This window comes from Ciconia boyciana, chromosome 8, assembly GCF_034638445.1.
Source record: "Ciconia boyciana chromosome 8, ASM3463844v1, whole genome shotgun sequence".
NCBI lineage: Eukaryota > Metazoa > Chordata > Aves > Ciconiiformes > Ciconiidae > Ciconia > Ciconia boyciana.
The window spans coordinates 43541611-43656752 of record NC_132941.1 but is presented as its reverse complement, the minus strand read 5'-3'; the positions used below and the strand labels follow the sequence as shown (position 1 = coordinate 43656752).

At 39.3% G+C, this 115142-nt stretch overlaps 1 protein-coding gene across 6 annotated transcripts; it reads right to left on the bottom strand.

Moving 5' to 3' along the window:
• Positions 1 to 7802: 7802 nt before the first annotated feature.
• On the bottom strand, positions 7803 to 114565 carry USP54 (ubiquitin specific peptidase 54). Of its 6 annotated transcripts, XM_072869644.1 has the most exons (24): positions 89006 to 89116; positions 63109 to 63262; positions 62403 to 62987; positions 59533 to 59625; positions 49004 to 49138; positions 46578 to 46691; positions 46334 to 46416; positions 43829 to 43934; positions 40297 to 40443; positions 38644 to 38793; positions 36981 to 37149; positions 33474 to 33644; positions 29248 to 29379; positions 28561 to 28941; positions 26830 to 27064; positions 25750 to 25889; positions 24464 to 24637; positions 21287 to 21406; positions 19919 to 20111; positions 16212 to 17668; positions 13704 to 13822; positions 12405 to 12545; positions 10678 to 10864; positions 7803 to 9937 (listed from the first exon to the last, which is right to left on the bottom strand). In XM_072869644.1, exons 3-24 carry the CDS (start codon positions 62547 to 62549, stop codon positions 9279 to 9281), a joined length of 5253 nt encoding a protein of 1750 aa, XP_072725745.1. In that variant the 5' UTR covers positions 62550 to 62987; positions 63109 to 63262; positions 89006 to 89116; the 3' UTR covers positions 7803 to 9278. The 6 variants fall into 6 exon arrangements, with proteins under 6 accessions (XP_072725745.1, XP_072725742.1, XP_072725741.1 ...); XM_072869641.1 differs by lacking the exon at positions 89006 to 89116 and adding an exon at positions 114475 to 114565 and having other exon boundaries at positions 62403 to 63262; XM_072869640.1 differs by having other exon boundaries at positions 62403 to 63262.
• Positions 114566 to 115142: the final 577 nt, after the last annotated feature.

Below are 115142 nucleotides of genomic sequence, written 5' to 3'. Positions count from 1 at the left end.
CCACACATTTTAATATCCAATTAAAAAAAAAAAAAAAAGCCTGATTCCTATTCTGACTGGGTATTCCAAACCATTAGCTAGCACTGGACTGCTTTCTGAACAACTGCTTTTGTAACGGAGAAACAATTCAGCAGGAGAAGTACATGGAATAATCAAGCCAATCCATCTTATTCTGTACCATGGGGAACAGAGCCATTTGGGATGCAGATGATCCCTGTCTTCCTCCTGCTCCATCTCAAAGCAGTTCACACTGAAGCTGCTTGCAAAAGATGTTTAAACAAAAAGGTGTTATGTTAAAACCTAGACTTTTCTGACGCCTCCCCTGACTGAGTACTGCAAGGTATAGTAGCAACTATATTTTAGCAAATCGTCGCCTCAGACAACAAGTGCCGTTTATTGAAGTTCAGACAGAAGTTAGACATAAAAACAACTATGTGAAATTCTGTAACCATCTCATGCAGGAGGTCAGATGATCAGAACAGTCCCTTCTGACTCTAACAGCGACATATCTTTAAAACTAGCACAATGCAATGTCCCAGAATCATCTAATTACCCAACAAGGACTTTTTGAAAACTCTAAGAAGGAAATTGAATCACAGGAGAGAGAGATATATTCCAGATCCCAAGAGAAAGATGCATAGAGCAAATCTTGCAGAGATAAACCAGGTCTGAGAGGGGAAGACGTGCTATAAGCAGGAGAATAAGATGAGGAAGACAAAACTTTTAAGAGGTTGTTCCATTTCATTGACTCTCACTAGTGACTGCTTGAAATTGTCCTTTCTGAATTGCCAGAAATGGTATTGTGGTTGGTATAAACTGTGAGACTGCCTCAGAACAAGCCACATTTTATTTTAAATACATTTTGACATATTGCTGTACTGAGTTTCAATATGAATACTTGAAAGCTTTCTTTTAAGAGGACACAAGATTTCCCTGCTGTCTCAAGCCAGTTTTTTGTGGCAAACCTTATTATCCATAACATGAGGGCATCATTCAGAAAGGTTGAAAGCATAGTCTTAAGCCATTTTCTCCAGCATCACGAAATCATTATCACTGCAATACACTTATTGCCAATGTCATCCAGACTGAGAAGCTGCACTGACTTAAAAAGAAAAAAAAACAACCCAAATTATCATCAGATAGTTGCTGGTATAAATTACAAGCTACTTGACTATTACAGTTCTACCCTGCAATACTCCCTTCCTGCACACATTTCCTTCAATTCCCAATAACTTCTATGAACAGGCTGTGGAAGTACAGACTACATTTAAAAAGCTAGTCAAGGCCACAGTCATTCCTTGCATCATATCGCAACTGTAAAAAATAGACTAAGGGAAACCAGCCTGTGCCACTTAGCCTGACTCTAAAATTTTAGGTGATTTTTTTGTACCAAAACCTATCAGCCACATCTCTAATTTAAATCTCACACCTCTGGAGTGATGGTACCTCAAACTCTTCCTTAGGATCCTCAAAACATTGCTCACTTGCTCTGCTTAAAGCATGCTTTCCCCCGCCCTTATTATCTAGTTCAAACTTTTCCTTCCTTAGCCTTAAGCGATTGCTCTTTCTCCTACCATCTGAGACCAAGCAATTCCCTCTCTTCATTTATCTTACTACCTTGATGATATTAATAGACTATGATCCAGTCACCTCTACTCTAAAAATTGAGTTCACTCTGCTTTTTGCTGCCCTTCTTTGTGTTCTCTCTAGTTTTCTTAGAGCCTCCACAAGCAACAGACCTAACTGACAAAGCATTCAAGGTAAGCAGGTCTACATATAGGACCTATTAAAAAAACAACAATCTTGTTGCTCTATAACAGGAACTATGATGTAAAACAGTGTGATTTTTTTTTTAAGCTTTGATGAAGCATGTTGATCCATGAACACGACGTCCTACAGATCAGAGAAATCCCAGTAAGCAATTTTAAAGGAAACCGGGGGGGGGGAGGGAACGGACACCACACACGACCAGGGATGGACGGACGACACACACACGACACACAACACAAACCCACAAATGGCAGAGATATGACGACTAAGTTGCTAAAAAGTACATGCACTCTTTCCTCACAAACACATCTGGCCATCATTACCAGATGACAAAAGTGCTCCTATGCCTTCAACTTACCCCTCTGCATCCTTTCCCAAGCTACTGAGGCCAAACACCATTAAGTATTAATACGAATTAACTGTTCCATTGGGACTGGACAGCTAAGAAAGAGTTGAACAAAAATGACCCTTCATAACTGGGCAAACCTGAGGTCATGACTAATAGTTAAATGAATGCAGAAAAGGATATCCCAAAATAATCCCACATAAGGATTTAAAAGCTTTCCTACTGCATATTTTGTCCCAGTAACTTCACATGCAACTAGAAAATTATAAAACCACTGGAGAGATGCAGGCTTTTTCCCCCCATAAACTATGAGAAGATATTATAAATTTATTTTCTGGTCTGTACCATCTCAGCTCTTCATATGAATTACATCCTTGTGTTCCAATCAGTAGTTTATTGTGAAAAATCAGGTGAGACTCCTGCACACATACCTTCCTCTCCCTCTTCAGATGAGTAAGGTGTCATAAACACCCAACCCTTGTATCTGCTATATTAAGTAGTTTATTTTAAGCCTCTAAGGACAGTACACCAAAACCAGTCTACAGCACTGAAATGGTTCTTTAATGTCAACTGAGTTTTTTTTATCTATCTGGAGAAACTAACTGAACTACCAAAGCAAATGGAAAATTTATTTATGCGTTATTTCATCCAATTCGGAACAATTAACACATAGGGTCATGAACAATCAGTTATTTCTTCTTAAATGTACCTAAAAATATATGCGTGATTTCTAAAAACTTGTAGCTGACAATGGTATAATGTTAACTTGCATTTGATTGACATATTTTATATCTAAAAAAACATCAGTCTGAACCTTTACAAAAAGCTGAAGTTTAGTATGCTGTATTGGAACTACAGGAATTTGAAAGTAAATTATTTTCAAGCAACAAAATGTGTAGCTCCATAGCAAACAGAACCCGGAGATTTTTCAAACAGCATATAAGCTATGATGGTAGGTTATACAATTTTTTATTTTTATATATCTATCTCAAAACCAACACCTTGTCAGACAAGAGAAGTAGAAATATGCATTCATTAGTTAAATTAGCCTTATGTGCAGCATTCCAGCCAAGCAATTCAAGGTTAGTAAGTAAAGACTTGTAAATCAAAGTAACATTCAGCTACTATTTACTCTTCACATAGATATCTCATGTTAACATGCTCATGCTTTAATGTGCTTTACACTGCTTAAGACAATCTTGAATAGTTTTTTTTTTGTAATTAGCAAGAGTTCTATGCTTAGAACTCCCCCAATTTACAGTCACATAACAATTATCTGGTATAAATCTTGAGTAAAAAAAATGAAATGACAGATAAATCCTAGACTGCCACCAAAATCACTTTGCCTGAATAGTAAAAAAGTTAAGCTGCAATTTAACAATATGAAATGATTCTTAGATCTGATTTATTACTGAAGTGCAACTTCATTGTACTCGCTTTTCTCATGTATTTGTATTTAAAATTATTTTGATTAGTGGTATATATACACATAAAGCTTCTCAAGCCTATGATTCACTGGTGAATCATCTGGGACTGGGCCATCCCAAACTCAAGATAACCCTCCTTCAATAAACTTAATGTAAGTCAGTTTACAAATAGACACTTAATCTTATTCATGAGTATATTCAGTGCTTACTGACTCAAGAATGAATACTAAAACAATTATATTGATGCCAATAAGGAAGTTTAGGTTTCTTCAGCTGAACTCATCCATTTGCATCTGCTTCCATAAATACGCTAGCAAACATATTTGATGTTCTGAAGCGACTGTATAGCTGGTCTTAGTTGGTATTTTTCCATTAATCAAATAGCAATCTTAAAAACATTTCCAAGTTATTTTTTTTGTTTTAAAGGATAAAAAAAATCCTTCAATGAACTAGATGAATCACAGAATCACAGAATCGTATAGGTTGGAAAAGACCTTTAAGATCATAGAGTCCAACCGTAAACCTAACACTACCAAGACCACCACTATACCATGTCCCTAAGCACCTCATCCAAACATCTTTTAAATACTTCCAGGGATGGCGACTCAACCACTTCCCTGGGCAGCCTGTTCCAATGCTGGACAACCCTTTCAGTGAAGTAAAATTTCCTAATATCCAATCTAAACTTTCCCTGATGCAACTTGAGGCCATTTCCTCTCGCCTATCACTTGTTACTTGGGAGAAGAGACTGACACCCACCTCACTACAACCTCCTTTCAGGTAGTTGTAGAGAGCAGTAAGATCTCCCCTCAGCCTCCTTTCTCCAGGCTAAACAACCCCAGTTCCCTCAGCCGCTCCTCATCAGACTTGTTCTCCAGACCGTTCACCAGCTTCGTTGCCCTTCTCTGGACACACTCCAGCACCTCAATATCTTTCTTGTAGTGAGGGGCCCAAAACTGAACACAGTATTCGAGGTGTGGCCTCACCAGTGCCGAGTACAGGGGCACGATCACTTCCCTAGTCCTGCTGGCCACACTATTTCTGATACAAGCCAGCATGCTGTCAGCTTTCTTGGCCACCTGGGCACACTGCTGGCTCATATTCAGGCGGCTGTCAACCAACATCCCCGGGTCCTTCTCTGCTGGGCAGCTTTCCAGCCACTCTTCCCCAAGCCTGTACTGTTGCATGGGGTGGTTGTGGCCCAAGTGCAGGACCCAGCCCTTAGCCTTGTTGAACCTCAAACAGTGGGCCCCAGCCCATCGATCCAGCATGTCCAGGTCCCTCTGTAGAGCCTTCCTGCCCTCAAGCAGATCAACACTCCCACACAACTTGGTGTTGTCTGCAAACAAATGATGTATATAGAAAATTATTTCCATGATGTAGATAGAAAATAATTTCCGCAGTAGTGCAAGAGGATTAAAAAAATAATCTAACATGCTTTTTCTAAAATATTTTCTGACCCTTTAAAGGTAACTCCATCAGTGATAGTAACCGTGGAAGAACTAGCATAAAAGGAGCATTACAGATATCTAACTAGGCTTGAAAAGGTTCTGGACTATGCAGTGATAAAGTGCAAGAGGCAGCACACACAGACGGATGCAAATCTCATACTTGTGCTTCTTGCCACCCATAGGGCTAAACAGGAGACAGCACAGTGGTGGGAGAGTCCAGGACACATCTAATGTAAGTGAGGTATTTGTAAAACCCAAGCACATTATTATCTTTGCCCCAGCTGGCATAAACACTAACTTAACCTACACTGTTTGCCCAATGTCTATTTATACATATAGCAGTGGTACGTGTTTCTGCACAGTTTCATTTACTGTGGCATGAACATTATTAAAGGCTCCTGTAAAGAACATTGCCTATTCTCTACATCAGTCAATCTTCCCTTCTCAAAAGCTTCAGCGGCAGACTGGTGCTGAGGACCCTCTCTGCACAGGAATCTATCCGCTAAAAGGAAGAAAATTCAGACAGAGCAATTACTGGATGTTCTTTGAGTGAAGAGATGTAATGCACACATTTTCTTTCAATTTGTCTTCCTCACCTATCCGTCTGTTCCTTCCTATTCCAATCCACCCTCTCACTCTTGTCTTTTGCTTTCCTTCTTCTCTTCTCCCCACAGCCCTACACTGGACCTCTCCCCAAATGACATTAGATGCAAAACCTGCATGACTACCAGTTATCTGGAATCCTGCCTACACTTTATACACCCTACCCCAACTGTCACTGGTAAGCCAATTTCAGCAATGTTAGCAATCACAGAAAATGTCAGAAAATTCCCCACATTTTCACATGGATGCAGCAGCCTTTGTTTAGGAAGGACCAGGCACTTACCTTGCACTTTTGTAGCTCACAACCAAAATGCACTCTGCTTTAGAGAACTCACTAGTGCTGTACACTCCAGCACATACTCCATTTGAACAAATCTACTGCTCAGCAGGTCCGAGTACAATTTCCATGAACAGCGTGCACAAACTCTTTTGCCTTCAAGAGAAAGAACTGTGCTAGGTAGTTCATTTTCCATAAACAGAAGGATTATATTTACACAAATTTGCTACTGCTAGAACACCAAGTTACTGTTAATTTTATTATTGCTCTTTTTTGCCCCCTACACAGCTGGGTCTAAATGCATATTACAAACACAATGACAGATCACAGAAATATAGGGAATAAGAATTTTGTTTTTAGGAGACCTGAAATTAAATTATTTTAAAACATAAATTTGAGTGTGTGGGAGTCTCAATTTCACTTAATTCCATCCATCAACCCACTCTGCAGCCAGTGACAGATATTGTACAAAGCAAGCCCTGGTTACGTTGCATCAAAGCTTACAAACTTTTATAAACTCTAACAAGAAAGACTATTCCAAAACAGCTGCTGAATTCCTTGTGAAAGCTCCCTCCTCACACTTCTTATAGGCAACAGTGAACTTTAATGAGCTATTAAACTAATACATAATTGATTTTTCTAGGGTTTAAATAGCCAATAAATACCATTGAAGAGACTTACAAGTTAGCAGTTAGTCAACTGAATGACAAGGTAAATATTAACTTACTAACCTCACTAAGACTTGCAGGCACAAGCTACAGATGAAGTAAAGGTATTTTTCCAGCTTCACATTTTCTCCCATGTTAAATATATTGCTGAATCTACTTCGGTTTGTTTCTGTTTTGATATACTAACATATTGGTTGGTATGGACATATTTCAGAGGTTATGCCCCAACCTTTCCTTTTCAGGTCTCTGGTAGAGTTAATTTCATAGCAGGACATTTACAAATCATTTTTGAAACCTGGTAGATAGAACCATGATGATGGAATAAAACCAACAGTTCCCTTTATAAACTAAAACTGGATACCACTGATGATTAAAATGAGTTGCATCAACTCAGGATTATTCTGCAGAGCTTTATGGAAGTGTACTTCCTCCTTCCCAGTAGCTAGGATTAAAATAAATAAATAAATCTAAGCATGCACATTTTCTTTATTTGAAAACATTTCATACTCCATATTGATTCTTGAAGAGGTGACTTTGCACTTTATTTCAGCAGATTATTTTTTTTAGATAATTGAGTTCAAGCCTCACTCTGCAACCTGAATTTTTTAGAGCGGTAGTCAAGCAAAGTGTCAAATACTTATCCATGTCCTCATTTGCATCCTGGGGCTACCGTAACTTTCTCCAACTGCTGAAGTTAACAAAAAGCTGAAAACAAACAGGGGCTGCTTCTGCCCAGATTCCCTCTACTCCAATAGTATTGTTCTATGAACGAGAGAGAGAGAGAGAACTGCAACAGGAATATTTCTGTCCAAATATCCACCTCTGCATTGCAGTCACTTCCTAAAATTGTAATTTCTATGGCAGGAAACTTAGCAGTTGTCTATGGCGTGTACATGTGCAGCCAGAGAGACTAACAATTCCGTATCTGTTGGGAAACCTTAATCAAATAGTTGTTTCTGTAAAATAATACCCCATTGTTTTATATTTAGAAAATTACTAAAAAAATTAGTACTGTTTAAAGCTTCATGTTATTAAATTGGCAAAACCATTATGTGAAAGAGTCAAAAGTCAGTAGGGCTTTTTTGGAATGGAGGGGTGGAAGAAGGGAGTGCTTTGTTCTGGTAACCACAGCTAGTGAGGGCAGTTAAGTACAAAGAAGTGTGCAACAATCTCAAATGTAAAACACAATTTAGCATGATGTAGTTACATGAGATTGTAACAATAACAGACATAATAGCAATTATTTAGAAACAATAAACTGATAAATGACATTTATTAAAATGAATGAGACTCAATCTCAGACTAAACAGCAAAAACTGATGAAATTCCATCAAGCACTGAGGTGCAAAACATTAAATTAAAATGAAGACCCTCACCTAGAGCAACAGCGAAAGCAGGTTACCAAGGAGAACCACGCACTAGAGGGCACTCTAGACCTTCCACTGCCTGGCTGGGCCAGAACCACCACAGCTGCAGTCCCACTCTCAGTATTGGCATATAACAGAACCCTCCACATTTTTAAACAACTCATAACCACCACACCTGAAAGCATTTGCAAGAGCGGGAGTGAAACTCTTATTAAAATGACACTTCTCACTACACCAATACTTTCTAATGACTTTTTTTATGAGTCCTATCTGCTTACAATACCATCTTGCACAGATTCTGCAGTTTTTCCTCCAACAAAGAAGTCTCAAAATACTTTTCAAAGGACACTGTTAATTACTGTCCATTATGAGGGGAAAGTTAAGCCCAGAGTAGTGATGAAACACATCAAATCCAGGGACAAAATTAGACATGTCCTCCAATCTAACTAAATATTTATTACATAAACTTTGTTAATAAACTAGAATAAACAATTCACTCATGTTTGTTAGTCTATATGAAAATAAATCAGCAGTTTCAGGCCAACTGATGAGTAAAGCCAAACTGCAAAGAAAGCTCATAGACAGGTAAATAGAACTATTTTCATAGATTTATTTGAAAAATACTTACAAAAGCAAGTATGTTTGACACTAAAATAGTTAAACTTATTCTGTGTTTACATTGGTGTAATTAAGCGTGCAGCATTAACAGTCTTTTCTGTTTGAAGTGTTGTTAGTTTGCCTTAAGGAAGTGGGGAAAATTCTGGTTTACTGACAATGTCTCCCTGCCACTTCCTCAGCAGCAACTACACCTGTGATCTCTGCCCGAGATCTCAGCACACTGAAAACTGGGTTTGCTTTACTAACTGCCGGCCTGCCAAGTGCAGATTTACTGGAACCTGGAAGGTGAGTCAGTTTTTTCCCCCCTAGGAAGGAACAGGAGAGAGGAAGGAGAGGAAAACAAAAGGATTGCGTTTTTTACGTGAAGAATTTACCAAAGCTACACTTCATGAAAGAGTCCTTAAAAATGTCCTTTTGTTAGTGGCCGTCTTCCTTCAAAACATGCGCATACTTCTGAACTTACCCGTAAACCAATGCCCCTGAAGCTTACCATTCCTACAGCACTTTTTTGCTAGGAGAGGCCAGGACTAGAATAGCTAAGGCTCCTCTCCCCATCCAGACAGCAGTTCAGTAGCATCAGAAATTAAATACAGTGCAATTAGTTTCCACGTACTGTATAGCTACATTTTAAGACAAAACTGGCACAGATACTGATTGAAAGAGTTTGCTGTCTCCATGTAATCCATGCTCTGGCAACAGCTATAGTCTGTTCACAGAGCAGTTTATCAGGGCACATGGAGTGGATGGGATCTCACCAGCCATTATTTTGCATGGTGCCAGTAGCTGCTGCTGCTCGAGCCAGCATATTTCTGTGTGCCTCTGAAGCAGAAGAAAAAGTCCCATCCATCACATGCATTGTCAGCATTCGCCTTCTGCCAGGCTGAGGGGTGTAGCTGTTCTGTCGCCAGTCTTCTTCTGGGGGCATATCAACTCTCCTTGGACCCGGGGCCTTAATGCAAGAAGGGGGCACAGGACAACCTTGAGAGGCACCAGGATCCCAAGAAGGCTCATGTGGTATTCTTAAAGTGCTGAAGTCTGTGCTGGCTGGTAGCCTGCAACTGATAGCATAAGATTCATGCATTTGATGTTGCGAAGGCTGCTGGAGGAAGCCTTCCTGTAAACTTTTGTTTAGCTGGCCAGCATGTTTCCCCCAGAGCGTTGCTCGTTTATCTGGTAACGTGGCTGTTTGCCTGGCAGGGTAGCTCGTGTTCAGCCAATGGCCAGAGACACTTGATGCTCCACCTCCTAAATGCGGATTAACAAGAGGGTTTTGCCCCTGGGAGAGGGTGCCTTTGGGTGCACAAGGGAGACTCCCATAGCTCAGTGCCACACCTGTGTAGTCTTCACCTTGGAAAGCTTCACCCCTGTCAGGCACAACCAAAAGTTTCTGGATGATGTTCTTCTGATCTCCTGGGGGGGGGGGGGCGGCAGGGGCAAAAAAAGAGAAAAGTTTGCTTAGTTATATTTTTTGTTTCATCCTCTCAGAACTTTCAGCTGTGGCCAACAGGTGACAGAAGAAAAACGAAATCACTAGTACACCCAGTTACTGGCTGACATGCAATTCTGAATAAAAGCTAGCTGTACCCTTTCTAGCATTCACTTTCCTCACTGCATTTCCTCCTTATCCTACCACAGCTGCTGTCACAGACTTTAGATTTCTTTAATAGCCTTTGTGTCATCAACGAGGAGCCCAACAAAATATTCCAAGGTTAGTAGATCAAACTGGTTTTGATGGCTGTCACAGGGAAAATAATTCTTATGCAGGCATTAGTTATTTCTATTGGCACAATTACATGTGTGATTTGCTGGAACGAGTAGCTTGTGGAAGTACTCTCCTACGTGAGAAGAAGGTGGTGGGTCTTACTGCTACTTTTACACTAAAGAAAATACCTCACGAAAACGTGAATATGATTTTATATAAAAACATCATAATGTTTCCATAAAGATTATTCCCTTTTGTTATGTCCACTTAGCACAGAATCACAGAACAACTCAAAAGGGCAGAGAAGAAAAAGAATGTGATTTGTTCCTCCAGAAATCTGGAGGAATCCAGGCAGATAGTGAAACATCATTATGAAAGACAAGATCTGAAGAGTTGTATTTCAGCAATATTTCTGATCATGAAGGAGGATGAAAAGTCCTGTGATTACCTGACGGTTTACGTGCCTTGCCCACCATGCTGGGCATCAGTACATCATGGGGTAGGTGCTGCACCTGGTTTGGGTTGTGCTGGGGATCAAAGGGAAACACAGGAGGATCATGGGGGAAAGGAAGGGAAGTGGAGCTGGAAGAACGGTGGCTGGTGTCCACTGGCATTTTCCTCATATTTGGTGCTTCCTTTTATAAAATGAGAAAGGAGAAGAAAAGAACATAAAATGATGAGTAAACACAGAGTTGGGTTGAATCAAGCAAAGATGGTGCTGATCCAAGGAAAGGGATGAGTCACTGGAACAAAAACGTGCATCTGTATGTGAAAAAGAAGTACAAATAAAAACTGCATCAATCCAGTAAGGCTCTTACTGCAGTGGTGGGCTACTTAGGAGCATCATTTGACTGGAAATATACCAAGGAGAAAAAGCCAAAACAAACACAAACCAGTCATGGAGGTTTGGTTTACAAACTGAATCCACAGAACGATGGCAGGCCAGTCAGCATTGGAACTGCCATGCTACACAAGCCATGAAATAAAGAAGGGTATTGCTGATCCTTCCTTCCTATTTTCTAGCAGGCTTTACTGAAATCTGATTCCAGACTATTAACAGATTTACCTGTTGCAGCTGAAGTATTTACCAGTGCTGTACCATTTCCCTCTATTAGGGGATACCTATCCCAAAGCAGGGATGGCTGAATGGCACAATAACAAACCGTCACAGACTTGAGCCCAGTGACTAACTTGAAGAGTGGTGACAGACAGCTATCCTATCAGCTGCTTCTGTTGTGGGGATAAAAACCTTCAGCACAGTGGGGGGTCTTGGACAGCCAGAGGTTTTTAATTGCTTCTGCCAGCACCTCCAGGTATGCGTTAAAGCCCTCAACTAAAGCATGCTGAGGAGCAAACGTTCAGAAGCTGACATATTCTTAGCTTATGGTACAGAGCAGAAACATAGAATCAGACCAACCAGTCTACATAACTGATTTTGCAACTGAGACTCTTCTACACTTATTATGCAGTTGATTTTAAATCAAAACTTAAGCACAGTTTGCAAAAAATTCAATCCAAGCCAAACCTTCACATTATATCTGGCTATGCTGCTAAGCACCAACAATAATCTGTTACTGTTTTCCTCACTGGCAGTTTTAACTTGTACCTAAGACTACTTAACAGAGATAACAAAGGGGAAAAAAATATATTAAAATCTCCCTATTTTTAGTTACTTCCTGTATGTAACTGGCTGCATGTTATGTATGAAGTCTTGAATTGTCTCCCCTTTATGCTTACTTTTACTCTCTAAAAATGCTACTTGCTGAATATACTCACAAGAGAGCAGAAACTTTCATGTGGTTAGTGGTGTCTTTTAAAATTATAGGGGTATTAGAAGCTTTCTTGAAAATACTCTAAGTCAACTGAAAAAAAATGTTTATACTGGATGTCTTTATATAGTGGCAAGTAATATTAGCTCACATGCTTACCAGCTGCAGTAGGTACTACTCTGCAATGACTCCTGAAGAAGATGGCTTTGTTACTTAAATAAAAGCTTATTCTTCTTCCAAAAAGGGGGGGGGGGGGGGGGGGGGAATCACAAAGACAAGCTTTCATCATGGCTTATTATTCAGTTGTCTGCTGTCTTGTTTGTTAACTACTAAATGCAGACAGAGAAAACAGCAACCCTACACACAGATGATGGCTCTTTAGAAAGCTGCATGTCATTCTACTTACAAAACTGTGAGAAGAGACCAAGGTCTCTTCTCTGTTTGAGATGACTGTCCCACTGAGACTGCGAGCAATGCGACGGAAATTCTCTGCACTGTACATTTCCTCCTCTTCTGGTTCCCTGCTATGTTCTCTGGTATATGTGACCTGAAGACAATATCACACATTTCAGAAAAGGCTCTCTATAATATCAATTTTGTATAATAATTATAGGGAAGAGATCAATATAAATCTAACAGACTACTTAGACTTCAATGAAACTCCATGATCTTTTCTTTTTTTAAATCCTTCATTCAGGTACCACCTTGGAAACTTAAAGTAAATGGGCCTGTTTGGATCTGGTGATTAAAAATATTATTCCTTATAGTCTTTCTTTCTTTAGTAAATATACACTGATTGATTTGTCTAAGTAAGATTCATTCTTTTGTAAATATCTAAAGCCAGGACAAAAAGTCTCTACTGCAATGAATCTACCTAAAGGACTGACTGCTGCTACAGGCATCACTGCCCCAGTAGAGATAATCATGGCTGCAACTGACAGCCATCCTATGATAAAGTACTAAAGTCTTCTCATAACCAAAAAAACCCTAGGATTTTTTGATGAGTGCTAGAAGCGTGTTAATCTTATGTTAGCAAGGGAAATGTTTATTCCTTCTTTCTTTTCCTCTGTTCTATATATGTAAGACCATTTAAGCTCCCTTTAATGAGTATGGAAGTATTACAGGAAATGTCATTTCCCCTCTAAAACACTTGTATGTTTTCATGTACCAGCACTGATATGTAACTGCCAGTTATTTAAACAGTTTACCCCCAGAAAAAAAGAAAAAGCATCTTCTCCCACTCTGAGGTGACCAACTACAAACTGTAGCAAATACCAAATTATCCTCCACTTTCAAAATATGTAGTGACACAGTAAAAAAAAAAAGTCTGTGCCCCTGCAAGTGGTAACATAGTGAAGCAGTTATCATAAGTTGTGATGCAAGGCAGTTCACGTCAATATGTTCAAAGAGTTCTTAACTTCGTTAAGAGTACCTTAAAGAGTTTTAAGAGTATCTTAAAGTTTTCAGGGATATGTTCCTCAAAGTCAGAATTTAGATAATTTGATTGCATGCAAGCTGCATGTAGCATGAGTCACTCAGTTTTTAGCTAATTAATCCTGAGCTAGACTGCACTTAAAATTCTCTGTAACATTAGTATCAATGACCCCAGTACCTTTTTCATAATATATTCCACTTCTCCCATTGTCAATTCTTTCACTTGCACAGGCCAAGCCCTTCCCCCTCTAGCACATCTTAAACATGTCACCTTGGAGACAGAAGAGACAGTGGATCCACACAGACTGCGCTCGATCTCTGCTGTTGGTGTTTTCGAGAGACCCATGCCAGCTGTAGCATGCAGCTTCCTCACATTCAGGTTCGCAGAGACTGGGAAGGAAAATACTATCGTTAAATTCAATGCCTGATTGCACATTATGGCACATTTCTGACTATCTTAGGTCTGACTCCAGCAAAGACAGACAGGCTATACACACAGAACGAGAAGTCATCAGAGATCCTTTGAACATTAATACATAAGCTAACTCCCAACATTTCAAGGGGAGACAGTCTATACGGATACTCACGCCTTCAGGGCTTCACTTGCCCTTTTGCAGGCTTCTGGGGAGCAGTTAACTGAACTATTTAAGAGTTAAATGATTTAACTGCACAGCAGCACTTGTTTGATACAGAGGTGTGATAGTTTAGGGGGCCTAAATGGACAGAAAATCAGCTACCAGGAGCAAGTTACCCAAAGTTACTTGGGATAAACAAGATTCATCAGCTTTAAGTTCCCCACACAGTCACCTGCTTGTTCCCACCCAACGCTACAGTTTGTCAGCCATTTGTTGTGCTGGTTAAATAGCTAAAAGTGTTATTTTTAACTAGGATTGCTACAGTTACTTCACTTCAGTACAATCCCCACCAACCAGTTATAATCCTAAAATTTCTCATGGAATAGACAGGCAGATCAATGGCCTAATAAAAATGGTCACAGGGAATCTCTCTATAAAGGAAAAACGGCGATGTGCTGGTAACGATGCGTTATCTGCATTGAGGCGGCATTTGGAGGATGAGGTCTTCGCTTTAATCTCTGTTGTAAAGCTCCAGTAATGAAACAAAGGCATTTTCACCATGATTCTGAATGCAAAGGTCTGACAAAACCAGTTGATATGGGGCAGAAAGCTTAAACAGCATTTCCAAATGAATAGGTAATCGAAGTTAAAAGTGAGAAAGAGCTGTCCTAGACCCACTCAGGTGATTTTCATCCAGTTCATCACAGTAGATGCACTGGTTCAAACTTTTCATTTTTATACAGAATGTGCAGAACTTAGGAAGAAATATCTGAGAGTCACAGCAAACCAGAAGTAAAGATCGCAAACACCAACTGCACTTTAGAAGAGTATCCATATCTCATATCCCTCATATATGTAGTAGGAAAATAGGCAAGAAAAGTGTCAGCAGAAGAGACAGGGCATTTGATGGCAGAACTCTGAAGCTCCAGCTAACGCTAAAGCAACTGGGCTTTATCCTGTTAGATTTCCAGAAAGAGCTTCTAAAATCAGTAAGCTAAGTAGGAACACATAAGACTTTCTGATTCAAGCCCATGCAAGACAGTATCTGCAAGGTTGTGAGGTCAGATCTTGCCTAACTGAAAGAAAACCAAAGGACAACAAATGGGAAACGGCCACCTTCGGATGTGTCACCTGGTCTGCCAGTGGACTGCAAGACAAGAGAGTTTCATAGAAAACTCGAGCTGTTGAATAAAAACCTGTTCAAGAGTTCACTGCAGTATTCACTCTGGTCACAGCCAGGCTTGATTTGTCAGGAACGATGGAGGCTCCACCTCCATGGGTGCAGGGCAGGGGAAAGCCTGTCTTGTGTATGTATTGCAATATATATCACATATATATATATAGATATATCTATCTCACTCTGGTACCCATCAAGTTTCAGGCTGCTTTGTATTTAACCAGAAAATTCGTAGCTCTAATGCTATGACATGGATTATAAACACATTTGCTTCACTTGTGCTAAGCTGAAAATCATGGTTGCCCTATCTCAGGCAGGAGATTAGAACAGCCTAAGTGGAACCAGACTGCTGTCATCAGACTCTAATTGAATGTCTCCAGCAACAGCTGGATGATCTCACCAACAGCAACAGAATCTGTTTTCTGTCAGCACCAACTAATCCACAAGGTCTCAAGGATCTTAGTGAAGATCGTGTACCCCCAGTGCTGCTTTCACAAGTCATTTCCAGAACTTGAAGCAATTAGTCCTTAGCAAAACACAAGTTCAACTCTCATAGATCTGGAAACATTTTTAAAAGTTATTCCCCTCAGGCAGGTACAGACTAAATTCTCAAATACAATACAATCAGTTAAAATTCATAAATGTGGAGAACATTAACTTCAGGCATAGAAACAGTTTAATAAATTTCAGAGGTGATACAGGACTTTCAAACAGCAAAATTCAGCAGCATGACCTAAGCAGCCAGCTCTCTACTTGAAAACAGGATCAATTATTTCTATGTTACTCTTAACAGATGTTTCTCTCTGCTTGCCAAGATCAACAGCTACTCTGCAGCCTCCCCAGGCAGTGCTACCTCACTGCTTCTCTATCTATATAGTTAGAATGTTTTCAGAGTCCACAACCTGAATCTTTCTGCATCTGTACACAAATTCACGCCCTTTTAACTAAATCAACTGCAAAACATACCTTCACCTACATTGGAGTACATAGGCAGGTCAACCAAGAAAAACAGCTGCATCATTCTTACCTGATTGGTCAAATGGATACCTAGCACTGTCCTGTCTTCCCAAGAAAGGCCTAGGGGCCTGAGATGCCTGCAGACTAGTCTGATAGAGGGATTCCAGTTCTGAGAGCTCCTGTTCTGTGTCTTGATTCCACTGTGGATGCAGATGTACTGGGATCCTGCTCAAGTCATCTCCAACTGCTCTCTGATCAGAAAGGGGTGGACTCCTCCCAGGTACAGGAAGCCATTCAGTATTCTTATTAGCCTTCTGAGAACTGTAATACCTAGTAACATTATCCACCCAACGGTCCACAGGCATAGAGGCAACCATGCTACTAGCAGCTCCATCATCCACCTGTTTCATTCCTCCATCATGACAGTGCCTTTCCAGGTAGGGTGCAGGGTCTGCTATATTCTGTCCACCTCTTCTACACAGCTCTTCACTGTGAGAACAAATACTCTTAGAAGCAACATGCTGGGTACTAAAACCCTCCAAAGAAACTACCCCATCCCTAATATCCACAGTTGAGTGTAATTTTTCAGAAGACTGGTTTTTGTTCTCTTGGTTTTGATGGATTAGCTGTCTGTAACCAGAGGATGAAGGGCTGATGAAAGATTTTTGTGTTAACTTTGGAGACTTCTCATCCTGACACACTGCAGCAATCCAGCCTTTTTCATGAGTACCTTTTCTCTGGGAGACTGCATGCATTTTCTGAAACTGCTCTGCCAAGGAGCGAACATGTCCCTTTGTACTAAAAGCCTCAGATTTGCAACCTTCTGCTGTGCCATATTCATCCTGTGAGGGTAATAAAACCTCATGGCTGTTTGCTCTGGAGTACTTATTTGTTTTCTGCAAAGGATCCAAGGAGCACTGCCGTGTAGGGGATGAAGTTGCAGGGGTCATTGCATGATAGGCCCCTAAATGATCAATGCTGGGCCGCACTGGAGAGCTTGCAAGTTTGGAACAAGGACTGTGCTGGCTGTCCTTTTCAGGAGATGCTGCTTGTGGTGGATGTGGACAGGGAAACAGTGTAGGCAAAGACCCAGAGTTTACTGTGTTAGCCTTGGATTTGTACTGAGGTGTGAGAATAGGCGTTATGTTATGAACCTCTTCTAACTTGCTGCTACTGCAGCATTCCCTATAGTCTTTTGGCCCTGTGGCTTTGGTGTCAGCAAATTCCACACTATGGTGGGCATCATTCTCAGTTCTTGCAGACCTCTCTGCCAACCCTTGCCTATAGGGAAAAGAGGGAACTTGGTCATGAAAATCAGCAGAAGCAGACTGGAAGTTTGGAGAGATCCTGTTGGATGGATTGCTTTCAGAAGGGGGCAAGGAGGAAGACTCTGGATATAATGATGAGTGCAATTCATGGCAGGAAGCAGGTGGGTGGAAGAAAGAACTGGACCCAAATTCCACTTCTTTGTTGGGTTCCAGTGGTACCTCCTGGCTCAGCAGTACTTGGAGCGGGCCAGTCTGTTCACTAAAACACACAGAAGGGTAAATGATTAGCAGTAGTCATTGCTTACGTTTATCCCTAGGGTGCAGAACTTGCGCTAGGTGACATATACCTCAACACACTTTTCTTTGGTAACTGTACTCTGATGAAGACTTTGCATTAATTGAGTAGATACATACATGTTAGTCCTTTGCTTCTAACCCTGATTTCCTACTATAACTGATCTACTGAATCAATTTCATATTTTTAAGAGTATTTTGCTACAGTTTGGCTCTATACAAAGCATTCTTGTACAGCACCCTAGGCACTTTAACCAGCAGACTGAGTGTGTGGGTAGGGATAACTGTAAGAATAGTAAAAATAGCATTTATATAAAACAAAACAACTGTTTCCAACTTTAACATCTTAGATATTTTTGAAAATACTTTGGACACGTTCATGATCTGAACATAAACTGACAATTTCTCCATAAGGTCCCTTCTCTCCAGGCAACTTCATGAACAATGACTTCACAAATGGAAGGAACAGGTTGAAATCTCTCTCATATCATCTTTATATTCTGATCTTTGAGATACTTATCCAACATATAAATAAAGTTCAAGCTAAATATATAACTATTATTTTGTAATAATTTGTATTCTAAGTATACTTCTAAAAATAATTTTTATTCTTTTATGTACCAATGTAAGACAATTATATTCTTTGGTCATACACGTCCTTGGCATTTTTCTGCATTTAGTTAGCATTTTAATATGCAGACAGAAAAGCCAGCATGAAGTCCATGTGCCTGTGAGAAAATGACAGGCTACAAACGGCTCCAACAGAGAACCTAAGGAAATCGTAACATCATTGCTTTGTTTCCTTGAGATGCATAGAATGAAAGTCGTGATGAAGACCTAGTTGATATGTGTAGCAGAATGACCTTGTCTGTGAGTAGTTGCAAACTTTGCACTGTCTACAATGTTATTTATATCAAAGCAAGACTACAGAACTCTTGCTACGGATAGATTCTTTTCATTGGCTGCAATATTAACATTTGGTTGGATATAACTTTTTGCAAAAGTAATGTTCTTTTCACAGAGCAGCAGTAAGCAAGTTCAGCATTAACAAAATTAGTTTAGAAAGTTGCTTTAATTTTCTTCAAATCTTAGAATTATACCAAAATGCATAATTGGGCCTCTGCATTTCTCCTGTAAAAGAGGATATAATGGACTCTTGATTGACAAAAAGATCAGCCCTCATTACATATAATTCAGCTACTGCAGGAAAAGAAAAGAACATTATGAACTATAGCCTGGCAGGTGTGCAAATTAACTGAGTTTTAGTATATAGCTGTATGTGGCATTTTAAAAAAAAGGAAAAGAAAAAGAATTCTCATCTGAGATTTCATCTAAGCTTCTGATAACACAACATGTAAGAAAGGGGAGAGGGAAGAAAAGTAACAGTTCAAGAAACAGCCTAGAAATTGGATAGGTATGGTCTAGTGCTAGAAGGGAACGGCATGGTTAAGAAATAAGGATTAAGCTGCATGCTAAAGAGGGTAGGAAGAAAGGATCAGTCACAGCAGAAAGTTAATTATGCTATAGTTAAAGTCAGTATGGAAGAAAGAATCATGAAGAGACACTGAAGAGGCTGCTAAGCCAGGCTACAGGATGCTGGGAAGCACAGAAAGAAAATGAAGAATGATACAGCATCAGGGAGAGTAATCAAGGTGACAGAATCAGGAGCTGGATCCAAGAGTTGTACCAGTGCACCACTAGAGAACTGGACTAGAAAGAAAAGATCGGTGTACTTGACACTTTTCAAACTATAGAGCACTAAAACACACTGGTTGCTGTTCCCAACATAAAAGCAATTATAGCAAGATTTTTACTGTAGTACACTCTTTTACTGACTTGAGTCCCGAAACTGCTCCTGATTGTAAACAGTTGCACATTTCATCCTAACACACATCCCCTTTTTAGCCAGGTTATCGTCTATTGTATTCTTTCCCTTTGTGCATGAAATATCGATGATGCCAGGCACTGACTGCTACAATTCTCTGTCACAGATCACATTTTGAAGACATGCACATTGAACTATTCTATGAAGACTAGGGGTGAAAAAAAAGGGGGGGGGGGGTAGTTGACCATCTTTTATTAGAAGAAAGGAATAGGAAGTAACACTGCAGAATTTGAACTACCCAGGGAATACATATAGTTTGCTATTTCTTTCCAGACTGCCCTGCTCATAGATGCAGCTCAGGTCTGGGTCTAGGTGATATACTTGGACTACCTTGTAGACTGGGCCATGGTGCCACCCTGTGGTGGGTGGCAGGCTGGCGGCGGCAGCGGCTGCGGTGGCTGTTGGTGCTGCATGCGATCCTGGAGGCTCCGGGCTTTTCGGATACTGATTTGCAGCTTCTTATCGACTAGGGCTCTGCTGTGAGTGCTAGCGCTGGCATCATGCATGGCAAGTCTTAGTTTAGCTAAAATGCAAAAGAAAACATAGCAGAAAACAAACAGAAAAAAGGAATAAAATTGAAAAAGAAAAAAAAGAAAAAAGATGCAGCAAGAACATAAAACATGGACCATGCAAATACTGCCACAAAAGAGTTCACAAGGATGCTATTGTTTCCATTAATGCACATTCAGCTTAGCCAGGTGTCCAAACACATTAATTGAAACTAAACCAAAATAAAGTAAAAAAAATTATCCATGTTTTAAGCCCAACTTCTCATCCCCTTCACACAGGCTCTTTCCAGCCCTACCACATTGACACTTCATTCTGTCACCTACCCTTCTGTATCCTCCATACCAGGGACTCCCTTTATGTGCAGGAATACCCAGCTGGGATTTGAGATTCAGCACATACCTTGCTGGAATGGAAGCTAATAGAGCTATCACAACAGCTGTATGCTGTGCCCCTTATTCTGCAGTCCGTAAGAGACAATTTCTAAATGCAAATGCACATCAGCTACCCCACTCCATCTGCAGCCATTCTATACAGACAGAGAGGAGCATGGGGTGAGACAGCCAGCCAGTCATAATGGAAGAAGACCAAAAATAAAATGAAATCACATAGCACACATTCTCAAAGGTCACAATGCATTTAAGCACTTCAATGTCCTAATGCTTTTTTCTTCATGAAAGTCAGGTACAGCATAGCTCATTTCTGTTAATCCAGATGACTCAAGAGTGGGCTACCATTTTCCTCCTATGCTACACCTTCCATGAGAAACAGGGGAGCTTAATGCCCTTTGTAATTTGGTCTGAGGACTGGGAAAAATTGTTAATTGAGGACCGAGTGGCAGGGGGAGTTACCTACCAGGTGCTTGCTGAAATGTACCATTTAGCACCAAAAAGGGCACATCAGCACCCCAGTGCTGTTACTGCCATAGCGCTGGAGAGGACAACAAAAACGATGCAAACATGAAGAAAACAGAGATGAAGAGGAATAGGACTAAAACCCCCAAAAGGGAATGCTTGAAAAAAAGGGAAAGATTCTGTCTCCCTGCATGTTCCTAAAGACCAGCTGGATCCCCACATTACTGGGGATTACATATTACCTCACAATTTAACGTGATTCAACTTTTCAGACTTTTTTCTATGATACTAGTAGACTGTCAAAAGCGCAATAGCTCAGGCAGTTAGAGTTACTTACATATAGCTTCATTACAGAGAGCCAAAGCTGCAGCACAATCCCCCTTCTGCTCCTGATTCAGCGACTCTTCAAAGATTGAGTCTGCCTCCTGCATCGACTTCTCAAAGCCATCACTCCTCCCTGCAATGGGCATCACCCTTCATTTTGGTTTCATTCATTGCAGAACCCTCACTTACCCTCATCCCATTCGTGATTGCCAAATTCTTCCACATATGGAGTCTCGCAGAGGCTGCACATATCCCAGACCGCACCACCTAACCTTCCCTAAGCAGAAGTACAGCTTGAGCACCCTGATATGCTTGACATCCACACAGTAAAACAATGTGAACCAGATTTTTTCCTTAAGTTTTGTTTACTTGAGTTGTACTGGCTTATTATTTTTAGTCTAAATCAGTACAAAAGATGGTACAGAAATATCACAGTCAGTTCTGATTACTTCTGTCAAGTAGGAATTAATCTAAATTTAGAATTAAACCTTAACCAAAATATATCAGTAAAAGAAATATAGCAGGTCAGGGCTTTCCTTGTACATTATCTTAAAGTCCCCTGCCAAAAATCATGTCTCTTCTTCAAATATCCAATTACTTCCATACAAAATGGAAACAAACTGAGACAACTGAGATGTCTGGGGAACAAAAACTCAGACTTAAGTGCGAGTGTAAATGCCTGCACAAAATACTTCTACAAACATGTGTTCAGTGCATTCACTCAACTGCTGAAAGAGACATATGGAATATGAAAACCCAACAGTCTTGCAGCTTTAGGAGGAAAAACACATGTGTAAGAGGCTGCAGAAGAAAGGGATAATTGTCAAGAATTCTTTTTGTAACAATTTATAAAAGTGTTGGAGAAGAGAAGGATAAATCGTTCTTGGACACAAAAAAGAAACATGAAACACTGTGTCCTAGCATCAGAATATCCAGTTCTGAGAGGAGGAAATGCCCAAACAATCTGGTCTCACCTATCAGGCATTATGCAAGTTATGCACTAAAATGCACACATTCACATGAGGCAGGGGAAAAGAGAAAATAAAACTTGATTTTTTTGTTTTGTTTAGGAGTGAGGTTTTTTAATGGAATGTCTCTATCACTGTGGTAGAGAAAATGAATATCTTAATTGGCCAACAATAAATTATGTTTTCTCAACTTGCATAACATATGCTATGGCCTGGCCTGCTCCCCAACACCCTCGTGCACAGATGGCAAACACAAACTCTCTTATACCACAAACCCCAAAGAACTCACAGGAAAAGCAAGCACTGCAGAGAGAAGTAAGAGTAGTTAGAGCAGTGAGTTAATCAAGCAGCACATTCAGTTTCAAAATCAAGACTACTGAGGCTTGTAATCAAGGCCAGTATACTAAAGTTAGCTTTCTTTGCATGAATTTAGTAGTTTACTTGAGGGAAAATGAGTCACAAGTGTTCTGGAGTTCTGCATACAAGCAAGCCTTCCAGGCAGTCAAGCAGTCTGTTAATGTTAAGCTATTACATCTCTGACTGGGGTGGGGAAAGGCTTAAAAGGAATAAACAAAAACTTTCTGAGATCTCAAGTCAATGCCTGTAAACTCCTCAAAGGTTCTACTGAAGTTTTTTTTTATTAAGCATTATTCTAGTTTACTTTCTTTTTAACAAGGAAAAGCTAAGCAATTTTTGTGTTTACCAACTAATACAACAAGAGATCAAAGACAGGTAACGTCTTAGAGAATATGCTATTTTCTTTCAGGCAGGAGAAGCAGAGAAGACAACATCTTCACGCTCAACAAGAGAGGTTTACTTTTCAATTTTTACATCATTAGCAATTATGCTACAAAAGTAAACACTAATACTAATAAAAGAGATAACCATCTACTCTGGTACATCAGAATTTTATACCTGGTTACTGGCAGGTCACAGCAGGACTGTAAAGGTTAACTAAGTGGCTCACTGATGGTCAGCAAAAATTATAAAAACATTCCCACAGTCAGACATTCTCATAGAGATCATATTTTTCAGCTGCCATTGACACAGTGACATTCTGGCTGCTGAGCAGTTGGCATGACTGTAGGCTGCAGAGCACTGGCTGTATTGTGCCCAGAGCTGGCATCGCTGTGGGGTGCCCCTCTCCTTCCTCTCTGTCCTGTAGCAGTAAACCAGCACCTCAACTCTTATCTACAACAGGTTTGAGCAAGCAGCATGAGGACGCATGGAGGCCTGGCAACACCGGAGGCCACAATGGATTTGCCCCTATCATGCATGCATTTGTGGGAGCAGAGCGTAGGTGTTCACTACACCATCGTTGGCTCTGCTGTCCAACCAACAACTGCCCAGTTAAATGCTCTACCAGGCTTCAGGTTTCACTCTCTACTGGGTCAGTGCACGTCATCCCCCTTCTCTCTGACTCCCCTCACTGGCTGATGGAGATTGAGGGCTAAAACAAAGTTCAGGGCTAAAAGAAAGGCACTACATGTGAATCCTGTTACCCAGTTCCCTCTGCTGCAGCTCCATCCTTCCGATTAAACCTTTTCTGCTGTCATCCCCTGCCAGAAACATGAGGAGTCATGGAAAAGACAATCACACTTAGTATTTGGCTTTTTAATTTTTTTTTCAATTCTTTTTCCTTAGAAAAGATACATAAGCTAAACCCAGCTCAGATTTTCAACATTAGATCCAGCTTAAGCCTGCCACAGTACTTGTTCCCACCCCTGTGCTGTGGCCACACAGCTGGGCAGGGAGAAAGAGTGGAAAGTACAAGGGCAGGAACAAGCAGAATTGCTTAGGGCAGTGATGCTACCAGAAACAAAATAATGGCCTACATGGACAAGCTATGCTGCGGGTGGACCCGAGGTGTCTGAAAGGTACAAACAGGCCTGCTCATTCCAAGATGTTGGTTGAAGCCTTGTAACTAAATCTATATATCAATACTAGTAATGGTGCATATCACCACACAAAAATTGAAAGATGCAAATATATTAAAAACACCTCTGCATTACTTTGTTGTCACATTTAAGAAGGAATTTGGTCAAAATAAACTTTTTTTTTGTATCCTACAGGTTTGAAATTGATGGTCTTTCACTAACTGAAGGTACAAAATTGTAATGGAGGGGGGAAGAGAGAGAGACTTACAACAGGAAATTAAGTTCAAAGGTTCAAAAAAACTCCAGCACTACAACTTGCAAAATATACTGCATTCAAAAAGTTACCCTGATTCTGCAGTTCATCTAGATCCATGAACCTGCTGGGACGGGGATTAAAGCCCATTGCTGCCTCCATTTCCTTTTCTCTTTTTCTGCGTAGTTCTTGTTCATGCGCTCTCCTTACCACCTCCTCTTGCAATTCATCCAGTTCACTCTTTAAAGGGACAAACATCTCCCCACCTTCCAAAAAAAAAAAAAAATTTTTTTTTTAAAATAGTAAAATCTCTTAAAGTATCCCTTAAAAGACAAAGAAATATTAATAGAGAATGCAATTAACATTAGAAAATAACAGACTGACCAAGCAAAGACTACAGAATTTCAGATCACAGATTTTGCTTTGTTAAGTTTTACTTTTAAAAGCCTGCCCAAGCCATTTGGTTTCCAATTGCCTTCTCTGTGTCAGCGACTGGCAGAAATACTGCAGTATTGCTTCAAGCTCCCCTGCAGCACAGCCCATCCCTAGATTCACTGACCCAAGAAACAGAAAACAGAACAGAGTCTTTGGAAGAGATAACCCTAAGCTGATGCTGAAATCTTGAGGCTTCTTACTGTGCTTATAATTTGTAAATAATGCTATGTCAAATTACCCAGATCATTAGCTTTACTAAGTAAAATGGATTCCAACTGAGATGCTTTTCATCTAACAGCATAAGCAGATGAAAATGGGAGGAAAATAAAGCATACCAATATCCTAGTCAACACAGCAGAAATCAATGAGTCATCATTCTCACTTCAACTATGACCTGTATTCAAAAAGTATCTTCTCTCCTCCCTTTCCCTTCCCCAGACATTCTCTGGAATAAAGTATTTGCTCACAACGATACCTAATCAGAACGCGTATCTGCAGAAAAGCTCAGCCTTAGCCCAAACATCTTGTAAATATCCATTCTAATTTCTGACAATTTTGAATTTTGTATAGCATTATGAGCTTCTTTGCAGGACTCATCAATCCTACTAAGTTATTATGAGCTATGCATGGGAAGATGTTTTCCACCGATGGCAGAATACTGAGTTATGGGAAAGAATAGGAAAAAATAGCTTTACTTTATCAGTTAAGTCAGTACTCAAAAAAGATGCCAGAGCAACATGATTAGAGGAATTTTCCAACAAAGTTTTTTGCAACCCCCCCTTGGTAAATCTTGTAAGTCATATCTTGTAAAATTGTTACATTCCTCAATGTTTTCTTTTCCCTCTCCTCAATTTAACTGTGAAGATAAAGATCCAGAAAGTAAAGGACAGCTCCAATACAATTTACCTTGCAAAACCACTGCTAGCAAGGAAGTGTATCTTACCATTTCCAATGGTGTGTGGGCTGTTTGCCCAGCTGCCAATTGATGAAGTAGACTCTACTTCCAAGATGCTGCTACTGTGAGACTTTGGGATGTTACGCCAGGCAGGAACCAATCCACCTGCTCGTTTCACATGAGCGTCCCTCCAAGAAGAGAGTAATTATAGTTTACCATTTAGTAATCTCTCCAGGAGAAGTTATATCTTTTTTTTTTAATCATCACATAAATATACTTGCATTTTAATTTCATTAAAAAGTCTGCCATAAGAAAATCTTGGGAGAAACAGGGAAAGAGAAAGTTAACAAGGGGGACAACAATAATTCTAATCTCCTCCATAAAAGTATGCAATGCATATTAAAACTGGGGTCTGATAGCTGTTCTCAACAGATTCTTACAGCTGAAAATCTACTATTCTGTCCATGAACAGTCTCAGCTTGTGATTGCCTGAAGCTTCCTAAGCCAAGGAGAGAAACACATCATGCCGCCTATTTATTTTTGCACAGAAATATTGCAAGTGTCTTGCAAGACTGCAATGAACCTCTCAAACTGAAAATGTCAAAGATTTCTGTACAAGACTATTGATTTCTCATTTTGTACGAGGCTTCTATTAAGCAATGGCTTAACTGAAACAAAAAGGTCTACGAGCTGTTCAAAGGACAAGTATGAAGTTTGTATTTTAGTTGAGTTTTTAAATCATAGACTAAGGGTATGACTATTTCAGATGCATCATTTTAGTCAACGTTTCTCAGTCAACTGAATCCCATTTCTTTTCCTTCTCCCTCGCAGTGAGCTATCAATATACTCACAAGAAAAGGAATCAAACTCACTCAGATTCCTATTTCCCTTCTATTTCTCACCTGCCCCAATAAACTTGTATTACAAGTTAGGATTGAGAATGAGGTGATTTTACATTTACAGAAATGTAAATGTAAAATTTACATTCCTGCAAATGTAATTTACATTTCTGCATTTTACAGGAAAAAAAAGAAAAAGAAAAAAAGAAAAGTTCTACGCCTTTATGTAACTACAAAAGAAGAACTCAAGACTTCAATCACTCCAAAAATGAAGTTTGTTGAAATCTACCTGTGGGTGCTTGAGCTTTCAGACAAGGGCATGTCCAGACTAACTGGGCTGTTGCTGTTGCGTTCACTGCTTTCATAGCCAGACTCCATCCTCTGTATTAGATGAGGATGTTGATCCACCATATGATGCTGGGTGCCCCGGCCTAGCACACCACGCTTATATCTGACATTTGACTGGCTTGATCTTGTTTCTTGAACAGTGTGTTCCTTCACCTCATTCTCAATAAGCTCTTTACCTGTCAAGACAAAAGAATACAGCTTGGTAGAAGATGCAAGCTTCAATACCAGCAAATCATCTATATATATGTTAGCTTCTCAACCATGCTTAAACTAGAAGTGCTGCCTTTAGTTTAGTGTAAAACTAGCAATATTAAGCAGAAAAAAATCCCAATATTTTTACAGCATTCCTAGTAATATTAAGCAATAGTCTATTCAACAAATTCATTTTTTAATCTCTCCCCTTTAGTATAACTTACCATATTCCCCCCAAGTAACAATCAAGTCCGGAAAGAAAATCCCTTCCTCCCCATAACAATTTGTATTTGTACAAGATCATTTTACAGTATACCCAACTGTATTTCCAGTTTATATTTGTTACTGTACTCTGTCATATCTACTTCAAATGCTGCACTTACATTGCTTATTTTGCCACTAATGATTTGATGAGGCTTATATAACACTAGTTCATAGAGGACAGGAAAACTTTTCATCCTTTTTTTTTTTTAAATTCTTCCTTACTGATTTCACTGTGTGTTCCCACTTGCCTCTTGTTTGCTCCCCTTGCTTCCTTCCCTGGAGCTGTGTTCTCTTCTCCCTTCATCTTCCCTATATGTATTCCTTTATGCTTCGCAATTCTTTTCAACCTTTAGTTCCTTCTAGTCCGCATCATCTGTCCCTCCGTCTCTCCAGGCCCCCAAATTTCTGCGACAGCATCCTCGCTAACCACAACTCTACTGCAAGTCACACGAACCTCTGTCCTTCAAGTACTCAAGATGGGAGCGCAGCAGCTCCCGTAGCATAACAGCATAAAACCCAGGAACTGGTAAACTGCTCTCTACACCCTTTACAGTTTCAGGAGTACCCTCCTCTTGAAAGAGCACAAAATAACTGTTACATTCATTTGCAGACTGGGGAAAGGGAAGCGGGGGGCTGGGGCAGGGGCAACAAAAGATACCCAAAGTTGTTTCACAATAGATTTTATTACCTTCAAAAACAGCAAAGCCGAGGACAAAATCTCTACAAACAAGTTGCATAGCTTCTATGGTGTAAAATGGTCCCAGATAAATCATCACTGGCTGCCAGGCTCTTATTCTCACAACAAGAACTTAACACTGACACATGAGGTACTTGCCCCACCATAGCCTGAGCCATCATGCAAAAATACCATGATGAGCCAGAGAAAAAAAAAACAGACCAATACAAAAGGCCATTCCAAGGGATGAACTTCCAGATACTTAGCAGTCTAGCTCTGTGTCCATTTAAGCAGCGCAGACAGTAATGTTTCCCTTATTATTTCCTTACACATGAAATCTAGCACACAGAAAGCAAAAGAAGTATCATACGTGCAACATGAGTACCCACACAGAAACTAGCATTCAAGGACACAACTCACCACTGACCTAAATGCCATGTTCAAAATTTCACTTTCCTACTTTACTTAAACAAAACTGGATAGTGGAGGATTATAAACTCCACAACATGCTGAAATACATCTTTCTTCTCAAACTCTTACCTGGCTCTTCAGAGAATGGGCTAAGCTGAGTGTAGCCACAATGTTTTCTCTTGTCTTTACTGAAGATGCTGTCTATATTCAGAGACTCTCTTTTGGGTCTCCACGTTGGCCGGTACCTGCTAGACGAACTGGATTTAGACTCGCTACTGGTACTCTCCACTTCCCAGTCTCGAGAGTGTACAGACAGGCTTTTTGAGGGTCGTGTTTCTGCTTGATCCACACTACTCCCTCCACGAGAAGAATTCTGCATGGTTTGAGAAATCTGCTGTGGTCTGCTGTGGATCATATTGCTCACTGTCTCTTTAAATTCCCTCAGCCTGCTGGTGCTGCTGGATAGCTTGGGGGCAGTTCTGGGGGCTTGTTTCTCCTTCAAGGTTTCTCCTGCAGTTTATAGAGACAGCAAAAGCCACAAAAATAACTTCAGATTAAACTAGCAGCACTACTTGCAGCATCTTCATGCAGACTTTGAAAAGTAAAAAAAAAAACAAAAAACCCACAGCAAAATTTAAAAAAGCCCAACCAACACCCCCTAAACAAAAAAAAAAAAGAAAAAAAAGAAAAAAGCAAAGACAGGCAAAATACAGACAAAGATGTAAGAAACAAGGAGGGAAATGCATGTATGTGCTGAGGATCTTAAAAACATGCAGAAAGAGATACTGATATTTGAAATAAAGTAACATCTCTTGCCTTCACTATGGTATCCTGATGACTGAGCCTCATCTCCTTTTCTCCGAGACCGGCTAGAACTCCTCTTGCGGTCTGCCAGCGAGCCCTTTTTGGAAACATGCCTCTGATTGCACTCGCTGTCAGTCAGGTGCCCTGGAAGGACAGAAGAACACAGTAGAGATGACAAGAGCCTTCGGACCGAGTGTTCTGTGTGCTAAGAGCAGCAGGGCTCTCCTGCCCTTAGGAGCTGCAGATGCTGCAATGCTAACTGGCAGGTTTGGGTAAGTTTTTGTATCCAAAAGTTTTTGGTTTTGTCTTGGGGAGGGTGTTCCATTTTTAAGGTCATAAGAGAGCAATACAGCCCCTCCAAGGACTCTGCTTAATCAGAGCTCATCCACAGGGAGAGGAAAAAGTTGATTCAGCCATGTCTTCTAATAGTCTAAGGACAGCACTTTCTTGCTGTCTGAATACTTTTTCAGTTTTAATGGCCATGAACATGAAAATCTTGAGGACAACTTGCTTGACATTACTCTGTTGAATGAAGACTCAAACACATGAATGAGTTACCAGGTAATAAATTACCACACATCACCAGCTGCTCTGCACTAACTATCCATCTGCACTCTCTTCGCCTGTAGCAAATACTAAGTAACCTGAGTTAGCTTAGTCTACAGTGAAGAAGCCTCAGCTGGCTCTCAAGGGCTAAGCCAGCTAATTCACATCTGCCACAAGCTAAGAGCATACACACAAACCATCAACATGGATCAGCTGACACACAACAACGTTCCCTTACTACAGCTCATGTGTCTGAGTGCTAATGTTGTCTCTTGCATGCAGTTTATTCCCCATTTCCTCACATCAAATGTGAATTAAAAGTATTTGACATCACAAGATTTCTGTATTGCCTTTTCTTAATTTTATGGTTCTCACACATTCACAGTCCTAAACCTGCAAGCACAAACACACACATGGCTTTACTCACGTGAGTAGTCCCAAGCAGAGATGCAGGATAAGAACGGAATTTATGAATAAACTACAAAGACTTTTCTCTAGTCTCTATATCACCAACTTTCACCTTGCATAGGATGATAGGAAAGGAAAATCCCTACTACCCAACAGTAGATTAACAGCCCCCAGACTACATAGTTGGCTGTTCTGAGCCTTCCCCCTTCTCTATAAATTAACATCAAAATCAACAACATTTAAAGCAGATTTTGCACATAAAATTGTACCTTCAACTAAAATTATTACAAAGATACTACAATAAATGAGTGGGAAGGAACCCAAAGAACAAAAAGCAAGCTACACAAGACTCGCATTTCTATTCATTTTGCAAAGTGGAGAGTGATTTTGTAGCCAAATTCTTTAGAAACAAGCAGATTATATAAGAGAAAAGAAATTAAGGAAGTGAAAGGGAAATGTTGGCAGTGAAGATAGAAGATGTGCAGCATTTTGGTGACTGAGCATGCATCAGTGCTTTGGGAGAAATTTCTTTTTCCTTCACAGCATGGACTGTCACGCATCTTTTAGGGACTGAAAGAACAGTATTATCTTATACTTTGTAGTGGCTCCCCTCAAGATAGAAGAGGTTTACATTTCACTTCAGAGTGTATAACTTAACTAGTTAAACATTTTTCAGCCCAAAGTTCTTTCAACCTGATAGAGAGTGCTTGGTTAGCATCCTTCAAGTAGTGTAACAGAAACCTATTTAAAGATACTTAGTTCTGCTGGAGCTAGCTTAGGGTCTGCATAGACTAATTAGAGCCCAACTTAGCCTTGTAGAATGAAGGCTGCTAGCTCTGCATAAACATTTTATCCTCCTTTCATAAATTGCAAATTTTGTCCTATTGTCACTGGACATTTAATAGCCACAGAGGAGATGCCAAGAATCAAAAGTCTGCAGGACACAGGCTTTGTTGTCTTTATCTGGACCCTCTGGAACAAAGATTAAATCCAACATAATGCATGAATATAGGAAATATAATCCCAAGAATATTAGTTAACACTTTACACTTTTTTTTTTTGATTCACTAAAATAACAAGCCAGGATTTCTGTCTGAGTGCCCAGTCATACACTTAGAAGGTGTCCCTTGCTGAATGTATCACTGAAATACCTCATCCTCCAGAGGTGGGACGGCTTCATAAGCAAAAAGTGATATTCGAAGGAAAAGTTTGTTTTTGTAGGGGTTGTGTGCCATGTCTAAAAATATGTTACAGAAGAGAATAAAATCAAACAGGTTAAGATAGAACGCCCCCTACTCCCTCCCACTGAAATCTCAGTTGCATGAATAGGGCAGCCAGAATACGCACATTTTTCTCAGCAGCACAGGTTGGTAGGAGCAAGAGAGGGCTTATGCAGCCACTCTTCATGCCCCCATTCTGAAGTACCCCGGTGCCTGAGGTCATACAACCCAATGGTGGTCCTTCCCCGGAGGATGATGTGGAATAGGGTCCATAATTTTCTGGGCTGGAGTAGTGGGTAAATGGCCATTAAATGAAGAATCCTGCTCTTGCCCAGAACGATTCAGTTGACAGGTCAGTGTGGATGGCTTCTTTATAGCCCCACGGATCAGCATTTGATGATTGAGCAGTTGTGTGAGTTGGCAGACTGACTTTTTTGGAAAGGTTTTGGGTAGGTTAAAAAAAAAAAAAAAAGAGGGAAATGCCCAGACAGGTGGCTAGCTAAGGGGACAGACTGACTATAGCTAAGGCTGAACCAGGGAAGGTGAGGACAACTGAATTTACGTGGTGAGACAGGCTAAGCTGAAGGGAGTAACACAGGATAGAATCAGTAGGAGAAGAAAGAAAAAGAAAAGGAGAAAGTCACTAAAAATGACAGAAAAAAAGGTTACATGCTGAACTTCATGCTTACATGTTTGCAACCATCCCCCTACCCTCCCTCTTCTGCTGACTTCTGCATGGCAAGTTTTGCAGGGAGGAGCCTAATCCAATAAACTCTGTGCCACTTTTGCAGACTATATAAACAATATTCCACTAGCATTTTCAATTTTGTCGTCTTTGTACTCTGAAGATCAACATAAATTTTGTTTCCTCATCACTCAAATTCTGCTCCAACTTTCCCTTCTTTCTCACACTCTACCTAGGACTATGACTGGAACCTACAGTGTTAAGTATTTGCTAAAACATTAAAAGTACTGTCAGGCTATCTAAAACCATGTATTACAGTTACTTGGACCTCTGATGGAAAAATGAAAGAGCACTGAAGGAAACAGACTTAAAACATTTTTTCTGGATTTTGATATGAAAAATATTTGTACCATAGATTGTTTCAAATAAAACAAATGCACATATATCGTCACAATACAAGAGAGCAACTGTTTTGCAACTAAAGGGACAAAGTGGTACAAACAGCTGTTGACGCTCTGGTGCAACGAACAGTTGCCGATTCAACTGTTATGTCTTCTTAGAAAGTCTATTTAAGGCGCAATAAAGTAACTTTTCAAACAGACTTAGCAGATCATATTTCTGATGCTTAAGAAGTCTGACCTTAACTCATGCATTACTTTTTCAGAAGGGATGTTAGAAGTTAGTACTGTATGCAGAAACAGGCTGACTAGGGTCACTGCGCATGAATAATAAAGGACATCTAGGCCTTCAGACTTCCAGTTAACCTCTTTTCAACTAAGGAGTATTCAAGGCAGACTGTTCAGCTGCCTGAAGGAACATATATACAGATTGTCTTCTCATTGCAGATTCTCACTTAACTTGCTTCCATGGCACAGGAAAGAAATAATCTTATGCTCCTCCCTGGTGCAGTAAATACTACCAACACCCCCTTACATAGTAAGTCCTTAGTGCTCAAGTGTGGGAGATTCTGGTGATGAAAGTGCCTTTCCCAGGCAGCTGCAACTCCTGAAATGAAGTAACTGCCTGTAGATGAGTAGTAGGACACGCAACACTTAGCAAACTGTACAATGGCACTGTACAACAGACTCCAACTTACAGAATTATATAACAAAGAGAGCAGGTGGGGTTGTGGATAACAGAAAACATGTCTGTAAATATTTGTCTGGCTAGATACAAGTCTACAAAAGCCAAAAAGACATTTAAAATTACGTTTATTTTTTGTGAATTCCAATGGTTCATTACAAACCAAAAACATTTAGGATACTAAACATTGTTCACTATTCTGTTATAGGCCATATATATATAGATTTTTCACTGGGATCCACTGCAGTCATCATATTTAATGACAATGATCACACAGACATAATAGTATATGCTACCTGTGTCCCTGCTGCTTTGTGAAGCTGCATCATTCTCCACATTGTAGATGACCGTCCCTTGCGAGTCAGAGGAAAAGTGACTGACCACAGACTCATGGTGCGCCTGTTTATAAGGATAGCTGTCTGTAGAGGAATCTGTCCTGGTATCACTCGAGATGGAAGGTTCTCTCCCTAGGGAAGGAAGCAATGTCAAGGAAGTAATGTCAAATTTCAATCTTTTGGGGCTATTATAAAAGTCAGGAGAGGCTAAAAAAAAAAAAACAACAAACCAGGAATGGAACAGAGGAAACTACACAGAAGTTACCAGAAAAACAGAGTACCAAACATACAAACTCAGATTCAAGGACGCTACAGCTTATGGGAAAGTTCCAGTCCTTTGGAAGGGGAGAGAGAGTGTCATTCCTTTTGCAAACCTTTACTTCTTTCTGATAAAAAGATTTGATAAATTTGGAGTTATTATGCAAAATTAAACTACGTCCATTGGACTGAAAGTACACATTAGTACCACACTGAAATTATTCTTTATTTAATTTTGACACTGTCAAGTGTAATTAAAACATGAAATACACTGCTTCAGGGGAAGTCAAAGTTAAAAATTAATCAAGTACAAAATATTAATAAGGTAACAAGAACATCACAAGTTATAATAATTAACACATTTCATCTATTATGAATCAAAAGCTTATCTAGTAAAATTTTATACTGGAATTATATTATGAAAGCAAAGCAACCTGCTCCTTCTCAAGAAGCTAGCATTGGTCCACTGCACAAGTGGGATACTGAAAAGGATGAAGCATCATGATTTAACTTCAGTATAGTAATTCCTAAACTCATTAAAAGAGGAGAAAAAGACAACCTCCTCCCACTACTTTCAGTACATAAAATTAAAAATATGAACAGTTTGAAGACTGTTGGCCATTTTATATATGTGATGTATACACTCCTGAATATACAGGATATTAATTTCATACTCATTCCTCAGTGGAGAAATTAATGAAGAAAGAAGAAATTAAAGAATAAAGTAATTCTTATGTTTAATCGCAAACACTCAGCCTGAGGGCACTCCACGTTTTCGGTGAGGGCAAGTCCTGTAGCTGGTGCTCTGTTTAAGGATGCCTAACAACTTCTGAAGTCAGAAACTTCTCCCTACTGGTTAAAAATCTTATTGATCTAAAGAAATACAAAATACAGATGTTAACAGAGATGACAGTCACAGAAAGAAAGGTGAATGTAGGCAACAGGAATCAGTGCTGAGGAACTGAGTACTAGAAAATAATTTGTAAACTGAAGTCTTTATTCAACAGAAAAATCAAAAACATTAAGAGTTGTTTGCAGTTAGCTTCACAACATTTCGTAGCGGACCTTTGACAATCTTTCCTCCATAATTTGTAGTATCAGATCTTGATGTGATTAGATGCATTTATCAGATTCCCTTGACAAAAGTTCCAGTACAATATTGTGATTAACAACTTAATAAGCAATTTCTATTCATTTCTGAGTTATGGGCTGTGGATATCTGGTAACACTGAGGAATCCAGAAGAAGCTGTAGTTACACTTGGTGAGAGACAAAAAGGCCATTCTGAAAAAAGTACATTAGGGTAGAAAAGTCTGGATATCAACAAGGCTAGAAAATAATTCACTATTTGACAGGGAAATGTGTAGGGTATGATTTCTCTTGGCACTTCAACGTACAGGATCTCACAAATTCTCTCAAGAGCTTGGTACCAATGTTGAACGTTGCAGACTACAGGAGTAAGCCTTGAAGGCTCACCAAGTGTTTTTGAAATGAAAGAGCAGGTTACTCACTACAGCCTTCTGAATTTTATCTGAAAGGAAACACCTTTTTATATATATATTTTTGTATTCAGCTTCCTGAAGTAATTTTAAAACACAATAATATTAGATACTGCAGACACAATGAGCAGAAGGGTTATCTGTGTACTTCCTGAAGATCAACCAGCAGAATAGCAAGGCAAATTTACAGTGTATATTGACCTGAAGTTTGTAGAAGTGCTCACAACTGATATATAGCACTGAAGGCCCTCCTCTCCCTCCTCCAGACTTCCCCCTTTTTTTGTTTTTGGGAACAGGAAGATAGGTTTATAAATTGCAAGGCATCTTGTCAACTGAGAAGTGAAGGTCGTCTTACCAGTGTTTTTATTAGCATTTATTTTAAGAGGAGTTGGAGATTTATTTCAATACTGGTAGACTGTTAACACAATAGGAGACATCAGATGTTCTCCACAGATTCATTGACCAGGAAGCATAAAGCTATTGGCCAGGAAAACCATGAAATATTCTTGGAATTACAGTTGTATAAATAGGCTAAAATCCTGGAAGAAAGGTTGTATTTCTGGATTTAGTCTCGCCTTGCTGTTCCTGGCAACTTATAGACCTGTCTCTAATTCAGGATATTCTCTCCAAACATCCAGAAATAGAAACAATCTTCTTTTGCAAATCCAGTACAATATAAACTTAGATCCAGTTTTTATTTTCACCCTATCTGGATTGCAACTGCATATCTTTCTCAGAATTTATCTATTCCTCTTTAAATGAGGCCTCAACCCCCAATGGTGTGACTAAATGTCCAAAATTATCCAGAACTTCAGTAAACCAACAGCCTGTTCAGACTACTACTGGGATCTTGAGCAGACCAAGTTCTAACCTCTGAAGAACGTTATTTGTACATACCTTTCTAATTCAATGGACTACCATTAATACAAAGAATTCAGGAAGCAGCAATGTGTTGAAGGCCTCTGAGATGTTAAGTGCTACAAATCTATAGCTGTAAATCTTTTTTGATGCAACACAGACCATGAAAAATGAAGAAGTAAACAGGATCTATAGGCATAAACCTTTGCCAACCCCTTCCCCTTCAGTCTCCCACAAATCAATTCATATCTGTTGCACTGCTTTATCTGGGTAAAAGACAAGCCAAAGGCTGAAGATAAGCTGCACTGATTCTGTCTGTGTCTCTCTTTTTTTTTTTTTAAATAAAACAGGTTTCTTTCCCTTCCCCCCACATCCCTTCACCATCCTAGCAAAGGACTCATTTATGACATTTCCTTAACGTTTCTTTTCCCTAACTTCCCTCCTGAGTTTAATTCTGCAGCTTCCTTTAATTTTATGTGTTCGTGCATCTCTGCTCTCCTTCCCTTCCTGTTAAAACTGCTGATGGATTTACGAACTCAGTCATTGAAGTCATCAGTTATTGTTCCTCTCTACATCCATGCCACAACAGGTCCTTCACTTCCCTTCCCCACCCCCACCCCCCCAGTTTCTTCCTCCAAACCTTTTTGGAAAAGATTACTACCCAAACAATCAGAGTCTTGGACTAAGAGAGGGGTTCAAAGGTGAAACACTGGAAGTCCTCTTCAGAATTCTAGATCAACTTTGACAAGCAACAAGGACCCCTGCTAACAAAAACACACCCAAAACAGGAGAAAAACTTTTCACATGCAGCATTACAGCATAAAGGTATAAGGCATGTAGTCCAGACTGCCTACCTGAGTCTTCACTATCATAGCAAGTCCTGCTATATTGCTGTAAATCCACTTGAGGGGGCAAGTCTTGTGTTGACACTGGAGTTCCTCTTGGATCTGCATACAGCAGCAGCAAAGGCTGATAATGACCCTTAATGCACTTTGTCACAACATCTTTCCATTTTGGACCAATCTGAATTAAAAGCAACAACAAAAAAATCCACAAGAAAGGTTTTCTGTCATCATTTTCTGTAATAAGTGCTCTTTTTTGCCTCGTACTTCTTTCACAGTTTGATTTTCCACTGACTTTCTTTAACTCCTTCTATATCTAGCATTGAACTGAACTCAACAAGAAAACTGACTGCTGGTCACATGTTGGAAAACACATCAAAAAGGGATATGAATTCTAAAACGTAATAAAGTAAACTGTCTCTTAAAATTGGCATTTCCATTCCTCTTTCTGAGATTCACCTTATTTGAGAAAAAAGGTACCACTTGTAACACCAGCTGGTCAAGAACACACACTTGCAACATCCTGGAACCAACCCAACTAAAATCAAGGTATTCACCATCTTACGGCTAAACAAATTACAATTCCTGCTAAAAATAAGACCACAAAAAATAATCCTTCCCTTCCAGATTCTTTTTTCCATAAAAAGCTTTTCATCCTCTGAAACGTTCTAAAATTGCATCAGTCAAAAAAAAAGAATGTTAACAAAATTTCTTAATCCATCCATTAGCATAAACAAAATGAACAATAAAAGCCATCAACAGCATGACAGCAAATTCAAGTCAAAGCTAAGCACTTTGGTGTGTGAATACTTCTGCTGTTTCAGAACCTGTGCAAGCATTTTGATAGGCCAGGCAATAATTCATATAGTTATATTAATCTCAAATATCTTCCCCATGTACTAATACAGGTTTCACCTAATACACTGAACAATAAATTTGCTCCATACATGAGTATTCTACTAAAGCACTGCAGTACCTATCCTTGGCAAAGTTTTGCTGCAGGAAAATGTGACTGTGAACAAACACAAGGATTAGAGTTTTCCCTTTGAGACTGTGCTTGGCATAAATATAGGAGAAAACTCTCCTCTCTCATCTTTGTGCTTCCATGACTAGAAGGAATAAAAGGAGAGTAGTGTGAACTAATGCCAAACACACTAATGGCATGTAGTAATGGTGTGCCAAAATCCCAGCACTGGTATCTTTAATGTCAAAGACCTCATGCTTGGTGGAAAGGGGACACACACACACACAAAAAAAAAAGGGCATGAACATAAGCAGCAGAAAATTTGTTGTTGGCAGCAACCACTAGGGAAGACTGGCATCTAGATACTTACAGCAAAGAACCCAAAAAGCAGGCACAAAATAGCTATACCGCTTGTCAGCAAGGGAAAGATGTATGTTAGCAGTGTGCACAAGCAAACGGTAGGTTTTCAAACAACAGCATAAAAGCAAGACTGGCAGCCAACAGAACAGAACTAAGAATAGGGCTTCTGAGATTTCTGGTATGCTTTTTTGAGAACGCTTTATTTCGCTCAGAAAAAGGAGCAACAGAGTTATGGATCTTGAGTGGAAAACCAGCCAAAATTTCTCAAAATCTGTAGAAAACAGTACGGATCTACACACAAGTAGCTAACAAACTTCTAACAGATTATTTTCCTAAACATTATTTTCTCACCTCTTTGACATGAGCATCATCAAAGTACATCCACTTGCGGATTTTAGTTTGGAAGAAGAAGGTAGAATAGTGTTTTCCATAGTAACAGATCATTCCCACCAAATACAGCTCTGAGTGTTTTGCTCTGTCATCAGTTACTCTGAAGAAGAGCTTCAGGAAGGGAGGCAAGAAAAATGATAGGAGAAATTAACAAAATGCCCAGAATTTTACATACTGCTTTGTGTTTGAAGACCTCAAAGTACTATAGAGAGGTGTCGGGTTTTTACTTCAAGAGATAGAGAAAAGGAAATAAATACTTAACTAATTAACCAATGTTTAAGCAAAACCAGTGACATAGACCAGGAACAGGCTCCTACCAACTCACCAGATGCTCAAGAATCGAGTCAGTCTTGGAGACTGTGGCTGTACTTTAAGGAAGACATTTACACCAATGTTATAATACCTTTGCAGAATTTAAAGTGTGATTCCATGCCGAAAATTTGTATTCTCTGTGTCATGCTTGCTGATTATATCAAATACTGTTTAAAACATTCATTCCTCTTTGCTTTGTAGAAACAAAGCAGTTCTGACAGTGAACAGCTGGCATTTATTCTGTCTTAAGCAAAGACAAATTTATGACAACACCACATAAAAGATGAACTAAAGACATTACTAAGTCAAAAGAATTCAGCACACAGAAAAAAATTGTTTTCTGACTATTTAATTGGCCATACTTTATTTAAAAATGCACAGGCCTAATTTTTTAGAGCATTACTGCTGTACTATGCAAGGACCACACTGTTTCATAACCACATTTCCATTAGCTTGCACTAATTTTGGTACACTATGCACTGGCCAATGCATTTTTAAATATACGTATGTATATATATATTTTTTTTTAAATTATTTTAATTTAATACCTCAATGCTACAATAAGACACAGCTACAATAAGACACAGCTACAATAAGACACAGCTACAATAAGACACAGCTACAATAAGACACAGCTACAATAAGACACAGCTACAATAAGACACAGCTACAATTTGGTATTCCAATAATTCAGCTCTAAAGCATCAGCTACTGTAGAGTAAGTGAATCCTCTGGGGGACAAACCTCCAGATCCCAAACACTACTTAATTTAATCTATCATTCAATCACACAGTGCCAGCCACCATCTCTCAGAGACTGCTCAGTTATAAATAACTCTTAAGTGTTACAACCACACACTTCAAAGAAAAGACGATTTAAAGAAGTTAAAAAAAACAAAACCACCCCAGACTATATTTTATCTTCAAAAGAAATAGAAATAAACTTCTGTTCTTCAAAATGAAAGAGTACATATGTATTTTCATAGAAAGAGCACAGGCCCCAATGCAAAATTTCCTTGCACTTGAAAATATTTTTTGATTCAGACAAGCTTTTTTTTTTCCCTGAAGTAATTTTTCATTTTCAGTCATTTCAGAAATTCAAGAATATGCAATTACATTAGTACTTTCACGGGTTTTGTGAAGCATTCAGAAACAGGTCAGATCCTTAGATCTGCCCTCTATTCCTCTATTTATGGACACTGAAAAGGTAAAGATGGTGACTTGTATTTTTTGCAATCCGCTACTATAGGCTACCATGAGAAAGACTGTGTTTGTAGGTAGTATCAAAATAGAAAACACTCACATCTCCCAGTTTAAGGCAAGTGCCCAGGCTGTGAATCACATCCTCTGCCAGATCAGAGTGGTCCGAGTCCCAAACCAAGCCAATAGTGATGATCTGTGGAGAGTTCATCAGCACACGACGAATACGGATCTTTTCCCCACAGTTACTCTGAGGATTTAAATAAAACAAAACATTGAATATAATACTTCTCTTATTGTAATGTTAGGGCAAGGCACTAGCAAGTACAAGTTTCAAAAGTACAGCTTTCGGAGAGGTGGTGGTGAAACACAGCAGATGTAATATGCTCAGTGTCAAGATACGAGCTTCTTATGTCACAGATGAGGAATGTTATCAAGACTATCTGGTATTCGCAAGCTTTAAAGTGAACACTGCTGATTCTTCCTCATACTACTGATAATGATTAAAAGGTATAATGCAAAAGCAGGCTTATTTAAAAAAAGATAAGCAGGCATACATGAAGGATCCCAAAAACATTCTTAGGAATTGGAGGGAAAGATAACTTTCTTTTGATCAGAATCTCCGTTTAAAAATGATATTTACAGAGACTGATCCTTTATATGACAGTGTGAGAAAAACTTTCAAGATGCTGCTTTGCTGTTAAAATTGGGTGGTTGTTCTACAAGGTACCTCAAGCATTTCATCTTAGACAGGATAGTTAGGTTAGTATTCATATAAATATGAGAGCAGCAGCTGGAAGATCAGGAGAATCAGAGGTGCTTTACTAAGCACCTCTCATAGCAATTCTTAATTTCTTATTTCCTCTTTCCCTTCCCCTCCCATTTTTTATTTTTTAAACAACTACCAGTGCTTATTGACTGGCCAGTCTCCCCTCACTCTCTAGCCAGACTACTTCTTAGAGATAAGCTTGCATGTGAAGCTAAGACATTTCTCAGTGGTCCTTCCAATCCATCACCTGTTGGAATTGTGGGCATCTTTAAAGCATCATGAAAGAAGTTCATCATCTGAATTAAGAGATTATCACTGTAATTTTAGCAAACAGTGCATTATCTTTTTTTTTTTTTTTTTGGGGGGGTGGGGGGTGCAGAGGACACACAACTATGACAAAGTCCCTTTGAAACACTCACTCTCCCCCTGTGGCAGATCACCAAGGCACCTCTGCAAGATTTTAGAAAAAACACATTTTCATACTGAGAATGGTTTCTTATCTCTACAGAGACCAGTTTCACAATAAGATATAATCACTCCTCACACTACAACCAGGGAAGAGATCATAAAGCATTTCTTCCCCACAGCAATCTAGAAAATTAACCAGAATTTCAGTCCCAATTATTGATGAGAAACAAAAATGAAAAATTTAAAAAAAAAAAACAGAAAGAAACAAGCTTAACAACAAGGCAATGAAGACAGCTTATTTTACAGGTAGAGGACTGTGATGTTTAAATGTAGATATGAGGTTTTAATATTAAGATGACTATATTCTCACACATTTTGCAAGGGTCATTCAAAGTACAAGCATTCCTGTGGACCTCATCACAACAAACCTATCTTACTCTCAGATTGTCTTCTTTGCTTCAGCTAGCTAACATCAGCTTTTTCTACAAGATAAAAAACTTCCCTTGCATGACTTCTAGGCCACCCTTAGCTAAGCCTCAACAGAAAAATTATCCAAATAGAAAAAGAAAGGGGTGGCAAGTACTGGTAAGCATTTTTATCCAACAAATTATTTCACAGTTAAATAGCAGTTCACCCTGACAAAGAATGTCTTTCTATTAAGTTTCCCATGCTTTGGTCATTAAATAGCTAGACTCATATGAATCTTTTAAACAACAATACAATATCTTTATTTCTTTTATTCAGGTAAGTGAGCCACTATTTGCCAATATTAAAAAAAAATAAAATAATGTTTCGATGAAGACTAAAAAGTGAATGTTTCAGAGTTACAAGCTACAGAAAGTGAGGAGGATAAAATGGAAATACTTACGCTGCCCCCAGGGAACAGGCACACAAGTCATTCCTGTTAGAGCCTGTACTGCTTCACAGAGGACTGGTGAAGCATCTAAAAGTAGCATTACATGAAGCAGCAATTATGCAGCTGTTTCCTGCCCTACCTATTAATCAATATGTAAAAAAAGTTTGATGATAACTCTTCTTGCATACTTATCTAAAGCCCTGGATCTGGACATACTCAAATTAAAAGGTAAAACAAGATATCAAACTCTTGCTTTAGAAATCAAGCCCTTATGATTTTAAAAAAAAAAAAATATTTTTACATGAAAAAAAATTATTTTTCTTAAGCCAACTGATACACGGACTTAATTCAGCTGAATTTTGTCAGACTTTTACTGTGTAGCAGAATGGAACACTTTTAAGAATAGCAGCCTGTGACTATGAACTGGACATATGCAGTAATTGTTTTTAAGTGGTTAAACGCCAGTCATCACTCACAACAACTATAGCCTAACCCTTTCTGGTCAATATCTCCCACACTCTGAACAGCAAATCTCATTCAGAAAAACAAACCAGTACTCCAAATCTTCTGTGATGATTCCTGCCTTTGACATAGCTCTTGCAGATATACTGTGTAGTCTATAAGCTGTTCACTGTCAGGATATTCTCTGGCAGTGGGAAGCGGCAGTCCTTTTCTCTTTCCCTCTGACCAACATTTTGGCTGCATGCTGCAGGTACAGCAGTTTGGTCAACAGTACAATTTATTCCAACTGAAAGGTAGTAATGAAGTTGAATGGAAGCTTATCTAGGCAAAACAACTGATCTTGTTACACATGATTGCAGTGACTGGTACAAAAGTTCTGCTATCTGTGCCACAGCATGGTACTGCTGAAAAGATTTTACAAGAAATAAGTACTTCTCTTCTCATGCTATTATTACAGATGAAGCACACTACCCTCAACAGGAATAATCGCCAGAGAAACTGGATGAACTGTGGGAACACTGTTGTGAAAAGCCTAGCTAATCAAAACCACTGTCAACATACAGAAGTCTCCTACAAAAAGATACAACCACCAAATTCTTTGTCATTTCTATTTCTTTAGGTAAGATCCCAAAACTTTCATCATCAGATGAAAGCAGCATGATTACAGCTTCATGAAATGCTAGCGTTGGAGGCCTCACCAACTCTCAGTGAAGTTGAACAGCAAACATATGATAGGTACCTCCAGCAGCAACACAGGCTTGCACAGGAATGGATTGTGTTGCCATTCCCTGGGAGCAATGTAAGCATTTCCAACTTATTCCCCCTCATCACCTTTTTTTGTGGTTTCTAACTGAAACATTCATTTTTAGTTTCCATCCAAATACTATGTCTACTGCTGTTCTCACTACTTGTGTCTAGTCAAAGAAGCAATCAACATCAGTAGTTTTTCCCCCTTCCTTCATTAAATAACTGAGAGGTACTGAATTCAAATGCAAAGAAAACTCTTACCTATCCTTTTTACGATTGTGATAAGCTAAACCTTGAAAATGCTCATGAGTTAAAGGTACACATCAGTGTAATCTACTAAACCTCTTCTGTCCTGTCTGTCTGTCCCCCAAGAGGAAAACTAAGGATACTAACTGGACAGTTTCGCAGGTCTCCCATAGTGCTGGCATTCTGTAGTAGCTCTCCAAACATATCTGGAGTCGGTTTCTCTCGTCTCTCCAGCATGCAAATAGCTTGATTGCTTCAGTATAGAGAAAGCATGGAAAACAAAAGTTTAATAATAAAATAAAACCCCAAACCCACATTAAGTATATGTTTCACTTAAATTTTATGAAAAGTTAAGAACCTTAAAATACACAACACTTTTTATATTTAATATTGTAATACAGAAAAATCACATAATTAAGTGTGAATTACTACACCTTCCATGATAATACTGCATAAAGAAAACAAGTAAAACTTAAAATAGAAACAATTTCTAGTTTGGCTTAAAATTTACATCTTAAAAGCAAGCTTTAGCATTTTGATAAATACTTGGATTTCAGAATGAAGTATTTGCTTCAAAACGCTTCCCTTCAGTAACCACAACCCTAGGAAAGTAGCACAGTAAAGCACATCCTTAATAATAAAGTTCTAAACAAGAAATAGCACAGTACCCCATCGATTTCACTGTCCAAGTTGAAAGAAAGATGACAACAAGTACACAAGAATACTAGTGCTCAAAGCATGTTCAAGCTTAAAATAGTTTAAGAGGTAAATAAATATATCAGTTTATTGGTGTTTTTAAAGTAATGTGACTTAAGATTTATTGAAATATTTCATAAAAAAATATTGAATACCATTTACATAATTCTTTTCCTGTTTTTCTAATAAATAATATTCTGATACACAGTGTCTGCTGGTAACCTAAAGAAAAACTACAGCTCAATGGAACGGCAGGTAGCAGCCACAAGGGGGAATGCTTTACAATACTCCTGATACACTGGTAAAGTGGTAGCTTTTAACAGAGATCTGCATGAGAAGAGCAACTAGCAGTTTTCAAGACAATTTTTTGGGGCTCTGTAACTACAAGGCTCACATGCAGGACAAGAAACAAAGACAAGTTTTCATCCCAATCAAAACTTCAAGACAGAAGCAAGTAACAGAATCCTGCCTCGATCAGATTTAAGCAGCTTTTAACTGAGCAGCCACCTACTAAAAGAAGAGAAGACTTCTCTCCTCTAGCATTCATTCAAATGAACTACTACAGAACTAGAGCTATTGCTCTGTGCATCATCTCCTTTAATGAAAGGTCACAGCGGCCAGGGGAGTTCCCCAATAACTAGAAAAAACAAGAGCTATATATCCATCCAAGAAAGATGATTTGAGGAACTACAGGCTAGTCAGTCTTGCTCCAGTACCTGGGGCGATGACAGACCAAATCTCCCCTTGGAAATCATCTCCAGGCATATGAAGGACAAGAAGGTGAGTCAGAGCAGCCAGCATGGATTTACCAAGGGCAAACTATGCCTGACCTACTTGATTATCTCCTATCATAAAATGATGGTTCTGTTGAGGAGGTGAGACCAGTTAATATCATTTGGTCTCTAACAAGGTTTCCAAGTCATCTACAGCTTTCCTGTGGCCAAACAGGGAGATGTGGACTGCATGGGTAGAATACAATGCAGACAAAAGCCTAGCTGGACCTTCAGGCTCAGAGGATCAAAACATAACCAGCAGTCAGTTAAGAGTTGTGCTCCTCAGGGGTTAATACTGGGGCTGATGCTATTTAACATTTTCATTAACAACCTGGATGATGAATCAGAATACACCCACATCAAGTTTACAGATGACACCAAACCGGATGGAGCAGTCAATATACAGAAAGGGAGTGCTGCCATCCAGAAGGATCTTGACAGGTTGGAGGAACAAGCTGACAGGAACCTCATGGAATTCAGTAAAGGAAAATACAAAGTCTTGCACCTCGGACAAAGCACACTCGGTGCAGCAGTACTGGCTGGGCACTGAATGGCTGAGGAGCAACATCGCAGAAAGCTGGTAGACAAGCTGAACATAAGCCAGACTCTTTGCAGAGGCAAACAGAGAAAGGACAAGAGGCACTAGACACAGAAAGGGAAATTCTGACCGGATATAAGGAAAAAAAATTTCACACCAAGTGGTTAAGCACTGGAACAGGCAGCCTAGAGAAGTCACGGAATTTCTGTCCTTCAATGTTTTCAAAACTCAGCTGCACAAAATCCCAAGCAGCCTGATCTAGCTCTGCAGTTAGCCCTGCTTTGAACAGGAGGATGGAGTAGATGTCCAAAGGCCCTTTCCAGCATAAATTATTATTTATTTTTCTTATCTTGCTTCTTAAATTACCTGCTCACATATTAAGGTCTTTCAAAATGTACATGAGTCCTTGCCACTACAATTGTCAGATTCAGAATCGTAAACAAGTAGACACAGCGATCCATGCCTAAATTGATATCTTCTGCCCCACTAAATTCTCATGTTCTTTATCATAGTTATCAAAGCTCCACCAACTTTGAATAAACCATGTTCTGGACATTTAATCTTGCGAAGGTAGAGATCAAACTGCAATACCAGCATAAAAAAAAAAAAAGAGAAGTTCTCTTTCCTGTAGACATATCAACTCACCAGAGGGAGGTTGTGGAAATATAATGTACCATCTGGATGAAAGGTAATGGGTCAGAGGTGGCACCACAGCTGGTACAAACACACTAAAGAGAAATAAAACGTAATACATTGACAAGATTAAACAGGTATTTCCACAGCAACACTTCTGCTTGTATCTTTTTTACCATGGCAATGCATGTCTTAGGAATGAAACTTTGAAATTTGAGAACTGGTGATTTGTATAAAGCATGTATCATTACCTCACCTGTTCAAACAAGGTCATTGCAAACTTCTGATGGGAAACACAATGTGGTGCAGTGCAAATATCTTCCTTTGTCTCATCTGCAATGTGGAAGTGAATTCGCATTAACAGGTTTTCCTAGCCAAAGAGAGAAGAAAAAGCAAAAAAAGCATTAGATCATTTCAAATGTAGACAAAAGTTAAAATATAAATCACAAAAGCATGTCAGATGAAACAATTCTATAAGCATTATTTAGAGACAGAAGGCTCCTGCAAATTTTTGGAAGTTGCTTTGTTTTCTAAGAAGTTGGCATTTCTTTTATATCAAAGAAAATGGCTACCACTTCTGATTTGAAATGCTATGTCAAGTAACCATTTATTTTATTTACTAGCACAGCTGAACACTCTGTCACTGATTATTCTGTCCAATTCTCAAGCACCAATGGATTTGACCAAATGTAACAGGCAAGACAGCTCTGCAGTTTTAAAATCACTGGGTTGCCACTAACTTCTCCTCATCAACACAAAGTAACCTGAATCAATTTCTATATTCCACAAGGCCTTTGAAATATGGCAAATAATCTACATTCTATGAAAAAGGGGAGAACTAATAAATGAAGAGGCAGACTAAATTCTGCATGAAACAAAAACACTGAACATTTTCTAGATATTACTTCACACAACTCCATCTGTTTTCAAGTTCCCAGGAGTTCTTGTCCTAAGACCTCCTCTCCTCCCACTGTCAGCAACATTAATCTGGGGGTGCGAGAAGTCTCCTGACACCTCTTCCAGCAGCACACTTTTCACTATCGCTATGAGCTGCCTGGATAGTTTATAGGCCTGCTATAAGCAGGTCAAGATTAATTATTAGGCAAAATAGCTCTGACCTCGTACAATTTCCCTTGAACTTTAGAATCTATGCTCTCCTGCCATTTAAATGAAATCTCTGCCTTTAGGGTTGAAAAGGTTAACTAAGTGAAAAGCTATGGAATTATCTCTGCCTTAAAGCTTAACCTCAAAAGAGAACTTGTACCCATTTTAACTGTCCTTGTGCCAGTACAGTTAACCTAGCAAACCTGCTTGTGGGGACTCCCACAGCAGTATTAGATGGGCTATTTACATTAGCTTTCTCAAGGAAGAAACTGCATCAAAAGTTCCCATGTTCTACTACATACAGAACTCTGTCCAAGTGCTGGACTGCATTCATGCATTATGATTTGACATGACTGTACTCACAGGGGCTCCTGTGTAGGCTGAAGTAATTTATTTCACTTTGAGACTTTATTGGTATGATCTACTTCCATTTTAAGTGAGCTCATTAAAGTATAGTATTTTGCTATATTAGTATTCTACAAACACAGGATACATTGGGTTATCATAAACCCATTATTAGTCCACTTAGTTGAAGAGAAGAACTACGATAGCTATATGCATTTATCCCATTTCTATGATCTCTTACAGTGCAAGTGTCAAATTAGGTAGGTATAGGAAATGTAAGATTTAACATATAGAAAGAACTCCACTCTGACAGGTGCTTTACCTGAGAGAAGTTTTACCTTGCAGTAGTAAATCCAGTTATGTTTGTACTTTGGTTAAGAATTAACATCTTTGTTAACAACCAAGTAGGATACAAACACACTTGGGCCACCCTATGGACATAATTTCCAAAAAGGGAAGCAGGCAATAGGTCAGCAAGACAAAAATACCTCCTAATTAAGTTAAAGAAATTTAGGAGCCTGAAGAAGGAAAAGGAGGAAATGTGGGTAAGAATAAAATTTTAACATAATGGATGCCAAGAAAGATTTTGAGTGTAAACAGAAAGCAGGTGGGTAAAACCTAGGGATGCAAGATTTGTGTAAAAGCCATCTCCCAACCACACTGGTGAGATAACCAGCCTAAAAAAATTGTCAGGTGGTTTACAAATATGGCAACAGAAATATTTGGAGATGATCCATTTTACTGTTGCTTACCTCAACTTACAAACAGAAACAACTGTGTTGGGTTGTGTTTGGTTTATTTATTTATTTTTACTTTCCCTTAGCTAGAGTTTGTGAAAACACAGTTTCAGAATAACTGGCAAACAAAATGTCTTTTCACCCTTTTGAGGTGATACTTAAAACTAGAATCCTGGATCATTCTTGCAGTGCAATATTTTTACAATTCATATCCCAGACACACTTGAGACTGCAAGCAGTACATACGCAAAAGTAACTGTAAAAACGGATAACATTGATGTTTCCATTTCAAAATCATTACTGATGACTCTCAAACCAAATAGTCATTCCCCACTGGATCACTTGAAGCTTGAGGATCTCTCTGTGGACTTTTCCAGGCTACACATGCAAGGTCTGATGGAATTTGGGGAGGGGAGGAATGGAGGAGAGAAAAGAAAAAAAAAAAAATTGTGTAGTGGCATCTATGCCTGTCAAACCATCTTTCAGTTATACTCACAAAACATTCAGCAGCATCATCCATAATGCCCAGCTGGAAACGTTGCTCATCCTGAAATGTCTTTGCAAGAGCAGTGCGCAGGGCATCAGAAGGCAGTACCTTCTCACTGCTACACTGAAACTGGTTGAAGATACCCTAGTAAGAAAAAAAAAGATAGTTAAGTTACTGTATTTTCAAAACATGACTCAAGTTACCTGAAAACAAACAGCAAACCTTCAACTCACTTTTGATCAAGCAACACACAGATATTCGTATTGTACAGGGACTACAAGAGAAAAATCCTAAAAGTTCCTCCTTTGAAATCATATGAACCTTTGTGTATTCCTTCCCTTCACATATTCAAGGTAGGGTGGGGAGCTTAGGGGTTAATTTCCCTCAGTGTCAATCCCCCTTGGATCTTCCTCCAAATTTGATTCCTGAAGCAAATACAACAGACACCAAAACTTCCTCACTTTTTATTCCTACTTCTCCGTCTCCAGTTCACTCCCACCTTGGCAGCTTTCTTCTTAGGCATGCCACCTTCTTCCCTCTTTCAGGCAACTCTTTCCAAATGTCTTAGCCATTAAACAGCCACAACCTGCTGCTTGCACTCTTTAAGGAATTTACCTTCCAGTAACTCCAAGAAGTGGGTAAGAATCAGATGATTTTGGGGTCAGCATGCAGGAGGGAAAAGGCACAACAAATAGCAGTTCCTACGTATGGCCAGCTGTTCACTTGTTGCCACAAACCTGCATTTTCATAACTGTAACTCACAGGTTATCTGGGTAATCATTTGCAAGGACGAGTAATTCTATAAAGACGCATTATAGTCTAAAGTGTGGGTTATATGCACGAAAGTTCAGTACATATTCCCAACTGATTAAAAAACCACTTTTATTTTGCATGTGCGTGTATGCGAGATATCCAAAAGATCTTCTGAACAGTTATTTAACTTTCATTGTGCCCTCCTACAAAAACAGGAGCGTAATTCTGTATGCAAGATCCTCAGTTTAAGGAAAAACTTCTAGCCTTTATTTTCAAGGCTATTACAAGACCATTCTGTCTCCATCACCATTCTGCTCTACTTTCTACCTCATTTCACATGACAAGCAACCATCTTCATCCGTGTCGATCTCAAAATTCTGCTTGTCCTTTCCTATAAAACTTTCCTCACAATTTCCCTAAAGACTGGGGAAAAGCTCCATTCTTACTGCAAGAGAAAAAAAGGATCATCTTCATTTGTGCACCACTTGGCTTTTCTGCCTTCTAAACTTAGTCAAACAAGGAAAAAGCCAGCCTCTAACTGGTTTGCCTGTTTGGTTTTCTTTCAAATCTATACTGAGAATCTGTAGTGATGTTGATTCATGTATCACTTCCTCCCTTAATTACAGAAAGCTTCTCCCTAGCATAGTTAGGATCTATATTAACTGGAAATAAATAATCTGAATCTTTCTCTCCTTTAACTAATTCTCATTTGTTTCTTATCAGGAAATGAGCATATAAACTGGGAGAAGGTTTGCCAAATCATGCAATCTCAGTTGCTTTGAGGAAGCTGAAAGAGTACAGAACACAGCTGTCACTGCACAGCTAGCAAGTCAACCTCCACACCCCTGCCATTTCTGTCCATAGAAATGGTGTGATTTATAGTGTTGTCATTATCTAATATAGATGTAAAACGCCCATCTCTCTTTACTGCTATTTTTATTTTGGTAGTCCTTATGGTACTCATTCATGGGTGAGGGCCCTCTGTGCTGAAGCCCATAGCTCTTCCAATATTGCCTTTATTAGAGCATTGAATCATGATGAAGAAAGTGGTAATGAAGAGAAGGCTGTGAGGCAGTAAGTCTCACACTTCATGAATTACAGACAATACCTCTCCTCAGTTACCTTTTATTTATATATATATCTTTTAAAAAATGGAAAGAATGACAAAATCTCTGTACTTAACAACGTTGATCCCTATTTCTGTCACACTGATAACAGAGCAAGTTTCATGTTTCATTAGTAAATTTTCTCAATTCAGTGGACCTCAAAAAAAAAGCAGTGAAACAATTCCATCCTGCTTCAGCACTTTACATTAAATAATTCAAGAGCACTTGAAAATATTCATGACTGTGCTTTAGAAATGTGTTTATTCTGGTTATCATCAATCTCACTTCATAGATCTGGAAACTGAGACACTCGCCTAGTGACTGCCATGCCAACCTCACTGCAGGGAACTGATGGACAGGACCCAGTTTGCTTCAGTGAGAGCTCTGAAATGGCTCTGCATTCTTGGGGGGGGGGGGGGGGGGGGGGATATCAATGCAGGCTCCAAAATAGGTAAAAGAAGATGCAAGCAAGCAAACCAAACCTCTTATTTTAAATTTCCATCTTTAAAGAAATAGTATACTTTACTTTTACCAGTAACATACCTACTAGTTAACATAAAGAGATCCAGTTAAGGAAAAAGTTATCCTAATGATGATAAGCAACTGTTTTTCACTCAAGATCCTGCATTTTAAATTTTTTTGCATCACAAAATAATTACAGCCTTCAAAATTAAAACTAAAAAACTTTCATTAAATATAAACAGCAGAAAACTGTGAAATCTGTTACCACAACCACAGAACAAAAATCATTCAGTAACATCAAAGAATTCTGTGAAGAATTCTAATATGCAAAATCAGGAAGTAAAAGATCCCAATATTATATAGAAGAATGCTTCCTAAAATTTGTACTGACATAGCACACAATGGTATAGTCTTATTTAGATTGAGGAAAAAAAAAAGTCTTAAAACCAGTGAGTAATTGTGCACTTTAATCTAATAAAGATCAAATCTTATGTCATTGCACAGTGCAGTTTAGAGCACGTTGGAGCATAGTGCTTGTAGGAAGTTGCAAAAGCACCTCAGAGTCAAAAGCACTTGGGGGGGGTGTGGGGTGTGGTTTTCAGTGGGTTTTGGCCACGGTTTTTCAGGGGGTGGGGGTGTTTCCCCTTTTCCTTATTTTTCAGGATAGGTTCTTTGCTCACCTTCAGAACAGGTCTTTCTTGTCTCTCAGCCTTAGATGGACAAGTGTGGCATTTCCTGAAGTTTCATCACTGAGTTATCTCAGTCAGATCTCTCTCCTTAATTTCAGGTCTTGTCCTTGAGCGATACTGTTAATGACTAACACATTTGTTCCATGTATAGGTCTGAAAGCTAGCTGGGCACAGACCAGGAAAGCACTGCTGATTCTGCCCCAGGCGTTTTCATGACACCTTTTCTCCAAGTGCTTCTGGAACTTAATAAGAACTTTATATATGAAACATTCAAACTTTGTTCTCTTTCAAAAACTTCTTCACCTGAATTTGAAGATAGTGAAAACCCCATTATCATTAATGGGGTTTCACCACACTGATGATCTCTCTCAATGGCTACATTCCACTCAAATGAATGTATCATCCCTAACAGCAGCAAGAATATGAAAAGACACTGCTGAAAGCTTCATGAACACAGGAAGTCTCTCCTGTCTTACCAGTTTTCAGTAACTAAAATTAAGGATGAAGAACAAAAAAAAAATTAGCTTAACATAAAATCTGAGCAATTACTAATATTGTATTAGCAGCAGTACTTTGATTTGTACACTTATGACCTATTCTTGGCATGTTGGTAAGTCTACAAGCCAAGACAAAGAACAGCATGAGCAAGGGATTTTTCAGATAGGAAGTATGCCTTCTGGTTACACTGCATTCCTGCGGTCTATATAAAAAGAACCCCATCTCCCTCCATATCCCCTTCCCTACAGATCTTCAAAGGTCTGGAAAGGGTGGCAGAGACAGCAGAATTAGGAAGCACAGGCATTCTTTAAGATTAATAAATTGCTGAAGTCCATCTAGTTGCATCTAGTCCTTCCCCAAGTACTAAGTCAAGATCAACTACAATGACATAGTTGATCTTTCGCCAGCCTGCTCTCAGAGGCATCCAAATCTGGAAATTCCTTAACCATCCCAGGCAATCTATTGTAGGGCCTCACTTGGCTTATTACCATACAGCAGGCTTTTTCCTAGTTTTCTAACTGGAAGCTTCATGTCCAGTTCTACTACAGATCTGGGCTTCTGATGTACATCAGAACAAGGGCTTGCAGAGTCAGTGGTCTCCCAAAATAATCTCCTCCCATTTGGGAAGTGTGGGGAATCAACATAAACCTTCTAAAGCTTCAAAGGAAAACCACCTAAGGTTTGAGACAAGGAACCTTTATCATACAACTATTCAAGTTAAAACCTGGCTTTCTATTTCAGAATGCTAAAATTCACATGCATGATCATAAACCGAGTTGTTCTTCATTTGGTTAGAGAACAAAGACAGTAATTATTCTTTGAGGTAATTTATGGGATTGACATTTTAGAGTTCTTTTCAATTTTAAAGATTTGGAAAAATGAAATATATATGAATCCCTCCACAGTTTACAAGATCTGCTCCAAATTGTCTCTAACAGTGTTTGGAATCCATTTTCTCCCTAGGAAAGAAGTATTCCATTTATTTGGGGTAAATTGAAGTCTGCAATGTGTATCTAACCATACCGATAAAACAAACCCCAGACTTGATACATACATGCACATATGACTTTTTAATCAAGCATATAGAAGCAGGCTGGCATAAGAATAAATTGATGGCTGAAGACAACAGGCAACAGCTACTGAATCAGATCAGTGTCCATGCACTGTAAATCTGAGTTCTGTCCTTGGCAGCTTTCTAAGAACTAATTATTCTTTTCCAGCATTGTGCAGGAGTTCCTTCTGTATGGGAGTATTGCTGCAGCTCTAGCAGCGTGGTATGTCTTTCAAAGAACAAAACATGTTCCCCTCAAATGCATTAGTATTCCCTACATGAACAGTTTTTGCCTTTTAACAAAAGCTACAAATATTAACATGGCCAATCCTCATCCTTCTCTCACTGCTCAACATACCAACATTATTCTTGCTGTCACTCAATTGTGACAGTATTTTTTCTTTTTTTTTTAAACCTCCTCTCCATTTTAGTAGCATGCCCTTCTTATCCCATTCCATTCATTGGACTTTTTTTTCTTGTCTACAGTACCTAATCTCTCATCCAGAACACCACACTCTTCTGATGCAGCCTCTTACTCAGTGCAACAACCTGTTTCAATAAAAATTCTGGCTGCTAAAATAACTTTTCTCCCATCCAACCACATCAGCCTCCACCCAGAGTATTTCCACTAGCTCACATTTCTTCCCCACATTTCCTCATGTTATATTCTCCTTCAAGGGTGCAAATAATTCTACCTCTATTTGGTTTTGCATCTTTGGATCTCTTTCCAAATCTCCAAGTCTGATAATAAATCAACCTAGATTTCCATTATTCCTTTCTTTTACAGTCTCTCTTCCATTTTTACTCGCACTATGCCCTAAACATTAACATAAGGTCCCCAATATGAACTGTAAAGTCAGGCACCCTTGGCTACTACCAAAATCAAATAAATATATACTTTCTAAACAAAACTTGTGGGAGGGTGTTAGGAAAAGAAACCCAAATCACAGTGTGTCCACATCAACTAGGTGACAATTTATTAACTGCTTGATCAAGATCAAAAAAGGCAGTCATTATTTGGAAGCTTCAATTACCAGTTTATTAACTCAGGAAGCTGTACTTGCTGCTAGTTTATTTGTCAGGCAGTGCCAACTGAAAAAAAGAGTTTAAACAATGAAAGTAATTATTTTATATACTTTTACTACTGTTTTGCCCTGAAATACTATCCTAATTTGGAAAAAAAGCACAAAAGAGGATGAAATCTTTGCAACAAACCTATTGCTGCCTCAACCATATAATGAACTTTTCTTAACAAATCCCTCCATTTCAATCAAGTGACTAATCAGAACCATGAACTATATTCATTCCACTTCTTTAAAGCACTCTACTACCCTATTGTTCTCAGTTTTCTCCTTAGAAAACAACATCATTTCTACACAGAAAATTCACATTCTTCCTGCTTTTGTTGCACATGACAAAATTACAGAAAAGACCAGCCCTACTGGAATTTATCAATCAATAGAGCATTCTTCTTTGCAAACTACAAAAAACACTCTGTCCTATATCCTGGCACTATGGAGCTCCCAGTACAATCCCTGGAAGGAGAACAAACTCTCTGTGGCATGCTCAGTACAGTGGACGGATTTCCCCCTTCCTGCCCTCTTCCAGCTGTGATAAACAAACACCAAAGCAAAGTCATGCTCTAGAAAAAGGAAAATAAGACAGAACACAGTAGACTTCAACATTAATAATAAATCAAAAAGCTGTTCCAGTGTTACAGCAGGCAAACCACATAGTGGTAAGGACAGCTTGTGTGCTGAAAAAAAACACTTAAATAATGCCACATCTTAAGGAACAGTATTTGGGATTCCAGCACAGAGTCTACAGCTCTGCCTTGTCTTTGTGTATCTGTTGATGCAAGGTTCCTTCAAAATAACTAATGAACGTATGCCTGGAATGATTTCAAGGTTCTTTTTGTAGCCACATAAACATAGCCAGGTAGAACAGCAAGTTTTAAAACCACTTATGGAAGTTGTGCAATGGATGTCTTCAATGCGGTACAAAAATAAAATGTGATTTGATATCAGGTATGACATCACTGTCCTGTGATCCCTCATTTTATAAATAACAGTAATTTAAAATTACAAATAATATTTATAGAGCTAGCTGAGCATTTACAGTAAATGCTGTGCATGACATCAGAATTCCTAGAAACAGTTGCAGCAAGCCAAGAAAGTGTGGAAAAAATACAATTTCTTTGGTGTTATTCAAAGGCTAAATTTAGCTTATTGAAGACTATCTTCCTCTGAAGTCAATGGGAAGAGAATGTCGCCTTTAGAGCAACAGTTCAAAGTAGGGGAAGAGCGTGAACCCTCTCTGCACAACATAGGAGGTATCCTACGAAGGGAACCTGGAGTGGAGGCAGGGACATGACATATGCTCTTCCCCCCAAGTACTGCCCCTTTCCCAGGCCAGGCTGGAATCCAAACATGCCAGCATGCTTTGGAGAAAACATGTCCTGCCTCCTCTTTGCTTGGTCTGGACAGGTATTTCGGGCAGATCCACCTGACAGCATGCAAGGCTAATTACCTCTCCCCAGACCCTAATGGGAGATTTTCGCATGGTATAGAGCTCCAAATTCTTGGGTTCCCACTGGATCCAGCCATATCTTCTCCCTCATCTTAGCAAAGCCTAAGGCAAGATTCAAGAGAAAGAGGATGTCAAAGACCTGGAGGCTAAGCTGGCATTACTCTGGCAGGTCTACAGAAAGGCTTCCAGAGCAGACGGGAGGGCTGTGGCAGGGGAAGGGAAGGGATGATGCTGCTGCACTGGGACACAAAACATGCTCTTGGTGATGCTTACAGTATCAGGTGCGTATTAAGCACATTATCCCATTAGTCTTACACAAGTTTACACATAGTATGTACCAGACAGCCAGATTTTTACAGGAGGAAAAAAAAAGAGCAGTTTGAGAACACTGATCCAGAGGGCAGCAGAGAACAAGCGAATACCTTAAACAGCCTTTTTTCCCCCTCTGCTGCCTGCTTAAGGAGTTTATGAAGACGAATGTGATCATCTCCACGGTTTGGGGCTATCGCTTTTGCATACCTTTATCATGTAGCATCCCTACCTTTTCAGTTGCATGCAATCAAGACAGCCTATGTTTCTAGTGTTTGGGTTTTTTGGGGGGGATGAAGGGAGGTTTGCATCCCCAATTTTACTTAGAGTTAAGTGACACCCTTTATTACTCACCTTTATAATATTATTTGACTTGATAACAACATAAAAATGGGGGAACATTTTCAAATATTTATGTACACACATCAACATTTTACACAAGTTAATAAAGGTGGAAACTCGTCACGGGATCACCCAGAGAAAAAACGTAAAATTGGGAGTTGTTTTATGAACATAGGGGAAGCAGGAGCAAAACAGTCCTATAACCTGTAACAAATTTATACGTATTTTTTCTCTTGTATAGTTTTACAACACATGTCTGTAAACTTTCTGAAGGTTCTGGAATAGGCTTGGGTAGAACACACTGAAATTTCCCATGAAGAACAGACTGTAGAGAGAGAAAACACTAACATTTTGGTTTGGATTAAAGCCAGTTGGAATTCATTTTACTTTGTCAAGTATTGGTTATTGCTCATATGCAGAAATACTTGTCCAGATAATTCTTTACTTGTTTACGCATTTCTTCAGAGTTTTTCACTGTACACTGAGTTTTGTGAGCTATAGGAATTCTGCACACAACCAGATGCAAGTTTTTTAAAATGTGCAAAACTACTTGAGGATTTGGTGCAAAGTTATAGCTTTGTTGGAAACTAAGGGTTGTAACACCTGTCTAAGCATGGCATTGGTAAAAACTTCAGATAGGTAACAAACCAAAAAAATCCTTGCAGATATCTGGGAGCAAGAAGAGAGAGCAGCAATTTTTTTCAAAGGCTGCTTAATATAAAAAATAAGCATATGGCTGCAGGCATACAATTTATGAATTCTGCCACTCTACCTGTCACTTCCAAGTTTATAATAGCATACTGCACACTTCAGCAAGACATCAAAAGCAAGGATTTTATAACAAAACTAAGCACTCTTCTAGCCAGTGTCTGCTTTTAATACATATATTCCAGAGATCCTGCCATCTTCCAGTCTTACTGTAGCGCTGTAGTCCCCTCTCATAATGGTACTGCTAATCCAGATGCATCTTTGTCCAGAGTTCATCTTTCAATACCAGTTCCACAAAGGTTCATCCTCTCCTTTTTCCTATAGGAATTTTTCGCCCCCTCCTCTTTTTCAGTAGTCTCATTCAGAAAAAGACTTTAACTATTATCTTTATACTAAAACCTCTCAACTCTGCCTCAGAGTCTAACCTACTTTCATTCAAACGGCAGAACTTGTCTGATCTCCTGGTATTTCCTTGCCATATCTTGCTGTTAGGTTAAACCTCAGAACAGCAAAAGCTTACATTCATTATAATTTCCTAAATCCTTTCTTTCTGTCCTCATCTCAGCTACCAAAGAATGCCAACAATCACTTGGCAATACTTGAGGGTATGACCCAAGAATTAGCTTTGAATTATTTATCCCACTGAACTTAATGAACTCAAACCAGATCACGCCTAAGTCTTGCCATTTGCCTACAAGGAAGGGGATATATTTAATATTCCATCTTTTCTTTGTCTGGATAGCTGTATTTCTCACTTCGGATGTGCTATCTAGCTCCTAACCCACTGTTATATACTATTCTGATGATACTGCTGTAAATATCCTGTCTCATCATTTCAACAGATATATCTTGAAACAAATTTCCCTTCAGAAGGAAATTACTTATCTTCTTTCATGCCTTAATAGCCTTCTCTTTGCTGTTCTTTTGCAAGGGAAAACCCCTCAACAATAGTCCAAAAACTCACTAGATAACTCATTTCAAGCCTGTCTCTACCACAGCACCTGTAAAGTCACTTAACAGTAGCAATACAGCTATTATACTACAAATATTGCCTGTGAACTTCAGATGATCTTAATTTAAACCTTGCACTCTCTATTTTGCCATATTTATAAGGCATGCTGCCTGTCCTTTTTATTACTGCACACAGAATTCATGACACAATAAATTCTCCCACAGCAAATTTAAATATTTAGTTGGATTTTACAACCCATTTGTGATCAAAGAAAATGACTCAGTCCCAATTTCAGAAAGAAAAATCACTACTCAGGAAGATTAAAGCTGGTATTTCCATCATGTTTGCATCACGTCCATTTCTCCCACAAGGCTAGAGGGAGTTGTGGATTTGAAGTAGCAAAACTTCGAAAGGAGGGCACAAAAAAACAGAAGCGCTAAAAAATTAATGGGTAGAGACAAATGGAGATGTAGGATTGCACAGTTTACTCAAGTACATAACAGTACTCAGAATCAGAGCTAACATCTAGATCTTACTGTCCAGGCAGCATCTATGACAGCCAGTTATTGTATCTGCATCTACAAACAGAATTGATTTTTTTTTTTAAAAACAGACATCACAGAAAGCTGAGTCATTTAATGCGGACATCAATATTTACAGTAGAAAATACCTTTTAGTCTTACATAATCAACAGTTTTGAACAGAATGGCTTAAAGCTAAATGGCCTTCTCCATGCTGACATTTAAAGAACCTCTGAAGGAAAGGTAACTTCTGAAGAGCATACTAACTGTATACAGTATGATATTTATAAACCAAATGATAAATTAGAAAAAACAAAGCAAACCGATGTTTTACCAGCTGAACTAATCTTTCAAACAACATGGAGGCTTCACAGTGATCTGAACTCCATTGATAAGAGTCATTGTATCTGAAACTTCACCTACACTATTTTCATAATTTATTGGCTTGAACATATTTTAGAAAGAGTACTATGAGTGTCTTGGGCCAGTATCTATCAGAGTTACCTTTGCTCTCACAAATTTCCAGATGTAAGTTTGATTACACATATTAACCAAATACCAGAAATATTTTTGTTCAATTTTTTAAAAAATAATTTTTAATTTAATTCCAACTTTTACCTTAAGAGCACAGAAGATGCAAGAATCGCCCATACATTTGTGCGTTGTGATTTGCCGGAAACTGCGACGAAAAATGTCCAGGTGCCAGAGAACCTGAAACACAAAGGGGCACAGCCAATTTTATGAATATATATAAAAAATACTGCATAAAGCTCTGACTAAAATTGCACACGCTAAATAATCCCAGAACTACACTAGTATCAGTGAACATCACTTTTAAAACAGGATGCCTTTTATCTAACTGCAAGTTGACATTTTCATCTTTCTTCCTCAGCTGTAGCATTCACATACATTAATTCGCAGTAGGACATCCCTCTGAATTTCTTGCCATGTGCTTTTAGACTAAAACACTCGCTTCTTTGTCCATGTGGCAGTGCCAACTTCAACAGCACTTGCCCTGATGGCTCCCCAGCACTGGCACCACGGCCAGCCATTGTGCCGCTGCTCCATGAGGCTTGGGCAGAGATGCCAAGGACACCCCACCAACCACTGCGGCCAAAGCTCGCCCATCCTTCCACCTCCTAGCCAGCCTCCTTGTTCGGAGCAGAAAGCCCAAACACTGGAAAAATGGAGCACCAGCAGCATATACATTAACAAGTTCTTGCAAATCAAAATGATAAATTACTAAAAGCTGTTATGCCCAATATTATCATTATTAAGTGTATTTAGATGCCATGATACTGGCAGATTTCTAACCCTAACCTGTGTGAGCAGTTATACTTTTCTCTCAGGACAGGTATGGTGGTAATACCAGGTATGTGACTAGGTATGGTCACAGCATATAAAAAGCAAGCAGGCTTTTTATATGTTCTGCTAGCAACAGCGAGAGGCAGCATTTGCTGTAACAGCACCAAGTTTTATTCTTAAATTTTACCACTAAATCTGTGCAATCTTGGGCAATTATCTAAATTCATATCTGTAAAATAGCAAAAATATCGATCTCTGAGGTGTTTCACAGTCAGCTCTTTATATATAATGTGGTCAGTGCTGGCTATTTCAGCTTCAACTAACAATAAGTGGACTTTCTTGTAAGCCTCAGAGCCACCAGCCTTTCAGGATGCAGAAGTTTGCACTGAAAGAAGCCCTGACCTAAATTGTGTCCTGCCAGGTTCCGGACAGAGCAGCAAGGTCCAGGCTGGCATATGACTGGCTAAATGCTTCGTTAGCATACACAGAGGGACCAAACTTCTTATTTCTGATTAATCTGTCCAGAGCAACCAGCTAGAAAAAAATTTGGCACTCTGAAAAACGCTGTGCTGGTTTCAAGAAGTGTTTCCAGCTGGAACAAGGTTAACTAAACTGTAACACACAAGTGTTACCTAAAATTATATTTAAAAACACATTTATTGAATACTTAATCTGTGAAGTTTCCCAAAACTTCAGGATTGTCATGGCTATGTTTATACTCAAACTCTCCCTATATGTAAGGGCCTGGGAGTCGACATAAGCCTTGGAACCATCTGATTACACACAACTTTCCTGAAGAACTACTGCAGACTTCACAAAAGGACAAAAAAAAACCAACCCAAAAAAACCAACCACACACACATTTAGGAACAAGTCCAATTTTTTGATGTAATTGCCTTTGGAGTTTATCTTGAATGTTTATAGAAATGTTTAATAGTAAGGAGCAACAAACATTCAAGAACCTCTCAGACTAACACTGAATGTTAAAAAATTAAGATAAGAAAACACTAGAAGTATATATTTTATGAAATTACCACCATCTTGGGGTTTTGTTTTGTTTTTGTTGGGTTTTTGTTTTGTGTTGGTTTTTTTTTAATTCAGCTTTGACTGTAAATATTTTTGACATCCTATCTCTCTTGAGCTTTAGAAGAAAACAGTTTACGTAGAAGACCAAAGACCGGGTCGTAGGATTTAATCTTCATGTATGGCATGCAGCTGATGTTAAGGCTCTACTTAGTTCTGACCTAGGTTCAGTAACTCAATATTATGAGGTAGCCAGTGATTACACCTTACAACTTAACAAAAGCAATTAATATGATACATCACTGGAAACCCCACTGTTTTTATAAGTTCCCTTTGTACCCAGTCCTGTATCTCATGGCATATTAAGCCTATTGAGGGTCACTGATGTTTCTATTTGTATTATTTGCATCACGGGGGTATCTTGAAGCTAGTTGAGAACCTAATCTTGCCCATGGAGAAAAAAGAAAAAAAAAAAAAACCACAATGACACAGTCTGTGCTACACAGACAAGTCATATGAAGGGAAGAAAACTGATGTGGAGAAAGGGTTTTAAACTCTGCAGCCAGAAGGACTGAATCTCACATGTCAGACATATAAGAGATCTAAATGGTGACAATACCACTATAGCAGCCATACCATTCCACCAAATTTTGACACAGGAAAAGGTGTTTCCTCTAAATCAAAAGGTAAAGACTCAATCATCTAAACAAAGCTACAAAACAGCAGTTAGAAAACTGGACTACATAAAAAGTATCTTGTATAGGTGTTATCAACCCTTGAACTTGACTGGTTCAACAAAAAAAGTCAAATTTACTTTAAGGAGTAGACATACTGCAAGCTATGCAATATTCTATTATTTTAAAAGAAATTTTCTACATATATTTTCATCTTTGGTTGACATATTACAAGTTTACACAAACAAGAGATTCAAGTACACTACATGAAGGCTATGTGAATGTCGATTTAATTTTCAGGTTTTCCTGGTGAAAAAAAGCTGTTCTATAACTCAACTAATCTGCATTTCCAAATGTAGCCTTATTCTATCTAGGCCCACAAACAATTATGTAGTCAAGCCTGGCTAGATTTGTTGCACAGTTGAGCCTAAGAAAATACTGCGACAGAGGACAAAGACAGAAACATTTTTTATTATGTGCTCTTACCTGTAGCGCACTATTCAGGAAGCAACTGTTCTGTCCTGGTTCATTGCTGAGACCTTTACTGGGTGCGATTGAGGTTGTATTTCGTGGAGTAAACATGCCCTGCACATTCCCCCGACCCACAGAAAAGTAATTTCTTTTCCAAGACATCTTCCAGTTTCAGCTGTACAATATGCAGGTTTAGGCTGGCAGAGTATTTGGCTTGATCAGACCCTTCCTTTATTTCACCAAAATTCAAAACTGAAACAACATCCAATCTTCTTTAAATTATAGTTTAAACAGAATTTATCCTTTCATCAGGACACAAGCAGTTTGCTTCTTTTAAATCCAGCCCAGGATGCTATTCTTCATCTGATGCTTATGTATGCAAAAACCTCTTTTACAAGCAGCCACATACAAAGTTTGCAAAGGAAAAGAATCCATGGTCGCGCAAGTTCATCTGTTATGCTGCTTCTCCCTTTTCCAAACAGGCAGTGACTTCAGGGAACAAATGGCAAATTAAAGAGGTCCCAGAATCAAGAAGAAAAAAACAACAGCTACTTCCAACACCCCAAAAAACGCAGCTTCTCTAATCCTTTTATAATTCTCCTGCAGAAGATGGGAAAAATCCAATTAGTAAGGGAGCAGAGAAACCAAAACCAAAATAAAACCTTGGCAGCTCCCTTTTGGTTATGTCTATCTTGGGTGATGAAAGAGACATCATCCTCACAGAGGAAAAAGAAGCAACTCCAGGACTTGAGAGTGAAGAGCTTTAAAGCAGCAAATAGTCTCCGATACAGTTCTTCTAATTCTGCGTGTGCTCTTCAGATTTTTCTTCTCCTGATCCTCCTTTTGCAATCGGAATGCCCGGCCGTGCCAGAAAGCTTGAGAGAGAAAAATAATCAAAAGGCTTGCGTCATTTAATTACTCTCTTGGTTTTGTGGTGTTCTGCCAAGACCAGTGTTGCCTCACCTCCCACAATACACTGAATCTTCTGAGACAAAGCAAAAAATACAAACCTTCCTCCACCCAAAAAATAAAATAACATGGAAAAGAACAGAGAATTCCAAGAAAAGTATGTAAGAGCAAGAGGGCTGGGGTATAGTGGAAGGGTTAAGATGGAAGTTAGACTAAAAAATAACACACAACATTCATGTGAACTCCATTGCAGTTTTCATATGTATCCTTTACAAACTTGAACTGTTAAATTTCTTTAAGATATCTTAGTCATTCAAACAGTAGTACGAGGATTTGTGAGTCTGAATACACGCTAGCACGTTGTCCACCCTAGAACTGAGATTTAGCACTGAACTTGGAAGGCCAAGAAGACAAAAGCACCAGGCTCCCCCCTTACTTAGCAGCCCACAGCTCTCTCCAGAACAAAACAGTCTCCAAATGTTCTTAATCAGAAACTATGTGCATCTCTATAAAAAGTTACTTAATCTAGGCACGCAGGATATACAATGTCTTCCAAAAGACATTGATGCTTCTGAAGCCACCAGAGGAATCATTCAAGAGAAACTGCTCTTCGCACCACAAGTTCACTTTTGCCCTTATCTCATAAGAAATGTAAAAAAGAATTTGATCTAAGAAATTCCTAGAAACAGGAACTACAAGATTCATGGCAAAACATTTTTTTTTAAAGTACTCGCAAGTGTAGCCCACCTGTATTTACTTTACAGACAACTGCATAATATTTTCCAGGGACATTCCCAATGACATTTAGGACTATCCCATTTTTGATACACATGAGAACAATTGAAAGTACCTATCATGGCTGGTATAAGCAAGGTAACTATTCCACATGTTCTGAAGTAGTAATTGCAGCATAAAGTCACTACAAAATAGACACACATAGAGTCTGTGCATCAGCAAAAACTAACTAAGAGAATAATTCCTTACAAAGATATCCTGGGTATCTGTGAAGGCACGTTTTTCACCTTCCACACAATTATAAGTTCTTAATCTCTGTCAAAACACAGAAAGAACTTCCTCAACATCTGCAAATGTGTTACAGCAGCCTAACCAATTCCCTTCTAGTAATATTTTGTTTGTACTTGTACTAAACTCATTCTACAAATATTAATGAAGTCTCAGCGTTGCTGTAAGGCAGGCAAATATCTACATACAGGCAAATATTCCTCTTGGTTGCCAGTGTGCCATGCAAAATTTTCAGATGTGCTTGCAAGCCTGCAGACACAGACCATTACCATGCCCGTCGCACAACATTCCTGAGCACTGAACATATACAGGATTCATTTCAAAGCAATTTCAGCCTCAGCCCCCTTTCTTTGCTCAATCCCTTAATGAACCATGAGCCAACCATACTGTGTGAGGTAATTCAGTTTCAAGCAGCAATTTAAGGATCTCTGTAAACCAATACCACTTGCAATAGATGCAGTGGCTAAACCTGCACCGCAGAGACGAACAGAACGCCACACGGAATGAGCTGAGGCAAGCAGGCTCTGTGTTAACTCAGAAAAATCCCTGAGCCAAGCACTCTGTCTTCTCCTTTCCACAGCACCTACAGAAAAATGGAAAATACAATCCAAAACATGCCCAAGAGGTACAGTTGTGAGCAGCGCCTAGTCAGTGGACTTCAAGTTCAAAACAGGATTCTGCTCTCAAAATGGGCTGTAAAACTTAAAGTAGTTTTTAAGCCAAGCCAGTTATGACAAAGTGAATATGTTTTTTTCTATTGATTTTTATTGTCTTGGAACTAGAATCAAATTAGAGGCTTTGTAGTTTGCCTGTCGTTGCAGAAGACTATTGCAAGCTGGCCAGGACTCTCGCAGCAACTGTGCAAGCCTACTACCTGCACTGCATTTGCACAGGCTTAGCAGAACTAATTTCTTATCATGTGTTCGCTATGATCGCTCACAGGAGCGAGTTCAGTCTGCTCAATTGGCTATATGGCCTTTGCAGAGTTAAGAACAAGCAGAAAACACTTAAGCTGGTAACCACCCAGTTATGACAAAACCAGATCTCTGGAGATAAATGCCAGCTTCACACTTTGCCAACCTCTAAAAACTTCCCAAAGTTATATAATAGCTACAAAATGGAATCCTAATTAATCTGAAATATATGTAAGACACTATTTGTATGGATTACAGACCCACTTAGCTTCTGCTCATACCATAAAAAGGGTAACAAAAAGCAAGCAGGAAAAAAGGATTTTTGTTAAATCCAACCATCATTATTAAAATACCCTGTTTTGTTTCCACCACCACTGGCCAACCATCAGTAGAAAAAAAGCTAGCCATCCAATACTTTAAACACCCAAATACAATTGCTAAGAAAACAGCAGTGATCTGTAAAGGAAGAGGAAGGCTACTGCTGTGCAAGCCTGTCAGCAGATGTACGTGTTCTCCAAATGTGCTACTTCTCCCAGATACCGTGTTAGCTTGTAAGCGGTTCCAACCACAGAACTAAGGAAAAACAAAATTTACTTTCGGAAATGAAATCATGATAACACTTTGATGATACATGCCACAAGCTTCAGAGAATATAGTTAAGTGAGAAGAAAACATTTTCATATATTATTTCTGATTAAAGAAGTTTTTGAGAAAGACTGCTCCCCTCTTAAGAACACATAAAAGCCAACAGCTTTTTAATAGTACAAAGAAAATCCCTACAATTTAATTGCTGATGGGATTTCCCAGCCTTCTGTAGCATTTTAGTGTTAGGTGACACCAACTGTAGCTCCACATAACTCTTGCATTAAAAAACAGAACCAAAAAACCAGCACACACAAAACAAAAAGCAATGAAAAAAACCACCAAAAACCCCAGATGACAGATTCAAAAGCTATAGCTACTCTATGTCCCAGTGGCATCTTGGCATGACTCCAGAAAACTGAGTCTGAAGTAAAAGAGAAAGGTATTATCCTTACAGAAAAGAGACAGCATTCTCATTGCTGGAAATTTTACTAATACAGAAATACAACCAAAGTAGGAGGAGTGCCAGATGCAAACGTGTAAGTGATGCTCTTGGTTCATTACTCAAAACATTATCTTAGAGACACAATGAATGGAGGCAGAAAGCCTAAAAACTTTTAAGGTACTTTAATTTTATCATATTAAGAACACTATTCACTGGAATAAAGCACAAAATTAATCTAGCCAGTGTGATTAAAAAAAACTATATCCCTGAAAAGTTGCACAGCCTTATAATAATGTTATACAAGTGTTATAATATAGAGTAAATAATAGATAAAGAAATATATAAAGACTAAATAATAATAATTAAAAAAAAAAAAAAGGAGTCCAACATTCTAGATATTCCCTTGAATTCATGCTGTTTGGCAACAGCTTTCTTTGGGAAGGAGGGAAGGCTCCCAGTCCCTGTGCAGAGACAGGCTCAGCACACAAGAGAAGGGCATGGGGCACCACTCCCCTTGCATCTCCAGCACTGCAACCCCAGAGCAAAGCTGGCTGTAGTTCAGCACGTACTTCTGTCCTGAAGAAACCAGAGTCTGCCCTCGGGACAGCAGAACACAGCACTCTACAGGACACATACCACAGAAGAGTTCAAGTCCCTGTTCATTCTCATATACGCTTGCTAAATCAATCACATAGAAACATAACATCTCAAGTTGCATTCTCCTTTCTCTGATAAGGTCCCACTATCACTGTTCGTTTTAGGGGGGGAAAAAAAAAATTGTAACACTCCTCTCTTACTGCAGTCTCATGTCTCTCCAAATGTTTTAGGCTATTGCTTGATGAACCATTCCAGGCACATGGCTGAATTAAAACAACCCATTTAGGAAAGGAGATGCTTCCATTTAGCACTGGGTATGGCTGAAACCACCAATTAAGTATTTATCACACTTAAATCTAAGAGCAGAGGTCCAGAATTTATTTTTCATGACTTCTGTTTCTGAATAAACTTTTAAAACACAGAACAAAGCAAATGCTTCAACATGTGAATGTGTGTGTTTTGAGAAGAGTCCCCCTCCACTCCCAAGATCCTACTACCTTTTCTGGCAGTAGGGAGTAGATTAATGGTGTTGAGGGTAAACTGTCCTTTCACATGCCACAACACCTCTGAAAGCCTAAACACATGAGAAATGGCCTTTAAATCCCTTATTTAAATATTTTTCATAACAAAAAAAGAAGAAAGAAATCCATTGTCTTGGACAATTCTTTTGGTGAAAGTTTTCACCCAGATGGCTCCTGGCAGGGTTGCTCTTTCAGTGAGGAAGCACACGAATGATCCCCTTGACTGATCCTGTGGCTATTCTCAGCTAGAGGGAAAGCGTTTTCACAACCAGAGACTTGAGAACATATTTTCTCCATGTAGCTGAAATGATGAAAATATTTGCTAATTTCTGCATGGATTAAATTATATTTAACTGCAGAGCTATCGATATTAAGACCTTCATTTACAGTTTAGACATCCCAAAGGATAGCCAGCTTTGCAAGCCAGTCTAAATTCAACCTTGAAGGTGATGAAATAAAATAGAGGGACAGAAAAAGTTCCCATTACTAAATAACCATGAGGCTGGATGAAGAAAACAGTGAACAGGGCAGTGATCTTAAAAGTAAACATCCCTGACAGAAGTCAGCTGCCACACAACTGAAGAGGGGATAACTTCCTTCTCTTGAGGAAGTCTCCTCTTTTTGAGATTCTTAGCTAGCCAGAAATACCGGACAGGTTTCTTTGCGCACCTAGACAATACAGCATAACTACAAAAAGGTACAGTTATTTCCATTCATCTCTATCTCCAATAATTTTTTGATAGCGCTAATGGGACAATAGAGAAAAAAAACCACCTTTCTGCTTTATGCATGCATTTTGTCAGTCTTGATTGCTATGCTGGGAGAAAGAGGGGAAAAAAGCCTGTGATGCTTTTGCTGTCAAGCTTATACCCATTTGTCATTCTTCCTCTTAAAGGAATAACTTAATTACCCAGCTATGTGGTACTTGTGCCTACCTGGCGGAACCAGGAACTGACAGCACCTGACAGCGCCACTGATGCCCCCGACAGACTCATACTCATCTTCCTATTTTTCATTCTGCTATTGCACAATTCCTAGTCTGTGAAGTGTTGTAAAGATATGACAAAGCTGTGAGTATCAGAGACCTTAGGCTAACTCTCCAGAACCGCATTAGAAAATATACTCAGAGTTTGCATAAGGTTATGAGAAATGGTCTTTCAGACACGAAGGAAGTGTTTCCACTTACCTGATGCAAAAGTAATTATACAAATGTTAGGGTAAAAGTTGCTAGTAAAGACCATCAAAATTATTTTGGAGTGAAGATTAAAAACAAAAGTTTCCCCAAATCCACAGGTGTACTTCCTTAGAGAGTAAGAGTACGGCAAGCCTGTGACAAACACTACAGGTTTCCCAGAAGACACAGTGAAAGCCATCTCAGAGACCACCTCAAGATAATAGAAACCAAAACTGAAGGGACTAGACAGAACAGTGAGCAAACTGGGATAACACACATCCTTGACTAAAACTGCAGTCATTTTGGTCACTACCACTGTATTTGTACAGCCTACCAACCACTAGAAGAAACTGTAGGCAGGATACTGATGGGCCAAATTGCCTCTTGGGAATACAGCTCCCTGAAGTGGCAATGCTGGCATTTCTGAACTAGTAGACAACCTACTGCTTCTGCAGTGATCGGAGAGAGAAAACTGAACACATTTTTAATGACGAAAGAGTATGTTCTTATACCAGCTTTTCAAACCAACAAATAACCCATGAAAAACAAGAACAAACCCACTCTATGCTCCTGTTAACTGCTCAGACCAACAAGAGGCATGGAGAGACCATGTTCTGCAGAAACACCCCAAAGTGAGACTCTGCAAGCTGCTGGGGTCAAGTGTAGCTTTATACTGCATGAAGATATTCTTTATAGCAAACAGTTCTCCAACTTCTTCATCCAAAATGCTTGTGAGTAGTTTTATAAAACTATAGTGGACTGTCTCTTAAAACAGTGTAATGAAATCTTGCGAACACTTACCTAATCTGAATCATTTGATTTTAAGCCTGACAGTCAGCCAAATCTATTTAAAGAGCATCCCTCACAGTAAAAAAGCAGCAGAAAGCCATTGGCTTTGAACTGCAGAAGGTTCAGTGATGGTGGAGGGCTGGAAACTTCTACCTACTCGAGCTCAAGAGGAACCTCTCTGCTTTTTCCCAACTGCCTGCAGGTGCTTCTCCAGGGTTACAGAGCCTTAGCAGTCATTTCTGCGGTCCTTCCCAAAAGGAGGACATCAGCTGATAAAGACTTGTCTTCTATGCCACATAGACTACATAAGCTTCTACGACCACACAGACTTTCGTTCAAAGTAGTGGAAAAAGTATGTCATATATCCCATAGAGCTACCAAGAGAGAGAATTGTAGGGTAGCCATGTCCAGATTTTCATAAAGCAGTTAGGAGGACCCAAAGTATCCAGCTGGCTCTCAAATAATCAGAAAAGCTATTAAAACCCATCTAGTAAAGAGCTCTAATACAACATGACAACCATGCAAAGGCAAATTACAATTAAATATAAAAATTAAAAAAGCCAAACACACAGCTCTAAATATCTAAAGCCAGCATTACAGCTTTTTCTAATTGAAAATAACCGGTAAGATGACCTAGAAGTTTCTGGAAGAAACCATCTCTTGTTAGAGACTGCAATTTATAAGAGCATAATGTGGGATAATCAAATAATAAAGGGCTTGTGTTCTAAGACAAACAATGAGAGAGGTGAGGTCAGAACCAGAAACGCAAAGGCCACATTATTTACTTTGTGTGGGCTTATTGCCAAAACACACTTCACTCCCCAGATAAAACCTTTACCCATATCAAAAACGTGGTATTAATAACCACTGATCTCATGCATCACGGTACTTTCAGCACATGCATTTGCTGTGGAGGTTACAGGGAACGGAGGCAGATGAGCCCACAGCTTTGTGTCCTACTTCTGAAATTCTTCGGAAGCAGCTGCCCCCCTTTCTGTTACACAGCCCAAAGGATCTGTTATCTCAACAACTTTTCTCTGACAGTTGAAGAGGGAAGGAATATATATAAAACTAAGAAAGTCTGCCCAGCCTGAAGTAATTCAAACCATTTCAAAATAATATGCACTCCCTTCAGATCTCCCCTTTGCAGTTGCCCAGCTCTTTAAGACTGCTGTCCATGATAATAAAAGCCTGCATCTTAACACACCTGCATTTCTGAAGCACTTATCCTAAAGTTTTGCATTACTTTTTACATGAAATGTAAGTTTACTCTCCCAAACCTGTATTTAAAAAACACCCTACCTACCCCTAGGCTTGGTGCTGGACATTTCACAAGGAGGAAGGGTGGAGTGAAACCAGCTTTTCATCCCACTCCATATGAACTTGTGGAGTTCAGATAAACAGGGAAAACATGGCAACTTCAAATGTTATGCAAGTGCTCAAAAGCAGTTAAACATCACCAGTCAATCCTGTGCAACACAGAAAAATCACGACAAATAGGAACAGGGCAGCTGTCAACCATATGGTGAAATGGAAGGTTCTGGTTTGATTCTAGTGAATGCTCAGCCAGCCTCCTGCTGCCAGTTGTTCCCCTTCCAGATCTTCACCTTGGCTCTCCAAAGGGGAGCTTCAAGTTGAATTCACTGTGTGATTCAATCTCCAGATATAAACAAACAGTTTCATTGCAAAATTCTCTATTTTACAGTCATCAGCTACTGCAACAAGATTTCAAGGCCCTTTTTCCTGTGGCACCTTATTCACAAGAAAATCTCATCTCTCTTCCAATAATACCACTGACCCAAGAAAACAAAAGTTTTCTACTTTGGCTTGCAAATTCCAGCTCAATGACGACTGAAGAGTTCCCAGAAACTTTCAGAAGTAGTCAGTAGTATTCAGCAACATAAAGCTTAATGACTGACAACTTTTTAAATCCTAAAATTCTCCTGCCATTCTTTTCCTGACCTTGCAGACTTTCACTGCTGAACGGCATAAAAAAAAGTTTCAGAAAAATTCTTCCTCTTCTCTAACAGCTACCTTGTTATAACTGAGTTCTGTCAATCTTCACACCCCTTTCCTTCCTTAAAACAGAAGTCAGTAGCAATCAACTCCCAAAACATATGCTGTTCACATTACAGCATCACAAATCCATCTGTTTCATTAAACACTATTTCATTATACCTTGATTTCAATAACGTTTGAAACAACTGAATGTGTTAATACACACACATCCACATAGAATAAAAACCACAGGTAAGCAAGAAATGGATTTTGCAGGAAAACAAGCAAACAGAAGAGCTCCAGCACCATCGGTACTTCAATTTCAAAGGAAAGACAACACAGACTAAGCAAAGGCAGCAACACATTGAGAGCAGCAATAGACTTTGACCAAACAGATGGACAGCCTTCGGGTGGAAAAATAGGTCTTTCCAGTGATGTGTGAAGAATCTCAAAGTCAAATATTGCAATGCACTATTCTCTCCAGGTAGTGCTCAAGGAGAAAGATGACACCCAGGATAGAAATCAGTTTCCTCAACACAGGCACATAATGGACTTTTTGATACAATTGGCTAGTGAAAACCTCCACACAGGGTGGGCAGACACAACTCCCACCTCCCTCAAGATCAACAGTTGGGACCAGACAATATATTTGATAGTACCATCAAAGGATTTACTCCCTTCCTCTTTTCTTTTAGCTCAGGATAGTATTTGGTATTAAAATAATAGTTATAGTTTATTCTTAAACTATTAATTCACTGTATTTTGTGTTTCATCTATACCACCATTACCACGTAGCAAAATGGCTTACAGCACTCATGCTCTTGCCAGACTAGTAACATACCAAGGTGCAAAATTAAAGCAGTATAGAGGAACTTGCGCAAACAAAGCATAGCCAGAGAGAGTAAAGAAAGAGTGAGCAGCAGTTTAAGGTGCCTGTGCTGGGTCCCAGTATTAAATGCTTACATCATTTTTTCTTGCCTTGCTAAAACTGACAAGCAGAAGGAGTGCTGCTGCACCACAGAACATTATCTAGATTAATACTTCCACATAAAAGTATAAAACCATGCACCCAGCATCCACAACATGCTGATTATTCCTCTTTTTTTAAGCAGTCATCTGTGCTGTATAGCTATAAATAACACTTCAGCAGAATCACGAGTGTGCACACACATGCATAAGCACTTAATCTCAACTTGGGTTTAAGATCATTACTATTTAGTTTTACAGGAATAAGCATAACTAACAAGAACAGGGAAACTCATTTTTGCTTCATTTGGTTTGTATACAGAAGCATTTTCCCCACAAAACCCACTGAAGACTTCAGAACCTGAGTAGGAAAAACAGACATACCACAAGAAAAAAATCTTAATCAAAACATCCCATCTCCAACAGCAGCTAATAGCATATGGGAAGAGTAAAACAAACAGGTTGGGGGAAATGTACCATGATACCATACACCTCACCAACAACCTGGAACAGACAAGCAGCAGGAGTAGAACTCAAAGCCCAACTTCTTGTTTTCTAGACAACTAGGAGACCAGCAGAAGAAAACATCTGATCAATGCATTTAGGGAAATGACAGAGGAAAAGACTCTCTGTGCAAGCTGATGAGGGTTTTTTTTTTTTTCTTTTTAAATAGGAAGCAAATAGACATGACCAAACCTCAAAACTTTACATCCCAAACTTGCACATGGTGTTCTTGTCTCCCACTAGCAAATAAAGCGTTTGTACTATGCTGCCATGGCTTCCCTGTGGCTCCTGCACCCCAAGACCAGATCTGGCTGACTGGGCCATTGCTGGCTGAGCCGACAGCCGTGGACATACTGTGCCTCTCCTGACCTGCAGCCCCAAACCATCATAAGATCTCATGAAGTAAATGGCCATTTTGCAGGGCTCCGTGTGTTTTAAAGAGGACGATAATAACAATTGAATGCACAACAGTCCTGAGCTCACAACTAAACATCAAATACAGACAAGGTCACGTAATGATTCCTGCAAACACAGGAAAGGAGACTTTGTGTAACAGGACGTGCAGCTACCTCCGTTACCTGAAATTTTACTTTCATTGAGAAGCCCCTTACAAATAGACAATTTATTCTGCTTAAATTCTTCTGGTATGAGACATTTGGAAAGATGTACTAGAATAAATATTTTGGAGAACAAAAACACCCTGCTATCTTTTTATCAAGCAGTTGTAAAAAAGCCTTCAAATCCAGTTCAACCTATTTCACTGGGTGAAGTAGGAGTAGATGGCTGAAACAGGCAAAAGGTACTTTCTTTGATTTTCGTATACGGTATATTTGTCAGAAATACATTTCAGAAACCAAAACATTATAGAATACGCATAGCATACACAGATGAAAGTTTCATGTGTGCAAAGCAGACTGTATCCTATGAACAAGTTTTCTGAAATACAGATCTTCCATTTTATGTTAGAACTAAAATTAAGGTGAAGCCATAAGATTTGCATATGAACTTTCACAAAACTCTGGCCTCCTTGAATTCAAAGTCTGAATTCAAATTTCTAAGGTACGATTCAAAGAGACTGCTTATGTAAGTTTTACCAGATGCTACCATAAGGAACTACTTCCATACTGATTTTAAAAACTTACACAGCTCTTTCCTTACAGATTTTAATATCTTAAAATCTTGGGATCTGCTGGGAAAAAAGCTGCTGTTCATTCTTAAAATGCAGAAACAATGCTACAGTTACCTTGTATCAAAACCAGGCTTATGGAGACATTACCGTTTTCATTCAGAAAGATTATTTCATCTTCACCAGAAAAGTACTGTGGAGCTACCAAATGCAAAAGGGATTATTTTGTGTCCTGCTGTGGCCTGGAGAGATCCACAAAGCATGAAAGAGACCCTTGTTAAGTACAAGTAGGCTCTGTCCTAATGGGTCACAGAAGCAGAAGCTGTGCAAATGCAGTATAATACAAGCTGAACAGATCAGTTGGGTGTTGGGGTAAGAAAAAGAAGAATGATGTCAACAGCTTTGATTTATTTTTTCTCTGCCTGGCGATGAAATGACATTACTGAGTGGCACCAGAAGCTCCCTAAAAAAAACCCCAACAAAACAAAACACCCCACCAAAACAAACAAAAAAACCCCCAACAACAACAACAAAAACAAACAAACAAAAAAACCAAAATACAAACCAGAAAGTGCTCGAGAGGAGGTATATACCATGAAAGGAGCCTTTCCACATTATTTGTGGGTTGCTCACTGGCAGAAAAAGAGCACGAAGAGGTAGTTCACAGGAGTTCCTCTCTTTACAATGGGAAGAAGCCTGTTAAATGTTAAAACAGAATTCTGTGGGTGCCCATGGAAGTTATAATACATTTAACCAACTGGTACATGTGGAGGGGAAAACACCCTTATAAAGCTTTTTGTTGTCATTATTTTAAAAACAGAATGAAAAAGAGCAAGTATGAGGGTATGTATATGTGCCCCCATATACAAAAATGAAGCCTGGCCTCACAGCACTGCAAAGTACCCAGCCAAAAAATGTTAAAGCCACTGAGTTCAACACTGATAGTGTAGCTAGAGAAAATAGCAGCCTTGCTCAACTTCAGACAATAGGATTTCAACCTGGATTGTAAATAAAAGCATGCTTACTTCAGAGATTTAGTTTAATTCCTTTCAGCAGTGGTTCAACTGTTTCAATGTTTCTGTGGGTCTGAGCTCTACTGGAAAGTAAGCAGCTACTTCTGTTACTCTCCCAAATCTGATCCTGCACCAATGGCCAAAACCACTTGTGAAACTAAAGACAACATGCATCCAGCAGAAACCACATACCCCTCTAACTGTGACTCCCAGGAGTGCTGCAAGGTTAAGCATGAAGGATTACACAGCTTCTGGCTTAGTCCAGCCCAGAACACATGAAATTTAGATAGCACAGCATCCTGAACTGGTATGTTATATTCTGTGTACTCGGTTCATCTATTTTTCCCCCCCTGTACAGAGAAGTACCCAACCTAAAGTGATGTGTCTCATTTCTTCAAGCAGAGTGCCTCAGGGAACAGGGTGGAGCACAGAGAAGCTTTGGGGAAAGGTCTCAGGCAAGAGATGACAGTGGCTCTAGGGGTTCTTCCACTCCATTGCACATAGCAAGGGATGGGGATGTAACTGGGTCTCAGGATGATATCGTTTATGTAAGTGTTTGCTTTCTTGCTTCTAATTATGTGTGTGACCCTCTAAGAGTGTGGCTGTGCCACATACCACCCTTGGAGGCAGGGGTAAAGCCCCATCCTGCCCTGTCCCCCTTGGGGAGTTACCAAGCATGTTCAAAGGAGAGGGCTTCAGGGACTGAAGTATATGGCTGGCCTTAGACATGGCACAAAATTTCTCATAGACATTTGGGGCCACTGAGTGACTGACAGGCTGGGAAGCAGAGACATAGCAGGCAACAGGAAAGTTGCACACAAGCATATTTCTGTTTTGTTTTCCCTAGGTCTTTGGAATATTCTCTTTAAAAAAGCAAAATTTCTAGTACTTATAAATAAAATTTGGCTTTTTTGGTGTTAAAATCCTTTCAGTCTTTGGGGGCTCACCACAGAAGAAGGGTTAGACACGTCCACCTCAGACCTTTGGAGGACTCCATATCCTGCTATGGCAACCCAAGATGGTCTTTGAGGCTTGCTTCTTCCCACAGCCCCCAGTCCAGATCACACCGCTGGCCCCACACCAGCACCACTTGGGGCTGGTCACAGGACAGAGCCTTCACCTTCCAGTTGCACAGCAGAGTCACATACCACATGTTGCCCACACCTCCTCTTGCCAAATCCTGTTAGGACAAGACCTGTTGCTATTGCTCCAGGCTCGCGTCTCCAAGCATTGTAACGCTGTACAATATAACTTGTTTTCCCCAGAATTCCCTAGACAATATGCTGGCGACACAAAAAGCTGATGAAGGGACATAACGCTTGCATTTGAGAGAAGAGGGTCTGAGGAAGATTAGCACCTTGATACAGAAACAGATGCAGATCCAGAACACCAGCAAGGCAATAAAAGGACAAAACCAAACATTGTCCTGTTTAAAAGTCCTCTCCCTCAAAATAACCCGCCTTCAAGGAACAATCACCTGACATCTAGAAAAGCAACATATGTAAAAGCTATCCCTATCAAGAAAGGTTACCACACCACAATGGTATTTTCAGTCACCTCGTTACACCACAGTAAACGATTTGTTGAGAAATCAATTACAAAATTTTCCTTCAATACTAGAAGAAAGCATTCAGATGCACTGTTACTATTATTATTATCCATTGCTTAACCAGCATTACAACATGTAACACTTCCTTATACACACCTGTAAGGGAGACAGTAAAAGATAAGAATATTCTATCCAGATTAAGAGTCTATGCATCCTTCCTCTGTGATTAAGAAAATAAATCATACACAAGTGCGTGTGTGTGCATACACACAACCAAGTGGCTGACCTGGAAAAATCTTACATTTCTGGTTAATTGGGACTGAAGTCACTCCATTTGAAGCGAAACTGCTCTGAGCTTGAGCCAAAATGTGCAGTGTTAGATTTATTGTCTTTGCTAGACCAGAAGGAAGTTTTCCTGGCTTTTTAGCCTTCTCATTTTTTCCCAGTCCCCCCAGGTTCTCCCATTCCAATATACTCTGGTGGCCCAGGTGCCTAGCCAATTAGGGCAGCAATAGTAAAGCACATCCTCTTGTGAAATTGAGTATATGAGAAAGTTAGAGAAAACCTGTGGAATTTCATACATATTAATACATCAGTTAAAAAGGTTGTTATTATTATGATACAAAACATCAGAACCTGAAAAGATGCAACTGGAAAATGGATGAAATGACATGGCTGTGACACATTGTTCTTCAGGAACAGTAATCTTGTCTCACAGCTTACATCTGTGACAACTCCCAGAATAAACAGCAACTGATTAACATCACTTGGCTCTTGGTGGAGTCAAAAATCATGTCATACTGCAAAACCTTCCTACAAATGCATTTGTTCCAGCTCTCTTCATTTTTGCTTCTTAATTACTAGAAAAACTCTTTTGCTTCAGTAAAAGTACATAAATACATTTAAATCTATTCAGAAGGGTCGTATGAGCATAATTTTTTTCTAACACATTGCTTTGACTATATCCCACCATTCCCCCTTCCCGTGGTACATGAGTCTCCCTGCATTCGCTCCTAGGAGCCCTTGGGTCTAGCATAATACTGACTTTGTGATTTGTAAATGCATTATTAAATACTGCCCCAAAAGTTGATGGTGCCAGCCTTCACCAGCCATTTGTTACATTATAAAGCAAGTGCTTCTGTTTTCTCTCCCTCAGAGAACATGGAAGCATACCAAAAACATCTACAAAACTAACTGGTTATCCTCCAAATCACTCCTTTTCTGCCAAGCATGGAGAAGCTGAGCAGCAAGGCAGCAGGTGTGCCAAAACCATTGTTCATCATGACAGCCACCACAGTCTGCTTCCTTCGCTCCTCTGGCTGTTTGTCATGTTTCTTTGGCCTTAGATGGGGAAGACTCTAACCCGGAATCAGCCTGTTTGTTTTTTTAAGACACCTAAAACTCTGAGATTAATGACTGTAACCTATAGGCGTAACTATGTTATAAATGAGCATAAACCCCTGTATGTCCACCACAACGCTTCTCTGTTTGTCAAAGAAAAGCAAGAGGTTTCTTGAACGGCCAGTTTAAAGAAAAAAAAAAAGCAAAGCCTGAGGCTTCTCTACCTCCCACCAAGTACAATGTACTAGAAGAAGGACCCATCACCTCAGACAGGGAATGTCCGCTAGTGACCTTTTTATATGGATAAACAAACCCACAATCTCAGGGCCACCAAAGCAGGGAGGAGGGCACTCCCCTCTCTCCAGCCCAGTGCTCTGGGGCAGTCAGTTATGCCCTTTGGCTCACAGCAGCAAATTCAGCTCACAGAATTAGCACTTTTGGGGGGATCAGAAGAGGGGAGGAGAGGACCGTGCTTTGTTTTCTACTGGTTTAGTGAGCTGAATCAACTCATCAAGAAGTTATAGCTAGGGCAAGGAGAGTAAGACTTCCTCTTCCAGATGGGATCAGCTGAGCCCTGCCTTGGCAGACTATGATCATTATCTCAGGTAGCCTAAAACACACCAGGATTACAAAGAAGTTATTCCTTAAAAAAAATATGGAATGCGTTTGAACAGGCAGAATGTGTTTAGTATACTGAATGATGAGCAGTGGAAATGATACATAGCTTATTTTTTTTTCCCCCGCTCTGGTGACAAACTCCAGAACCAGATTTATCATTATGTGGAATTAAAACCTCTGCTTAGTATCACCAAATGTATGAAAATAGTTTGTGTTTTTTTTCAAATCTACAAATTTAAACAAAGATGTACTTCATGCTAAACTGAAGCAGTGAGAAGTATGGAATAGTAGTGGTAGACTTCCAAAATTCACAGAATAATTACTATTTATTTTGGAAACAAGTCACTTTACAGAAGGCAGGGGATCAGGAAACCAGCCAAAGCAAGTTGACGTTTATAAATCAACACATTAAAATAATAAAAAAGCTCTATGTACATTTAATACCTCATTTCATTATCAGCTTTCTAACACAGAATTCAACAAGTACAGGGAAGCAAAACTGCATCTAAATTATCAAAGAAGCACTCCTGAGAGCTTCTGACTAGGTAATAGTTATACTGTAAAGTAATAAGGATGGGAAATGAACTGCCAACATCCCTTCCAGCTGTGACAAACGTTAAGGTGAGAAGAGATTCTGACTGGCTTAATCTTCAAATTTCTCATGGATACTATTAGTCAGAAGAAGCTACAGTATGGTGGACCAGAGGCAGCTTACGGCTTAGAAAGTGCCTTTCACAGGTAGCAGAACATAAATAAAATGTACATACATGAAACAGCGTTAGACAGCAGGACTAGAATATCAAAAAACAAGCTACTAAAACTGAAGTGATACTCTTTCTTTGCATCTTAGAAACAAAGACCATCCACATTGAAAAGCAGTATTTTCTACCTTTCAGAACCATATATAGGAGAGAATTCCTGTGACAACTTGGATTTAATCAAAAAACCAGTCATGTCACAGCAGTGGTGACACTGAAGTAAAACAACAGATTTAAAAATCTGAAAGACCTACCTTCAGAAGCGACTTTCTACTGCATGAACTCCACACTGGTATTGCAACAAAAGCTGGAGAGCAGAGCGGGTTGGGAAAACTCTCAGAGGACTCACTGCTAGAGTAACTGCTCTGAGTAATTCTCGCATGGAAAAATTATTTAAGGGAGGAGGAAAGAGCTAGAATAGCGTGGGAGGGGACAACCTGCTGTTTCAAACAATAGGAAGCTGTTAAAACAAAAAAACAAGGGCCTCCCTCAGCACAGGAAAGTCTCATCTGAAAAGCGTTGCCCCCACTGCCACCTACCAGGCAGGCAGCTCTGACAACAGAGATAAGGCCAGAGGCCCGGCCCCGCTTGCCGACAGTTCCCTTCGGAAACAGGGCCAGGCAAGAGGGAGGAAGGCTTTCCAAACCCTTTTATAAAAGGGACCAGACTGGGGGCAGAGGAGCGGGAGACGGGGCTGTAAGGGGTGACTTCATTTTACAGCAGCAGCCTGTCTGTGGAAGGCAGGGCTCCCCTCAGCGTGACAAGTGAACTGGTGAGGTTCCTAAAAACGGTTTAGTTAAACATGAAGGATGTTTTCTCATAGGAGGGGTTGATAAACAGGAGTGACATGTAGCCATTTAACAGAAAAAAATGCAAAGGACTCAAAAGATGGCTTCGGTTTTGATCCCTCAGTTTAGAGCCCCACAGTTGCAATGCAAATTTAAAAGTGGTTTTTCAAAGAACAATTATTGCAGGACAATTCCTGGAACCATCCCCTGTGGTTCAAAGCCAGTGATACCAATCAAGGAAAAAAGAAGCTTGTTCAGAAAAACAGCTTCCTACCCCCAAAACCTCCCATAAGCTCAGTTATTTAAGCTCAGAAGCAGCATTACTACGTGATTATTCCCAGACTTTCTTACAGTACAGCTCCAGGACACTGGTGCCATCCGCATTCAGCATCAATTTGTTCTTCTAACATAGTCACGTTCATAGCACAGACAGGAAGAGTTACTGTATATCCAAGACCGAAATAATTTTAAAGAAAACTTCGGTTATGTTGCAAAAAACAATGCATACCATTGTCTTTCTGTCCTAGCACAATATAATGCTAACAAACAGAATCAGATTGAAATATAATAACACTTTGGGCCATACAAAGTATTGAAGATACTATCCCCACTGGGACCATCTACCTAATAGAAACAAACAATGCAAAAAGGAAGCAGTTGGAACACAATTAAATCGGTTTGCCTTAAGAACAATCCAGCCTTGCAGGACAGAAGGGGCTGAGCCAAGTTTTAACTATGTCTTCCCATAATGATAGAGTTTCGGTGAGACAAAAATAGGAGTTAGAACAAGAAAGGAAAAAAATATAGCAAAGGCATAATAGTCTAAGCAGTGTTTTGCCTCGTGATGCTTCTACATACTTTTTTTCTTTTTTTAAGATTTAGATTTATGTGTGTAAATTTCAAATAAAGTATTTTTCTAAAGTGTACTAATAGCGGCATAATTGTGAACAAAAAACAGTACAATGTTCAGTAACCATGCTGGGCTCAAAACCTGCTCCACAGCTGTGTGTGGTTAAAACAGCATGTTAACTCTGTAGCACTCTTTCCTCAAACAGCTTGTTTCAAGGAATACAAACCATGTAAAAGCACAGTTTCCAATACCAACACAGACCTTTTCCAGGCAAAAGCAATATGCCAATTCTCATTTTTGTCATATAGAAAGAGTGACCAACTCTTTCAGGTGTCTTGCACCATTACGTGGATCTGCACATTTCCTTTCAAATATCTGTACAAGTCTTACCAAGAGTTAGCAAGTCCATTTGTTCAAGTGGCATTATGTCCAAGGCTCAATGACCTGAGGTTGGCAAGCACCCTTGCAGAGAAAACACTAGTCCCTACGTTCCCTTCCTCCTCCTCATTCCAAAGGACGAAGCATTCACCTTTCCTCCTCAGACACAAAGACCACATAGATGCTCCCGTGACCCCACTGATTTCCTTACTGAGGTGGTGTGGGCCGATGCTCACAAAATGGCAAGAGCACCTAAATCAGTAATACCAAGAGTTTTGTAGTACTGATGTTTACAAATTCCTATTTGCTTCAGCCTCAGTTTCCATTATTTCAGAACTCTTTCTCAGCTTTTTGCTAAAATGCTTCAAGTGACCACACGTACCTGAGTAACTGCTAGAAGTATGGATCAAATTGTGGATGTTTTCAAATATCTGCTTTGACAGCATTTTACGTAGTCCCTAGCATGTGGATAGTGGAGACTAACAGTTACCTGTCTAAACAATATCCAGTTCTTCAATACTTCAGTGTGTGAAGAAAGCATGAAAATTATCATTACTTCAGTGTGTGAAGAAGCATGAAAATTATTTCTAGAAGGTCTCCTTAAAGCAAGGTCCGTTCTGCTTCCATCACACCTAAAATTAAAACTTTTTAAAATCATACAGCAGCAAAGGACAGGGTTTTACTACTAAAACAAATCCCTCTGCATCAGACAGAAGATAAGATTTCACTCCCCACTGCTGACAGTCAAACAGTTCAGACAGCAAGCGGGACTCCATGCCCCAAACAGAAGCAAGGGGGCACGTCCCCAGCTGAAGCACAACAGCACTGCTGTGCTTACAAAAGAGAGCTTTGCCAAACACACCAGCTAAGCATCTGACTCACTGCCACCGAACTATGAAAGAATTCAGAGCAATCACCACATGTCTGCACAGGACAGGAAGAAAGAAGAAAAAAAGAGCGTTTCCACTCTTCTAACATTTCACCTAAATTAGGACAGCACAGCAACCCTCAAACAGCTCCGGTCAAGTACTGCAGCCCCTAGGGCAAGTAGGACCTGATAGCAATGCTAGCAATTATACAGCTATCCACATAGCTGCCTCAGACTGAAATGAGGCAGGAAAACCAGGCAAGATAAAGCAACAGAAACAAGCCTGGAATCTCTCTCTCCCCCTTCCTTGCTTTTCTCCTTTGGTTCAGAGATCAGCAATCTGAGAAGCAAACGTATTTGCAGACGACCCTATCTATTAGAAGTATGTATGCCTACAGCATACGTTCACGGTTGGCAAGATAAAGAGAGATTGTCTAAGAAAATGACAAAAGCATAAGTTAAAAAAAATTTTGAAGAAACAAAGTATAGATGACAGAGAGCTGCAATAACCATCCTTTCAATACTGAAAACAGCTCTTTTCCCAACGTCTGCAGAGTCATATGATTTCAGCTTCCTTCTGCTGTTCCAGATCATGTAGCTTCCTACCCAGCAAAGGCTATGCTAGCCCTTCCCTTCACCTTCGAATAATTTTCCACCACAGCACTCCTACTCATGGAGCTGTAAATGTCAGCACATTTAGTATAGTTTAAATACCATGTCTGTCTACATGGAGAAGTTTGTCAGGAATAAGTGCTATGTGGTGAAGATGTAGTTTCTTGACTGGCTTCAACAAAGAAGCTGGCTGCAGAAGTTCCTGCCCACCTTTCACAGATCACTTGTTCCTGTTCTCATCTGATGCTCTCTTCTGCAGATGGCAGCCTGTGTAGGACCACATTACAAATTGCATCATGAAAACAATTTGGGGTAAAAATAAACAGAAAATAAAAGTATGAAGGGGGCTATCTTTATACTTTCAGTTATTCAGAATACAGAGCAGTCCTGCAGTAAGCCGTTTTAACTGGCACAACACAGGCTAGCAAACTACAAGGGATACAGGAGCTTCTTCTATAAGCTTTGCCACCAAAGCCAAGATACCATGTAGATGCACTAATTCCTTGCACAGGTAACTTACAGCATGTTTTATGACACAGCTATGCCAACCTGACAGCTGCTACCAGGGTGGATCCATTCACCATCATGTGCCCGTTCTACTCCCCTTATGCTAACACCGGGCAGTCTGCAAAAGGAGCTAGCATAGTGCAGTAAGTCAGCAAAAAACAACTCTACTAATGGAAATAAAAATGACAGGGTTTTTTCATCAGTTAGCTCACTCAGGATTCAGAAAAGCAGGCCTAGTGAGCAATGCCTCTTGACAGTGGCCTGAAGTTAGACTCTCTTACCCAGTTAAGAAAGCTGCCCCTCTGTCTGCAGTCAGACACCTGTGTGGCAGTCAGTAACATTGACTAAAGGTGTGGTTTCATTTAACTGTGGGAAATGCCAGGCCGTGTCAGCCTGTTTACTTTCCCCAGCCTCACGCTCCCACTGCTTCTGAGTATCGCGTTGAGCTGTGAGCCAGTTGTGTAAGCCACTTCAACCAAGAGCAGACACGCCACACAGCCAAGAAAGGAGAGAGCAGGAGCACCCAGCCGAGACCCAGCAACCCGCCCAGCCCTCTCCTGAAGCAGCCACAATGAAACTACATTAGGTTAACATCACGCTGCACTCCAGGAAAGATCAGTTCAAAACAACTGCTGCAAATTAAAACCCCTGGTTAACCTTTTCTAGCCTCTTTGTTTTAAGTAAGTGCATTCTTCTAGGACAGTGGTTTTTAATTTACAGTATCCATCCTCTGGACTTTTAAGAAGTCTGAAAACAGATGTTTGCCCCCTTCATTGAAAACCTTTGAGGTCAAAAAAGTTAATTCTGTGAAGTGGATACAGAGCAGTGACCATCAACAATTTATTTTTTGGAGGGGGTGGGGAGGGAGGAGGGGGTGGGTTGAGAAAGAGAAGATCATGTTCCCAACATCAGCAGTGCATTTTTTCAAGAGGAGGGAAAAAAGCCAACAAAAATCTAACAACAGTCTAACAAACTTTAGGGCAATGTGTTCAAACATATTAGGCAAACGCATATGCTGTACTCAGCTGACCTTCTCCACATGGCAAGACAACTGTTTAAATACTGTCGGGGCCGGGGGGGGGGAAGCACAGCAAAATCTTGATTTTACTTTGTTGACATAGCTTGCTTTGGTAGGGTGGACACAGCCTTAAAGCTGAATGGACCCATATAATGAAAACTGATAAAAATCAATACTGCTTTCTCCCTTACCATCTGAGCTATTATTTTATTAAAATCAGCTTACCTAGAGCTATTCAAGTAGCTTGTAAATTACAAGATGAGCAAAAAGCTTTTTTTGCCATTTCTCAGTATTTCGAAAGAATAACCAAACATACTATTGTTTTGGTAGTTATCAATAGAGAATCAGAAATACTTTTCAAGACTATTCAGAGGCTGGCTAATGTGAGGACAGAGTTTTTATGCCCCTCTACTCTCCTCCAGCCTCCCAACTGCTCATCCTCCTCCTTGCGTAACCCTTTCCAATATGGCAACACAAGCATTCGCAGGGCCACAGAGACAACCTGGTCAGGGTAAACAGCGACTGGGCAGAAAGACAGGCCAGGGTAGTTTGAAGTCAGATCCGTCCCTCAATGTTCCCTACATAGCCCCACAAGTATTTTTTGTGTAGGGTTGCTCAGGGTGGTAGTACCAGTTAAATTATTTAAGAAGCTGTGGCCTGCAGTCTAAACCAAAATCTAAACTAGCTTTAAAAATAAGCTTAGGAGCAGTGAAGTGGAAAGGATTCCTTCATATACAAAGCCCAGTCCTCGGCTGTCAAAAGCACTATTGCCATAATTCCATTTCCAAACCTTATGGTTTGACAAATGAATCTGGCCCATTTACAACTTTAAGAGTAAAAACAGTTTGTATATACAAACAGTTTGTATACACACTCAATATTTTCCACTTAACTGAAAAAAGCTGTCTGTCTTCTTTCTTATGTGTACGTACTACAAGGCAGAGCGCTCCTCATTGAAACCAATCTTCCTTTTGGCAGATGACTCAAAATGAAAAAATAAATACTGAGAGAAAAAGAAAGCATTAGTAACCTGAGCACATCATTATGAACATATCCTGCAAGCAGTTTGACTTTTTACACCTAGGAACTCTAACCTAGTGCTTCAAACTAGTTTTACCTGTAGCACTGGGAGGTCTGGGAGTCTACAAAACAGCCAGGGTTTAAAGGTTGCCCAACAAAAGCAGGAACCAAAATACCACTCTCTACCAGAGGTACCCCCACAAATAACTGCATTTCTTGTTGCTACTACACTCCTAAAACCAAAACAAAACCAAGAAAAGCAATTCTATTACATACTTATTCCCAGTGACTGCAAAACACAGTGCACTGCATTTAATCCATCCTGCTTTCTGTGACTTCCACCTAAGTATGTGGACCAGAGCTAAAAGAATGTTTTATAAATATCCTATCAAAAAGAGATGGTAAAAGCTCTTCTTGACTACAACTAATACACCAGGTTATAGATGCATGTTAATCAAACAAAGCACTCAAATTTCTTGGTCAAAGCATGAGCACATTCTTTAAATGAGCGTGATGCCATGCCATGTCCAAAGCCACAGACAAGTCTCCCGTCACCTATGCAGGTGGAGCAGACATACGCACTGTTTTATGCCCTAAAAGGCATGGCACAAAATTTGTTTCCCTGTAGGAAAAAGAATTTCCTATAGTTTAAATATGACCGAGACATTCAGGAATTAATTTACGGTGTGACTAAGTTGGGAATCAGAAAATAACTCTTCCTATGTAAAGCACGCACATGGCATTAGACCAGCGTAACTGGAGTGATAATTCCATATCCACTTTTCCCAGTGTCATCAAGAACTTACATAATTTTGTGACCCTAAATTATGGCACCCAACCTGTAAACCTTGACACATCAGGATCTTAGCAATGCTGTGGTCCTTGAAGAAAGGCTTGCAAGAAAGTCTTGAGAAAGAAGATTATGCAAGATTGCTTCATCTGCCTGCATCAAATAAAACCGATGCTTTTCAGGCTCTTATCTGACATAAAAAAAGGAGATGACAGGTTGGAGGTGGAAGATTCACTTTGGAAACTAACTTACATCAATGTGAAACCAAAATGAAGTAAGTTCACAAAAAAGTTCTCCCTACCTATATTAATTTGTCCCCTTTGATATTCTAGTCCCTCGGCTTTATTAGTTTACTTTTGTATCACTTAACAACAGAAAAAACAAGATCACAAAGCCACAGTTATAGAGAAGGTAACGAGACTCATAAAATTTTATCTTACACCTTTTTAAATTTCCTGCATTAATTATTTTCCATTATGTCTTATTTTTAGTGTTTGTCCGATGACTGAACCTTTGCAGACTGACATGCAGTCAGGATATATAACACAGAACTCCCAAGAGCATTTAAATACATACCAAGATATTGAAGAGCTGAAAATAAAAGTGACACAGGTGATTCCAGGAATCACCGCAATCACGTGGGGAGGAGGGGGGGATATCAATATTTTAAAACAATTATGAATTGCAAATTAAAATAAGAAAAACCTCTATGAAAATCTGCCATTAGAAAGAAGAGGGGAAGTAACAGCATTTCTCGTTATCTTTCTTTCCACCTTGAAATGTTTTCTAATTATTTCATTAGAATAGCCACTACTTCTTAAAACTGCATGCACCTACAAAAGCTGTTGCAGATGCTTAAAATCCAGTGACTTTTTCAATAGTGTATACAATCACACATTATGAGGGTTATTGTTTGTTTCACATCCAGTGAAATGAAATTGGCTGAAGATGCTAAAATATCAACAAGGACAGTAAGAAATAGCTGATGACTTCCAGAGGAAACCATGAGCCGCTCGCCAAAAATCTATGGAAAGTGACATCCGTCACAGTAATAGGTGCCATAATGAAAAAATATACTTAGCAGTTAAAGAGATTTTCAGGTAGAAAAGTAATTGACCAGATTTCAACCTGTAGCCTAATCCTACTATGTCCTGGATTACTTACTTGTTCACATTCGCCTGGTGTCCTAAAGCTGCATCACCCCTTTGGACTACAAATCTGCTTCTGACAGAACACCGGTACTCTGTGTAAGTATGTGAAAAAAATAGTACTAATCAAACACTATAGCAATGTCACATTCACTCAGAGGTTCCTCTCCTCCAGGTGTGAGGCACACACCAAGCACAAGTATACATTAATATACCTAAATATAAAGACTCCATTGGTCTTAAACCATGCTAGATTAACATACTTCACCCCTTTAAAAAGCCCACTGTTAACATAAGTAAACTGGGACAATGCATATTCCAGGACAAAGGCTGTTGCAGCCCATCTATCCATGCAGGATGCCCACTACAAAGAGCAATACAGAATACCAAGTAGTGTAGAACATCAGCTGCTAAATTTAGAGAGTAAAAACATCATCCATTGCATACTGATTAGATTGAAACACTATCAAGGCAATAGATAAAAGAAACCTGCAGAAAGACGGATTCATAGGTGTGCATTCAAAACTAAAAATAGCACGTATCATAACAAATACATATGGCCACACATAACAGTTTTTTTCTTTATTTTAATGAGGAGTTACTCCAGAATCACGCTCTGTAGATTTAGAGACTAAATCTGCTTTGGAATCTAATGCAGAAATTAGATATGGTAGAGATGGGCCCTTCCCAATTCCAGACTTCAAAGGGAAGTCTTAGCCTACATTTTTAGCACAAGAATACCAGAGAGGTTTTCCCCTAGTCAAGAGTCAAGCATGATAAAGCCTTGCTTTACTTTGTCACATCTTTCTGCTACCCAGAAAATGACGGAGGCCCTCCTGCCAAGTTTATCTTCATATGATAATTCCCTTGAGCAAGGAGATTTTTTCCATTATTTATTTCTGCCAATTTTAACTCATTTGGTGAAAAGTGAACACATCAGGCAGAAATTAGAACTGCAAGTATAAGTCTATTTATCATGGAAATTAAATGAACATTCAAAGAAAGGTTTCAATGTCTCCTCTACCCTTATCAAAAAACCAACCAACCAAACAACAAAAACCAAAACTCACAACTAAAACGATAATCAATACTCTGCCTCTCTTCATCAGAACTAGCAAATTCAATTCCGGTGCATATGAAGACTTAAGTGGTGTAAATTCCATATGGGCTTGCACATTCCCACCTAACTGGCAAAGGGCATGGTCATTACTCTTCTCCATACAGGTGGGCTATAATCTTCCCATTGGCAACGAAGAGCAGCTGTAAGACACCTTTACATCCCTCCTGTACTCCAAACTCCGGTGTTCTGAACTGCCTTGATTTACTCAAGTATCATGCATTCAATTTAACATAGCACCTTCTACGAAGGACAGTAGGTACACAGCACAATTCATCACCATGAGAAACAGAAACAACTAAGGCAGTACCTGGTGTTCGTTTACTATCTCAGCAACAGTTTAAACAAGTAAATACAAATGAAGCGTGTAACATTTTGTATGCCTATACAACAAAAGATAAAAACTATGTTCGCAAATAATTAAACACCCTGCACACGGCACATTTTTCCAGTGTAGTTAGCTGAGGGAGAAAACCTTGCATTTGCTTATACAGCAGCCAGCACAACGCAAAATGAACCGACACCTGCTGCAACGGACCCGCATCGAGAAGCCTACCCCCCCGCCCCCTCCCGGCGCCAGTATCCAGCTGCAGTTAACACGCCTTGCCCCCCGTCGCTCCCCGTCCCGCCCGCTCCCACGGCCGCGCTCCGCTCCGGCACCTCTCGAGGCGGCGGCGGGGCCCCGGCACACTCACCCGCAGGCCGGGCCCGCCCGGGGAGCGCCGCCGCCGCCGCCGCCTGCACACACGTGCGCAGCCTCCGCTGCCCTGTCCCGCGGCGCGGGCAGCGCGGGAGCGGGAGCCAGGGCCCCGCCTCCAGCACCATGACGTCACCGCTCCGGCCGCGCACCTGATCCCCGGGCAGGTCGGGCCTTAAAGGGGCAGCGGCGGGGCCGGGGCGGTGAGGCCGCTGCCGCCACAGCCACCGTGGGGAAGGTCGCCAGCCAAGAGCAGGCAGTAAATAAGATGGCCGCGCTCAGGTAACGCCCGGAGCCCGTCAGCTTCCCCCAAGGGCGCAGGTTGGAAGCACAGGGGCACGCGTGTGCTGCTCGAGGCCTGCCAACACCTCTCCTCCACCTGTTGGAAACGTGAAGAGACCCTTCAGCTGCGCCCTGCCCTCGGCACCCGGGCCTCTCACTCCAGCGCCCCCGGACGCTTGCTGCCCTCCTCCCCAAAAAAAGTTCTCTCAGGGGTGCTGCTTATGTAAATAATTGGGGTAAGCAAACCACTCTCCTGGTGGATTTTAGCAGCTTACTTCAAATCTTTTCCCCTTCTTTTCGCAGTGCTTTTCTTTAAGAAAGCCCCCAGCCACGACAGGACATACCTGTCTGACACACTTGCCATCCACAAATCCAAATGGCAGCAGTTCTTAAGCACCTGAAGGCCACAACTTTCCTCTTTCACCCCAAAAACGCAGTGCCAGTTTCCCCATTGGTGAAGGGAGGCTTGGCCGTTCTCAGCAGCACGTACAGAAGCAGATACAAACAACTACTTTAATGTTATATATTGTATTTCTGCCAGAAGAAACCAACCAACTCAACATAGCACAAAACTGATAACCATTTAGTTTGTTCCATCAATGCCTGGCAAATGAGACCCACTCAAAATGTAACGAGGACAAATCAAACTGTTATCAGTATCCTCTTCCCTAATCAAAACCAATTGTCCTCTTAACCCTGCTCAGTGACACTCTCTACAAAGGAAATGTGCTGGAGGACAAGAGACCTTTAAATCAGTATCTGCATCACTTCCACTCAGCTGGGCAAATAACATTAAATGTGGAAGAGAGAAGAATTAAACGGAAACTACAAACACTAACACTTCTATTCAAGAAACAAATTTGAACAGAAACACGCTAGTTCCTATAACTGTATCATCCTTCCTATTTATATCTAATCCATACAGAAAACATTGTATTGCCATATACCCAGTCATGAAAACACATCAGCCTCACTTAAACCTTGAGGAGGTTGCTGGGAATTCTCAAGCTGCAGCCATGCAGGCACTTTATTTCTTTCACTACTGTTAGCATAAAGCCACCAGTCTAGACCGACTACCAGGATTAATCGCCACGTCCTCCAACTTTCAGGGCAACTTTATGCAAATCAATTCATCTCTGCCTGCTCCAATTCCTCATCTGTAAAACATTGACAAATGATACTTACTTTCCCAATTCTCATCTATGCTTTCAGTGATAGCTCTTACTTTTAGACATCAAAGATGAAATCATGATAGAGAAAAGTGTCACCCATTGTCCAACTAATATCATAAAGGTTTTACGTTACAGTAATAATTTACTTTACAATAAATTGCATTTAAATTTACAATACCTTTTACAGATATTTCCAAACAATGATTTGATTCTGCAAAAGTCCCCCTTTTTATTTGTTTCTATGCATGGGTTCCACCATCAATTATACCAGCACTCATCAAAAACAGTGTTGGCCTTTGGAAGTACAGCATTCAGAGCAGAAGATGAGACAGCATTCTGGTTTGCATATAGCAACAGGCTGAGTTATGCTTTCACACAATCTATTATAGCCTCATACACAAAATTTTGCTTCTTGCTCTGGTAATAAGGAAGATACCTTAAAAGATACATTTTTAAAAATACCTGAATTACATTCAACTCTCATTTTCCCCTATAGAGATTATTCTTTTTTTCCTGACATTTTTAGGTATTCATACGTCTAAAAACATTTTCTTCATGTTTAGACCCTTTTTGCCCCCCTCATTTTCTGAGTATTTGTAAGGTCTGTGTTTCTGCTTTATTGAGGTTAGTTACCTAAGATTACTGTACTAAATAATCAGAACTATCTTTCAGAAAATGGTGAATGTGATATGGCATGTTTTCTAAAATAGAATTTCACATTCATACTAATCTCAAACTGCACGTGGACGGAAGTTATATGACATTATTCTGTTTAACTACTTTAAAAAAAAAGGTTTTAGAGTAATCTGAATTAAATTGATATTGATGGTAAGCAACTAGGGGATCTCATCCTCTCAGCTCTCTAGGCTATTACTCAAACATTAAAAGATAAAAGTTACTTGTTTTTTCATCTTTCATTCTAAGCTGAGAAACAGTGTGGAACAATCAAAACAGTTGTATCTACACTATAATTAAAAAAAACCACTTACTGTCAAAAGCGAGGTTGTCAGTTCATTAGTGCTAGTTTCAATTCAGTGTCTCATTTGCTAAAATTTTAGTGGCAAACAAGCAGTGGGATTTTATTTCAAAGTATATTTAGAACAGATTATCTTAATTATTGATAGTATTAAATGTGGAATTTAAATACACTCAAATATACTTTTCCTTCAATAAAAATAATTTTAATAATATTTAAATGTCACATTAAAAAAAAAAAAAATCCCTCGGTTGATTGTTATCCATCCTGTTTGGTGCCCTTTTGATCACTGAGCTCCCACCCTTACAGAGACAGCTATGCAACTTCAGTTGGAGCCTGGAAGTCGGCTCTTCACAGTTGACAGATCAACTATTGTCTGTAGCATGTTTGCAGCACTATTGCTTATCCAGACTATTGTGTTGCCTTCCTGTTGCCTTCCTCTAGAACCAACTATTAAATTAAACCAACATATTTACACATATTACCATCCAACATAGCTATCCCACTGACAGTGTTGAATATTTAAGACTTAATAATTAAAATTATAGCTCTGTTCTGTTTTGCAAAGTGAAATCTCAACAAAATCACTTATAAACATTATTTTATGTAAAGACCACTGGATTTTTTTTCCAAATCTCAGTAGCCTAAAAAAATTTGGTGTCATTTAAGAGCACTTAGCTACTAAGTTTCTAACATAAGACTAAGTTCATTTACTTGTGTTGCAAGGAGACAGTTCAAACTCCACTTTACTGGGTGTATCAGTCTCATAGTCCATGCTTAGGCACATAAAACGTCTTGCATTGAAATACTGCTGAAGAGTAACAGAGTAGTACAGTTTAGCACAGTGGTCTGTGCTCAAGAAAGAAAACTTTATACTGGACTGACTGACTTGTTAGCCTTCAGTTTTCACATCACTCACCTCCAATATTTTCAAAAAGCAGTGATCTTACAATAAAGATGAGCCACATCCCATTTTGGAAGTGTATCGGCACCCAGTGCTGTGTTAAGAATGGACCTTCCTCCACTTCCCTCAGAACTGAAACCTACTAAAACTTTAGACTTTGAGACATCACCAAATTGCAAGTTTGAATTGTAATTCTGCTAAAAAAGTCTTCATAACACCACACTAACTTATGCTTATAAATAAAGCTTCTATTATGTCTCTTAATGTTGTAATTGCACAAAGAGTCAGGCAAATACTAGGTACTTTAAAAGGACATCCAACAGCCTAATCCCATATTCCACGGTGAGAGGCATCCTTCCTTTACTGAATAAAGCAAGGCAAAAGTAACTTTTGTTGGTCAAGAGTAAGTTAATTGTTATCTTCATTAAGTCAAGCACAGAAAGTGCAACACGATGCACCATGAACAATAAGACAGGTGGTCTGTGCTTCCTCAGTAGCTTTTCAAGTGCAGCTAAGCAAGGTAGAAGTCCTTAGGTAGAAAAACTAAATTATTTAAGCCATCCACATTCCAGTTCTTTAAGAAAAAATAAAGTCATGAGTTTTCTGATCTGGCTTTTTCTGGCTTTCAAAAACAATAGATAAGCTACAACATGAAATTATCCATTGACCAACAGCCCTCTGCTGCTGTAGATTTCATTGCTACCCTGCCACGCAGGGGAAAAGCAGCTCTATCGCCCTAACCTGGAGAGCTGGCATGAGCTCAGCGCTCAGCTCGGCAGCATCACAGCACTCTCAAACCCCAGGCGTTCTCAACTAGATCATCTGAATTGCACCAAATGCTGTTTTTGTCTCATATACCCAGAAGCATCAATACAGCTTAGAGCTGGTTGATGAGGTTGCAACATCTTGCAACTCCTATACTATAGTATGTCTTTATTATACATTCCTCCTACATAGTAGTCTCATCCTTCCAATTCCAGTGGCACATGCTACTGGCATTCTCTCAGAGACTTAGCATTTTTAGCATATTTTTCAAAGATTATTTTATCACCGAGTATTCATCGGCAATAAACTGTGTTACTTTGCATTCCATTACAGTAAGGGTCCTCCTATTTATTACAAGTATCTCTATCACCTGCTAGATTCATACAGTTAGCTTTAAATTTTCAATTTAAAAGCAAGAATTTCTGGCTCCAATGGTTAAAAAGAATACCATTTAAATATGACCAGAGCCTGAACAAGCACAAACCTGTATGTTCTCCCACATGTATTTTCCTGGAAATTTGAAAGCTAATGATCAATATTTAAATAATGTCAGCAACAACTTCTCTTGCAGATAATATGAACATGACCATCCAGCTAGGAGAGCAAGGTATGTGATGAAGGACAAACATTAGAATTTACAGAATTTAGCCCAAATTCACTGTGGGATCAAGAAACAAAATAGTAGGATAAGAGCAACCAGTGATCTAGCAGAAGAGAGAGTTCAAGTCATCCCCTCATATCCAATCCAGTAACAGACATATCTTTCAAATCACCCTGATCCTTTCTGTGATATGCAAAAAAACTCCACCTCTTAAAAGCACCAGAATGTTTCCCTGCAGGATGTTGGACCCCTGAAGTTTCAACATCACACATCTGCCCTGCATTCAAAGGCTTCTTACCACGTCTTGTCCAGCTGTCAGAACAGGTTCCCTCACATAAACATCTCAAAATGGCAAAAAAGTAATAAATAAATAAATAAAGAAAAAAAAAGAAGGCAAAAATGTAAGTTGGAAGCAGCTTACAAGTTATTAGAAAGAAGGAATACTGAAATTATGGAATTTCCTTCACATTTACTTAAACAAAAAGCCCCATTAAAAAGTGCTTGAAGCTGTGACAAATTCTACTCTCAGGCACAGAATTCAGGTTTGGCTGGCTACACTGTACACAGGCTGTTGACTTTGACTCATGCAATCGCTTATTTCTCTTTGAGAAAATAGAAACTAAAATTGCTAAGCAAAGTAATTTCCAACTGCGATGATTAAAGACATGTTCTAGGGTATAACAACGCAAGTAGAGACTCGAAGTATGCTAACAACACATGTTACAGCCTCAGGTAACTGAGGCTGCACTCATTTCTCAGTAGAGAAATACACAATGGAAATTGGGAAAGATTTTATAAACAAAACAATTACCTACAGTATACTCCTTGTTTTCTTATGATAATAATATGTTGAGTCCCCAAAGTGCTGGACTGACAACTGAAGTCATTATGAAAATGAGAAAGAAATAAAAGTTGATTATTGACAGGCCTGTCAAGGGCATAAAGTAGGAAAAGCAAGCCGAAAATCTTGTATGGTATACCTAGTACTTACGTAGTGAGGTACCAACAAAAACAAGATGAAGGCTACTGAGTTAGAGGACATTAGAAGTGGAAGGACTGGCAATATGGAGGCTGTCTGCATCATCATTTTGTCTAGTGGATGGATACTGTCTCAGGGTAAATTGTCTCCATGTACAAACTTTTCATTTTTTAATCAGTAACATTCCAAAAAGTCTATACGTACTGTTCATCAGTCTTAAAATAATGTTGTTATTCAAAATACAGCTAAATAAAGAAAATGCCTTATGAGAAACAACCATCAATTATCTCAGGAACTGGTCCTTTGTCCCTGGTCCAAGACCTAATCTGCATTTTTTGCAACAATTTAAGATCACTTGCCTTGCCCTACCTGTCATGCACGGGCCTTACACTTGACAACTTCCTACCTTCTTGAAATAGCCTCCTATATACACACACACACAAAATTATGCCTTCCAATTCTCTTTTTGGGGCTTGCATGCTTCCTCCTCTCCCTGGTTCAAATTATTTCAGTCTTTCCTATTAGGCCCCATTTTCTAGACCTCAAACTATTTGATTACTCTTCTCCCAGCCTCTGTTCATCTGAGCTGCATTTTCTGGGGCATTTGCCCTAATCAGATGCAACATTTCAAATGAGGACTTACCCATAGATAAAAGACAACTGTTCTGTATGTTTTACAGCCTATACTCATATTTTTCTCCCTCCTGATATAACGTTTGCTCCTTTTACAACGTCAGGAATTCTGGAGAATTGTCACCTAATTACTTGTTCCCTACCCTGTATTTGTGTATTTCATTATTTCTGTTAAGTGTAGAACTTCAATCTGTCCCTATTTATCTCCTAAGATTTCCCCAATTTTCTCAAAATAGTTTTGTGCTCTTAAACTTGTGTCCTATGTATATACCTTCCCTCCAAGTTTTGGGGGCATTTTTAGTGAATCAATTTTGTAAGTACACTCTCTATTCTATCATCAAGGTCATTAACAAAAAGATTGAAGTGAAGCAGAATGAGTACAGACCCAACAGACCGTGGCAGATCCACATTCAATACAACCATTTCATTTTGACAGACAATCATTAATAACCACCCACTAGGCACAGTCATCCAACAAGTCTTGCTCCTACTCTACAATAGTTTCTTTCAGGCCACGTTTCTTCACTTGTTTGCAAGATTATCGCATGAAACAGTGCCAAAGAACTCACTAACATGAAAATATTAACATTCATACTTTTCTTGTCAATTCACAGGCCTTATTGTCATGTTACAGAAGAAAATTAAACTGGCGGAACTATTTACTCTTCCTAAATTCGTGGTGGTTGTGACTCATGTTCTTGTTGTTTCCCAGAGGCTTATACTTTGTGCAATAATTTGTTCAAAATGTGGAAGAGAGGAATAGTCTATAATTTCCTGGCTCTTTTCCCCTCCACCTCTGCTTTTCATTTTCAAGTCTTCCAGCATCTCAACTAGCAGCTACTGGTACTGAGATAGCTTTGGTTACTTTTTTTTTCTTTAACATGTCGAAGGATGAATTTCATCAGATCCAGCCTAATAAATAACCTACTCAAGTACTAACCAGCATACAAAAGGCTTGCTCCAGATTTGCCATCCGTCTTATACGTCCTCTGTGCTTTTTATTTCCTTCTTGTGCTAACTGCTGCTCACTTATACTCCTCTTCTGCTAATGTTTTGAGGATATTTTCATAGCACTTACTTCAAGTGTATCTTACGAAATTGTGCTGCCTATCAAAAACCCCCCATTACAGAGCCATGGCTATATTGGCAGCTAGAAGCACACTGCAGTGAGGGCAGCTCAGCGGGCAGCGGTGCTCCAGTGCTGCCTGCAGGCTGTGCAGCCCTCCCGGAAAGGTCAAGACAAGGCCCCGGGAGAAGACAGGGGTACTTCTAAATGGAGTGGCCATTGCTAGTTCAACGGCAATACGGAGGAGATCTGCAATAAGACAGTGACACGAACAGAACCGGAGCTCTGCAATCCAGACTTGCAATCACACCAGCTAGAGAAGACCAATTAGCAGATCGTTTTGCAGCACGTTAGTGTCGCTTTTGTGTCAATTATGAAATCTGTCTCTGTACACCCAGCTAGGCAGCTAGAGCTGGGGGGGGAGCGGCGGGGCGCGTACTTTGTTCACATGCTCATGCACATATACTGAATAAGAGACTGCAGACAAAAAAACGGGATTAAGCCTGACACAGATGATCCTGTGGATACTCTGGCTCTCACAGTGTATTTGCTCTGATAGCACTGTGCACAAAACCAGCGACCCGTCTGTACATTCCTACATTGTTGCACCATTGCATTTAGAAATATTAGTTACTTGCTGTCATTGCCCAAAATTAAAGTACATAATAATAGACTCTTATTATAGTACATGCATATGTGGCAGTTTAAGATGTAAATGTTTGATTTCATTATTTTAAAATAGCAACAAAGAACAGGAAGAAAAAAAGTTTAAAGACATCAGCAGCTGTAGTGCAGCTCTGCTGATTTTTGCCAGATAACTAATACCTAAGTTTTCTTAAGTGTATTGTAGGGTATTCACCATGCATCCAAATTGTTTATTTCCTTTTCACAAGAATTATACGATTACATAAAACTGAAAACTGTTCATTATCTTCTGCATACACTAAGCATACTCATAGCCTTCTAGCCCTTTCCTTCATTGAAAAATTTAATCTTGCCATAAATACCAGAGACCAAAAGAAGTAGAATACTGTAACACAACTGTAAATTAATAAAAACAGATAGTTAGGATGCAAAAGTATCTTTAAAATCAATTAGTTCCCCTAAGATTATCCAAAATTCATCTGACACATTATATAATTTTATGACAAGACTTTATAAATAGCAGAGCAAAATTTAACAAGTTTAACATTAGAAGAAAAAGAATAAAAATACTACTTGTGTAGATTAAGATGGTAAATTAATACTTAGCTTTTGGGGAGTATCTGACTTTATCTAGTTAATAGTACAAATACTAACTATTTTTGAAGAAAAAAAAAAAAAAAAAGTACCATTCCAGACATACCCTGCTTTGTCCACCACAGAAGGAGGAGGCTAAAACACTGATTTACCATGACTTAACAAGATACTGACCATCAGCTGAACTGCATTAACTGACTAATGCACTTCTAGTCCAATTACTCTGAGAAGCAAAACATGTTAGTATAAACCACTAGTGAATTAACTATATATACTCAAGGGAAATCTCAGACAATATACTAACAAAAGAAAATTTAACATTGCAACTGCTCAGTCACTAATTTACAGCTTAGCACATTTTCCTGATGAGGCAAAGTAATTTACAAGGACAAATATTCAGGCTTAAACTGGTGGGCTTTTGGGGGTTGTTTGTTTGTTTGCTTTTTGCTATAGGCACACTTTAAAAAATATTAATGTTTTGGAAACTAGTAAGAATATTACAAATGTTACTGTTCTTTTTATTGATCCTCTTAACAATATTGAACACTAATACTAATCACTATTAGATAGCATTTTACTGGCCAATTTGAAGTGGGCTGGCATTCAGTATAGTTTGAAAGAGATATTAAACAACTGTGTTAGATTTTCTTTTACATGAAGTAGATTAATTACTACAGCTCCCATAACATAATCATTTCAGCTCAGAGCTCAAGAACTTAATGTGTTTAGGAAAAATTAACATGGTAAGAGGCATACCTTGCAGATGTGATTTGCACTGCTGCTTCATATGTCACAGCTATTTCCATCAATACAAAAAATGACATTGACGCAAGACTCCTAATATTACCTTTAAATTTGGGAAGAAGTAAGAGCTCTCTCATATCTAGTTCACTATCTGCTACATGATTAGCTTCTATGCTCTATTCACAACCACACTGGAATTCAATCCAAATACATATTCAGTTTAACAATTCTCTAACAGAATTTGAATGGTTAGTACAGTCTGTATTCACAATGCTTGTTTATGTTTAGTTTTAGCTGCAAGCTCAGTTGCATCCTGTCTATGTGATCAGAAACCATAACAAGAAATAATTACTGCTGATTAATCTATATCCAGAGAAAGACTAAACTATGCAGGTGAGCTTCTGAACTAAATCTAATTTATCTCTCTTGTGTATAGATATGCACAGAAGTTACATTAGCAAAAGTCATGTGCTAACTCATAAGAATTCATTGTCATGTAGTTTCATTATGCTACTTTGCATATCCTCCAAGAACTCCCTCCCCCAAGAAGAAGTTAAACAGATTTTAGAACTATTTCTGTGAGAAGACAGACAGTGCAAGATCTGGTTCCTCTTCTCACTGAGCTGGAGATGTGACAGCGCTGGAACAGCCAGAACACCCAAATTCTATTCCCAGTTCTACACTAACATCCTCCGACAAGCCAAGCCTCTGTGCCCATCCATACTGGCTACTTATGATACCATGCCAAAGTAAATTTCTTGAAATCTTTAGACTGAAAGACTCAAAACAGAATTCTGGTAAAAAAACAAAAGGTGAAAAACATGCTGAGAACTGAGTTGACCTAGATTAATTTGAAATTTCAAACAGTAAAAGGAATACTGCCTGCTTACATAGCAAAAAAATATATCCTCAGCCCCTTGTCAGAGGAAGCTTTGTTTCTGGACATCCATTACAACAAGCAAGGGAGTGGTGCCATATAAAGCAGCTGACCCTGATTCCAACACATTTAAGCCTGGGTAACGGCTACATACAATTTGACAGGGACGGCTGGAATGGAGGCTGATGTAATGAATACCCTGTGGAAACTAATGCTGTAGTGGCCCAGTTCTCATTCCTCTCAAATTTTAAGTGCTATCATCTTTTCCATACTATCAACCCACCAACAGTTACTATTTGAATGGATAAGCTAAACCTAAAGACATTATTGAAGCAAAAAAGTTCTGCATATTCCTTCCTTAACTATTTACCAATAAACTGAGCCTGCCAGCCTGCTCTCCTTTATATTTACTTCCCCTTTGATGGGTCAACAGCTTTGCAACTTAAAAATTGGCTACTTTGAAACTGCAAAGTTTAAACTGATTACATTTTAAAAAATTAGATCATGTCCATAACTCCATTTCAAAACGTGCTTATATTTTACTGGGAACACACAACTTTTGCCAACATTATTACTTCTGCAGACACAGATGTTCGTTATCCCTGCTTAATTAGGCACAGCAAGAATTAATCTAGAGCCAGGGCAAAGACAGAAGTTAGACTACATACTGTCTCACTAAAAACACCTTCCACAAGCAACGTAGAAAGCTGTGCAATAGCATAAAACACAATGCGATCATTAAACACAAATATACTCCCAGCAAGGGCTAACCTCCCCCACAAAGAGCAAAGCTGCAGTCAAACATTTTGGATAAAAGTGCTAAAAAATTTGTGTGCATGAAGGACTGTAGACCACATGGTCCTGTACACAGACTTCACCGAGATCTTCCTGGGGCACATAAAATTAACAGGTCTTATATGCATAAATCCATTGTGTGTCTAAAGCTTGACTCTTTTATATAATTCCTGCCACCACATCCCTGAAATATTAAGATAGAACTGCAAAAGATACAGCAAAAGACGACAAGACGACTAGATAGTTAGGAAGGGAACAAGGGGACTGCAATAGAGATCTTTGTATCACAAGTGATTATGCATTATTTCACAACACTATAATCTGGAAAGCAAAAAAATTATGAGGTAACAGGTTTAAAAACAAATATAGAGATACAAATTTACTATACATCACATAAATTGTGGAATTCCCTACCACAGAATGTTGTCTATGTCAAAATACAATTTGGTTCAAAAAGACTAGACTTACTAATGGCGGACAGGTAGATCAGAGGCAATTACAGATTATCATCTAGATCCAGTTCAGGATACCCCTAAACTACTTACAGTCGGAAAGATAGAAAACAAACAAGGGAAGACACATCTTAGACATGCCTTGTTTTTTCATAATCTTTCTCTATGCATTTTCTTTAGGCCACAGTTGACATGGTTTGACCAATAGAAACCATGTAACCCTAACCAAAAGCCCTTCCTAAAAAAAACAAAGCCAAAACAAATTAAAAAAAAAAACCCACACACAAACCCCACACCAAACAAAAAGACCACATAACAAAAAACCAACACCGAACAAATACAAAGCCATAAAAACAAAGACAACTACCTACCTACCAATTGATTGTTGGGAACAAAGAATAAGAAAAAGTCGACTTGAAGAACAAATTTTAAATGAGGCAACCAGAGAGGGCACCAAGTACAGTTCCTTCCTTTATTAACCATTCTCCCTGTCATCAACTACCACCCTACCAACACAGAAAGACAATAAAGGAGGTATGATATTAAGTCCAAATACATGAACCCTGGTAGCAACAGGTATAAGCCTAAACTAAAAGAATGACTATCTACAACCTTGCCATAAAATTGAGGGCAAGGAGGAGAAGAGAACCCCATGAAGCTGAAAACCAAGTGATTATTCCAATGAAAATAATAGGGCAGCAAAAGTTAAAAGATTGAGAAATGTAAAATGCGTGAGCTGGAGGAGAATGCCAGAGCACCCCCTTACCGATTACCACCAGAATGAGAAACTGGGCTAAGCAGATTCTCAGTCTAACACAGTATAGTAGCTCTCATGTTTTTCACTGAGAAGACCAGGAAGACCAAATGTGATGAGCCAGTTCAGAACTAAGGCTCACAAATGTTTGAAACCAAAACACCAAACTCAAGTTCTTCTATATTTTCCTCTGTATTTTTCTTCTCCTTACTGCAAAGGATCTTAAAAAGCTAAGTAAGCGAGCAGTGTCATTGTACTTTATAAAAGAGGTAGATCTTGCATAAAGTATAAACATGCAAAGTACATCAATTTATTTCCCAATTACTTACATAGTAGATATTGTTGCTTTTTATTAGTACATCTTGCAAATTTACACCATTTCAAAAATGCATGCTAATACTTTGCCTAGCAATTCTACCTGATTATCTTTTCTACTAGGCAGAGTTATATTTCTGATCAAAACATAACTAAATACGCAGTCAAGTGACATATAAAACCTATGTCATTTATAACACAAAGCTTTCAATGCTGGCATCCTGGCTGCATCGAGAAATCTGAAGGTACCAGCAAACAAATTTTCCTGTTACTTCATTCAATGAGAACAAAAGATTCACAAGGCTGTGAATCACAAAACAGCATAAGAAAACAGGACTGATTCCAGCTGTAAAAATGTCTGTATTTCCAATCCTGGGTTGCTGCCTAAGGCGGCAACAGCCACCAAAGTCACAGAAATTCTCTCACGGGAGAAAATTCTGTCTGCAAGAGAAAGTTTACTCCAGTTGTAGAAGCAGGAGAACAGACATCATTAAAAAGAAGACAAATGCTGCTCTACACTATCCTAGTCTAAATTCCAAATAATTTCTGCAGTACCAGTATACACTGATAAAATCCTAGTGCACCATTGATAAAATCCTAGTGCAACAGAGGAAAAATTTCCCTAATGACTAAAGAATCTTCAAAGCAATTTTGCCTTTAAACTACACAAAGATGCCAGTATTTCCTCCAGGAAGATAGGTTTCTTTATAAAAATGTCAAATGGATTTTTGGCAGTGATATAGTTTTCTTAGTCCAACTTGCAATTTTCAAAACCATGATTTCAAAGATCTCAATCTGCCAATAGGGCAAGAAGATAAACAAGTTGTGACATTAAGTCCAAGTAAGCTTAGAGGAAGGCACTGGATTTGGCACTACATTTCCCAAGGAACATGCAGATGACAGGCAAACACATACACACACTTCCCCCTCTGCCCCCAAATTCAGAAATCAAGACATTTAAGTGAATGCTATTGAGGCAGAAGCATACTGTTTTCCCTCTCTAAAGTCATTTGGATAATTATAGCCTGCAAATAGCGCTGAACACTTGAAAGAACTATTAAGTAATTAGACTTTGCAGGTGTGTCATTTATTTTGTAAAGCCCAGACAGGAGAAAAAAAAAATTACACATACACCTATTTGACTGTTAGCTTTTCCACAAAGTTCTACTGATATAGAAAGTTACAAGTGTCCATGTTTCAAAAGCCAAAATTCAAGTGATTAGCATTGTCTAGACTGATATGTGTAGTGCTCCATTAGTATTATTATGTTTTTACAAGATCAACAATAAAAACTTCTGTGAAAGCTGATTGGAAAATCACAAAGAATAGTTTTCCAGAAGTGCATGGACAGAAGATGAATGCTCTGTAGAGTAATGGAAAGTCCTGCATATCAGCTACTGTTGCAAACATGCTTTTTGTTCAAGGAGTACATTATGCTACTATTTCTTTTCCTTCTGAGGAGGTAAACTGCTTATGAGATAAAGGATTAAGGACAGCACTATTAAAGACAGAACTAGTAACTGAGAGCCTTCATGCTGTCCTGAGCTGGGGCACCTATGGATGATAAGGTAAAATCCTGCCTTTCATTAAAAGAGACTGAGGGTTCATCACCCTCCTGAAGATCAAGATTTCTTCCACAACCTCTTTAGAGCAGCCCAGAGCTGGCCTTCACCAGTCCTTGACAGACTCAAAATCATCATCACTGCTTCTCATTAATGTGATAGTATTATCAGTCAACAGAAATTCCTTTGGTAAGCAGCTAAGGCAACTTCTCCCCACTCCGACAAAGAAAAAATACACAAATTAAAAAACCCAAAATAACCAAACAGGTTAATACTCATAAAAAAGGGGGGAATGGAAGACCCTCCATTTCATTTGATGCCACTCTCCTCTGTATTCAGTAGTTGTTGGGTTTCTTGTTTTGTTTTTTAAGAACAAAGAATGTTGGTAGAATTAAAATTGCATGACTATACCCCTAAATAATGGGAATGGGCAGAGGAAGGAAAATTCAAACATTAATTTATGTGCTAAAATTCTATTTATTGCCTAGTCATTGTGGGGGAGGACAGATATAAGATCATTGTGAGGGAAGTGAGGGGCAAGCTATTTCTTGAACTGCTTTTCAGTTATTACTGTGTGCAGTCCAAAACAAGCAGCTGGATCTCACTTCGGCATTCACACTAGAAAGCATTGCCAGCACCTACCTCATATCAAAGTAACTTGGCAAACTGGAGCGGCCATGCAGAACACCACAACGCAGCACCCGCGCCTCTGCTGCGGCAGTCAGGCCCTGAACCTGGAGCTCCCTTTAAAAATACATAAATGAAAATCAAGTATTTGATCTTCCTCCAACACCAAAGGATAACACTGAAATGTAAAATGGGTATTTAAAACAAAACTGACCTCATTTAAGTCTAGGGCCAGTTTCCTTAAGAAAAGATTCGTACTAGATAGAGAAAGAAGATTTCTTCCTCCCCACTGGAAATTTAAGCAAGTATTAACCTCTTCATAAAACTATACTAATTATACTATGGAGGCATAAATTATGATAGTTTCTATAATTTTTCCTTTCTCATGACATAACTGACCCTGAAGACAAAAGGATTTTATTATACAGCCTCAAAAAAAATTATCCTGAAGAGATTTTTTTTAAATCTAAATGCATCTTTTCTTTCTTCTAAAAGACTGAAAGTAATTGACAGTGCTCTTCTTTTAAAAACATTTATGCAGTTCAGTCTGCTTAACAGCTGATTGCAATTAAACAAAATTTTTTGCCTCTTTCTGTCTTTGTTTATATCAGTAACCAAAAAAAAAAAAGAAAAAAAAAAAACCAAGTTTAGTTGAAGCAACAAGCTCAGCAACAGGCACATTATACAGTGCCTTGGTAACTTCCTGCTTAAAAGCCATGCTAAACTCATCTGGTAGGTGTGAAGTTTTGTCTCAGTTTTATTAGGAGAAAGTGTGTGCTGGCTCCCTTGCTCTAATTCTTCTTGTGTGCATTGTATCCAAGTTATGCTATATCCTACCAACAGCTAGAATTTGTTCTGAATATTTTGTAATATGTGTCAGAATCCTCTATTTCTTGTACAAAAATTAATGTTTGCTTAGTCAAGTTCCTCCATAATTTATTAGAGTTTAGAACATAGAATTTCACAGTTTGGTTAAGTCCTCTTAGGAAAATCGCTTGAGCTATACTAAATCTTCACAGAAATATTCTTCAAAGCAGGAGTTAATCTGTCCACAGCCTCAGACACGTCTCAGGAAGGTTGGACAGCAATTTCTCTGCACTCCTTTGCTTCCTGAGTTGGTGCCTCTAATTCTTCAGTCTCATGTGATGCCATTCTTCCTGAAGGAATTTACTGAGCCCTCCAAGTGCTCAGCTCATGCAGTTAAGAACAAAGAATGCTGAAGAAGAGGAGTGTGATCAACAAGTAAATCAGAATCACAGAATAACTGAGGCTAGAAAGGACCCCAGAGGAGTTCTCTAGTATAACCTCATGCTGAAAGCATGACCAAGAGCTCAGATCACGTTGCTCAGGGCTTTATCCAGTTGGGTCTTGAAATCCTCTAAGGATGGAGACTGTACAGCCTCTCATTCAAATGCATGACTGTCCTAATGGAGGGAAAAAAAAAAAAAAAGTCTTCCTTACAACCAGATGAAACCTCTCTTGTTTTAATTTATGTCCATAAATTCGTAACATACTTCACATGCTTCCTTATGAAAGTTCCTATGGCTTATTTATGAGTGATTTTCACAAACCAATTGAGGACATTAGTATGACTGGACAAATGAAGACATTATTATGTCCTATATAAAACAGAAACCTATTGGCACTCCCACATCAGCTTAATAGGCCAGCATCACACAGACGTAGTGAAAATTTAGTATGTAGAAAACAAGGAATTGCCACTGTGAACTCTGAGGATTTTCCTCAAGAACAGCATTTCCATTGTTTTATTGAAATATCAGAATTTGAGTGTTATTAATACTCAAGGCCATTCGCAATTACAGACAAGATGAATTTCATAATGCATTCACATCTTTGGATAACAATATGGCCCCCAGCATTCATGTCATTACTCAAATGAATTCCAGACAAGCTGGAATAAGAAAAGGAAGGGAAGCCCATGAACAACTGGAATATTGTTGCACTTTTTTTACTGATACCATAAAAATAAAGTGGTGGGGTAGACACATGCGGAAAGAAGCACTACAGCTAGCATAACCATTTTCAGACCTGCCAGAGACAGCTAAATTCAAAGTAAAATGATACTAAAACAAATCAGTATTTAATGTTTTCTGCTGTGAAAATCCAAATTAAAAAATATCCGAAGATGTTTAAAGAGTTTAGGATTAACTAGAAATCTTATTTTAGGCTTTGGATTCCTGTTCAAACAATTTTACATTTTTTTTTTTATTTACTATGTATATATGAGATAAAATATCTCAAAGGTTAAAATTTATTGATAAATGACATATCAATCCTAACTCCTGTACAAACAGTACATACACTCCTTATCAGAGGAAAAAAGAGATATAATTTTGTAACTGATACTTGAAGTAATACTTTTCACAGCAGAATTAAGCAATTCAGTTGGGCATGACACTGCAACAGTCATACATCTTCCACCTTTTCTCTCCCAAAACCTCACATATTCCTTTGCAGAATAATCCTGGAAAATATGATCTTGTTAGTACTGCTGCTTCTGCCTAGAAACGTTCCCAGAGTGACACATTCAGAAAAAGCAACTTCAACTTGAAAATGTCACCCTTTATCCTTAATCCTGAGAAGCTCTCTGTTCTGGTAGAGACGACAGCACTCTACCGCTTTCTGTCTGTGAACACTGCCGGTTCTTACCAGAGCAAGAATTGAATACAGTGGAATTACCCAGGTACCTTTCCAGGCTGCAGCTGTGATAACAAACAGGCAGAGGAGAACCCATCACAAGCAAAAAGTGAACAGAGAAAAACACAATGGAGAAGTGGTAAATAGCTTAATTTAAGTCATAATTATACTGCTGAATATGACTGCTATAATTATTAACAACAGTAAATGGACTGATTGAAGAAATACATTACTAAATTAATTAAACTACCTTTCTATCTCTCCCAAAAAGGAAGAGCCCTTTAAGAAAATACATTTGCACAACAGAAGGTATTTCTTCTCAAAAGATGGTTATTTCCATATCAAACCTACAGTCTTAAACACAGCTATCTAAAAGGAGAAGATAATATAAATACCTTTTTGCTAACAGGAAAGTTATATTCTCTCCTTGCCCATCCTCTCCTGAAACAATGCATTTTAAGAGAAATGTCTAAAATGATGTTTTAAAAAGCTTCCCTGAAAAATTTGTGGAAGTTGTGTAGCTTAAAGAATTTAAACAAATTAGGAGCACCTTAAAAACAGCACTTCCAGTGAAAACTGCTGTTCATCCTGCAACACTGCCAAGCTCACACTGCAGCATTCTTTCCTGGTTCTCTTTGAGAAAAATAAATAAATCTATATTTAAAATCTATCAAGCATCCACAATCAAAGGATCCTAAAGTTTTTGTTGGCAATGCCTTTTTTAACATACTTCAAAAGTATTTACATAAACTCCCCAGATATCATCTATTACAATATAAATACTGCATAGATTTGTTGTGCATAACAATGTCCATAATAGACATCACAAAGAATGCTGCAGTTTACTAATCACAAGTTTTATGAAGCTTTGCTGTCTATTTATTAGCATGCCTGAGGTACAGTACAATGGAAAAGTTTTAGGGAACGGGCATAGTATATCATCACTTTTTTTTTTTTTTTAATTTTCCCTCCCTTTCCCCCACCATGACCTATTTTCTTGAATAACATGCAGATCTAGTGAGGACATTAACCTGTTTCCATGTCACAGTACAGCTCATGTACCGATGTGCTGAGATGCATTAGCTGTTGTTTATTGATCCACTTATAAAGTTCATTCTACTGGGAATACCAGCTGGAGGATCAGAAAGTCTTTTGCTATCCTCTGCGTTGTGACACACTTTACTGATTAACTATTTCCCAGAATACATTTATTTTAACATTTTGTGGAAATACTTACAGAAGATTCCTCCTCTTCAAACAGTCTCCCACATCTGAATCACTCTTACATATTTTTAGTCCATTCATTATTTTCAAAAGTCAAAATGTAATAAATCACATACCATTTTTTAAAAATAAAAACATAACAATTACATGCACCAAACATGATCTACTACAAATACTGATTTATATTTTACCAAGTATTAGAAATGAACAAGCTAGCTGGTCTTTACTTAAGAGTATAAAATGCCAAAACAAGTTCCATGCAGACAGGAAAGAAAAAAAGCTAGTTTCCCCTTGATTCCCTACAGGCTTCTCATACGCAAACTGTTCCCCCCACACACAGTATACAGTGTGTACTTCTGTATAAATTTTGGTGAGCCAAACTGTACCATAAAAAAGAATTCTAGACAAGACATAAAAAAGAATTCTAGACAAGACATTAATAAGTGATCATTATTTATTACAGTTCATCCTACCTGCTTCTGCCTTTAGCATTATTAACCTTTGAACCAGCAATTACTTACTGCTTATTTGCAATTTATATACTCATAAAAACCCTACCTTTGTGCCAAGAAGTGTTTATACCATTTTGTAAGCTGACTACATTTTAAAAATAGCTGTCTACAATAAACCCACAATCACTGTTCTGATTTAAACAGGATAGGAAAGCAGCTGAGCTTTAACTGTCTGAATTTTCGCAGCTGTAAAAGACGACAGGGGAAAGTAATTCCAAAAGCCATGCTTCTAGCCTCCAAATTCAAGGACTGCAAGCTTGACCAAATCCATGCATCAAATCAATTATGGCAGAATGTAACAAGCCAGGGCCTACTGCAAAATAATTAAGCAAAAGATCACCAGGGTTCATGTCCTGTCACACTTGTACAGCCAACCACAATTCAGTGAAGTCTTATCTGCAACATAAAATGGCATCATTTCAGGCTTGGAGAGATGTTCAAAAGAAGGAAACATTCACAATCTATATCTATGAGTTTTAAAAACCTGATTTCTCCAATTCTCAAAAAAACCCCAAGGATTCAGACGTTTTGCTTCTAATGACAGAACCCCTGGGAAATGAGTGCAGTGCAATCAAAGGAGTGGGAAAAAAAATGACAAAACAGATACAGATCACATCCTGTCTACCAGAAATGCTATGCAAAAAAGGAAGATACTGCTCTAAGTGGGATGCTGTAACTGAAAAAGGAGGAGAAAACAAATGGGACCAGGGATACATCAGACAGCATGATCATAAGTTTAATTTCATTAGTGACTAGGCAGGAAATTATTTTTATTACCTGCAGAAGCATCTGACCAAAATCCGTTTTCTTCCAACAACTTTTGAATCAGTTGGCCGATTTCCAACGTTTTGAAATTTAAAAAAAAAATAGAGATCTCAAAAATAATTATGACTACAGAAAATTGACTATAGACTACATGAAAATTGATGGTCAGGTAGAGGAAAAAGACCCGATTTGCACTTTTAGTGAGGTACAAGCAGGAAAATTCACCTCATATATTTGATTTGGCAGCAGGTCAATCAGTACAGACTATCCACAGCACTGTCCCTTGTTATGGAGGAGAATGGGATTAAGGATTGGAGGAGAAGGTATAAGGAGATAAAAAGACAATCCAAATACATAATAAAATGTAAATTTTATTATTCTGCAGCTCACAGAAACTATGACCTGCAGACAGTAACTTGTTTTAATAGCCTGACAAACTGAGAATAACTTGGACAAGTATTTACATTTCTTGACCTCCTCCTGATAAGTAGGTTGCCTAGAAACATTTTACTTCAGAATGAATGGGAAAATGGATTACGCGCTTCTATCTGCGTATTTCAAATATTTTGTTGAATCTATTTTATGAAATCCATGGAAGTAATTTTCCATTATGCTTTTTACAGCATTGAGCACAATGAAGATACTCAATGTAGAACTAAGTAGACATGTAATAACGATAATATACTCTGAAAAGGCTTCCATAGATAAATACAAACCTGGATACAACATGCAGAAGTGTTGGTGGGATGACTCAGATCCTAATGATACTTCATTTAAGTTCATTTTCTTAGCAGCAGCCTGAGGTTATTAATAACTCCCAGTATGCTACTTAGACCTGTGGATTCATTTTCCCAGTTAATGGTAGCAATAGGTTCTTTGTTAATGGTTTTAAGATAATGCTGGGTTTTGCCATATGGTTGGATTTGTATGAGGGTTTCTCATGAAAAGCCAGGGAGTGTAAGAAATTGTTGCTATATTTAACTTTAGTGTCCTCATGCATAGCAGACAATTGGAATGGACACTGTTCTAGTATTTACAAGTGCAAACGATGCTCAATATTTACTGCATGTTCTGTTTAAGAGGACTACAGGGACTTTAAACAAGAGAACATATGGATAGATCAGAGGATCGGTAATGCAATACTGAGCTTTTCACCTCTAGGTCATTGGTTCAAATCTAAACTGGTTGGTAATGAAGGCAAGCTATTATCACGTGACACCTCTGGCCTTTGCAAATTGATTTGTCAGGCTCAGTCCAGTTCCCATCATACTCAAAATTCACCATTACAATTTGCCTTCTTGAAAACAACTTCACCCCAGCAAAGTAACAAAAAAAATTGAACAGAGACAGAAGTAATCTCTTCCTCCTCAGGCACCATCTCCAGACCAGGACCTAGGGAGAGTGCCAAAGGAACAGTGAAAATTACGCCACCGGTAACACAGCACATAATTCTGTGGATAATGATTAATTCTGCCTCTCAGATACCCAATTATAATTATCTCTGTACCTGTACAAAGCTTTCAGGTTTTTTATTACTAAAGAGAGAAGACAAGAAAGAAGACACACCAATATGCAGGTTTAAAAACTGAAATTTCACAGTGCTTAAAGATTTCTTTGGATATCTTGTTCAAAGACACACTTCATAAGGCTGAAGGTTTTAAAGAAAATGGTCACAGTGTTCTATAAAATGAATATCAAATTTAATATCCATTTTGTTATGATGTATTTGTAGCCAAAATGTTTAAACAACACTTGCAGCAGCAACATATAAGAATTTTATTTCCTGCAGATGGGTTTAATTCAGAAATGGATTTATTTACAAGTTACTATGAATGATACTAGAGAAGTCATGTTTTTACAATATTTCTTCACAGCTATGTTAGACAGAAAATGTACAGATTAGTCCATAACAGCACATAACTTTCCTTATGCTTTCATAATTTGAACAAAAATGGTTTTAAGCCTCAAAACCATAAGTCTAGTCTCTTCCTTTGCCTCTTAATAGTTTGGCAATAACCACAGCAAGCACTCTGCAGGTACCACAGTTCTGCATTTTAGCAAGTGATAACTGCTATAGAAGTGAATAGAGACACCAAGTTTTAATATAGCACCCTTAAGATCACCTTTATTTCACCTATTTAGGGCACTAGACAAAAAAAAATCTACTGGAAGTTTTATACTCTATGAGCATGAAACGTTACTTCTAACATTTAAGACTATAACAGAATGCATACAGCTCACAAATCTTGGAAAGTGTGGAAAAAATAACTAAGGGCCTCCTGCCTTCCTTGCCGGTTCCTTGGTTTTTACTAAGGTGTTGATAACATACTGAAGTTTTTCCTTCCTTTTCCAACAACTCCAGAAACAGAACACTTACTGTAACTTTAGGAAAGCCACAACAGGTTAACTTCCCAACTGAATGATTGCACATAAGTTCAGCAAGCTGAATGATTGAGCTGGCATGTAGTCTACTGCTATAAAATCAGAGTAGCATAGCCAAGTGATACCCTAGTTTGGCCAAACACTAGTCCTGTATCCCCTAGACAATGGTTGGTGAGATCCACCCAAACCTTTTAACTTCTTCAGGTCACAGAACAGGAAACTCCATGCATCAAGTGACATAACAGAGAGAAAAGAAGGAATAAACTGCATGCTGAACTTGTGTGTCAAGACACGATAAGAGACCTATCTATTGCATCACTTGCATTAGAAAGCATCCAGGCTGCAGCTAGGAGATGGTTCCTCCTAGCAGTCTCACACACAGGGTACAAGCCTAGAAAAGGGGGCTGCCTACAGATGAAGGCAAAATCTTAAAGACTAAAGACTGCCTATTACTTAACTTGCAGTTAACAGGAACAACAGAGATATCCATGCAAGATGATCAAAATTCCCTGACAGTCAGTAACAATATTTCTTGCTGCTCCTCTCTGCCATCAAACACTGCATATCTGTGCTAGGGAATGACCTTCAGTGACAGAAATACACAGTAACTTTGGAATGGTGACTGCAGCCACTATTGATAGAAAAGAAAGAAATTAAAAGGCAAAGTTTAGACAAAGGCAAGAAGTAGAGTATTTCAGAGAACAAATTAAAATAAACTGTTTGAATAAATGTGGGTGGAACATACGTTAGGAAACTGAAGGATGTATAAGGGATTTAAATTTCAGAAGGTTGCATGAGAAAAATGGAAAGACTAATAAGTTCTACAGGTGCCAACAGGCACGTTTATTATAAGACTTATACTTTTATTCATTCTGGACAGTAAGGTAAGCAGATTTTAAAAAAGAATAGCTATGACTTTTTATTATTCTTTCATCCTCCTTCCTCAGTTTCCTTTTTGTACCACCTGCTGCACTTTGCATAGTTGCACCAAAAGTTATTCGGGACAGCCACAACTGTTCTTTATATAGGTATGTTTATAGAGTACTCAAACACAATGGAGGCTAAATTCTGATTAGTGTGGATAGAACCTACTATAACTACAATAATGTGACACCTAAGAGCTCTGCTACTATTCTTTCACCTCTAGGTAACAAGGTTTTTGAAGCTCCACAGACTGGGAAATAAACACACTTTCTCTTCTATGTACTCTCCATGAAAATTCACATAAGAATGTTTAATGCCTAATAACATCACCAGGACTGGATAAAGAAGGATTTAAATTCCCATTATCCTTTTTAATGAACTCGTGACTACAGTCTCAAAATAGACTGTTAACCCAGAACAGAGAGAAGAACTGACATAATTTTTACCTGCAATGACTGAAAGAAATGAACTGAAATGCTTTTACAGCTGTCACTAGCATAAAGAAAGCAAAATTTCTAAATTCTCTGGGATAACTGTAAGTAAGTTTGTCTGTACTGGACAAATCAAGCACACCCTTCCCCCTCACCCCACCCCAAGAACACTGTGGCAAAAGGCTTCCTGGCTGGCATCACCCAGGTGGGGGGGAAGGCTCCTATTTAATTCAGTCTGAATGATATGCAGCATGCTTGATTAAATATACTGTTGATTAGGTGCTGGAATAGAATTTAAAGAGTATCCTGTCTAGTGAAATTATCATTATTTCTACCACTTCCTAAATGAGAACAGATTTCAACAGACTTATTCAAATTTTTTTTAGCCCATAATACATTTTTGGTAATTATTTTTAAAAGCTGTCATGTTCAAGTTATGTATAACCTCACCAGTTTAGTTCTCAGCACAGCAGTACTTTCTTTCCCCTTGGAAACAAACACAAGACTATCTATGTTGCTATTGTTTTCCAAAACTGCTATTCAATGACAAGTATATTGCAGCACAAAACCTTTCAGTCGTAGATTTTCTTTTTCAAGTCTGAAGAGTAGCACAAGCTTAGAGAGGTTTGTTTTCAGTACATACTTCTTTCTTTCAAACTGCATGAGAAACTACACAACTATTTTTCCTCCCATTTCACATGCATATTTTTTCCATGATTATAACACTCAGAGTTTGTTCTGAAATCTGAAAAGCTCTTCGAATTCTTTTCACACACACGATCAGCCACTACAATACTTACAACAATTTCACTCAGCTGAAAGACCAGAAAGCCTTTGTGTCTGCAACTTTTTGAAAGCAGAAGGTGTATATTGTTATGGTTTCTATTTAGGACTGTAATCCTCACAAATCCTCACTCATAATCCTCCTACTGAACGAAGGGTTTCAAGCAAAATCAGGTCCTGGAAAAGCAAACAGCTTCTGCTTTTTTTTGAAAGGAAAAAAAAAAGCACATGCTTTTGCCTACCTTGGACCAACATAGTAAATATAATACTATATAACTGAGCAGCTTCTTCTAATCAACAGCTTCTATGCAAGTTTAACTTTTAATGGCAATTGATCACGTCTGAGTTATTAACCAACATAACGCAATGTCAGTGATATTAATTTCAAAGATCCCTGCTGATAAAAGACCTTTTTAACCTCCGGTATCCCCTTCTTCTCGTACCTGCTACCCCTTCCCTCTTCTAAAGCTGACCAGCTGCAGGCATGCAGAGGGGGCCCTTTACTTACAATTACGCCGGAGGTCAGGCCCTGGGGGCCACGGCCGAGCCCCAGTACAGAAACTCTGCTGGCTGCAGCCTACCCACGCGTGGGCTGGCTGCCCTGCCACCAGCAGAGGCCAGGCCGTGCGGGCATACGGGGATGCACTGTTTTACAGAGCTGGGAGAGTCATTCGTGGGTCCCCAGGCACATGGAACAAGCAACCAGTTAACGGCTGGTTTAGGGTTTTTTTTCCTGAGGGAACGGGACAGGAGTAAAGAAACCTCAAGTATTCCCAAGAGCGGTGGATCCGGGGTTCCCGCCGCGCCCCGCAGGGACCCGGCCGCTGCCGGCACCGCGGTACAAACTGCCCCGGCCCCTCACCAGCCCGCCCGTGCCACTGAGGGGAGCGACCCCTCCCGTCCCGCCGCCAGAGCCACGGCCCCGCTGCCGCCCGGCGCCGCGAGGGTCAGGACGGCTCTGAACAGTCGCAGCGGGACCCCGCTGAGGGGGGGGACGGCGGCGGGCCCCAGCCCCTCCCGGGACGGCAGTGCGGTGAGCCCCTACCTGCCGGCGTCGAGTCCCGCCGCGACACACAGCATCCCCTCCCCTCGACCGCCCTCATCCCCCGCTGCTATAGCTACGGGGAGCCGCGGCAACCGCCTCTCGCGAGAGGCGCCGTCTTCCCGCGAGAGCCGCGGGCCGCGCCGGCGGCGAAGGGCGCCTCCTCTCGCGAGAGGGCTGAGGGAGTCCAGGCAGTCCAGTCCAGTGCAGTGCAGTGCAGTGAAGTTTTGTCTGGTCCGGTTCCTCTACCGATATTTCTCATTCCCTCAGCCCAGGGCAGCCCTCTCCCGGGTCGGGGAGTTTCAGAGGGCAGGCGGCATAACCCAGTGTCCCGTCTCAGAAGGGGCGAGAGGTCTCCGGTGTGTTTAACCCCCTCGTTGGGAGGCTACCCGTAGAGCTGTCCCCAGACCCGGCCCGAAGCCAGGGCGTAGCTAGGAATTATTTCAGGGATGTGTGGGGCTGACTGAGTGCCAGAAAACCCCTTTACTCTGAGGAGGTGGCGGCGGTCAGGGGTCGGTGGTTGCCGGCTCCGGAGCGGGCCGGGCCGGGCCGGCGCAGCGCCGGGTGAAGCGCCGCTCGGGGCGGGCCCGGCCCGGCCTCGCAGGGCGCTCCCCTGCTCGCATCGCCGAGGCTTCTTTTCGCCCGGAGCATCTTAACCGCGGTTCAGCACC

Bases quoted from the DNA above. Each gene is read 5' to 3' on its own strand.
- USP54 (XM_072869641.1), bottom strand. From the start codon at position 62,549: ATGTCTTGGAAAAGAAATTACTTTTCTGTGGGTCGGGGGAATGTGCAG. The intron at 46,417-46,577 runs GTGAGGTAATGA...ATTTCTCTTTAG, and splicing joins CAATGACCTTGTTTGAACAG to TGTGTTTGTACCAGCTGTGG. The intron at 25,890-26,829 runs GTAGATTTCAAC...CTCTTCTTGGAG, and splicing joins GAAAGCTCAAGCACCCACAG to GGACGCTCATGTGAAACGAG.